The 142,812-nt window shown below is 42.3% G+C and overlaps 13 protein-coding genes and 1 pseudogene across 21 annotated transcripts; 8 read left to right on the forward strand and 6 right to left on the reverse strand.

Annotated features, from left to right (window-relative positions):
• The first annotated feature begins 13,557 nt into the window (after positions 1-13,557).
• On the forward strand, positions 13,558-19,302 carry LOC115196478 (protein boule-like). 6 transcript variants are annotated; one of them, XM_029757343.1, is made up of 12 exons: positions 13,558-13,576; positions 14,189-14,232; positions 15,110-15,262; positions 15,390-15,481; positions 15,612-15,666; positions 16,063-16,138; positions 16,581-16,741; positions 17,045-17,128; positions 17,448-17,495; positions 17,599-17,727; positions 17,965-18,075; positions 18,215-19,302. In XM_029757343.1, exons 2-12 carry the CDS (start codon positions 14,215-14,217, stop codon positions 18,374-18,376), a joined length of 1,089 nt encoding a protein of 362 aa, XP_029613203.1. In that variant the 5' UTR covers positions 13,558-13,576; positions 14,189-14,214; the 3' UTR covers positions 18,377-19,302. The 6 variants fall into 6 exon arrangements, with proteins under 6 accessions (XP_029613203.1, XP_029613201.1, XP_029613200.1 ...); XM_029757341.1 differs by lacking the exon at positions 13,558-13,576 and adding an exon at positions 13,779-14,100; XM_029757340.1 differs by lacking the exon at positions 13,558-13,576 and adding an exon at positions 13,779-14,063.
• A 3,947-nt stretch (positions 19,303-23,249) lies between these two features.
• Positions 23,250-28,523, reverse strand: LOC115196479 (MOB-like protein phocein). The gene is made up of 8 exons (XM_029757347.1): positions 28,409-28,523; positions 27,241-27,303; positions 26,802-26,902; positions 26,641-26,683; positions 26,223-26,309; positions 25,760-25,839; positions 25,423-25,534; positions 23,250-24,959 (listed from the first exon to the last, which is right to left on the reverse strand). The coding sequence occupies exons 1-8, from the start codon at positions 28,466-28,468 to the stop codon at positions 24,825-24,827; spliced, it is 681 nt and encodes a 226-aa protein (XP_029613207.1). The 5' UTR covers positions 28,469-28,523; the 3' UTR covers positions 23,250-24,824.
• Positions 28,524-32,068: 3,545 nt separating this feature from the next.
• LOC115196481 (gamma-crystallin M2-like) lies at positions 32,069-34,473 on the forward strand. The gene is made up of 3 exons (XM_029757349.1): positions 32,069-32,274; positions 32,738-32,980; positions 33,841-34,473. Exons 1-3 carry the CDS (start codon positions 32,266-32,268, stop codon positions 34,114-34,116), a joined length of 528 nt encoding a protein of 175 aa, XP_029613209.1. The 5' UTR covers positions 32,069-32,265; the 3' UTR covers positions 34,117-34,473.
• Positions 34,474-39,059: 4,586 nt separating this feature from the next.
• Positions 39,060-40,115, forward strand: LOC115196480 (gamma-crystallin M2-like). The gene is made up of 3 exons (XM_029757348.1): positions 39,060-39,127; positions 39,307-39,549; positions 39,784-40,115. The coding sequence occupies exons 1-3, from the start codon at positions 39,113-39,115 to the stop codon at positions 40,060-40,062; spliced, it is 537 nt and encodes a 178-aa protein (XP_029613208.1). The 5' UTR covers positions 39,060-39,112; the 3' UTR covers positions 40,063-40,115.
• Positions 40,116-41,128: 1,013 nt separating this feature from the next.
• LOC115195238 (gamma-crystallin B) lies at positions 41,129-42,262 on the reverse strand. The gene is made up of 3 exons (XM_029755013.1): positions 42,202-42,262; positions 41,734-41,976; positions 41,129-41,470 (listed from the first exon to the last, which is right to left on the reverse strand). The coding sequence occupies exons 1-3, from the start codon at positions 42,208-42,210 to the stop codon at positions 41,201-41,203; spliced, it is 522 nt and encodes a 173-aa protein (XP_029610873.1). The 5' UTR covers positions 42,211-42,262; the 3' UTR covers positions 41,129-41,200.
• A 7,928-nt stretch (positions 42,263-50,190) lies between these two features.
• On the reverse strand, positions 50,191-51,116 carry LOC115196482 (gamma-crystallin M3-like). The gene is made up of 3 exons (XM_029757350.1): positions 51,031-51,116; positions 50,672-50,911; positions 50,191-50,534 (listed from the first exon to the last, which is right to left on the reverse strand). Exons 1-3 carry the CDS (start codon positions 51,043-51,045, stop codon positions 50,253-50,255), a joined length of 537 nt encoding a protein of 178 aa, XP_029613210.1. The 5' UTR covers positions 51,046-51,116; the 3' UTR covers positions 50,191-50,252.
• A 4,408-nt stretch (positions 51,117-55,524) lies between these two features.
• Positions 55,525-57,203, reverse strand: LOC115195239 (gamma-crystallin M3-like). The gene is made up of 3 exons (XM_029755014.1): positions 56,747-57,203; positions 56,167-56,409; positions 55,525-55,829 (listed from the first exon to the last, which is right to left on the reverse strand). Exons 1-3 carry the CDS (start codon positions 56,756-56,758, stop codon positions 55,542-55,544), a joined length of 543 nt encoding a protein of 180 aa, XP_029610874.1. The 5' UTR covers positions 56,759-57,203; the 3' UTR covers positions 55,525-55,541.
• Positions 57,204-67,122: 9,919 nt separating this feature from the next.
• On the reverse strand, positions 67,123-68,889 carry LOC115195240 (gamma-crystallin M3-like). Its single transcript, XM_029755016.1, has 3 exons — positions 68,519-68,889; positions 67,849-68,115; positions 67,123-67,427 (listed from the first exon to the last, which is right to left on the reverse strand). The coding sequence occupies exons 1-3, from the start codon at positions 68,525-68,527 to the stop codon at positions 67,134-67,136; spliced, it is 570 nt and encodes a 189-aa protein (XP_029610876.1). The 5' UTR covers positions 68,528-68,889; the 3' UTR covers positions 67,123-67,133.
• A 2,155-nt stretch (positions 68,890-71,044) lies between these two features.
• Positions 71,045-72,036, forward strand: LOC115195241 (gamma-crystallin M3-like). Its single transcript, XM_029755017.1, has 3 exons — positions 71,045-71,126; positions 71,296-71,544; positions 71,709-72,036. Exons 1-3 carry the CDS (start codon positions 71,112-71,114, stop codon positions 71,985-71,987), a joined length of 543 nt encoding a protein of 180 aa, XP_029610877.1. The 5' UTR covers positions 71,045-71,111; the 3' UTR covers positions 71,988-72,036.
• A 3,982-nt stretch (positions 72,037-76,018) lies between these two features.
• On the reverse strand, positions 76,019-77,188 carry LOC115196483 (gamma-crystallin M3-like). The gene is made up of 3 exons (XM_029757352.1): positions 77,159-77,188; positions 76,549-76,788; positions 76,019-76,365 (listed from the first exon to the last, which is right to left on the reverse strand). The coding sequence occupies exons 1-3, from the start codon at positions 77,165-77,167 to the stop codon at positions 76,072-76,074; spliced, it is 543 nt and encodes a 180-aa protein (XP_029613212.1). The 5' UTR covers positions 77,168-77,188; the 3' UTR covers positions 76,019-76,071.
• Positions 77,189-79,250: 2,062 nt separating this feature from the next.
• On the forward strand, positions 79,251-82,798 carry LOC115195179 (gamma-crystallin S-1-like; annotated as a pseudogene).
• Positions 82,799-88,320: 5,522 nt separating this feature from the next.
• On the forward strand, positions 88,321-89,724 carry LOC115195180 (gamma-crystallin S-1-like). The gene is made up of 3 exons (XM_029754977.1): positions 88,321-88,329; positions 88,828-89,070; positions 89,374-89,724. The coding sequence occupies exons 1-3, from the start codon at positions 88,321-88,323 to the stop codon at positions 89,638-89,640; spliced, it is 519 nt and encodes a 172-aa protein (XP_029610837.1). The 3' UTR covers positions 89,641-89,724.
• A 5,469-nt stretch (positions 89,725-95,193) lies between these two features.
• LOC115195242 (gamma-crystallin S-1-like) lies at positions 95,194-96,318 on the forward strand. The gene is made up of 3 exons (XM_029755018.1): positions 95,194-95,325; positions 95,471-95,713; positions 96,046-96,318. Exons 1-3 carry the CDS (start codon positions 95,305-95,307, stop codon positions 96,316-96,318), a joined length of 537 nt encoding a protein of 178 aa, XP_029610878.1. The 5' UTR covers positions 95,194-95,304.
• Positions 96,319-128,977: 32,659 nt separating this feature from the next.
• LOC115196484 (ETS translocation variant 5) lies at positions 128,978-141,742 on the forward strand. 4 transcript variants are annotated; one of them, XM_029757353.1, is made up of 11 exons: positions 128,978-129,093; positions 130,506-130,644; positions 130,865-131,003; positions 131,555-131,605; positions 134,389-134,515; positions 135,472-135,747; positions 136,356-136,654; positions 137,341-137,469; positions 137,867-138,036; positions 138,312-138,419; positions 138,662-141,742. In XM_029757353.1, the coding sequence occupies exons 2-11, from the start codon at positions 130,597-130,599 to the stop codon at positions 138,902-138,904; spliced, it is 1,590 nt and encodes a 529-aa protein (XP_029613213.1). In that variant the 5' UTR covers positions 128,978-129,093; positions 130,506-130,596; the 3' UTR covers positions 138,905-141,742. The 4 variants fall into 4 exon arrangements, with proteins under 4 accessions (XP_029613213.1, XP_029613215.1, XP_029613214.1 ...); XM_029757355.1 differs by having other exon boundaries at positions 138,312-138,413; XM_029757354.1 differs by having other exon boundaries at positions 130,868-131,003.
• The last annotated feature ends 1,070 nt before the right edge of the window (positions 141,743-142,812 follow it).

Here is a 142,812-nt window from a genome sequence, read left to right on the forward strand (position 1 = left end):
GGTTATACCCTGATCTACCTAGTACTGTAGGTTATACCCTGATCTACCTAGTTCAGTAGGTTATACCCTGATCTACCTAGTTCAGTAGGTTATACCCTGATCTACCTAGTACTGTAGGATATACCCTGATCTACCTAGTTCTGTAGGTTATACCCTGATCTACCTAGTACTGTATGATATACCCTGATCTACCTAGTTCTGTAGGTTATACCCTGATCTACCTAGTTCTGTAGGATATACCCTGATCTACCTAGTACTGTAGGTTATACCCTGATCTACCTAGTTCAGTAGGTTATACCCTGATCTACCTAGTTCAGTAGGTTATACCCTGATCTACCTAGTACTGTAGGATATACCCTGATCTACCTAGTTCTGTAGGTTTTACCCTGATCTACCTAGCTATACCCTTTCCCTTGGGTGTGACAGTGACAGTGGCAGGACAGTTGGCAGGAGGCTTGTCATGTCATGTTGCATCAGAGCAGATTTGGGGTAGAAACAGCCTGCCAGAGTGAGGGGATAGGCAGATATATAGGATACAGAATAGAGGGAGTTCTACTGTAGAAGTTCAAATTCCCCATATAACTGAATAATAACTGTGTAAAAACACTCGCTCAGCCATGCATGTATGGATACAGGTAGTTTTCCATAGTAGATAAAAGAATGGGCCCCTTTATATTCGGTTTCTGTTTAATGCAAGAGATGTTCTCAGAGAAGCCTTCTATCTAAAACCATCTTTGTGGGATGTAAATGGGAGGGGTGCCAGATTGCTGTAATTATCAAGCAAAGCCATATTCATTTAGCACAGTAAGACCTCGTTGGCAAATTTAAAGCGCCAATTAACTTCCAGTGGCCGTGGACAACAAGTGACTTCAGCCCCAGTTGAGAGGTCCATATTGCAGAGTGGGGAGGGCAGACAATGGGGGGATGGGGGGTTGAAATAATGAAGAAGGAACAAGGAAGAAGGGGATTCATCATGGGGCTCATTTTATGAGGCTTTCAGTGAACAGTGGGGAGCTGCTAAGTGCTGTATGACCAAGAGTGTTGATGTATGGAGGGACAAGACAAGTCTGTGTGGAGAGAGAGAGAGAGAGAGAGAGAGAGAGAGAGAGAGAGAGAAGGAGAGAGAGAGAGAAGAAGAGAGAGAGAGAGAGAGAGAGAGAGAAGAGAGAGAGAGAGAGTAGGAGAGAGAGAGAGAGAGAGAGAGAGAGAGAGAGAGAGAGAGAAGGAGAGAGAGAGAGAAGAAGAGAGAGAGAGAGAGAGAAGAGAGAGAGAGAAGGAGAGAGAGAGAGAGAGAGAGAGAGAGAGAGAGTAGGAGAGAGAGAGTGAGGTCTTTCAAAATCTAAATTGTACAGAGAAAGGCTGTAAATGGAATGACGTTTGAACCCAACCAGCTCATCCTTAGGTAATGTCTGCTTTGTCCTCAGCTCTAGCACATAGGCCTAGTTCATAAAACACTAATTTGCCAGTTTAAGGTCACTGTAAAGTATTGACTAGGCATAAGTGACAGACAATTCGATCCAGGAAAGAAGCAGAGACATAAAAACTGAAATTCGACCAACCAGCATATGCGTAACAGTAAAAGCCCACACAGGATGGGAAAGTTTGGACGTGAACACTTTTCAGTATGCCGCCCCCCTCGGAGTCGTCCATGCATTACAGGTAATGGAGCAGGCGATTTTCTGCCTCGTGCTCTCTTAGTACAACTGATGCTGTATCCCTTTGTTGTGGTAAGAGAGGTTAGGAAAAATAAGATGCAATTTACAGACTGTCAAGACTAGAGTGATCTGTCTTCAATCAGAGAGAAATTATAGCTGCACGAGGCCTATAATCAGAGACAAAGTGGCTCTTTGAGGATCAGCACAGCGTCGAGTGGCGTTGTGTGGGGCAGAGCGTCCAAATTACATGTACTAGCTTTATTAACAAAGTGCTCCGACTGCACCACCTGAATCAGCCCTGACTTTAACGAGGCTCTTGCTACCTGCGCCGCTAATTGGCTGCCCACCCACTCTCCCCTCCACTGTCTCTCTCCAGCTACCAGTACCTGGCCCAATTTGACTTAGGGAGAGAAACTTTTAGTTTTTTACTTTAGTTTATTGATTCGACCATTTAAAAAAAACAAGCACACATATAACTTGAAAATACACATATAACTAGAAAATTCCCAGCATTACTCCTGAACCTGTATAAACACACATTAACAACACCTGATCTGGTGCCGTGATTATGTGCATCCCTAACACAGGGAAAGTAATCAGTTAGATATCTGGGCGCAGAACCATAAATACTCCTGTAAATCAAACATAGCCCAATGGGACTTAGGGAGAGGCACTACAACGTCTAGGGTGGTGACTTACTGTAATAAGTTCAGCAGGTCGTAGTGCTGTTGTTGTCACAGCTTGTTAATAACCTAAAATACTGAAGAAGGTGCTGGGGAACTTGAAGAGTGGAACCTTTTTCTCACTCTAAAGCACACACCTGACTGAGTTTAAAGAGGCTACATGTCACACCTGACTGAGTTAAAAGAGGCTACATGTCACACCTGACTGAGTTAAAAGAGGCTACATGTCACACCTGACTGAGTTAAAAGAGGCTACATGTCAATCCTGACTGAGTTAAAAGAGGCTACATGTCACACCTGACTGAGTTAAAAGAGGCTACATGTCACACCTGACTGAGTTAAAAGAGGCTACATGTCACACCTGACTGAGTTTAAAGAGGCTACATGTCACACCTGACTGAGTTAAAAGAAGCTACATGTCACACCTGACTGAGTTAAAAGAGGCTACATGTCACACCTGACTGAGTTTAAAGAGGCTACATGTCACACCTGACTGAGTTAAAAGAGGCTACATGTCACACCTGACTGAGTTTAAAGAGGATACATGTCACACCTGACTGAGTTTAAAGAGGATACATGTCACACCTGACTGAGTTTAAAGAGGATACATGTCACACCTGACTGAGTTAAAAGAGGCTACATGTCACACCTGACTGAGTTAAAAGAGGCTACATGTCACACCTGACTGAGTTAAAAGAGGCTACATGTCACACCTGACTGAGTTTAAAGAGGCTACATGTCACACCTGACTGAGTTTAAAGAGGATACATGTCACACCTGACTGAGTTAAAAGAGGCTACATGTCACACCTGACTGAGTTTAAAGAGGCTACATGTCACACCTGACTGAGTTTAAAGAGGATACATGTCACACCTGACTGAGTTAAAAGAGGCTACATGTCACACCTGACTGAGTTTAAATAGGCTACATGTCACACCTGACTGAGTTTAAAGAGGATACATGTCACACCTGACTGAGTTAAAAGAGGCTACATGTCACACCTGACTGAGTTAAAAGAGGCTACACGTCACACCTGACTGAGTTTAAAGAGGCTACATGTCACACCTGACTGAGTTTAAAGAGGATACATGTCACACCTGACTGAGTTAAAAGAGGCTACAAGTCACACCTGACTGAGTTAAAAGAGGCTACATGTCACACCTGACTGAGTTTAAAGAGGCTACATGTCACACCTGACTGAGTTTAAAGAGGATACATGTCACACCTGACTGAGTTAAAAGAGGCTACATGTCACACCTGACTGAGTTTAAAGAGGCTACATGTCACACCTGACTGAGTTAAAAGAGGCTACATGTCACACCTGACTGAGTTAAAAGAGGCTACATGTCACACCTGACTGAGTTAAAAGAGGCTACATGTCACACCTGACTGAGTTAAAAGAGGCTACATGTCACACCTGACTGAGTTAAAAGTGGCTACATGTCACACCTGACTGAGTTTAAAGAGGCTACATGTCACACCTGACTGAGTTTAAAGAGGATACATGTCACACCTGACTGAGTTAAAAGAGGCTACATGTCACACCTGACTGAGTTAAAAGAGGCTACATGTCACACCTGACTGAGTCTAAAGAGGCTACATGTCACACCTGACTGAGTTAAAAGAGGCTACATGTCACACCTGACTGAGTTAAAAGAGGCTACATGTCACACCTGACTGAGTTAAAAGAGGCTACATGTCACACCTGACTGAGTTAAAAGAGGCTACATGTCACACCTGACTGAGTTAAAAGAGGCTACATGTCACACCTGACTGAGTTTAAAGAGGCTACATGTCACACCTGACTGAGTTTAAAGAGGCTACATGTCACACCTGACTGAGTTAAAAGAGGCTACATGTCACACCTGACTGAGTTTAAAGAGGATACATGTCACACCTAACTGAGTTAAAAGAGGCTACATGTCACACCTGACTGAGTTTAAAGAGGCTACATGTCACACCTGACTGAGTTTAAAGAGGATACATGTCACACCTGACTGAGTTAAAAGAGGCTACATGTCAGTCCTGACTGAGTTAAAAGAGGCTACATGTCACACCTGACTGAGTTTAAAGAGGATACATGTCACACCTGACTGAGTTAAGAGGCTACATGTCACACCTGACTGAGTTAAAAGAGGCTACATGTCACACCTGACTGAGTTTAAAGAGGATACATGTCCCACCTGACTGAGTTAAAAGAGGCTACATGTCACACCTGACTGAGTTTAAATAGGCTACATGTCACACCTGACTGAGTTTAAAGAGGATACATGTCACACCTGACTGAGTTAAAAGAGGCTACATGTCACACCTGACTGAGTTAAAAGAGGCTACACGTCACACCTGACTGAGTTTAAAGAGGCTACACGTCACACCTGACTGAGTTTAAAGAGGATACATGTCACACCTGACTGAGTTAAAAGAGGCTACATGTCACACCTGACTGAGTTTAAAGAGGCTACATGTCACACCTGACTGAGTTAAAAGAGGCTACATGTCACACCTGACTGAGTTTAAAGAGGCTACATGTCACACCTGACTGAGTTAAAAGAGGCTACATGTCACACCTGACTGAGTTAAAAGAGGCTACATGTCACACCTGACTGAGTTTAAAGAGGCTACATGTCACACCTGACTGAGTTTAAAGAGGCTACATGTCACACCTGACTGAGTTTAAAGAGGATACATGTCACACCTGACTGAGTTTAAAGAGGATACATGTCACACCTGACTGAGTTTAAAGAGGATACATGTCACACCTGACTGAGTTAAAAGAGGCTACATGTCACACCTGACTGAGTTAAAAGAGGCTACATGTCACACCTGACTGAGTTAAAAGAGGCTACATGTCACACCTGACTGAGTTAAAAGAGGCTACATGTCACACCTGACTGAGTTTAAAGAGCCTACATGTCACACCTGACTGAGTTTAAAGAGGATACATGTCACACCTGACTGAGTTAAAAGAGGCTACATGTCACACCTGACTGAGTTTAAAGAGGCTACATGTCACACCTGACTGAGTTAAAAGAGGCTACATGTCACACCTGACTGAGTTAAAAGAGGCTACATGTCACACCTGACTGAGTTAAAAGAGGCTACATGTCACACCTGACTGAGTTAAAAGAGGCTACATGTCACACCTGACTGAGTTAAAAGTGGCTACATGTCACACCTGACTGAGTTAAAAGAGGCTACATGTCACACCTGACTGAGTTTAAAGAGGCTACATGTCACACCTGACTGAGTTTAAAGAGGATACATGTCACACCTGACTGAGTTAAAAGAGGCTGCATGTCACACCTGACTGAGTTAAAAGAGGCTACATGTCACACCTGACTGAGTTTAAAGAGGCTACATGTCACACCTGACTGAGTTTAAAGAGGATACATGTCACACCTGACTGAGTTAAAAGAGGCTACATGTCACACCTGACTGAGTTTAAAGAGGCTACATGTCACACCTGACTGAGTTTAAAGAGGATACATGTCACACCTGACTGAGTTAAAAGAGGCTACATGTCACACCTGACTGAGCTTAAAGAGGATACATGTCACACCTGACTGAGTTAAAAGAGGCTACATGTCACACCTGACTGAGTTAAAAGAGGCTACATGTCAGTCCTGACTGAGTTAAAAGAGGCTACATGTCACACCTGACTGAGTTTAAAGAGGCTACATGTCACACCTGACTGAGTTTAAAGAGGATACATGTCACACCTGACTGAGTTAAAAGAGGCTACATGTCACACCTGACTGAGTTAAGAGGCTACATGTCACACCTGACTGAGTTAAAAGAGGCTACATGTCACACCTGACTGAGTTTAAAGAGGATACATGTCACACCTGACTGAGTTAAAAGAGGATACATGTCACACCTGACTGAGTTAAAAGAGGCTACATGTCACACCTGACTGAGTTAAAAGAGGCTACATGTCACACCTGACTGAGTTAAAAGAGGCTACATGTCAGTCCTGACTGAGTTAAAAGAGGCTACATGTCAATCCTGACTGAGTTAAAAGAGGCTACATGTCAAACCTGACTGAGTTAAAAGAGGCTACATGTCACACCTGACTGAGTTTAAAGAGGGTACATGTCACACCTGACTGAGTTAAAAGAGGCTACATGTCACACCTGACTGAGTTTAAAGAGGCTACATGTCACACCTGACTGAGTTTAAAGAGGCTACATGTCACACCTGACTGAGTTAAAAGAGGCTACATGTCACACCTGACTGAGTTTAAAGAGGCTACATGTCACACCTGACTGAGTTTAAAGAGGATACATGTCACACCTGACTGAGTTTAAAGAGGCTACATGTCACACCTGACTGAGTTTAAAGAGGATACATGTCACACCTGACTGAGTTTAAAGAGGATACATGTCACACCTGACTGAGTTAAAAGAGGCTACATGTCACACCTGACTGAGTTTAAAGAGGCTACATGTCACACCTGACTGAGTTTAAAGAGGCTACATGTCACACCTGACTGAGTTAAAAGAGGCTACATGTCACACCTGACTGAGTTTAAAGAGGCTACATGTCACACCTGACTGAGTTTAAAGAGGATACATGTCACACCTGACTGAGTTAAAAGAGGCTACATGTCACACCTGACTGAGTTAAAAGAGGCTACATGTCACACCTGACTGAGTCTAAAGAGGCTACATGTCACACCTGACTGAGTTAAAAGAGGCTACATGTCACACCTGACTGAGTTTAAAGAGGCTACATGTCACACCTGACTGAGTTTAAAGAGGATACATGTCACACCTGACTGAGTTAAAAGAGGCTACATGTCAGTCCTGACTGAGTTAAAAGAGGCTACATGTCACACCTGACTGAGTTTAAAGAGGATACATGTCACACCTGACTGAGTTAAGAGACTACATGTCACACCTGACTGAGTTAAAAGAGGCTACATGTCACACCTGACTGAGTTTAAAAAGGATACATGTCACACCTGACTGAGTTAAAAGAGGCTACATGTCACACCTGACTGAGTTTAAATAGGCTACATGTCACACCTGACTGAGTTTAAAGAGGATACATGTCACACCTGACTGAGTTAAAAGAGGCTACATGTCACACCTGACTGAGTTAAAAGAGGCTACACGTCACACCTGACTGAGTTTAAAGAGGCTACATGTCACACCTGACTGAGTTTAAAGAGGCTACACGTCACACCTGACTGAGTTAAAAGAGGCTACATGTCACACCTGACTGAGTTTAAAGAGGCTACATGTCACACCTGACTGAGTTAAAAGAGGCTACATGTCACACCTGACTGAGTTAAAAGAGGCTACATGTCACACCTGACTGAGTTTAAAGAGGCTACATGTCACACCTGACTGAGTTAAAAGAGGCTACATGTCACACCTGACTGAGTTAAAAGAGGCTACATGTCACACCTGACTGAGTTTAAAGAGGATACATGTCACACCTGACTGAGTTAAAAGAGGCTACATGTCACACCTGACTGAGTTTAAAGAGGCTACATGTCACACCTGACTGAGTTTAAAGAGGATACATGTCACACCTGACTGAGTTAAAGAGGCTACATGTCACACCTGACTGAGTTAAAAGAGGCTACATGTCACACCTGACTGAGTTAAAAGAGGCTACATGTCACACCTGACTGAGTTAAAAGAGGCTACATGTCACACCTGACTGAGTTAAAAGAGGCTACATGTCACACCTGACTGAGTTAAAAGAGGCTACATGTCACACCTGACTGAGTTTAAAGAGGCTACATGTCACACCTGACTGAGTTTAAAGAGGATACATGTCACACCTGACTGAGTTAAAAGAGGCTACATGTCACACCTGACTGAGTTTAAATAGGCTACATGTCACACCTGACTGAGTTTAAAAGAGGCTACATGTCACACCTGACTGAGTTTAAAGAGGCTACATGTCACACCTGACTGAGTTTAAAGAGGCTACATGTCACACCTGACTGAGTTTAAAGAGGATACATGTCACACCTGACTGAGTTAAAAGAGGCTACATGTCACACCTGACTGAGTTAAAAGAGGCTACATGTCACACCTGACTGAGTTTAAAGAGGCTACATGTCACACCTGACTGAGTTAAAAGAGGCTACATGTCACACCTGACTGAGTTTAAAGAGGCTACATGTCACACCTGACTGAGTTTAAAGAGGCTACATGTCACACCTGACTGAGTTAAAAGAGGCTACATGTCACACCTGACTGAGTTAAAAGAGGCTACATGTCACACCTGACTGAGTTTAAAGAGGATACATGTCACACCTGACTGAGTTAAAAGAGGCTACATGTCACACCTGACTGAGTTTAAAGAGGCTACATGTCACACCTGACTGAGTTAAAAGAGGCTACATGTCACACCTGACTGAGTTAAAAGAGGCTACATGTCACACCTGACTGAGTTTAAAGAGGCTACATGTCACACCTGACTGAGTTAAAAGAGGCTACATGTCACACCTGACTGAGTTAAAAGAGGCTACATGTCACACCTGACTGAGTTTAAAGAGGATACATGTCACACCTGACTGAGTTAAAAGAGGCTACATGTCACACCTGACTGAGTTTAAAGAGGCTACATGTCACACCTGACTGAGTTAAAAGAGGCTACATGTCACACCTGACTGAGTTAAAAGAGGCTACATGTCACACCTGACTGAGTTTAAAGAGGCTACATGTCACACCTGACTGAGTTTAAAGAGGATACATGTCACACCTGACTGAGTTAAAAGAGGCTACATGTCACACCTGACGGAGTTAAAAGAGGCTACATGTCACACCTGACGGAGTTAAAAGAGGCTACATGTCACACCTGACTGAGTTAAAAGAGGCTACATGTCACACCTGACTGAGTTAAAAGAGGCTACATGTCACACCTGACTGAGTTAAAAGAGGCTACATGTCACACCTGACTGAGTTTAAAGAGGCTACATGTCACACCTGACTGAGTTTAAAGAGGCTACATGTCACACCTGACTGAGTTAAAAGAGGCTACATGTCACACCTGACTGAGTTTAAAGAGGATACATGTCACACCTGACTGAGTTAAAAGAGGCTACATGTCACACCTGACTGAGTTTAAAGAGGCTACATGTCACACCTGACTGAGTTTAAAGAGGATACATGTCACACCTGACTGAGTTAAAAGAGGCTACATGTCACACCTGACTGAGTTTAAAGAGGCTACATGTCAGTCCTGACTGAGTTAAAAGAGGCTACATGTCACACCTGACTGAGTTTAAAGAGGATACATGTCACACCTGACTGAGTTAAGAGGCTACATGTCACACCTGACTGAGTTAAAATAGGCTACATGTCACACCTGACTGAGTTTAAAGAGGATACATGTCACACCTGACTGAGTTAAAAGAGGCTACATGTCACACCTGACTGAGTTAAAAGAGGCTACATGTCACACCTGACTGAGTTAAAAGAGGCTACATGTCACACCTGACTGAGTTAAAAGAGGCTACATGGCTACATGTCACACCTGACTGAGTTAAAAGAGGCTACATGTCAATCCTGACTGAGTTAAAAGAGGCTACATGTCACACCTGACTGAGTTAAAAGAGGCTACATGTCACACCTGACTGAGTTAAAAGAGGCTACATGTCAATCCTGACTGAGTTAAAAGAAGCTACATGTCAAACCTGACTGAGTTAAAAGAGGCTACATGTCACACCTGACTGAGTTTAAAGAGGCTACATGTCACACCTGACTGAGTTAAAAGAGGCTACATGTCAATCCTGAGTGAGTTAAAAGAGGCTACATGTCACACCTGACTGAGTTTAAAGAGGCTACATGTCACACCTGACTGAGTTAAAAGAGGCTACATGTCAATCCTGACTGAGTTAAAAGAGGCTACATGTCAATCCTGACTGAGTTAAAAGAGGCTACATGTCAAACCTGACTGAGTTTAAAGAGGCTACGGGGCTACATGTCAAACCTGACTGAGTTAAAAGAAGCTACATGGCTACATGTCACACCTGACTGAGTTAAAAGAGGGCTACATGGCTACATGTCACACCTGACTGAGTTAAAAGAAGCTACATGGCTGACTGTAACCTGACTGAGTTAAAAGAGGCTACGGGGCTACATGTCACACCTGACTGAGTTAAAAGAGGCTACATGGCTACATGTCACACCTGACTGAGTTAAAAGAAGCTACATGGCTGACTGTAACCTGACTGAGTTAAAAGAGGCTACGGGGCTACATGTCAAACCTGACTGAGTTAAAAGAGGCTACATGGCTACATGTCACACCTGACTGAGTTAAAAGAAGCTACATGGCTGACTGTAACCTGACTGAGTTAAAAGAAGTTACATGTCTACATGTCAAACCTGACTGAGTTAAAAGAGGCTACATGGCTACATGTCACACCTGACTGAGTTAAAAGAGGCTACATGGCTACATGTCAAACCTGACTGAGTTAAAAGAGGCTACGGGGCTACATGTCACACCTGACTGAGTTAAAAGAAGCTACATGGCTACATGTCAAACCTGACTGAGTTAAAAGAGGCTACATGTCACACCTGACTGAGTTAAAAGAGGCTACATGGCTACATGTCAAACCTGACTGAGTTAAAAGAGGCTACATGGCTACATGTCACACCTGACTGAGTTAAAAGAGGCTACATGGCTACATGTCAAACCTGACTGAGTTAAAAGAGGCTACGGGGCTACATGTCACACCTGACTGAGTTAAAAGAGGCTACATGGCTACATGTCAAACCTGACTGAGTTAAAAGGGGGCTACATGGCTACATGTCACACCTGACTGAGTTAAAAGAGGCTACATGGCTGACTGTAACCTGACCATACCCCTGTACATCGACTCGGTACTGGTACCCCGTGTATATAGCCAAGTTATTTGTACTCATTGTGTATTTATTCCTTGTGTTATTATTTTTCTATTATTTTTCTCTATGCATTGTCCGGAACAGCCCATAAGTTAAATATTTTATTATTAGTCTACACCTGTTGTTTACAAAGCATGTGACAAATACAATTTTATTTGATGGAGACTCCTTTCCGCATGCAGCCCTGTCAGGCTGAGGAGGCCATGTTTTTGCCCAAGTACTACACGCCTGATTCCACTAATCAACTCATCATCAAACCTTTAAATCAAGTGTGTAATGCTAGGGAAATACTGCCCCAGATGTACATCTGCATTATAAACTGAGTCTGTCAGGTACTTTGTCCCCCTGCCTAGGAGTCAGACAGACACATCCTATAGGCCTAACCCTCCCAGCGATAGGCCTGAACCTATCCTGGTGGTGGATAAAGCTGTTATGAGCCATATTGCCTGATAGAACACAGCTATCAAATGAAAGGTTCTCTAAGCATCTCATTACATACTAGACCTACAACATGCTTTACCGTTCTCTGGATTAGAAATGTCAAACAAACCCAGTTCATGACATGTTGTAGTAGACAGGCAGGCTATGTTTTGTTCTAACCAGCACAAATTCAGAGGGAAACATTGCCCTCTTGTGACTGATCTTGAATATTGCATAAATATTTATTCAGGCCGACATTATTCTGGAGACCTTTAGCCAGTATATTGCATACTGGCCATAATACTGACCAAACCAGGAAGGATATACACTGAGTATACCAAACATTACGAACACCTTCCTAAAATTGAGTTTGCACTCAGAACAGCCTCAATTTGTCAGGGCATGGACAAGGTGGCGATGAAAGGTGTCATAAGCGTTCCCCAGGGATGCTGGCCCATGTTGACTCCAATGCTTCCACAGTTGTGTCACATTGGCTGGTGGACCATTCTTGATACACACCGGAAACTGTTGAGCGTGAAAAACCCAGCAGCGTTGCAGTTCTTGCCACAAACCGGTGCGCCTGGCACCTACTACTATAGTCTGTTCAAAGGCTCTTAAATATTTTGTCTTGTCCATTCACCCTCTGAATGGCACACATACACAATCCATGTCTTAATTGTCTCAAGGCTTAAAAATCCTTCTCTAACCTGTCTCCTCCCCTTCATCTAAACTGATTGATGTGGATTAAACAAGTGACATCAATAAGGGATCATAGCTTTCACCAGGATTCACCTGGTCAGCCGATGTCATGGAAACAGCAGTTGTTCCTAATGTTTTGTATACTCAGTGTATAGCCAAGACAGAGTGTATATACTAGAACTCTTTCTTTGGTCAGGGCTAGAGAAGGATAAAGAAAAAGGAGGGACTATAAGCAAAGCAACAGAGTGAGAGATATGGGGCAGGAGAGGGTGGATGGCGGTGCTCATTGCCCACAGTTCATGGTTAAACGATACCGTCCTGGTATGTGCAGCACAGGCATTGCAAGCCTGGCGACAGAGTTCTCACAGTGTCTCTTTCTTTCATCGCACTAAACCCTGTCTCTCCCAGGACCGTGGAGAAATGCACGGTTCACCCTCCAGCCTCCCTGGACCTCAGTGCTCCCAGGTAGGTAAGCCAAGCACCAGCAGCGTGAACAGGTGTGACATTCTGCTAGGCTAGGGAACATGACAAAACAAGGCATGGCAATGGTCGTGTTCCTCTGCTCTGAGTTCCTCTGCTCTGACGTAGCTGACACATGCCAGATTTTACAACGCCCGGATAGGTATTTTATGTATCAACTAACCACATCTTATGTTTTAGCATTTTGGTGCAAAACTGCACAGTTGATGACAGGGCAGGCAACCATTGGTTTATGCATGCAGCGTTTGAGCAGGGGAACGCAACCAATAATAGCACCTGTAGCTTGTACCTTACTGCACAACACCTGCAACATATTAATAGCAATATTGGATGCTTGCACACAAAATCAATTCAATGCTTTCAATAGGCCTATGTAATGTAGCGACCTAGCAAAATAATGCTGAACGTCACAGATACATTCTATTTCATTTACCCATAGGTCTACTTGTGAAAAGATCAGCTAAGGACTTCACACTACAGTGCATGGCTAATCAAAGAGGGTTCATATATAAAAGGCCTCTCAGGAAGAGCCAGACTGGGAGGGACGCTGCATTGAAGACAGCAACAGGTGCTGTATCAATGTGAACGGTCTCTGCCTGACAGAACCTAGTAGCCTGGTTGCCAGTCTGTTTAGCTAACATTCCACTCCTTGTTCTCCAAGTCATGTGAATATGAAGTACAAGGAGTTGAACATGAGCTTTAAAAAAATGGCAACCAGGCAAGACAGAACCCGATACCAACCATACACTCGGGCGATAGGGTAAATGTTTTGGTATGTTTGCTAGTTTTCTTTGTAGAATATTTGTGCCAAAATATTAATAATACGATAATTGCCATGTTCATTCATGCACACTTATAATGTAGCAATTAACTGTAATTGTTCAATAAAAACGGTTTTCCTAAAAACGGTTTTTCTCCCGCCAACAACGTTGTCATTGGGGACTGGGAAAGTGCCATCTTGACAAGTTGGGGGCGGCAGAGCCCCGAAGAGCGGGAAATAAAACCGAATTAAACTAGCTAGCTAACCTGCGACTGCTCTAAAGTTTCCTACCTTTGGCACATGGAAACAAACTAACAATTATCTATATATACATGTTTCTCTGGTTAAATCCAAATGAAACAAAATAAATGTAACCAATACTTGCCCTATGAATATGAATGGTTTAGGATCGACTAGCTCGATCTGGTAAACGCCAGATATTTTTCCTTCGTTCCTGCTGCAGCTCGAGCGGGACTGGTGTTGATGACTCTGATACAAGGTCGGCTGTCCCTGGCTGTGTGCACTTCGCTTGCAAGGTGTTTTAACTTTAGTTGCCATTGTCTTGCTGTTTTACATTGGATATAACCCTCAATCAATTATTTGTTTCCACTTTACTTGTTCAAGCCATCTAATTAAGCACGGTGTCTACGATGGAGAACGAAATAGCTGTAAGTTACCTTCACGAGCGTACTAACTTTACTTGTCATCTTGCTAGCTACCAGTAGCTAGCTAAGATGAATATGTAAAATATATATATATATAACGTTAAATCGGCTAGCTAGCAAAGTAGCTAAACAGATAAGTGTTACGTTTGATTGTGTCGGTATATTTAATTGTGATTCATGTAACAATGTGGGTTGCCAATACTACAATTATATAAATTAATGTTATATAGCCAGTAAGTTAAAAATGTCACTCTTGAATGCTAACGATAATTGTCTAGCTATCACTAACGTTAGCTTCCAGTGCATAAAGTTAGCAAGGTATTTAGTTTAGCTAACTTATCTAGCTAGCTATGTTAACTAGCGTTCTTTCTGTTCAGTTATATGTCGCTTGATATAGATAATGTATTCCAAACCAGAGTAAGTTATGTTGTAACTCGTTTATTGGTAAATGGTGATTGGTCTTGCATGTTTCTCCTGATCGAAAATGTGTTGGCTGACTCTTGGTAGCTAGTAGCTAGCTAACTAGCTAAATTCTCTCCTAAACCTTAGCCTAGCATTGTGCAGTTTCTCATGCATTTCTGTGAGCCGTATTATAGGCTTTAAAAAGCAAAAGGTCACTCAGGGTTGGCTCGTTATTCCCAGCTCTAGACAAAACAAAAGTGCATCTACAAAGACAACCTCTTTTCAAGGTGCAGTTGTCCCCAATAATACAGTTGTAGAGACAGTTTGTTTTGAAAGATCAAAGGCTTACAACATACCTTTTGTCTTAAAGATATCAAACAATATTGCTTTGTAAAATAGCTAACTTTTGCTACATTATCAGAATTTCTCAGCATTGGTGAGGATGGCCAATCCAGTGATGCTCTTGTTCTGTTTCAAGCTAATCTCAATCTGCACGCAGACCAGCACTCCCTCTCCTCCTCCTACTCCAGCGTCTCAAGACCTCAGCAACAACACCTCTCCCTCTCACCATGCCCCCCGTTTTGGCACCATCATCCCTAACCGCATCTTTGTGGGAGGCATTGATTTCAAGGTGAATTTTGTCTCTTTCTTTACTTTCATAGGGCCTCCTGGTTTTGTGTTTTGCGACCTAACTTTACCTTTTTGCTGCTGCTGCATGTTACTGGAGCATAAAAGGGGTGTGTTCTTTTTGTGTGTAGACCAATGAGAGCGACCTGAGACGCTTCTTCTCCCAGCATGGAGAAGTGAAGGAGGTGAAGATAGTGATTGACCGTGCTGGGGTGTCAAAAGGGTGAGTTCAGTTAAACTGGAGATGTTCTGCCCCACATAGACTGGATGACACTTGCAATGATGTTTATTAAATAAGGTATGGCAATGGAAATGTAATCCAGGGACACTGTGTGTTTGTGTCCATCCCACAGATATGGCTTTGTTACCTTTGAGACGCAGGAGGATACAGAGAGAATCCTTCATGATGTGAGTAACTAAAAGTACACTCTTTCACAAAAGGGTTCATCGACTGTCCCCATAGGAGAACCCTTTTTGGTTCCAGGTATAATCATTTTGGGTTACATGTAGAGCCCTCTGGAAAGGGTTCCACATGGAATCCAAAACGGTTCCCCTATGAGGATAGCCGAAGAACCCTTTTAGGTGCTAGATGGCACCTTTTTTTTAGAGCCAGTATACTGTAGAGATATGGGATAGAAATGATACAATACAAACCTTATATCTCCTTCTGGCAGACAGCAGCTCAAATTCACATTAGATTTAGCTCAGTCCATCACCAGTAAAGTCATGGTCATGGGTAATAAAGTGATCTGTCTCAATCTGTACCGGATACCCCCTGTCCCTCTGCCACCACCACATCCCCAGGCTGACAGACTGTGCTTCCGGGACAAGAGGCTCAACATCGGCCAGGCCGTCCGCAAGCAACAAGTGGGAGGTCACCGTAAGTAACAGAGCACCGTAGAGCAGGGCTAGGTCACCCTGGTCCTGAAGTGCTTTAACCGACCTGGAAGACCAGGTGTGTTGAATTTAGGCAGTCACTGAACATTAGCTAATTTGGTCAGGTGTGGTGCCTAGATTGAACAGAATCCTGCAGCACCTCAGGAACAGGGTTGTCTTACCATGCTGTAGATGAGTGACAGCTGAAGCAGTAGGATTACATAGTGGTGGAAATAACTTTTTCAACACGTTTGTAATGCATTATTGAACATTTGAACTATCATACCATATATTGTCTTATCTTGATCGTGGTGGGTGGGGACTAATGTGCTCTTGCACTTGTTGGCTTTAAAATGCTGAATTATCACCTGGGATTGAGTGTCGATAACATTTGCCTTTGTACATAACCTGGTGGTTGACTTGTGCCTCCTTCCTCCTCCACTCAGCAAACAGCTTCTCTCTGTCCAGCCATACTCCTGCCATGATGCCCACCCCCTGTGGAACCATGTACCTCACCACCTCTACGGGGTACCCCTACACCTACCACAACGGAGTGGCTTACTTCCACACCCCAGAGATGAGCCCCTCCACCCCCTACCACTGGCCTGTGAGTCCTATCCTTTACTCAGCCATGTGCTCATGCCACATTTTCCCTGGTGGTGAATGAAATGTGCATTCTACATGAAGATTTGATTACACAGCAACATGTGAGAATCATAGAGAGACTATTGATCATGTTTCATACAGGAAACAGACATGACATACTACAGTGTTTTAGTCATTTTATACAATTCACTGCATTTGATAAAATCTTAAGTTATTGTACATTTGCTTTTTTGGCGTAAAGATACATGTTCTTTCTTACATGGCTGGTGTCCCGCATATTACATGTGCGTCTGTGTCCTTGTAGTCCCGCTCAGTGCCTGGCTCTCCAGTCATGCTGACCCACCAGCCTCCACCTATCTACCAGCAGCCGGCCTACCATCACTACCAGGTCAGAGCAGACTGTCCTGGACCGTCTCACCACCACCATTACAGCTCAGCTGACCAGCCTGATCCCAGATCTGTTTGTGTTCTATAGGAATGATGTTCATGACCATAGGAGTTGGCAAGACAGCACAAACAGATCTGGGACCAGGCTAACCGTAGTCACCAGTACAGCATCATAAGACATCCATTGTAAATACTGGTATCTCAGCCACTGACAGCCAAGTCAGCTGTTCAGATGTAATGTAATGCTATTGAGGTGTTATTCCGGGAGAAAGCTGGTGTACTCCTGGGTACTGATGTTTCCTATACTCTGTGTCCTTCAGGCCCCTACACAGTGTCACCCTAGTCACCTGCAATGGAACGTTCCTCAGGTAAGGAGATGGGCTTCTGTGTTCTTCACCTCTATGTTTGTGAGTGGGTTTTTATCAGAGCAAGGTGTTTTCTAAATGTCAACTAATTGTGTGTGTGTGTCAGTCTCCAGTGCCCTCCAGCCCAGTGTTGTACATGCAGCCCTCTGAGCTCCTGTACCAGCCCATGGAGCAGCCCAGCGACGGGGGCTGTGTCCAGCCTGCCATGCCCCTCATAGAGGCCCCCATCCCAGAGGTTGATAACATCCTGACCTGGGTCCTGTTCATTACGCTCAAAACTGAGAAAAAAATAAGAAAGGCACATTTGTATTGACTGTTTCAAAATGTTTTGCCACAGTACGACCTACTGAACACAACCATTTTGTAGTTCCCTCGGTCAGGGTACTATTTCCCATATGCTACTTCATAGCGTTAGCATTAGGTGACAGTTGATGTATAAAACCGTACTCAGTGCTTACTTGTTTTACCACAGCAGCAGTTCATCGACCACATGGTGCAACCAGCCTACAATCACACGTTATCATACTACCCACAAAGTCCAGGGGGGATGACACCTGTCATGATACAGCAAGAACCAGGAAAGGTACCAGTTATAATACCAGTATAAACTTATTATGACATATGATAATGCATGCTAGAGAATCATCTTTATTGGTCTGTTGTGAGGAATGACTGTTGGAGAAGGATTGTCATGTGTCGTGTCTGTTACGTTCCCCATCTAGGAACAGAAGTTCCACGCCATGAGGCGAGGTTACCCCTCCTCGCCGGTCACCCTGAAGCCCAGGTACGGCCGCAACCCGCACTACGCCCACCTGCGCAAGGAGTACCGCCCAGAAATCACCACTGACCCCTCCCCTCTGCCCGCCACCGAACCACTCAAGTAGAGGTCATCCACGTTTCCTTTCAGCCAATGAAACGCCCATCTCCTCAGGCAGAAAGACCTACTTCTCAATCTCTCCACCCGCTTCTCAATCGCTCCACCCGCTTCTCATGACCCTGTCTCCTTCACCCGCATTATATTATTCAGTCCCAGACAACTATGTGCTCGCTGAATGTTCATTTTTTTATCTGTGTAGTATAATTTAATGTATTATTCTATCATTTTAGCTACTAAAAAGTACTGTAAGCACTATGATGTAAGTGCTCATTCTATCACTTCTGGACTGTGAAAAAGTGCATAGTTTTCTCTGGTGTTTTTTCCACAACTCGGAGGGATAACTAGCTCTTGGTACTATATTGTACTGTTTAACTGTTTCATAACTTAACCTAATGCATGATTGAGCTTAAAGTTAAGCTAAACGATCTTTTGTAACAAGAATGTTCCTCCATTGGCATCTGTGTCAAACTTTTGCCATGTAACCGTTCAGAGTATAGAAGCAATAGGGAACTATTTCCTGGTACTGCTTTATGTAGGCCTATTGGCCAATCACAAGTTTTGTTTTTCAAATTAGCTCTTAACGCAAAGCAAAAAAAAGTCTAACGAAGATTATTGCCAATATTGGTGAAAAGCTCTTTATCTGCTATTGAGCATGTTTTATCTCAATGGTATTAGAATAGTCAAGATTACTGTCTTTTTAATGTGACTGCAATACATGTTGGAAAATGTATTTAAAAATAATTAGGCTGCTGTCACAGAAGAGGGCAAAAATATCCCTAGAGGGTTAATCGTTACATAATTCTCTAACTGGATGAAAAAATACATAAACAGGAGATTATTTTATGCATTTTTATGTATCTCATGTTTTCGAGAGCTGTTTCATGTAGATTTTTCTGTGATTGTGAGTCTCTAAAAACGATGTTCCCTCCAGATGAGGGGTAACATCAAAATAACTCTATCCACAGGACTGGGACCACAAAGTACAATGAATATCAGTCAAACAGATTCACGTGGTCTCACGTCGGCTTTGTGTGACGGCTGGGACATTTGAAGATTGGAAGGTCAACAAAGTAAGCTCTTTTTTTTGCCATTCTTTCCTGCCTGTAAATTATTCACCTCATCTTCATCAACTTCAATCACCCTTGGTTCAGTCATGAGTCACCCATGGTCCACTCAGGTTTACACGGTTAGGTTTCCTTTTTCCTGCATCCTGTCTTGGTCTGCTCCCTCATTGCTTATGCATGTAGTCTGTAAAAAAAAAAAAGTTTTTATAAATTGTATTCTATAACTGATAAGCTATGGGTGTCAGAGTTGAGGTTTAACTAAAGAATTTATGACATCACATATTTCATGTAGGCCTATTTTTTTGAATAATTATTTGAATAGCATGTACTATGAGGTGTCTGATTTTGTTTTGTGTGAACTGCTATTCACTTTCATTATCTTCCCTGTAAAAAATATATATAATCAGGGTAGAAACATCTCGAATTTTCCACAACGGTTCACAATTGAAAAGTTATGCCGTTTTGCTCTGAAACGTACTTGTTTTCTTGTTGAGAATTTTGATCATAGTGAAAGTCAATGCCAGAAGAAAACAAATGACAGAAGAATTTCATAAATAAGTGCTCCCACGTCCTGTTAATTTAACATTAAAATAAACGTTTAGGTACATTTGGTTTGGTCAGTTACTAATAAAACAGAATCAAAGTTTGATTTGAAATTAGATCATTTTAGGAAAAGTATTTTGTTGTATTCCAAGCATGCCTGTAATTTCTCAAAATGTTACATTTAAATAAACATGTTTTACTCTTTACATATTTTCATAGCACCACATTGTCAAGTCAATGTGTCTTGCCTTTTAAAACAAATGTTTAACTATTTATTACAATGTTAGATGTTTGAAGTTCAGTTTGAGGATATTCCACCTCCCCATTTCTTCCCTTCCTCTACTTCCTGTAATCCCATTACTCAATTTGAGGAGCAGATCAACTATGCTTTGCTCCAAAGTACAGCCTTTAAAAAATGGCAAATATTGTTTGAGTTAAGATATGTTCCCTTCGTCTACCCTTTTTATAAATGAGGCTAAGTTGTCTTGACCTTACAGTTAAGATTTTGTTTTAACATCGGTGCATGTTTTGTATATAGTTCTGAACACTAGCTAACATTTGGATGTTTATGTTCTTCTGCACATTACGTTGTGCCTTGTTCTTTCCGAATATTGGTTGGAAATGTTTAAGACTTGTGTTCAGAAGTGGGTCGTGTTGTTCATAAGAATAAAGTTTGAACCCTTGAAGGATGGATACGTCCGTGTGTCATTGTTCGTAAGAATAAAGTTTGAACCCTTGAGAAGGATGGATACGTCCGTGTGTCATTGTTCGTAAGAATAAAGTTTGAACCCTTGAGAAGGATGGATACGTCTGTGTGTCATTGTTCGTAAGAATAAAGTTTGAACCCTTGAGAAGGATGGATACGTCCGTGTGTCATTGTTCATAAGAATAAAGTTTGAACCCTTGAGAAGGATGGATACGTCCGTGTGTCATTGTTCATAAGAATAAAGTTTGAACCCTTGAAGGATGGATACGTCCGTGTGTCATTGTTCATAAGAATAAAGTTTGAACCCTTGAGAAGGATGGATACGTCCGTGTGTCATTGTTCATAAGAATAAAGTTTGAACCCTTGAGAAGGATGGATACGTCCGTGTGTCATTGTTCATAAGAATAAAGTTTGAACCCTTGAGAAGGATGGATACGTCCGTGTGTCATTGTTCATAAGAATAAAGTTTGAACCCTTGAGAAGGATGGATACGTCCGTGTGTCATTGTTCATAAGAATAAAGTTTGAACCCTTGAGAAGGATGGATACGTCCGTGTGTCATTGTTCATAAGAATAAAGTTTGAACCCTTGAGAAGGATGGATACGTCCGTGTGTCATTGTTCATAAGAATAAAGTTTGAACCCTTGAGAAGGATGGATACGTCCGTGTGTCATTGTTCATAAGAATAAAGTTTGAACCCTTGAGAAGGATGGATACGTCCGTGTGTCATTGTTCATAAGAATAAAGTTTGAACCCTTGAGAAGGATGGATACGTCCGTGTGTCATTGAGCCCAGGGAAACAACCCTTTATTAAAAAAACCTTACTGATGAAATGGAAGCCTGTTTGAAAACGTTGCACTACGGTGAAAATGTGAAGACTACAGGTCACAAATGTACAATAGGAATACACATGGCACTTGATTGTAAATATATCTGATATTTTAATAAGAAACAGTGAATGGATATCCACCAGGGACAAAATGGCAACACAGTCAAACACATCGTTGTGTTGCCTGAGTAATAGTTAATCACAAGAATATAGAAAGTGAATGAGACATACATGTGCTTTGAAAACCTAAGGCATTTCTGAGTAGCTGTCATTAATTAATATTCACTAATAAAACATCAAATTCCTTTCTTTTAAATAAATATAGTGAGAGATTGTTGCCCTAAATGGCATGAACATAAAACACCCCCGTCCCCTTCTATAGAAACAAGTCATTAGGAAAGCAGTCTTTGTAGTGTGAAAGATGTAGGAACTCTGGCCCAGTAAACAGGCTATCCTGCGGCAATGTTGCAGTTTTTGGCTCTGGGTTGAAGCTTCCCCTAGGTGCAGATCAGCTTCCCCTCCCCTAATCCTAACCTCAGTTGATCTAGGATCAGCTTCCCTTCCCCTAATCCTAACCTCAGTTGATCTAGGATCAGCTTCCCTTCCCCTAATCCTAACCTCAGTTGATCTAGGATCAGCTTCCCTTCCCCTAATCCTAACCTCAGTTGATCTAGGATCAGCTTCCCTTCCCCTAATCCTAACCTCAGCTGATCTAGGATCAGCTTCCCTTGAGAAGGATGGATACCCTTGAGAAGGATGGATACGTCCGTGTGATCTAGGATCAGCTTCCCTTCCCCTAATCCTAACCTCAGCTGATCTAGGATCAGCTTCCCTTCCCCTAATCCTAACCTCAGTTGATCTAGGATCAGTTTCCCCTAATCCTAACCTCAGCTGATCTAGGATCAGCTTCCCCTCCCCTAATCCTAACCTCAGCTGATCTAGGATCAGCTTCCCCTAATCCTGACCTCAGTTGATCTAGGATCAGTTTCCCTTCCCCTAATCCTAACCTCAGCTGATCTAGGATCAGCTCCCTTTCCCCTAATCCTAACCTCAGTTGATCTAGGATCAGCTTCCCTTCCCCTAATCCTAACCTCAGCTGATCTAGGATCAGCTTCCCTTCCCCTAATCCTAACCTCAGCTGATCTAGGATCAGCTTCCCTTCCCCTAATCCTAACCTCAGCTGATCTAGGATAAGCTTCCCTTCCCCTAATCCTAACCTCAGTTGATCTAGGATCAGCTTCCCTTCCCCTAATCCTAACCTCAGCTGATCTAGGATAAGCTTCCCTTCCCCTAATCCTAACCTCAGTTGATCTAGGATCAGCTTCCCTTCCCCTAATCCTAACCTCAGCTGATCTAGGATAAGCTTCCCTTCCCCTAATCCTAACCTCAGTTGATCTAGGATCAGCTTCCCTTCCCCTAATCCTAACCTCAGCTGATCTAGGATCAGCTTCCCTTCCCCTAATCCTAACCTCAGCTGATCTAGGATCAGCTTCCCTTCCCCTAATCCTAACCTCAGCTGATCTAGGATAAGCTTCCCTTCCCCTAATCCTAACCTCAGTTGATCTAGGATCAGCTTCCCTTCCCCTAATCCTAACCTCAGTCATTAGTGGACTAAAACCCTACAACCCATTTTTTGTTATAGTCTTCAATTAATCATGTCCTTCCACTTCCTTAATCTAGGATGGAAGACTGACGTGGTGCTATATACAGTATAGTCAGAAATAATGGACTATTAAATACCTGTTATATCAACCTGTATAATGTAGGCTGTTATATCAACCTGTAATGTAGGCTGTTTATTAAATACCTGTTATATCAACCTGTATAATGTAGGCTGTTTATTAAATACCTGTTATATTAACTTGTAGATCTACATTAGACCAGAGTTCCTGACACCTAGAACACAACAAAGGCTTCGTTTACACAGACAGCCCAATTATGATCTTTTGACCAAGCAGAGCAATTCTTTTTCCCATAAGAATTTGGTTGCCTGTGTAAACGCTGCCTAAGGACCAAACAGAAAGCACATGATAAAGTAACTAGCCAAGGGTGTCTCACAGTTTATCAGGTACACCACCCTGTTCACCAAAATGATTCGCTCCTACAGACAGTGAGTCACGTGGCTGTGGCTTGGTCTATAAAGCAGGCAGACAGGCATTGAGCCATTCAGTAACTGTTTGATTGAATGCTAGAATGTGTAAAACTAGCGACCTAAGTGACTTTGAGCGTGGTATGATCGTCTGTGCTAGGCGCGCCGGATCCAATATCTCCAAAAGGGCCGGCCTCCTGGGATTTTCACGCACGACAGTGTCATGAGTTTACCGCGAATGGTGCGACAAACAAAAATGATCCAGTCAGCGGCAGCCCTGTGGGTGAAAACAACTCGTTGATGAGAGGTCGAAGGAGAATGGCAAGAATCATGCAAGCTAACAGGCTGGCCACTAACTAGCAAATAACGGCACAGTACAACAGTGATGTGCAGAACGGCATTTCAGAACGCACAACTAGTCGATCCTTGTCACGGATGGGCTATTGTAGCAGACGACCACACGGGGTTCCACTCCTATCAGCTAAAACAAAGAAGAAGCACTAGTGGGAACGCAATTACCAACACTGGACAATTGAGGAGTGGAAACACCTTGCCGGGTCTGACGAATCCCAGTTCACGCTGATGACAGAGTCGGGTTCTGGAGTAAACAGCAGGAGTGCGTTGACCCATCCTACCTGGTGTCAACGGTACAGGCTGGTGCCGGTAGGGTACTGGTGTGGGGAACATTTTCCTGGCACATGTTAGGTCCCTTGATACCAATTTAGCAACGATCGAACGCCACAGCGTATCTGAACACTGTTGCTGACCAAACCCAATAGAGAGCATCTTTGGGATGAGGTAGACCGTGCTGTTCACAGCATCAATGTACCGCCGTCCAATCTGCAGCTACTGCGTGATGCCATCCCGTCTGCATGGACCGACATCCACGTGGAACGTTTCCGACACCTTGTAGAATCCATGCCCTGAAGAATTCAGGCTGTTTTGGTGGCAAAGCGGGGTCTGACCCGGTACTAGATGGGTGTACCTAATTAACTGGCCTCAGTGTATATTGGTTAGTCATTTAACCACAACATTGTCTTGTTCTCTGAAACATACAAGCTAAATTAGGATGTTCATACAATATTGAAAATATTCTACTTAAAAACAGGTGATTTTAGTGTGCTTTTGAGAGTATTGTGTGGTTGTGGGTGTGTGTGTGTGTGTAACAGCCATGTGTTTGAAATAGTTTGGCAGGGTGTAGCAGATCCTCTTCAGATCCCAGTCCTCAGGCGTCGTTCTCGCCCTCTGCTTCGTTAGGGTTAGTCTCATCCTCCATGATGGGAACGATCAGGTTGTCCTTGGACATCAGGTTGTACTTCATCACAAAGCGCGTGAACCGATGGCACAGGAACGTCTCGTTCTGGAGAGGGCAAGAGCATTCGCTTGAGTTTTCCTAAATAAAATCCTAACAACAACAACAACAACAACAACAACAACAACAACATTTCTAAATCCAATGCTAGTTGAAAGCTGTAATCACTGGTAACCAATAAACCAGAGTCAAATTATATTAAGTACAATGTAACAAGTATCATCACAATCACAGCTGAATCTATGTGAAACCTGTTGGGGTAAGAGTTAGAACGGGATTCAATCTGATCACGCATTGTAGCACGCTTAACATGTAAAGGTCATTTCCCATTGAGCCGACATATGCAGCGTTAACCGTGAATGTGATCTCCGCAGCCGCTGGAACATTCGACAACGCGGGATCAGATTGAATCCCAGGCTTAGGGCTAGGTTTTGGGTTAGTGCTTTAAGTACAGTATGGACATGTGTAATTACAATTCACAGGAATAAAGACAGTCATAGAAAACGCTTACCTCATACTTGTCAAAGATCTGACGATGGTGGAAGTAAGCGTGGGAGAATATCCTGTAGATCCGTCGACAAACTGAACCCAGTTTCCCTACTGAGGATTCTTTAATGCTCACTCTACCATAGAACAGAGACCAAATCAGTTTACAATCTATAGACAGCAACTTTATTACAACGCTTACAGCAAGTGTAGGTAGCCGCATAAATCAGTACGATGCGAATGATCAATAGGATGAAATGGTGTTAAATAAAAAAACGATTGTGATTTCTGTGTGAAGGGTGCTGGGGGTTAATGAGAAAGTTAGTCACAGGAGACATAGGAACACGGTAAACAGTTGTTACCTGCTAGGGAAGTACTTGTTACTGTTGAGGAGGCAGGCGGCTCCGTCCAGAGTGTGTCTGGTGTAGTCGATGGCTGGACACTGCAGGAGACAGCAAACACAACAGGCTTGAGTACCAGCCATGATACAATAATGACTATAATGGTGTTATTAGTCCTGGCATGTTGAATGTTCGGTGCCAGAGGACAACTATCTTGTAGTCCTGTGTGGCTCAGTTGGTAGAGCACGGTGCTTGCAATACCAAGTGCCATGTGGTTCGATTCCCACTGGGATACACAGTCCAACGAAATGCTTACTTCAAAACAAAAACTGTATGCATGCATGACTAAGTCACTAAGACTAAGTGTCTTTGGATAAAAGTGTAACTGGTTTATATTAGTGTTCTATTCTTATACCAGGGAAAGGGGGTAGGAACTGGATGAGGGATCCGTCTCTACAAATGCTGTGGGCAGAGAGGACCTTACCTCTTTGGGAGTCTTGTGTGCAGCGCAGAGGAAGATCCACTGCTCTGTTGCCGTCATCTGGGTGCATGTGTCTGGGTGGCATTCTCCCTGTGAACAGACAGAGTACATGTTAGCAACAGACTTACTGGACGTTACCACTCCAACAAACACAGTGTGAGAAGAATGGATGTTCAACATGATCTTCCTGAAGAGCTATGTCACAGGCCTGGGAAACTCCAGTCCTCAGGGCCTGATTGGTGTCACACTTTTTCTCCATCCCTAACAAACACAGCTGATTAATCAAATGTCATTCTAAACTGAAGATCATGATTAGGTGGTTATTGGAGTCAGGTGTGTTAGCTGGAGCAAAACTGTGGCACCAATCAGGCCCCCGAGGACTGGAAATGCCCAGGCCTGCTGGTCAATCGTAAGAGCATACCTGTAGTTTCACAGCAAGTCCGTTCAGCTCCAAACAGAACTGCCTAAAAATGGAGGACAGGAGACAAGATCAAATATTAAAAGAAGGATTTGTTTTCAGCACCAGTACACATTTTGGATGTCCACATGACTTTCGTGTAAGTGGTAAACGGCAGCCACTACCTGAGGTGTTCGTACTTCCAGACCCCTTCATCCTGACCCTCTGGGGGCTCCAGGATCTTGTCCATGTTGGAGCAGTCTGTACGGATGTTCTGTTGGATGTACTGAGAAGAACCACAAACACACTTTAGAAGCAGAACAGAACTGTATTAAATATATCACCTGACTAAGCCATTCTACCTCAGCAACTCAAATGGCAGAATAGCAGTCTGATTGTTGTCTACACTTGAAAGATTTCAGTTTCTCAGATATTTTGGCTATATGCAACTGCTCAATCCATACTGGAGAATGTTACAGAGAACTGCTGACACAGATCAACCCTAGCTACGTAGCTAGTAGAATGCCTGATTAGACTTCTTCAATTAACCACACTGTCATCATGTTCAAATGACTCAAACAGTAAGATATTTCAAACATTATAACAGAGACATCTGACTCCCACCTGCTGCACAGCCAGTGTGCTGTCCATCTCCTCGAATGACTCATCGGGCCAGTTGTAGAAGTCCTGTGGGCATACACAAGAAACTGAGCAGGGCAAACTAACTGCACTGATTCAGCTGACAAAAAGACCTCGCCAGCTAGCTTATCTCTGTCTGGTAAATGACTAGGTAGCTACTAGCCCAATACTGGACTAAAGGAGCCTAACATCACTCCTTATAGTCCAAGGACCTTACATGTTCTGTTTAAAGGGCGAATTGGCTCTGGAAGCCAAATACTCCATCTAAACACGAATCCATTCTCAATTGTGGTACGGTTCTAGAAACATAAATCCCTCTACATTCATGTCACATCAGAATAATTTCACAAATGCAAAATACAGCTTACTGTACACCAGTGAAGGCTGGTGGGAGGAGCTATAGGAAGGGCTCATTCCAATGAGGTCCTCATATAGGTCCTCCCACCAGCCGCCACTGGTTTAACCGGTTAACACAGCTGCAGTGGACAGTATTTTTCAGTGACATGTTTGTGGCCTGTCTTCAGTTTACACACAGTTGTTCAGAGACGCAGAGATAGCTAATTAGCACAGGTATCTAGACCTTAACAAGCGTTGTAAAATGGAAATATGTCCATGTAACCTTTTAAAGATGTGTATCAATTTCACATGTTTTTTGTTGTTTGTTTTTTACATTATTTCTCGCAGATATGAAAGATAAGGTCGGTATGTTTCCAAAATCATACTGCAAACTATCCGTGTTAATGTTCAGACTGAATGTCGCAGGTTAACAAAACTCCCACCTACAGAAGAATCCTTCATCCAGTGACTGATGTGTAATCTAATGGCACTGAGAGTCGTGATGAAGGGCGAGGTAGTTACCTACTACATAGTTACCTGTAGATTCGATGTTCAGATAACTTCAGACAATTGACAATATAAAACAGGCATTGTTTGATAGCTGTTACCAACCCATATCTTATAGCTCCTGACTTTGACTGGCTAGCCAGCTGGCTGTATGTAGCCTCGCTAACTAGCAACATTAGCTAGTTAAGTAAGCTAACGTTAGCAGCTGACAAACGGGCCATAAAGGAAAGGATACAAATGTGCCCAAGTAAAATGCAAGACAGGAGCATTGAGCACACTAACATTAAACCATGTTGCTAAAATCCGGTACCTTTTCTTTAGTCCCTGGTCGATTCCTCCTCATAACAGCTGCACCCTCCGCCATGACCATCTCGACTGGAATCCGGATGTTGCCAACGCTGGAGGAAGTGTCAGCTCGCCCTGCAAGTAGCCTATCTTCGTTCAGTAAAAAAGGAGAGTGCGGATTTGATTGAACCCCGGGGGTGTATTCATTAGTCGGATTCTGTTGGAAAAACGCGTTAGAAAAAGAAACCGTTGAAATCAAATAAGATAACATCTAATTGTATTTGTCACATGGGCCGAATACAACTGGTGTAGACTTTACCATGGAATGCTTGCTTACGAGCCCTTCCCCACGACACAGAGTTTAAAAATAAAGTAGTACAAGAGGAATAAAATAAAATACACAAGAATGGAACTACAGTATATACACAGGGAGTAGCAGATCAATATGCAGAGGCATGAGGTAGATATGTACACGAAGGCAGGGTAAAGTGACTAGACATCAGGATAGATAATAATAAGGTATTTGAGGTAGATATGTACACGAAGGCAGGGTAAAGTGACTAGACATCAGGATAGATAATAATAAGGTATTTGAGGTAGATATGTACATGAAGGCAGGGTAAAGTGACTAGACATCAGGATAGATAATAATAAGGTATTTGAGGTAGATATGTACACGAAGGCAGGGTAAAGTGACTAGACATCAGGATAGATAATAATAAGGTATTTGAGGTAGATATGTACACGAAGGCAGGGTAAAGTGACTAGACATCAGGATAGATAATAATAAGGTATTTGAGGTAGATATGTACACGAAGGCAGGGTAAAGTGACTAGACATCAGGATAGATAATAATAAGGTATTTGAGGTAGATATGTACACGAAGGCAGGGTAAAGTGACTAGACATCAGGATCGATAATAAGAATAAAATAAAGAACAGAGCACCAGCAGCAAATGATGATTGTAAAAGTGTGTGTTTGTGTTGTGTCGGTCTCTGTGTGCGTGTGTGTGTTAGCTTATGTGTGTAGTGTATGTGAATGTGTGTGGGAGTGTCAATGTAGTGTGTGCGTGTATATATAGTTTACCGTTTACTCTAGGAACCAAACGGAAACAAACTGAACAAACGGAAAGAAACGGGGAGGGACCTACTTAAATTTCTCCAATAAAAACTCTCGTTTTCGTTGCAAAACCTTTTGCAACAGACCAAACGTTTTGCAACGGAATCCGACTAATTAATACATCCAAATAATGAATAAACCCAGTTCTCCCACCCGTGTGGATCTGAGAGCTGAAATTAAATCAAGTATACATTGATACATCCTCTCTTATACACACACACACCATTGCTGCTATATATGAAAATAGAAAATAAGAATAATATTTGTTTAGTTGTGGAAAGCTATTAAATTGTTCTCAACATAAATATTTTGAGGAAAAATAGGGGGTAATTTTGACTTCAATGTATTTATATGTAAGAAAACAAATGTAGTTTTCTCTGTTTATTGTCTCCTTTCATTTGATTGATTAATACTGTTGAGTCTTTTTAAATTCACAGGCCACACTGTTGACCCCCAGTCCTGTGACAGTATCTGATGCAGTAGAGGCTATATTATTATCATTATGTGTTGTTCCATAACAGATACTCCTATCCCCCATAATATATTGTTCCCCTGTCAGACACTCTTCCTCCAGTAATACCATAAGCCTCATAAGCCTTTTTAAGGCTGCAGTAGCCTACTGTAGGATCAGGCATTTCCACAGGATACCCTCTTTATAAATATTAACTGATTCTCCATTAGCTTACTCTCAATGACAATGTTCCCTGTTCTATAGTCCATTCTATCCTCACAATGCATTAGATGTTATGATCAAGCTGTTTATCCTCTGTTATAACAACTGTTATACCCTAAAACAATAACGTCATGGTTGGACGGAATCTGAGAGTGTCTGCTCCTTCCTATGTTCCATATTCTACTCCATATAGAGAAGCTTATCTCTAACAGGCCTCCATGTCATTTCTAGAATGAATGTGTACCTGCAGATAGTCCTTTACTGTAGTGTTGTGATGGCCCTATACTATAGTATTGTGATGGTCCTATACCGTAGTGTTGTGATGGTTCTATACTATAGTATTGTGATGGTTCTATACCGTAGTGTTGTGATGGTTCTATACCATAGTGTTGTGATGGTTCTATACCATAGTGATGGTCCAATACCATAGTGTTGTGATGGTTCTAGACTATAGTATTGTGATGGTCCTATACCATAGTGATGCGATGGTCCTATACCATAGTGTTGTGATGGTCCTATACCATAGTGTTGTGGTGGTCCTATACCATAGTGATGTGATGGTCCTATACCATAGTGTTGTGATGGTCCTATACCATAGTGATGTGATGGTCCTATACCATAGTGATGTGATGGTCCTATACCATAGTGATGTGATGGTCCTATACCATAGTGATGTGATGGTCCTATACCATAGTGATGTGATGGTTCTATACCATAGTGATGTGATGGTCCTATACCCTAGTGATGTGATGGTCCTATACCATAGTGATGTGATGGTTCTATACCCTAGTGATGTGATGGTCCTATACCATAGTGATGTGATGGTCCTATACCATAGTGATGTGATGGCCCTATACAATAGTGATGTGATGGTTCTATACCATAGTGTTGTGATGGTCCTATACCATAGTGTTGTGATGGTCCTATACTATAGTATTGTGATGGTCCTATACCATAGTGTTGTGATGGTCCTATACCATAGTGTTGTGATGGTCCTATACTATAGTATTGTGATGGTCCTATACCATAGTGTTGTGATGGTCCTATAACATAGTATTGTGATGGTCCTATACCATAGTGTTGTGATGGTCCTATACCATAGTGTTGTGATGGTCCTATACTATAGTATTGTGATGGTCCTATACCATAGTGTTGTGATGGTCCTATACCATAGTGTTGTGATGGTCCTATACTATAGTATTGTGATGGTCCTATACCATAGTGTTGTGATGGTCCTATAACATAGTATTGTGGTGGTCCTATACCATAGTGTTGTGATGGTCCTATACTATAGTGATGTGATGGTTCTATACCATAGTGTTGTGATGGTCCTATACCATAGTATTGTGATGGTCCTATACCATAGTGTTGTGATGGTCCTATACCATAGTATTGTGATGGTCCTATACCATAGTGTTGTGATGGTCCTATACCATAGTGTTGTGATGGTCCTATACCATAGTGTTGTGATGGTCCTATACTATAGTATTGTGATGGTCCTATACCATAGTGTTGTGATGGTCCTATACCATAGTGATGTGATGGTCCTATACCATAGTGTTGTGATGGTCCTATACCATAGTATTGTGATGGTCCTATACCATAGTGTTGTGATGGTCCTATACCATAGTATTGTGATGGTCCTATACCATAGTGTTGTGATGGTCCTATACTATAGCATTGTGATGGTCCTATACCATAGTGTTGTGATGACTTTAAGAGAATGAATGTGGGCCTGCAGATACTGTAGCATTGTGATGATGCATTCCAAACAGTAAACGTGTCCCTTTATTGTGGATTACTGGATAATAAAATGTATTTTGGTAGACGTACAGTATCAAAAGGGCCGTGGTCCACAGCACGTGGGTCAATAATGTGCAGGGCTAGGACATCTGCATTGATGAATCAGGGGTTTTATCTGTATGGACAGGATCAAGGCCTTGGCAGCATCTCAATGCCACTAAATCCCTGCTCATTAAAATAACAAAACCTCTGATCCGGCAACCTTTGATTGAGTTTTATAAAAGAGGCTCGTGGCCCTCTGTCCTGGATATTACATTGAGGAAGAGTGCTCTAACAACAGCCCAGACATGAGTAAGGTAAGGCAGACCAGTTTTTCTCTAGCTAGTTGGCACTACTGTATACAGCTCTCTGGGTCTGTGTTTGTTTTCATGGACTTTAAAGCTGATTTGGAAAGAAACTGGTTGATTGTTCAACACAGTAATGTCATAGTGCTGCCAAGAAAGATAATCCAGAGGTAAGTTTGATAGTGTTTGGTAATGAAAATGATCATTGATCGCTGTTTTACTGGTAGACAAGCTGTAGAATGCCAGCAGTGTATTAGCCTTTAACAGGAGACCTATAAACAGGAGACAAACTTACTTGTACGTAATTGTTGGTCCAGAGAAGGCAGTATATTTTGCCATTATAGAAATCATAGAAAATGTGTTTTTATATTAGGAAGTGTAATTTTATTTGAAATGCAGTAAAATGAAAGAGAAAAAAGTGTATTCCCTAACTGATGTTAACATTTCCCTCCGACCTTCGGCCCTGGCTGTGTAGATCACTTTCTACGAGGATAAAAACTTCCAGGGTCGCTCCTATGAGTGCGACACGGACTGCCCCGATGTGCACCCCCATTTCAGCCGCTGCAACTCCATCAAGGTAGATAGCGGCTGCTGGGTGCTGTACGAGAGGCCCAACTACGGAGGCTACCAGTATGTACTGACCAGGGGAGAGTACCCAGAGTACCAGCGCTGGATGGGATACAGCGACACCATTCGCTCCTGCCGTACCTTTTCTTATGTGAGTAGTCGGGATGTGAGAGAAGATGGGTTTTAATGTCTGGTTTGTTCATGGCTCAATCTGTATTGTAGTAATGAATTGTGGGGATTTATCAGTGTATACTTGTTCACTCAATTGGTGGTTTTAGGGCAGGTTGCCTTAACACAGATGAAGCCTAGTCGTGGACTAAAAAGCACTTTCAGTGGAGATTCTCCATTGATTTTTGTCCACGACTAGGCTTCATCTGTGTCCGGGAACCCGGCCCATAGTTTTATAAGCACAACACATGAGTCTGTGAATGGTTGGGAGATAACCAGACCACATAAAGGTCTGAAGGTACTTGGCAAATAAAGCAACATGACTCTACGACTCGCCTAGAGGAGGAGAGTCGATGGTTGGATGGATGGAAGCCCATAAAATGTTAATCCCATAGACCCTTTGTATTAGGTTTCATAGGACATAGTTATCTACCATGTATGTAATGTTAATGACATAATGCTGTTTCATGTTGTCTAGCCTCAGACTGGAGCCTCCCACCAACCAAAACAATACCTAATCAGCAGAATATCTCATCCAGATCATTCTGGGTTCATCTTGGGTTCCTTCAAGAGACATTTCTGAGACATTCTGGACATGTCCTAAACTACCTTTGTGACTGTCATGACCCTGGCCTATGTTAGCACACTGCAACCTCCCCAATTGCGATATCCACTTCTGACATCAAATGTGGTGTTTGGCTACTTTAGCATTTTTACTTACCCGTGTTAACCTAAGGCCCACTGAAACATGTCAGATGTACTGGTTACCTGTGATTCCCCATGCCCCCCAAGTGACCTGTGTTTTGCCAGTGTTACCTCTCCTGTACCTCTCTGTCCGAGCAGGCCAGCGGCAGTCCCTACCGTATGAGAATCTACGAGAGGCCAGACTTCCAGGGACAGATGATGGAGTTCGGCGAGGACTGTGACTCCGTCCAGGACCGCTTCCGTAGCCGTGACATCTACTCCGCCAACGTCATGGACGGCTACTGGACCCTCTACGAGCATCCCAACTACAGGGGGCGCCAGTACTTTATGAGGCCTGGCGAGTACAGGAAGTTCAGCGAATGGGGAGCCACCTGTGCCACAACCGGCTCCTTCCGCAGGATCACCGACTTTTAGGCCCAACATCTTCTCCACTCTGACCAGCCAATAAAACCATTGTTTAAATAAGCTTGCTGTTGATATTTCCATTTCACTGTTTCTGATTAAGTGATTGATATTATTTGGTGACCTTTATGATATTTGGGGTCTGTGTTTGTGCCTTTAGCTTAAATGGAGGACAAACCTCAATATATTGAGCAAGAGGCACATGTTGTACATGTAGGTCTAAATAGAATGGAATATACTGCAAATAAGAGGATGTAAATATATATTTGAAATACACCTTAAAAATGTACCTGAATGGGCTGTTTTAATGGTATATCTCTGTGTTGCACATTTAACATTAAAGTGTTGAATCATATGACATTAAGCAGACCATGTGCAGGATCAAGTTTCTAGCTTACTCACTCTACATGCTTCTTCGACACAGAATCACTGGGCCAAAAAAACGTCACACAGTTGAAACTTACCTCCTCGTTGGCAAAGTTCCCAACCAGAAAAAGGTCCCAAAACAAAGCCCATAAAATAAGAAAACAGAGATCCTACAGATATTTTCATACCTGCTAGTGTAAGCTTCCACCTTATGCAATATAACAGAAATCCTATTGGTTACTAGGCCCTGTCAGTCAAAGTATATGGAAACAAATATTAATGTCAGTAATGTAATAATAATATTCCAGGGACTTCAAGGTGTATAGACGGCCTACATTGTCATTATGGATTTTTGTCAATAAAATTACACTTTTATAAGTCATGTTTAAGGACCACCTTAAAGTGCTATCAAAATTTGCTTAAAGTGCTGTCAGAAGTTAAAATATTGTAATTATGGTATGAATCATATTGTTACTAATAAGATTGATCTATAATAAATCTAATATTTTCTATGTCTGGTTAGATCAGTTATGTATACTGAACAAAAATATAAATGAAACATGCAACAATTTTACTGGGTTACAGTTCATGTAAGGAAATTAGTAAGTTTAAATAAATTCATTAGGCCCTAGTCTATGGATTTCACATGACTGGGCAGGGGTGCAGCCATGGGTGTGCATTGGTGGGCATAGGCCCACCAACTTGGCAGCCAGGCCCACCCACTTGGGAGCCAGGACCAGCCAATCAGAATAAGTTTTTCCACACAAAAGTCCTTTATTACAGACAGAAATACTCCTCAGCATCTGTGGCATTGTGTTGTGTGACAAAACTGCACATTTTAAAGTGGCATTTTGTTGTCCCCAGCATAAGGTGAGCCTGTGTAATGATCATGCTGTTTAATCAGCTTCTTGATGTCACACCTCAGGTGGATGGATTATCTTGGCAAATGAGAAATGCTCACTAACAGAGATGTAAACAAATTGGTGCACAACATTTGAGAGAAATAAGCTTTTGTGCATATGAAACATTTCTGGGATTTTTTATTTCAGCCCATGAAACATGGGACCAACACTTTACATGTTGTGTTCATATTTTTAATCAGTGTATATGCATTTCTGAGTAGAAAAATATTGTACAAGCAAAACCTGTAACAATATCTGTTTGCAGAATACAAAATAGATCAAATCAAATATCAATCATCTGAATTAAACCAGACATTGTAGAAAAGGCCTACTACTAAAGTAAAATAAAGTGTCACCAAAGTCTAATACTTGATTATGTCAATAATGTAGTGTTATCACGATACCAGAATTTTGACTTTCAATACCGATACCACTTTTAGTATCGCGATACTTGATACCAAAATGATGCCACAACAACAAAAAAGAGTTTCAACATGTCTACATGCCGTGTTGCATTATTCTAGTGTGTTAACGTCTGTGAAGCAGGATTATTCAGGGGATGCTGCAGAACCCTCAGCACCCCTACTTCCTGAGGTTATGCATGGTCAACTGTTCTGACCTGAACCCCTACTTCCTGAGCATGGTCAACTGTTCTGACCTGAACTCCTACTTCCTGAGGTTATGCATGGTCAACTGTTCTGACCTGAACCCCTACTTCCTGAGGTTATGCATGGTCAACTGTTCTGACCTGAACTCCGACTTCCTGAGGTTATGCATGGTCAACTGTTCTGACCTGTACTCCTACTTCCTGAGGTTATGCATGGTCGACTGTTCTGACCTGAACTCCGACTTCCTGAGGTTATGCATGGTCAACTGTTCTGACCTGTACTCCTACTTCCTGAGGTTATGCATGGTCGACTGTTCTGACCTGAACTCCTACTTCCTGAGGTTATGCATGGTCAACTGTTCTGACCTGAACCCCTACTTCCTGAGGTTATGCATGGTCAACTGTTCTGACCTGAACCCCTACTTCCTGAGGTTATGCATGGTCAACTGTTCTGACCTGAACTCCTACTTCCTGAGGTTATGCATGGTCAACTGTTCTGACCTGTACTCCTACTTCCTGAGGTTATGCATGGTCGACTGTTCTGACCTGTACTCCGACTTCCTGAGGTTATGCATGGTCAACTGTTCTGACCTGTACTCCTACTTCCTGAGGTTATGCATGGTCAACTGTTCTGACCTGTACTCCTACTTCCTGAGGTTATGCATGGTCAACTGTTCTGACCTGAACCCCTACTTCCTGAGGTTATGCATGGTCAACTGTTCTGACCTGAACTCCTACTTCCTGAGGGTATGCATGGTCAACTGTTCTGACCTGAACTCCTACTTCCTGAGGTTATGCATGGTCAACTGTGCTGACCTGTACCCCTACTTCCAGCGCTGCCAATCCATCAGGGTGGAGAGTGGCTGCTTCATGATCTACCATCGTCCCAGCTACATGGGCCACCAGTACTTCCTGAGGAGGGGAGAGTACTCCGACTACCGGCGTATGATGGGCATGAACGACTGTGTCAGGTCCTGCCGCATGATCCCCATGGTATGGTGTTTAATACCAGGATATGAATAGGCCTGTACACCGGTAATCTTATGCTATGGATTGGTAAATCTATAAAATGGTACTGGAGTGCCAGAATGTTCTTTTACTGAGCCATTATAGTTGACTATTTGTGTAAATGACCTACCTGACAATTGTAAATTCTAATCTACATGTAGTTAAATAATGTGTTGAACATCACTCAACAAGCTGCATTTATTCTGGCTATGTTGCTGACATGTACACATTGGGTTGAGTGACGTGACTTGGTCGTTCCTTACAGGACCGTGGCAGCTTCAGAATGTACGAACACAATGACACGGCCGGCTAGATGATGGAGATGGACGACGACCGCATGAACCACTTCCGCATGTCCGACTTCAACTCCTTTCAAACGTGATGGACGGCCACTGAATGATGTACGACCAACCCAACTACAGGGGCAGGCAGTCCTAGCTGAGGCTCAGCCAGTACCGTAGATACAGTGACTGGGGAGGCAGGATCGGTTCCATCAGGCGTCTCATGGACCTCTAATAAAAGATACCTTTTAATTAAGAAAAGGACTTTCAATAACAAACCAATCCTGATCAATCTTGGGTTGGCAGGTAGCCTAGTGGTTAGAGCATTGGACTAGTAACCAGCAGGTAGCCTAGTGGTTAGAGTGTTAGACTAGTAACCAGCAGGTATCCTAGTGGTTAGAGCGTTGGCCCAGTAACTGAAAGGTTGCTAGATCAAATCCCTGAGCTGACAAGGTAAAAATCAGTTGTTTTGCCCCTGAACAAGGCAGTTAACCCACTGTTTCTAGGCCGTCATTGTAAATAAGAATTGGTTCCTAACTGACTTGCCTAGTTAAATAAAAAAGTGTCTCCTGTATACCTTTTTTCACACAATTAATAAATTGGTTAAATAAAACAATCAATTATTTATTATTCATTTATAGGGGACAATGCACATTAATCAACATCAATATTACAATAATGCAACATCCATGTAAATGTGCCAGGGTTAGCCAAAAGCTAATTTGCACCCGTAGTCCCAGAGCAGCCAAGGACAATTACACAGTCACAATACACATACTTACTAAAACAATACAAAATACCAATACATTACATCCAATAATATATCATTCTAACAACAACAACAACACTATCATCAACTGTCGTCTTATATATGAGGAACCACAGATAACTCATGTTTAGAGGTTTGGGTAGATTTGAACCATCAGTTATCCTGATGTTCCCGATGGTTTTTCCTGGATGCTTGGCTACTGCTATCGTTAACTTTCTCAATTACACAACACTGACATGATGCTGTCTCTGAGCCAAAGCCTTTAGTTTGGGGAGCTAACGCAAGTCTTCAGGTCTCCGACAAGGTTACTCATCACGTAACCGTTCACTGAACGTCGATATAACATTGACGTTTATTTTCAAATCCGGATCAGGATGAAAATGAAGTTTTTCCTCTCAAAGTGAATTACCACAGTTTTTTACTTGCTTTATTTTCTTGCTAATGACACCAATGCAATATTGCTGGCCATTATGTATGTAAACATGATATATGATTACATACATACATATTCATATAGACAGATATTTTGTTCGCCCACAAAACACAGATCTTTAAGTATAGAGCAGAACAATGAAAGTATGGGGCCAAAAACAGTTCATTACATAATTTACGGTAACGTCAGCGTTTTCAGAGTGCATGCCTACATCTAGAAATAAGAAACATATTCTCTGGCTCATTCTCACAGATACAATCCCAGAAAGACATTTTATAAGCTGATACATTTGCATAATTGTGCGTAAAAGGACACAATTGAAATTGACGGTGTTTGTGAATTACAATGATATGCTAAATGTCTCGTTGAGTTGTTTTGCTGATGCTAAGCCCAGCAATGCACCGGATCTCCAGTATACAGTAGTGTTTTCTGACAATAGTGATGAACATGTGAAAACTGGCCAACAACAATAACTTGTCACACAATAAGGCATGGCTACACATAAACAGATTTGTGTGCTAACTCCAGATCATGATTTGAATGACAATACTTTATGCTGCGCAATCACACAGCTGCTTTTTATAAAAGGACAGAGGCACAGAAAGAGTGACCATTGACTGTCTATCTGCCCCTCACGCAACCATGACAATGGGAAAGGTAAGTCAGGCACCCACCTGCATTCATATTACTAGTTTTATAGTATAACTGAAAAAAAACATAAAACATTTAGTTTTTGTCCACCATATAATGACCACAACATTGAAAAAAATACATCAGTTCAGTAGATGTAAGATACATGTTTTAATGCTTTAAAATGTCTACACTCCCCTTTGCAGATCATCTTCTATGAGGACAGGAATTTCCAGGGTCGGCACCATGAGTGCATGAGCGACTGTGCCGACCTGCACTCCTACTTCAACCGCTGCAACTCCATCAAGGTGGAGAGTGGCATGTTCATGGTCTACGAGAGGCCCAACTACACTGGCCACCAGTACTTCCTGAAGAGGGGAGAGTACAATGACAACCAGCGCATGATTGGCATCAACGACTGTATCAGGTCCTGCCGCATGATCCCCATGGTAAACCCAGTGTAGATGCCTCAAACACAGGGCTACGCTCATCACTAGGCCCATCTCACATTACAATGTGTTTTTATAGAAGAGCACCAATTAAAACTTCTTGAACTTAGTAAAGGTGTTCCTCAAGGCTCCGTTTTGGCCCCACCTATTTTGCTATATTGTCTTGTTAATAATTGACCTCTAATTTGTAGTAATGTAAAAACCCAATATGACCTCTATTTCCTCCTCCTGTAGCACCGCGGCTCCTACAGGATGAGGCTGTACGATCGCCCCGACATGAGTGGCCAGATGCAGGAGCTGAACGACGACTGTCCCAATGTCCAGGACCGCTTCCGCATGTCCGACATCAACTCCTGCAACGTGATGGACGGCCATTGGCTCATGTACGACCAGCCCAACTACAAGGGCAGACAGTACTACCTGAAGCCTGGCGAGTACCGCAGACCCAGCGACTGGGGTGGCCTGAGCCCCAGGATCGGATCCCTCAGACGAATCTCTGACTCCAACAACTAAAAGTTCTATGTCCTATGTCTGTTCTCAATAAAGCTTCATGTTCAACCAAACAATATGTGTCTCCAAACAGTGAACACTTGTGTAGGTGCTTCTAGAACCATCCACAGAACACAGAGGGATTTGTATTCAATAATTAGTATTACAGTATCATGCACTTTAACGGCATTGTATAACAATAAATGTATGCATATGCATGGTGGAGTACGCTGGTGGGAGAAGCTATAGGAGGACGGGCTCATCATAATGGCTGGAATGGAATCAATGGAACGGCATTAAACACATTGTTTTCATGTGTTGGATGTGTTTGATACCATTCCAATGATTCCATTCAAGCCATTACAACATGGAAGACAGTTCAAAAATACAACGTTAACATCATCAGATTCACCTTTTCATGTTGCAATGTTGCAACATAATCAATTTCCTTTCTGTAACTCAAGTTCTTCAATCAACAGTGCTGACAATGAATTGCCCAGACGTTTCCCTATTGCATCATGAATGAATATTAGCAAATTCTGCTGAGTACTGATGTAGGATCTTAATTTGAGACAGTTTGCTACAGCAGGAAAATAATCCTGCAGCAACAGGAAATGTGAATTATTATGTGTATTATAATTAATGGACATTTTTGTAGGGGTTGATACATTTTTTGTAAGGGAAAATCACATCTGAAATGTCAAAGTGGAAATGACAAACTTCAGAAGCCTTTTTTAATGCATTGCAGGAAAGTTCGCCAGAAACAGGGTGATTAAATTAGGATCCTACATCTGTAACACATTACACAAATGTGAGTGCAAAGCAAAATATGTAGGGTCTTCATTTCATATTATTCTCAAATTGTCATGAACAGCCTGTTCATGACAATAACCAATAAATATAAATATTTGACGTGAGGTATTTAGGGTACACACATGGTCTGTTCTAGGTTGATTCACTCCGGTAATATGGGTAATATGGGAGTTAATTCATGGTAAAACATTTTAAAAGTTCAACCAACCTAACAGATAAGTTTGCATATTCCTTCTTTCTCTGTGGTTTAAAATACAAAAGGCAGGAAAAAAGGATCTAATGTGTGGATGGATTTATTTCAAAATGATTTCCCATTGGTCATTGATTCAACAGTCATACATTCAGCTTCTTACATAGCAATACGTCTGACGGAGCCCACCCTGGCGCTCATGCTTCCCCAGTCGTTGTATCTCCTGTACTCTCCCGGGGTCAGCAGGTACTGGCGCCCCCTGTAGTTGGGGTGCTCATACAAAAGCCAGGAGCCCTCCATCACATTGCAAGAGTAGATGTCATTGTAATGGAAGCGCTCGTGGAGGTTGGGGCAGTCGTCCGTCAACTCCGTCATCTGTCCTCCGAACTCGGAGCGCTCGAAGATTCTCATACGGTGAGATCCCTGGTGCTGTTGATACAGAGAGCAATGTTATTGGGATGATACTCATGTGTAGCCTATCTCAGAAAAATATGTGGTAGACTATGTCAAACCTCAGAGTCAGTGGAGGCTGGTGGAGGGAGAAATGGGAAGGATAATGAGCCAGCAGTTGATTTTGTGTAGTTTTGGGATCAAACTACAAAGGTCCAAAAGTCCCTGTAATACTTTAGAATCCCTCCAATACTTCAGAGTTAACGGGATCTCTTTAACCTCTTCCTAAATCCGTCTCTTACCTGGGGGATCATGCGGCAGGACCTGACGCAGTCATTGAAGCCCATCCAACGCTGGTAGTCGGAGAACTCGCCTTCCTTCAGGAAGTACTGATAGCCCATGTAGCTGGGCCTCTCGTACACCATCCAGTTGCCGCTCTCCACCTTGATGGAGTTGCAGCGGCTGAAGTGGGCATGGAGGTCAGAGCATTCTCCACCGCACTCATAAGAGTGACCCTGGAAGTTTCTATCTTCGTAGAAAATTATCTAAAAACAGATCAATTGAGGTGTTTTATTGTGTAAGACCAGATCTCTTCCCTAGCAGTAAGCCCCAAGATTTTGAATTATTTTGAAATATTGTACAGAATAAATTCCTGATCAGAGGCACACATTACCTTTAATGAATCTCATCCCCTTTTATTGATTTCGGTAGAATAATCTATAGAGGAATGCAGAGGCACAACATATGCATAGCATAAAAACCAGCCTTACCTTTCCCATTGTGAAGGTTAACTTTGGTCTCACTGGCACTCAGCACGGGTTGGGAGGTGCGTCCTCTCTTTATAATCCATGGACAAACGGCAGTATTGTCATGTAAATAGTTTGACTTTTAACACGTCAGCGTTTTTTTCCCGCAAGAATGCTGTGAACACTGCAATGTATTTTTATCTTAGGTGGTCAACAAAGTAAGCGTTTTTCCTTTTCAACAAAGGCTTATTTTATTTAGGATGATTGTAATTATAAAATGTCTTGTAGATGAGTGATCATCTCTTGACGATTACAACTATGTTGTTTTAGACTAGATTGTGATTTGATTGTGATACATTAACACCTATATTTCTAGATGAAGAAATTAAACTGGTGTAGAAATGGCAGACCAATCTGAGTAATACAAGTGTCCAGTTTTGTGTACCAACCCAGGTTAAAACATTATAGTAGTGAAAATGATGTTTTCCTGTATGTACCCCATCACATTTCATAAAAAACAAAGTGCACAGTACATTTGGAGGAGGAGTTCTTTATTGAACTATTAAAAATTGAAACATCTCTATGTCACCAATCTTCCTCTTGGCTCTCTGAAGGGAAAACTTCATGCATGGATTTAACATAAAAACACTGTAAAACATATCATTGAATAACTCATCCAATGTCAAGTCATCACATTTTTTTATATATTCAATGTGCCTTGTGTTACTTACTCAGTTCTTCTACATTGTGACGTTTTGATAAAACCAAAAAAACATAATACTCTAATTTAATGCTATAATTCAAGGCTGTTCAATTCTGGTCCTGGAGGGCCAAAACACTTCTGGTTTTCATCCTCTACTTCTAATCAGGGACTGATTTAGACCTGGGACACCAGGTGAGTGCAAATTAACTACCAAGTAGAAACAAAAACCAGAAGTGGTTTGGCCACACTAATTTAATATGTACAATAACTCTGTTTCTGTAATCATATTTTGCAATGAATCACATGGCAATGGCCATACTACCCACAATTCTGTTTTAAATGGTGTCCCTGCTACGTAAAATGTTAATCTCAGCAAAATGGAGGTATCAAAATAGTTGAAGCATTTGTACATACGTGAGGAATGCCACTGCAAGGCCGGTTAGGGTAAGCAGTAGCTGGTGTTGGCCAAACAACAGCCCTTCCAGATCTGGGTCAGAGAGGTAAAGTAAACAACAGCCCTTGCAGATCTGGGTCAGAGAGTTAAAGTAAACAACAGCCCTTGCAGATCTGGGTCAGAGAGGTAAAGTAAACAACAGCCCTTGCAGATCTGGGTCAGAGGTCAAGTAAACATTGACCAAAACATCAGCTCTATCACTGTTTTCCCTGCAGAGATGACAACTTTGTCAGGTAAGATCAAGCTGTATGCAGAGCCAATACTTCTCTAACTATTACAATTGAACTGTTGTCTGTATCCATTATCTATCTAATCTACATGTTGTACTTAGAGTCATTACAAACCCGCTCCCATGGGGATGTTTGTGTTCATTTAGTGTTGCAGTGGACCTTTTATACGTTGCGTATTTACAGTTGAGCCACCCTTCATTTCTATGGGGTCAGCATAATAAACTCTCTGTCTCTTTCTGCTTTTGTTGGCTTCAAATCCTCCTACTGTGAGATGTTCTGTAGGCTTAATCCCTCAAAGGTTTTAATACTAGTATGTGTCTAAACAAAGAAAATAAAGTGAGGCTACTAATCGATGGGGACATACTAGTACATGTCTAAACAAAGAAAATAAAGTGACAAACAAGTTTATGTGTTTATAAGTCACAAGCAACGTTCTTTATAACAAAAGGGTGGATTTGAAGCTATATTAGGTTCTTTAACCACTTTGTATCCTCATATTCATTATCTTCAGCACCATACCAATCAGTGGAGGCTCCTCAGAGGAGGAAGGGGAGGACTATCTTCCTCAATGAATTTCATAAAAATACATATTTTTAAACATTTAAAAAGTTATCCTTTTTATATAAAACTATAATAAATATAATCATGTCACCAAATAATTTATTAAAACACACTCTGTAGAGGCACAGCGGTCTAAGGCACTGCAGTGCTTGAGGAGTCACTACAGATCTGGGTTCGATCCCGAACTGTGTCGCAGCCGGCCATGACTGGGAGAGTCATGAGGCGACGCACATTTGGCCCAACGTCGTCCGGGTTAAGCGAGGGTTTGGCCAGCTGGGAATTTTGTCCCATCGCGCATGCACGCTGACACGGTTTCCAGTTGTACGGTGTTTCCTCCGAAATATTGGTGTGGCTGGCTTCCGGGTTAAGCGAGCAGTGTGTCAAGAAGCAGTGGAGCTTGGCAGGGTCATGTTCCAGAGGACGCATGGCTCTCAACCTTCACTTCTCCCAAGTCCGTACGGGAGTTGCAGCGATGGGACAAGACTGTAACTATCAACTGGATATCACAAAATTGGGGAGAAAAAGGGTTAAAAATTAAATAATACAAATAAAGTAAATAAACTCAACACACTCTGTAGGGTAGCACCACGGTGTAGCCGGAGGACAGCTAGCTTCTGTCCTCCTCTGAGTACATTGACATCAATACAAAACCTAGGAGTCTCATGGTCCTCACCCCCTTCCATAGACTTACACAGTAATTATGACAACTTCCCGGGGGACGTCCTCCAACCTATCAGAGCTCTTTCAGCATGAAATAACATGTTGTCCACCCAATCAAAATCAAATCAAATCAAATGTATTTATATAGCCCTTCTTACATCAGCTGATATCACAAAGTGCTGTACAGAAACCCAGCCTAAAACCCCAAACAGCAAGCAATGCAGGTGTAGAAGCACGGTGGCTAGGAAAAACTCCCTAGAAAGGCCAAAACCTAGGAAGAAACCTAGAGAGGAACCAGGCTATGAGGGGTGGCCAGTCCTCTTCTGGCTGTGCCGGGTGGAGATTATAACAGCACATGGCCTAGATCAAAGGATCAGAGAATAATCTAGTACTGAAAGCATAAGCTACAGCTAGCTAGCACTGTAGTGCATAAAATGTGGTCTGTAGTTGACTCAAAGAGAGAGAAAGACAACAGTTGAACAGTTTTGAACAAATTAATTTCTTCCAAAATGAAGGAGAAGCAAGAGAGAGATAGAGAAAGATGATCATTTTCTTCACTTTTAGTTCCACTTAGCTAGCAAATGCAGCTAGCTAGTTTAGTCTACTCAAACACCCTACTCAAACAGAGGTAGGCTATGTTACTGTAGCTAGCTGGCTATGACTATCCAACACAACTACTCCAAGTCAAGGCAAGCTTCTGCTTTTAAGTGCTAAACTGCTTACACTGTAACGTTACTGCATGATTGTAGCGGCTTTACCAGCGTGTTAGTTCTATAGCTATGTTGACTATGATGTTACTTTAGCTAATATTGTGACAATGATGTAGGCTGTGTGTAGTGGTTACCATATGGTTTGGCTTGGAAAGTTTTTTTTCTCGCCTGGTCACATACAACTGATGTGTTGTGCATTGTAGTCCGGAAGCGAAGGGAAAAGGTGAGAGGAGGAGAGCGCATAGATGCGAGAAGGAATAGAACGTGGCTGCTATGAAAGCGAACTGTGTTTACGCGTGATCAGGGGTGTATTAATTCCACCAATTCTGTTGAAAAACGGGGATAAACATACCTGAATTTGTCCAATAGAAACTCTTGTTTGCAACTGTGGGACGAATGACTACACCCTATATCAGCTAGATGCAGGCAAGAGTGATGGCTTCAAAGTATGTTCGGTGTGAACACACAAAAGAGATTGACTGCCAAAACTCTGTTCATAGGTGCTAAGTACTCTTGGCAAGCAAACGTCTGACAATCTTACTGGTGTGTGGAATCAACTGGGAACTCATTTAGTTTTAATTATGACTCCTGATGACATCATAGAGAGTAATTTTCTTAGGACCTTTTTTTCTCCATATTTTTTACTACAGGACATGTAGAAATATCCTATTTCGCAACAAAGCATCCTTCACTCATGCTGCCAAACATACCCTCGTAAAACTGACCATCCTACCAATCCTCGACTTCGGCGATGTCATTTACAAAATAGCCTCCAATACCCTACTCAACAAGCTGGATGCAGTCTATCACAGTGCCATCCGTTTTGTCACCAAAGCCCCATATACTACCCACCACTGCGACCTGTACGCTCTCGTTGGCTGGCCTTCGCTTCATAATCGTCGCCAAACACATTGGCTCCAGGTCATCTACAAGACCCTGCTAGGTAAAGTCCCCCCTTATCTCTGCTCACTGGTCACCATAGCAGCACCCACCTGTAGCACGCGCTCCAGCAGGTATATCTCTCTGGTCACCCCTAAAGCCAACTCCTCCTTTGGTCGTCTCTCCTTCCAGTTCTCTGCTGCCAATGACTGGAACGAACTACAAAAATCTCTGAAACTGGAAACACTTATCTCCCTCACTAGCTTTAAGCACCAGCTGTCAGAGCAGCTCACAGATCACTGCACCTGTACATAGCCCATCTATAATTTAGCCCAAACTACTACCTCTTCCCCTACTGTATTTATTTATTTTATTTATTTTGCTCCTTTGCACCATATTATTTATATTTTAACTTTGAACTTTCTTCAAACTACAAATCTACCATTCCATTGTTTTTCTTGCTATACTTTATTTACTTTGCCACCATGGCATTTTGTTTGGGCTTTACCTCCCTTATCTCACATTATTTGCTCACATTGTATATAGTCTTATTTTTTTCTACTGCATCATTGATTGTATGTTGTTTTACTCCATGTGTAACTCTGTGTTGTTGTATGTTGTCGAACTGCTTTGCTTTATCTTGGCCAGGTCGCAATTGTAAATGAGAACTTGTTCTCAACTTGCCTACCTGGTTAAATAAAGGTGAAATAAAAATAAAATAAATAAAAATATTGGTATCAGTGGCGGTCAGTGCAGTTTAAGATGAAGGAGACCGATATTTTTTTTCATGAGCATGGCCTTATTTCTATTACAGCATATTGGATGACTGTCCTTCATATTCCATTCTGCCAGTTCAATGTAACAGTGATAGAGTTAGGCTACTACATGATACTTGAATTTTCCCTGTACCCATCATGCGGTTGCTACAACCTAGCCTATGAATTAAAGTTTACAGTCTTGTTAAAATACTCCTAACTAGAAGGTAGCAGTAGTGTTGCATTCTTCAGTTTAGTTTGACAATACTAGTCCCTATGTATTTTGTTTTGTAGGGATCCAATGTTAGCTAACTAGCTAGCTGCGCTAATGTTGCTATTGTTGTAGAATGCCCTTGGTGATCCTTGCCAGATGGCCAAAGCTAAATAACTAGCTAGCAAGATGACAAAGAAACAATGTAATTCACTCTCCATAATCCCATGCTGCCAGTGCCATTTATTTTTGTTAGCTAAACCTTTAGCATGTAATTCGCTAGCCAGCACAATATTATTTTTCCTTTTTGTTGTTACTCCTCTCGGCTCCCCCACTTTGTGCTCTCTGATTGGCTCAAAGTCAAGTTGTCGGCCACTGAGGAGCGTTGTGATTCTACAAGTAGAAATGGCATGTTCGTTTGTATGCAGCAGGTAAGTTTTTTGTTCTAGAAAGAGAAGGGACAGCCTCCTACTATGAGTACCTAGCAGCAGTCTATCAACAGTCAAATTCTAAATGTGTTTCATTTTTCATTCTTCTCTCAGCGTCATCGCAAAACTCATATATTTTTTCAAAATACATCTCTTGATGAACAAGTTTAATGATTTCTAAATAACAAAACTACAAAATTAACTAACAGACAGAACCTAATGTTTATTTTGGTTGGAATATTATGGGATATTGGAGCTAACATCCCCTGGCCATTTGAAAACATGCACGGCTGGAATTTAGGCCTTGCGCCATTTCAATAAGAAACTGGCCTGGCTCTATGGAGGCTTTTTGGGACCTGCAGGCCACCGTACACTTCCATGCCAAACTATTAATGAGGAAGGGACCAACTAGTGGCGTCAACTAGTAGAGTTTTGGTTAACTCAGAAAAAGGCCCACAGACCTAGTACAAATGATTTCTAATTGTAAATAAATAAATAAAAAATAGATATGTTTTGTTGTCAAATACACCAGATAGGTCCAGGAAAACGGGGTCTTTTATAGGGTCAGCCATAGTAGTACGGCAGCCCTGGAGCAAATTAGGGTTAAAAGCCTTACTTGTTGGCTCAGGTACTCAAACCAGCAACCATTTGGTTACTAGCCCAACGCTCTAACCACTACGCTACCAATGACCTCTGTGTAGAAGAGTTTTTAATGTTATGAGAGGAAGTTGATTTTAGAGTAACTTGAAGTATTTCTTTTTGTTATAGATTGCAAGCATATTTTCTTGGGAATAGATTGTATGTAACATTATTTTGTATTCAAATATTAAAATTACCTGTAACATTGAATCAATTAATTTGAGATGGATGTGTCATGACAGGCCTGTTCGGATCAGGTTACCATGGACCACACTCCTACAAGAGACATCTCTCACACCCACCAGAGGGGGAGAGATCGAGAGGTATGGAGGTGGGGGTTTTATGACATCTCACGCCCATTGTAAATCTTAAGGCAGCAGACAAAATCCCTTTGTCCTCTCAGTATGGAGCAATAGAAAGTATGACGGGCCTATGGAGAACCTACCTCAGAACAGTAACATGCAATAAACAGACTTTGGAACAATATGTTTCATCAGCCACAATGGTGGCAATGACGATAGATGGAATATGAAAATGAATGTCGTTTTTTTATGTTATTAAAAGTTAAATGACGACGTTATAACGAAAACATTGTAACTTGAAGAGTTTTCACAATATGTACCTGATGTTTGCATACTGTACATTGTGTGGAAAATGTCCAGATCAAGTAAAATGTTTTTGTAAAGAGGAAATGTGAAGTTAGTTGTCTAAATTGTATCTGAGTAAAATCCCGACCTTTCCTCGTAACTAGTTATGCCCTAAAGGCGGAAAGGCCCATTTCTGACCCGAGGGTATAAAACATGTGAGTTAAGAATTAACATATCAGACTAGGTGACCACAAACTGCAGCCAAGGTCCAATTAGTTGTAACCCCCCTTTGAAGAAGACAAAGGAACGTCTTAATCTATGCTACGGATGAGTAGCTGTGTCTAAGAGGGTGAATTCAAGCAGGACCACCCGGTTACCACTCTCCAAGGAATCGTGTGTCTACACTGCTTTCATTCCTACACTGGAGCCCTGAGCTACACAGCTGACCGTACTCAGAAGACCCCCTTTCAGGACAAGGGTGAGGAAACAGACCATTAACAGAAAGGACACTGACATTGTGTGGACAATTAGAGAGTTACACCCGGTAACAACAGAAGTGTCGCCCTCAGAGGAGAATTCGGAACTCGGTCCACAAGGAGATACCCCATCGGAGACCTTCGACACATAATTACATCATTATATTCTGACCAATAAGAGCAGCAGTTTGGGTTAAGCTTAGGGTTAAACTAAGCATAGTTTACAAATGTACCCAAGTGTGCGTTTCTCTCGTACCCTCTCTCTTTCTCTCTCTTTTGAAATCCCCATTTTGTGTAACGTGTGATATTCTGTTGGCCCACCAGGGACCTGTTTCATTGTACTAGGTTCTAATCAATAGCCTAGACTGTGTGTATGTGTATCTTATATTAGAATTTTAGCTTGTTAGTAAATAAATAATCAACTCAATTGGTGTGGTACGGACCTTTTTAGTGGGACTCGGGTTTGTGCAGATTCCCGGATTATGCAACGTTCAGGACGTTCAGACTGTAGAGGAAATTAATTAATTAGCGACTGTTGTAATATCGATATTCTGATATTCTTTGAGTTAATTTGGGAAATAGAAACTCAATAAAACCAAACTTTCCCATGGTGCCCCAGGTTAATGACTTAATAATTACCTGATTCATTTAATCACGTAATTATAAACAATTAATCATTCAATGAACAACAGTCGTCACATTAATCAATCCAACGTCACGTCATGACAGATGCTTTTATACAAGCCTTTATTATAAACCTAATATTCACATCAAACAGTGAATTAACAAGAATCCATGATACGCCTCATAGACTGCCATCTCATGTTGCCCATGCTTCCTCCCATGTTACTGAAGTTCCTGTACTCTCCAGGCCTCAGGTACATCTGTCTGCCTCTGTAGTTGGGCTGCTCATACATGAGCCAGTGGCCGTCCATCACATTGCAGGACTGGCAGTCGGACATGCGGTAACGGTCCATCATGTTCTCACAGTCGTCCATCATCTCGTGCATCTGGCCTCCGAAGTTTTCCCTCTCGTAGATCCTCATCCTGAACTGGCCACTGTGCTGTAATGGAAAACCACAACAACCAAAGCCATTAGAATTTTTTTTAATTATAAAATGTTATTCCAATTATAACTATTTTATCCAATCGAAACTACTATCAGTGATTACAGAAACATATTAACTAGTTGTTTATTTACCATGGGGATGTTTCGGCAGGACCTGATGCAGTCAGACATGCCCATACGCTGGTAGTCACCATACTCTCCTCTCCTCGCAAAGTACTGGTTTCCCTGGAAGTTGGAGCGGTCGTACACCATGAAGCAGCCGCTCTCCACCCTGCAGGAGTTGCACCTGCTCAGGTAGGAGGTCAACTCAGGGCAGTCTGAGCTGGTCTCATAGGAACGGCCCTGGAAGTTCCTGTCCTCGTAGAAGATGATCTGGAGGTCAAAAGAAACAACAATATTGACTCCAAACAGTAATAGGACAAGTTCAAAATTCAAGTTCAACTGCAATTTTGAAAGTTTCTTCAGTGGTGAGAGGCTGTAGGTTGGTGTACCTTTCCCTTGGTCATGGTGACTCTTGTTTGGGTAGCCTACAGATATACGGTGATACTTGGCCTGAAGATGTATAGCTTATTCTCCGTCCTTGGGTACTTTTATACCTGGCTTAACGTCAAAAGAACCCCCAGCTCCATTGTGAAAAGTTCTGAGTTGGCATAATGGCATAGGGGCCCCTTTACACAATGGTTTCCAGCTAAATCCTTTATTACTCCCCATTGTGTGCATTTGTGAGGTGGGGTCCATTTTTGGATTGTTGCTGTTTGGATGACAGAGAGAAAAAAAGAAAATTCTCTGGTCCAATTATGATCATTTACCTCAAAGGGCACCCATCTACTGTATAATATTATTATAATAACATAACATTATGCACATCATAATGAGTGAGTGATATGAGAGAGCAAACTTCTTGTTATGAGAGGCTGGTAATGTATAGTACTGTACATTGCCTCTCAATTTAACAAACTGACATGTCCTGTCAGAGAAATCACTGAAAACAATATTTGATCTTTAGATGTTCAGTGATAAGTGATTGATTGACTGGGATTATATTTTTCATTTCAAAGTGAAAACAAGCTAAATTAACATATTTCCTGTAAATTATTACACGAGTAATGTACAGGTAGACAACGTTATGGCTGGCTTTTGTTTTCAGTGAATCTCTAGTTCCCTGAGAATCTCTAGTTCCCTGAGTGAAATGGAAAACCAATTTGCAGTCTTGAACTTTGATTGGAAATCAGTTCAGTTGATACTTTAATTCTGAACAGAAATGTATTTATAAATACAAATTGGTCAAAAATGACCAATAGTCAAACAAAACTGAATTTGTTGCAAGAAATGAAGCTATTATATATCAGTACTTGGTGTAGTGGTCTATATAGACTTCATGCCTATTTCTGCATCAGCCCACTTCGTCATTGTTGCCAAACAGCCTGGAGTTAGTCCATTATCCATTGTCTGTTGTCTTACCAATGAACAGTGTGGGTGGCCTCCTCCTGACTTAACCTCAAAACCCCTCGCAGCCATAGTCCATTCCCGTTTCACATACTCTGATTTGGACTCACACTCCAACCGTTCTGTGCTCCAATTTGCATGCTCAGAGCACGGTAGTATGCATATTGAGAAATACCCATTGTTGTCACTGTCACATACTGTAGTTAATCCATTTGAATCTGACCTTGCTATTGAATCTAACCTTGCTATTGAATCTGACCTTGCTATTGAACCTGACCTTGCTATTGATCCACCGTGCATTTAAAGGAACTCCAACTTGTAAGGCTTTGTAAAGCCTTTGTTAGCAATGAGATGCTATATAAATATAGTAAAAGGGTTATGCCACATTTGTCAAAATACCAGATGGAATGTCCATTAACCTTACCCTTTATTTAGTACCACATTTTTTTAAATTGTATTTAACTAGGCAAGTCAGTTAAGAATCAATTCTTATTTACAATGAGTGCCTACCCCGTCCAAACCCTAACAACGCTGGGCCAATTGTGCTCCGCCCTATTGGACTCTCAATCAAGGCCGGTTGTGAAACAGCCTGGAATCGAACCAGGGTCTGTAGTGATGCCTTTAGCACTGAGATGCAGTGCCTTAGACTGCTGCGCCACTCGGGAGCTTATGAATAATTTGTGAAGCACTTGTGTAGTTCTTATAAAGGCTATGAAAGCCCTATAGAGCCTTTACAAATTGTAGTTTGTTTAAAGTGTGTGTTTCTTTTGTCCAAATTTGATGTCAAGCAACAGTAAGTTAGTGTTTTAGGCAAGGTGAGCTTGTTATTCTCCTCAGGATCCACTTTCCTTCTTCCTGGACATGCCTCACTTCCTGATTATGCCAGATATGTACTATTCCTTTAGTCACAGTATTCCAGTCACCTCCATTGATTTAAATAATTTAGATTTGATTGAGTGATCTGACTGACATTTGAAAATGTGTTTATTAAATTAAAAAAATAGGTTATTGTTTTGGTAGATGTCATGTGTGTAAAAACATATTTGTTAATATTTCATATGATGCATACATATAATGCCTTATAAGTGCATATGTAATGTCTTATAATACAAAGAGTTGTATAATACTTACTAATTGTTCATAAGTACTTATCCATCCTGATAATACATATAATGCGTTATAAGCCCAGAGAGCATAAAATGCATTATATCATTGCAAGAATGTGAAAATCTAGCAAAGAACACTCACATTTCGTGCTAGCTACATATTAGTGTTATATTTAGGTCAAAGATGAATTTGACTCGGCTAGCTTGATAATTATATGTTTAGCATCAGTCATGTCTTCAGCCTCTACTAGCTTATTAGCAATCTTCACAGTCAGCTGTGTTCCTAGCAAACAGTTAGCTAACTAGCTAGGTAAGTGTCGGCAGGTGCCTAGCTTTTCCAAATATTTGTTGCTAACTAACGTTAGCTACCTAGTCCTGCTAACTTGGGTAAATACAACACAGTGTTGGCTAGCAGCTCAGACATTTCTACCTTAGCCAGCTTGTTAGCTAACTAGCTCGTAGCTAATCACACAATGTTGTGCTGTTTGCAAATACCTCGTGCCACTAAAATGTAGCTAGCGACTCACTCAAATAGTCTAATCAAAGTGAATCAAAATCGAATCCAATTTTTGGTGTAGACTAACAGTGAAATGCTTACGGGTCAATTTCCAACAATGCAGAGTTAAAGATGACATAAGCTGTAGCTAGATAAACTGTAGCTACTCTACTCTAGCTGCACCTTCCAACATCCAGGGATCGAGCTAGCTAGCTAGTTTTCTTGGAGCAGGAGTAATGGCCGGTTTTAAATACCAAAAGGCTGATGTTATAAATCATGCTCAGTTCACATTAATGCTGTTAAGTATCAATCAATCAATCGAATGTATTTATAAAGCCCTTCTTACATCAGCTGATGTCACAAAGTGCTGTACAGAAACCCAGCCTAAAACCCCAAACAGCAAGCAATGCAGGTTTAGAAGCACGGTAGCTTGGAAAAACTCCCTAGAAAGGCCAGAACCTAGGAAGAAACCTAGAGAGGAACCAGGCTATGAGGGGTGGCCAGTCCTCTTCTGGCTGTGCCGGGTGGAGACCATAACAGAACATGGCCAAGATGTTCAAATGTTCATAGATAACCAGCAGGGTCAAATAATAATATTCACAGTGGTTGACGAGGGTGCAACAGGTCAGCACCTCAGGAGTAAATGTCATTTGGCTTTTCATAGCAGATCATTCAGAGTATCTCTACTGCTCCTGCTGTCTCTAGAGAGTTGAAAACAGCAGGTCTGTGACAGAGCATTTTAGGTAGGTCTATAATGCATGATGCTTTTTAGGCTGATAATGTATTATAGTAATGTATTGTAAGAAAGCTATAACTACTTATGATAAATTATTATATCTTATAGCGAGTATTATAAGGCACTATAAGTTTATTATAAGGCATTACTAAGGCACTTATAAGGAGTTATGTATGCCTCATGGAAATGATTACACATATTCTATTTGATGAGTTTGTGGTTTGTATTATGGTAATGTTACAGTTTTGGAGGATGGAAGTGGGAAGTGGTTTGATAAATATGGCATGCCACTGTGTAGTGTGAAGGGTTGTGACAAGTTGTCACTACTTCTTAAGAGTTGAATTTGTGAGTGTGAAATGTCCTTATTTTTATTATAGCAGCAACATGCTTGATTATGTCTGAGTAAGGACAGTATGATGTGCTGAGCTGAGCTTTCAAAGCTGAAGCTCCTCAAAGCCGAAGCTCCTCAAAGCTGAAGTTCCTCAAAGCTGAAGCTCCTCAAAGCTGAAGTTCCTCAAAGCTGAAGTTCCTCAAAGCTGAAGCTCCTCAAAGCTGAAGTTCCTCAAAGCTGAAATTCCTCAAAGCTGAAGCTCCTCAAAGCTGAAGTTCCTCAAAGTAAACAAAACAATTGATAACTTGAGCACCTGTCTGATTTCCATGCTTCATCTTTTTAGTTAATTAGAGGACCTTCCTTGCCTTTTACAAAAAAGTGGTGTAGTCTTATTTAAATCCTCATTTGGTGTAGTCGGCAGGATTCCGGTGTTAAGAGCTTATCTTGTCTAAAACACCCATACACAAGGCAGTGTCAAGTGCCTAGAATAGGCTAGAGGTTTTTTAAGACTACATTTTACTCATTTAGCATTTCATACATTTTTTTTTGTACTGGCCCCCCGTTGGAATTGAATCCACAACCCTGGCGTTGCACAAACCATGCTCTACCAACTGAGCCACAGGGAAGACTAAATATAAGGATTATAGAATTTGGGGAAAAAGGGACATTTTTGTTTACATTGTGTTTACATACATTACAGCTGATATTAGTATTTATAGTGGTTGCAGTATAATAGTTGCTTATAGTGGCTTTTTAGTGGTATTATATTGATATAACAGTAATTTACAGTGCAGTGGTTTGTGGAAATAAGGTAAGAAAATCGCTGCAAAAAATGAAGGTTTAAAATATTTATTAAAAAGTCATTGCGCTCTTTAAAGACAGCACATTTAAAAGGCAGCATCGCCGCTGATGCGCCTCATGGACTGGAACTTCATTTCATCATTTCCCATTCCCATCTCTCTTGTGTTCCTGTACTCTCCAGGCCTCAGGTAGGTCTGCATGCCTCTGAATTGGGGCTGCTCGTACATGACCCAGTGGCCGTCCATCACGTTGCAGGACTGCATCTCGGGCATATGGTAACGCTCCTGGATAGAGTCACAGTCGTCCATCACCTCGTGCATCTGGCCTCCGAAGTTCTCCTTCTCGTAGATCCTCATCCTGAACTGGCCCATGTGCTATTGGAAAGAAAATAACACATTTCACGCATCTATTAACTGAATAGGATGAACTTGGTTGATAGGATGGCATACAATGCAATATGCCACAATCTAAAATGAATGAAAAAGATAAGCACCATACGGTATAATTGTTATCTTCTTCATTCATTTGCAGTTGAGGCATATAGCTGGATCTACACAACCAATGGCATAAGATTACATTTGAGGTGTGAAAACATTAGACAGTCTTCGATTTTGGAGTGTAAGATAGTTTTATGGCATCGATGATTGTGGTCATTGTGGTGTGGTTGTGAATAGTTGTGGTCTGTTGTGCTCTGTCTGCAGAGCTGCTTACCTGGGGGATCATACGACAAGACCTGATGCAGTCGTTGAAGCCCATCATGTGCTGGTGCTCAGGGTACTCTCCCCTCCTCAGGAAGTACTGGTGGCCCATGTAGTTGGGCCGGTCGTACACCATGAACATGCCACTCTCCACCCTGCACGAGTTGCACCTGTTCAGGTGAGAGGAGAGCTCGGAGCAGTCGCTGCTGCACTCATAGGAGCAGCCCTGGAAGTTCTTGTCCTCGTAGAAGATGATCTGGAGAAAGAAAGTATGCGTTGAAGGTCTAAACATCATGACGTGAAACCAATTGATTTTGATGTGCAAAAACTCATACATTCTATCCCGTTCAGAAATGATTCTACATAATAGTTTTAATGTGTCTGACAAAATCATGCAACCATGATTATAATTATAAGTCATTATAAGTCATCTGTAGTTATCATAGTGTTCTGAATCTAAAAACACACACATCAAGGATATATTTCCCATTGGAAATGGGCTCTGATGCATCCTAGATTCATAGTTCCAATGCCAGGTGACGTACAGTTCAGCACTGTGCACAGACTTTGATCACAGCCCCACATTACAGTACCTTTCCGTTCATGGTCACAGTTATTTGATTTCTGTTGTTCTCCCTACTGGCGTGCTGCCTTTTATGCTTGATGTAGCTCCAGAAGAATCTACCGCCCAATTGTATAAAACGCTGAGTCAGCTGAGCAACACTGTACTGTACTATACATCAACTCTACGCTCACGGCAAAGAGTTATCATTTAGTGCTCTGTAAGGTAAAAGGGTTTAGATTAGGTCTGATTCCTTTTAGATGTATTGTATAGTCTCTTTTAAATAGACTGATTTTAATTTAGCTTCAACAATACATTTGTGTAAATGATGTGCTCATAATTAACCATTTGGGGAAAACACTTCATTTTTTTATTTTAATTGTAATTTAACTTTTATAGGCTCTGTTCATGCCTATTTCATTTGCATTAGGAATAGGTTTGTGCAGTGCACACAAGAAACCTCCACTCAAAAATGATATTTTGGTATTCCACTATTGATTACAGTCCCGAAATATTTTGCATGTCAGCAGTCAAGTTTACAAGATATTGGACTTTCAAGAAGTACAGTGTCACCGGCCACATCATCATGATGCAAACTGTGGACTATTGAACAAAAATACCAAAAGATAGTTGATTTTACCTTTAAGTGGTTGGTAAGGTGTAGGTAAAGGTGTACCTTACAATTTATATTGCATATTGCATAGTATCAAAATAGTATTAAAAAAAGTATCAAAAGCAATATGGGGGTTGTTTGAATTGCTCCTTGAGTGTTTCAGCAATATAATATTCCAATTCAGTGTTATTTAAAAAGTGCATGCACTTTTTATGCAAGTGTTTGTACAGTAGCTACATTCAATATCATTGAAAGATACTGTGATATTTAGTTTGTGTCACGGCTGTCGTCGGTGAAAGAGGACCAAAATGCAGCAGGTACGTGTATGCTCATTTTGACTTTTATTTTACTATCAAAAGAACACTCCAAAACAACAAAACACGAAAACAAACGAACAACAAACAGTCTGGCAAAGCCTAGGGCTGAACACAGAACAATCACCCACAAATCACAAACACAAACACACCCTTATATATGGGACTCTCAATCAAAGGCAGATAGACAACACCTGCCTTCAACTGAGAGTCCCAACCCCAATTAACCAACATAGAAACACACTCACCAGACTAGACATAGAAATACATAAACATAGACTATAAACCAAAACCCCGGAAATACTAAATCAAACACCCCCTTTGAACAAACACACCACCCTGAACCACATAAAACAAATACCCTCTGTCACGCCCTGACCAAACTACAAAACAATTAACCTTATATACTGGCCAGGACGTGACAGTTTGACAGAAAACACTGTCTCAGGGGCCGTGCCAGAGTCCCCCATAAGTGTTCCTGTCTCAGGGGCCGCGCCAGAGTCCCCCATAAGTGTTCCTGTCTCAGGGGCCGCGCCAGAGTCCCCCATAAGTGTTCCTGTCTCAGGGGCCTCGCCAGAGTCCCCCATAAGTGTTCCTGTCTCAGGTGCCGCTCCAGAATCACCCATGGCATATGGTTTACATCGTTTTCATGCTCATCAGACCATTCAGTGACCACTCGAGCCCTGTGGATGGGGCAATGTCAGCCTATGGGGGCATAGCCATGGAAACCAAAATAATGGCCTGCCCAGCATTTGTATGCATGATCCTAAGCATGATGGGAACCACACCTGTGTGGAAGCACCTGCTTTCAATACACTTTCAATACACTTTCAATACACTTTGTATCCCTCATTTACTCAAGTGTTTCCATTATCTGTGCAGTTACCTGTACATCATCCTAATGAAATAAAATTGTAATATCCAGAGCTTACAGTCATATGTGCATACATTGTCGTATGGGTGGCCCCAGCAGGAATCAAACCTTTATATTAAGTTGCTCCTATAGGGTAAAAGCGTATACTAAGTTTATCTTATAGGGTAACACATTATATTACGTTTATCTTATAGGGTAACACTTTATATTAAGTTTATTTTATAGGGTAACACTTTACACTAAGTTGTTGCTGTAGGGTAATACTTTACAGTAAGTTGTTTCTATAGGGTAATACTTTACATTAAGTTGTTCCAATAGGGTAACAATTTATACTAAGTTGTTCCTACAGGGTAACACTTTACATTAAGTTGTTCCTATAGGGTAACACTTTATATTAAGTTGTTTCTATAGGGTAACCCTTTATATTAAGTTATTCCTATAGGGTAACCCTTTACATTAAATTGTTCCTATAGGGTAACACTTTACATTAAGTTGTTCCTATAGGGTAACACTTTACATTAAGGGGTTCCTATAGGGTAACCCTTTACATTAAGTTGTTCCTATAGGGTAACCCTTTATATGAAATTGTCCCTATAGGGTAACATTTTACATTAAGTTGTTTCAATAGGGTAACACTTTACATTAAGCTGTTCCTATAGGGTAACACTTTACATTAAGTTGTTCCTATAGGGTAACCCTTTACATTAAGTTGTTCCTATAGGGTAACCCTTTACATTAAGTTGTTCCTATAGGGTAACACTTTACATTAAGTTGTTCCTATAGGGTAACACTTTACATTAAGTTGTTCCTATAGGGTAACCCTTTACATTAAGTTGTTCCTATAGGGTAACACTTTACATTAAGTTGTTCCTATAGGGTAACCCTTTACATTAAGTTGTTCCTATAGGGTAATACTTTATGTTAAGTTGTTCCTATAGGGTAACACTTTACATTAAGTTGTTCCTATAGGGTAACACTTTACATTAAGTTGTTCCTATAGGGTAACACTTTACATTAAGTTGTTCCTATAGGGTAATACTTTATGTTAAGTTGTTCCTATAGGGTAACACTTTACATTAAGTTGTTCCTATAGGGTAACACTTTATATTAAGTTGTTTCTATAGGGTAACCCTTTATATTAAGTTATTCCTATAGGGTAACACTTTACATTAAGTTGTTCCTATAGGGTAACACTTTACATTAAGGGGTTCCTATAGGGTAACCCTTTACATTAAGTTGTTCCTATAGGGTAACCCTTTATATGAAGTTGTCCCTATAGGGTAACATTTTACATTAAGTTGTTTCAATAGGGTAACACTTTACATTAAGCTGTTCCTATAGGGTAACACTTTACATTAAGTTGTTCCTATAGGGTAACCCTTTACATTAAGTTGTTCCTATAGGGTAACCCTTTACATTAAGTTGTTCCTATAGGGTAACACTTTACATTAAGTTGTTCCTATAGGGTAACACTTTACATTAAGTTGTTCCTATAGGGTAACCCTTTATGTTAAATTGTTCCTATAGGGTAACCCTTTACATTAAGTTGTTCCTATAGGGTAACACTTTACATTAAGTTGTTCCTATAGGGTAACACTTTACATTAAGTTGTTCCTATAGGGTAACCCTTTATGTTAAATTGTTCCTATAGGGTAACCCTTTACATTAAGTTGTTCCTATAGGGTAACACTTTACATTAAGTTGTTCCTATAGGGTAACACTTTACATTAAGTTGTTCCTATAGGGTAATACTTTATATTAAGTTGTTCCTATAGGGTAACACTTTATGTTAAGTTGTTCCTATAGGGTAACCCTTTATGTTAAATTGTTCCTATAGGGTAACCCTTTACATGAAGTTGTTCCTATAGGGTAACACTTTATGTTAAATTGTTCCTATAGGGTAACACTTTACATTAAGTTGTTCCTATAGGGTAACCCTTTATGTTAAATTGTTCCTATAGGGTAACCCTTTACATGAAGTTGTTCCTATAGGGTAACACTTTATGTTAAATTGTTCCTATAGGGTAACACTTTACATTAAGTTGTTCCTATAGGGTAACCCTTTATGTTAAATTGTTCCTATAGGGTAACACTTTACATTAAGTTGTTCCTATAGGGTAACACTTTACATTAAGTTGTTCCTATAGGGTAACCCTTTATGTTAAATTGTTCCTATAGGGTAACACTTTACATTAAGTTGTTCCTATAGGGTAACACTTTACATTAAGTTGTTCCTATAGGGTAACCCTTTACATTAAGTTGTTCCTATAGGGTAATACTTTATGTGAAATTGTTCCTATAGGGTAACACTTTATGTTAAATTGTTCCTATAGGGTAACACTTTACATTAAGTTGTTCCTATAGGGTAACCCTTTACATTAAGTTGTTCCTATAGGGTAATACTTTATGTGAAATTGTTCCTATAGGGTAATACTTTATGTGAAATTGTTCCTATAGGGTAACACTTTATGTTAAATTGTTCCTATAGGGTAACCCTTTATGTTAAATTGTTCCTATAGGGTAACCCTTTACATTAAGTTGTTCCTATAGGGTAACACTTTACATTAAGTTGTTCCTATAGGGTAACACTTTATGTTAAATTGTTCCTATAGGGTTGGTTTTGTGGTTGCCTTTTGGCGCTCAACGTGCAAGAGAGTGTGTGTGTCTGTCTGTGTGTTGTGCTGTGTGTGTGTGTGTGTGTGTGTGTGTGTGTGTGTGTGTGTGTGTGTGTGTGTGTGTGTGTGTGTGTGTGTGTGTGTGTGTGTGTGATTGTGTGCATAAGTGTGTGTGTGTACCTGCATAGGCATAAAGAAAGCAGATGACTGCAATACATGAATTATGTAAGCAGGTAGGCAACTATACACTTTGATCTGTTCTGAAATTGAATAGCCACAATGTACTGTACGCCTGACCCCTATCTAATACCTTACTTTTATAATACATCTATTGTGTTTAGTGAAATGGGTGGCCCCATTGTGAAGAATCCCTGACCAAGCAACATGAAGTGGCATAGAGCGGTATACCGCTGTCTGGTTCTTATGTACTGTAATGGCATACATTTGCATTGTGATGTCACTGCAAAAATGTATCATGCCACAAAGAATACAGTTGAAACTATTAAAAGAGAAATGTGTCAGAAAACACCCCCCAAAAAACAACAACAGAAAAAGGGATACATATCCATGCTGCACATTTGATGCTCACATACAGTCCACATTTATGAACTATTATTATGAACAAAAATTATGTCCAATTCAAACCCCAATGCAGAAGATGTTCTTCAAAGAGTTCCTCTGACAAAATATTATCAGCCACCAGAGGTCATGGAAGGTCTAATTCCTCTGACTTCTTTAAACCAGTCCACAGTCCATTGGTTATACATTACTTCTCTAACGTCTCTAAACCAGTTCATTAGTTACACATTACTTCTCTAACGTCTCTAAACCAGTTCATTGGTTATACATTACTTCTCTAACATCTCTAAATCAGTTCATTGGTTATACATTACTTCTCTAAACCAGTTCATTGGTTATACATTACTTCTCTAACGTCTCTAAACCAGTTCATTGGTTATACATTACTTCTCTATCCCAGTTCATTGGTTATACATTACTTCTCTAACATCTCTAAACCAGTTCATTAGTTATACATTACTTCTCTAAACCAAATCAAATCAAATCAAATTTATTTATATAGCCCTTCGTACATCAGCTGAAATCTCAAAGTGCTGTACAGAAACCCAGCCTAAAACCCCAAACAGCAAGCAATGCATGTGAAAGAAGCACGGTGGCTGGGAAAAACTCCCTAGGAAAAACTCCTGAGAAAGGCCAAAAACCTAGGAAGAAACCTAGAGAGGAACCAGGCTATGAGGGGTGGCCAGTCCTCTTCTGGCTGTGCCGGGTGGATATTATAACAGAACATGGTCAAGATGTTAAAATGTTCGTAAATGACCAGCATGGTCAAATAATAATAATCATAGTAATTGTCGAGGGTGCAACAAGGACGTCCGGTGAACAGGTCAGGGTTCCGTAGCCGCAGGCAGAACAGTTGAAACTGGAGCAGCAGCATGGCCAGGTGGACTGGGGACAGCAAGGAGTCATCATGCCAGGTAGTCCTGAGGCATGGTCCTAGGGCTCAGGTCCTCCGAGAGAAAGAAAGAAAGAGAGAAAGAGAGAATTAGAGAGAGCATATTTACATTCACACAGGACACCGGATAAGACAAGAGAATACTCCAGATGTAACAGACTGACCCTAGCCCCCCGACACATAAACTACTGCAGCATAAATACTGGAGGCTGAGACAGGAGGGATCAGAAGACACTGTGGCCCCATCCGATGATACCCCCGGACAGGGCCAAACAGGCAGGATATAACCCCACCCACTTTGCCAAAGCACAGCCCCCACACCACTAGAGGGATATCTACAACCACCAACTTACCGTCCGAAGACAAGGCCGAGTATAGCCCACAAAGATCTCCGCCACGGCACAACCCAAGGGGGGGCGCCAACCCAGACAGGAAGACCACGTCAGTGGCTCAACCTACTCAAGTGACGCACCCCTCCCATGGACGGCATGGAAGAACACCAGTAAGTCAGTGACTCAGCCCCTGTAAAAGGGTTAGAGGCAGAGAATCCCAGTGGGAAGAGGGGAACCGACAAGGCAGAGACAGCAAGGGCGGTTCGTTGCTCCAGCCTTTCCGTTCACCTTCACACTCCTGGGCCAGACTATACTTAATCATAGGACCTACTGAAGAGATAAGTCTTCAGTAAAGACTTAAAGGTTGAGACTGAGTCTGCGTCTCTCACATGGGTAGGCAGACCATTCCATAAAAATGGAGCTCTATAGGAGAAAGCCCTACCTCCAGCCGTTTGCTTAGAAATTCTAGGGACAATTAGGAGGCCTGCGTCTTGTGACCGTAGCGTACGTGTAGGTATGTACGGCAGGACCAAATCGGAAAGATAGGTAGGAGCAAGCCCATGTAATGCTTTGTAGGTTAGCAGTAAAACCTTGAAATCAGCCCTTGCCTTAACAGGAAGCCAGTGTAGGGAGGCTAGCACTGGAGTAATATGATCAAATTTTTTGGTTCTAGTCAGGATTCTAGCAGCCGTATTTAGCACTAACTGAAGTTTGTTTAGTGCTTTATCCGGGTAGCCGGAAAGTAGAGCATTGCAGTAGTCGAGCCTAGAAGTAACAAAAGCATGGATTAATTTTTCTGCGTCATTTTTGGACAGAAAGTTTCTGATTTTTGCAATGTTACGTAGATGGAAAAAAGCTGTCCTTGAAGCAGTCTTGATATGTTCTTCAAAAGAGAGATCAGGGTCCAGAGTAACGCCGAGGTCCTTCACAGTTTTATTTGAGACGACTGTACAACCATCCAGATTAATTGTCAGATTCAACAGAAGATCTCTTTGTTTCTTGTGACCTAGGACAAGCATCTCTGTTTTGTCCGAGTTTAAAAGTAGAACATTTGCAGCCATCCACTTCCTTATGTCTGAAACACAGGCTTCTAGCGAGGGCAATTTTGGGGCTTCACCATGTTTCATTGAAATGTACAGCTGTGTGTCGTCCGCATAGCAGTGAAATTTAACATTATGTTTTCGAATGACATCCCCAAGAGGTAAAATATATAGTGAAAACAATAGTGGTCCTAGAACGGAACCTTGAGGAACACCGAAATTTACAATTGATTTGTCAGAGGACGAACCATTCACAGAGACAAACTGATATCTTTCCGACAGATAAGATCTAAACCAGGCCAGAACTTGTCCATGTAGACCAATTTGGGTTTCCAATCTCTCCAAAAGAATGTGGTGATCGATGGTATCAAAAGCGGCACTAAGATCTAGGAGCATGAGGACAGATGCAGAGCCTCGGTCTGACGTCATTAAAAGGTCATTTACCACCTTCACAAGTGCAGTCTCAGTGCTATGATGGGGTCTAAAACCAGACTGAAGCGTTTCGTATACATTGTTTGTCTTCAGGAAGGCAGTGAGTTGCTGCGCAACAACTTTTTCTAAAATTTTTGAGAGGAATGGAAGATTCGATATAGGCCGATAGTTTTTTATAATTTCTGGGTCAAGATTCGGCTTTTTCAAGAGAGGCTTTATTACTGCCACTTTTAGTGAGCTTGGTACACATCCGGTGGATAGAGAGCCGTTTATTATGTTCAACATAGGAGGGCCAAGCACAGGAAGCAGCTCTTTCAGTAGTTTAGTTGGAATAGGGTCCAGTATGCAGCTTGAGGGTTTGGAGGCCATGATTATTTTCATCATTATGTCAAGAGATATAGTACTAAAACACTTTAGTATCTCCCTTGATCCTAGGTCCTGGCAGAGTTGTGCAGACTCAGGACAATGGAGCCCTGGAGGAATACCCAGATTTAAAGAGGAGTCCGTAATTTGCTTTCTAATGATCATGATCTTTTCCTCAAAGAAGTTCATAAATTTATTACTGCTGAAGTGAAAGCCATCCTCCATTTGCGAATGCTGCTTTTTAGTTAGCTTTGCGACAGTGTCAAAAAGAAATTTCGGATTGTTCTTATTTTCCTCAATTAAGTTGGAAAAATAGGATGATCGTGCAGCAGTGAGGGCTCTTCGATACTGCACGGTACTGTCTTTCCAAGCTAGTCGGAAGACTTCCAGTTTAGTGTGGCGCCATTTCCGTTCCAATTTTCTGGAAGCTTGCTTCAGAGCTCGTGTATTTTCTGTATACCAGGGAGCTAGTTTCTCATGACTAATGTTTTTAATTTTTAGGGGTGCAACTGCATCTAGGGTATTGCGCAAGGTTAAATTGAGTTCCTCGGTTAGGTGGTTAACTGATTCTTGTCCTCTGACGTCCTTGGGTAGGCAGAGGGAGTCTGGAAGGGCATCAAGGAATCTTTGGGTTGTCTGAGAATTTATAGCACGACTTTTAATCTTCCTTGGTTGGGGTCTGAGCAGATTATTTGTTGCAATTGTAAACGCAATAAAATGGTGGTCCGATAATCCAGGATTATGAGGAAAAACATTAAGATCCACAACATTTATTCCATGGGACAAAACTAGGTCCAGAGTATGACTGTGGCAGTGAGTAGGTCCAGAGACATGTTGGACAAAACCCAGTTCATTGGTTATACATTACTTCTCTAAACCAGTTCATTGGTTATACATTACTTCTCTAAACCAGTTCATTAGTTATACATTACTTCTCTAAACCAGTTCATTGGTTATACATTACTTCTCTAACATCTCTAAACCAGTTCATTGGTTATACATTACTTATCTAAACCAGTTCATTAGTTATACATTACTTCTCTAAACCAGTTCATTAGTTATACATTACATCTCTATCCCAGTTCATTGGTTATACATTACTTCTCTAAACCAGTTCATTAGTTATACATTACTTCTCTAACATCTCTAAACCAGTTCATTGGTTATACATTACTTCTCTAACATCTCTAAACCAGTTCATTGGTTATACATTACATCTCTAAACCAGTTCATTGGTTACACATTACTTCTCTAACGTCTCTAAACCAGTTCATTGGTTATACATTACTTCTCTAACATCTCTAAACCAGTTCATTGGTTATACATTACATCTCTAAACCAGTTCATTGGTTACACATTACTTCTCTAACGTCTCTAAACCAGTTCATTGGTTATACATTACTTCTCTATCCCAGTTCATTGGTTATACATTACTTCTCTAAACCAGTTCATTGGTTAGGAACGGGGGGATACCTAGTCAGTTGTACAACTGAAAGCATTCAACTCCACATTTAACCCAACCCCTCTGAATCAGAGGTGCAGGGGGCTGCCATATTCGACATCCACGTATTTGGCACCCAGGGAACAGTGGGTTAAGTGCCTTGCTCAGAACTACATATTTTTACCTTGTCAGGGGATTCGATCCAGAAACCTTTTGGTTACTGTCCCATTGCTCTAACCACTAGGCTACCTGCTAACCACTAGGCTACTAGGCTACCTTATACATCACTTCTCTAAACCAGTTCATTGATAATACATCACTTCTCTCATGTCTCTAAACCAGTTCATTGGTTATACATTACTTCTCTAAACCAGTTCATTGATTATACATCACTTCTCTCATGTCTCTAAACTAGTCCATTGTCCATTGGTTATACATTATACTGTGGAGAAATGTAAACTAGCGTAATGCTAACAGTTGACAATAAGGATTAGTTTGCTGCAAAATAAGTTTGAGAAACTGGAGGTTACAGTACATCAGGCTTTCTGAGTAATATAATGTGATGTACTGTATATCATTTCTGATGTACTGTAACATGGGTTCAATTTGGTTCAATTGAGGCAGTGAGAAAATGCATATATATATATATTTTTTTTTTGCTATTGGTAAATGAATGTTCTGTGCACATTTGATGTATCAAAATCAAATTATATTACTTTTTTTCTTTCAGACCATTTGAAATCCCTCTCCAGACATTAATCTGTCAGAATAAACCAGTGTAATTTAAATACCATGGGTAGATTAGATTTGATAGAAAAAAGAGAAGAGAACAGGTACTTCAAAATAAGAGTTTTATTTCATTCAATGACAATTGTGACTTTTAGCAGCCTTTTTCGATGTCAGGTCAGCAGGAATCTCAGGCATCAATGCCGCTGACCCTCACAGGCATCCATGATCCTTCTGATGGAGTGAACTCTCATCATGGTGCTCATGCCCATGTCTCTGATACTCCTGTACTCTCCAGGCCTCACATACATCATCCTGCCTCTGAAGTGGGGCTGCTCGTACATGAGCCAGTGGCCGTCCATCACGTTGCAGGACTGCATCTCGGACATGCGGAAGCGCTCCTGGATGGACTCGCAGTCTTCCATCAGCTCGTGCATCTGGCCTCTGAAGCTCTCCCTCTCGTACAGCCTCATTCTGAACTGTCCCCGGTGCTGTTGGGGAGAGAGAACATTGACAGTTACTACCGTGTGTGTACTCTATGCTTCCAGTATTACATTTATCATTGCTTGTCAGCTGACTTCTACAGTAATAGAGGCCCACGTTCATTAGGGACAAACTGTTTAGATAATACCGAAACTTGTTCAATTAGAAGACATATTTTTGTTTTCTGTTACAAAACGTTTGGCTACGGTGTGCCCTGCTGAACACGACCCAGGTGAAAAGCACGTCAAGTATTAGATGTACAGAGTCCTAGTAACTCAAACTTCATCACCATTCACGAACATCTAGCTACTCAAAAATATAAAAATGCACTCTTTATATGAAGAGAAATAGCATGAACCATATCATAAATATAATCATGTCATCATCAAACACAAGGAGATGGTGGAACTCCAACTGTGGACGTCTTACCATTGGGATCATGCGGCAGGAACGGATGGACTCCAGCATGGTCATATCCCCCATGCCCATCATGGAGCCCATACGCTGGAAGTCGGAGTACTCTCCCCTCTTCAGGAACATCTGGTTGCCCATGAAGTTGGAGCGGTCGTAGATGACGAAGCAGCCCATTTCCACCCTGACCGACTGGCAGCGGTTTAGGTACATGTTGAGGTCGGGGCAGTCGCTGCTGGTCTCATAGCTGCGACCCTGGAAGTTCCTGTCCTCGTAGAAGATGATCTGAGAGGGTGATTTGATTAAGAAATGATTTAACCTATGACCTCTTCACCAATGTTGAGACGATTATAAAGGCTATGATTTTGAATGTTTTACATAATTAATATAGTTAATCATTATTAATTGATTGTGATTAATTTGTCATTACTATTAATAATTAAAAACATAATTATAAATTCTTAACTGTATATAATGCATATCAACGGCATGATGTCATATAATAACTCTATATTATTTTAATAAAACAAATAGTTTAGCATTATTTAGCTGAAAAACTTTGCTTTATTCTCACAGATTGATATTATTTGGATTAGGATTTTGTGGTTATAGCTGCTATGCAAGACACTATATTCATATCTCAATGGCCAGCTCTTATAGTGAATAAAAATCCGCTGCTCTGTATTACCCTGGTCATGGTTACGGTGGTTTAACTTGATGGTGAAGCTTGATTAGATGACACGCAGAAGACACGGTGTGTTGTGTCGATCCAGTGGCACTTTTATGTTGACATTGGGTCCACAGGGCACCTTGCACACCTTTGTGCTAAATAGCATGAGTCATCACAAGGCCCACGTGGGGCTTGTATACATTTTACACAGCACATCTCAATTAGTTATTATTGGATGCTGAATGCAGCATGGGGGCCATGACATGTATTGTTCTCACCAGAAATAGAACATGGCATATTCTTCAGTTTGGGTGATTATGCTAGATGGTACTTTACCAGGTCAAAATGCAGTTACAGTATATTTACTAGTGAACTTGGTCACACTTAGTGAACTTTGTCCCACTAAGTGAACTTGGTCACAGTGAATTTGGACTCACTAAGTGAACTTGGTCACACTAAGTGAACTTGGTCACCCTAAGTGAACTTGGTCCCACTTAGGGAACTTGGTAACAGTAACTGAACTTGGTCCCACTCAGTGAACTTGGTCCGACTTAGTGAACTTGGTCACACTGAGTCAACTTTCTGGTTCTTCTCAAAATAACAAAAAATAAGAATCAGAGAACAAAGTAATTATCAGGTAAATAATGAATTAATACAACACTACTGATTTCCTACATTTTAGAAATACATACACTACTGTTTTAGAGCACCTATTGATTCAAGGGTTTTTCTTTATTTTTACTATTTTCTACATTGTAGAATAATAATGAAGAGATCAAAATTATGAAATAACACACATGGAATCATGTAGTAACCAAAGAAAATCTAAATATATTTTATATTCTTCAAATAGCCACACTTTTGGCATTCTCTCAACCAGCTTCATGAGGTAGTCACCTGGAATGCATTTCAATTAACAGTGTGCCTTCTTAAAAGTTAATTTGTGGAATTTCTTTCCTTCTTATTGCATTTGAGCCAATCCGTTTTGTTGTGACAAGGTAGGGGGGTATACAGAAGATAGCCCTATTTGGTAAAAGACCAAGTCCATATTATAGCAAGAACAGCTCAAATAAGCAAAGAGAAACGACAGTCCATCCTTACTTTAAGACATGAAGGTCAGTCAATAAGGAAAATGTCAAGAACTTTGAAAGTTTCTTCAAGTGCAGTCGCAAAAACCATCAAGCGCTATGATGAAACTGGCTCTCATGAGGACCGCCACAGGAATGGAAGACCAAGAGTTACCTCTGATGCAGAGGATAAGTTCATTAGTTTTACCATCCTCAGAAATTGCAGCCCAAATAAATGGTTTGTACAGTTCAAGTAACAGACACATCTCAACATCAACTGTTCAGAGGAGACTGTGAATCAGGCCTTCATGGTTGAATTGCTGCAAAGAAACCACTACTAAAGGAAATTAAGAAGAAGAAGAGAGTTGCTTGTGCCAAGAAACACGAGCAATGGACGTTAGACCGGTGGAAATTTGTCCTTTGGTCTGATGAGTCCAAATTGGAGATCTTTGGTTCCAACCGCCGTGTCTTTGTGAGACGCGATGGGGGTGAACGGATGATCTCTGCATGTGTATTTCCCACCGTAAAGCATGGAGGAGGAGGTGTTATGGTGTGGGGGTGCTTTGCTGGTGACACTGTCTGTGATTTATTTAGAATTCAAGGCACTCTTAACCAGCATGTCTACCACAGCATTCTGCACCAATCCGTCATCCCATCTGGTTTGGGACTATCATTTATTTTTCAACAGGACAATGACCCACCACACCTCCAGGCTGTATAAGGGCTATTTTACTCAGAAGGAGAGTGATGGAGTGCTGCATCAGATGACCTGGCCTCCGCAATCCCCAGCCCTCAACCAAATTGAGATGGTCTGGGATGAGTCTGACCGCAGAGTGAAGGGAAAGCAGCCAACAAGTGCTCAGGGTATGTTGGAACTCTTTCAAGATTGTTGTAAAAGCATTCCAGATGAAGCTGATTGAGAGAATGCTAAGAGTGTGCAAAGCTGTCATCAATACATAAGGTTGCTATTTGAAGAATCTCAAATATAAAATATATTTTGATTTGTTTAACACTTTTTTGGTTACTACATTATTCCATGTGTTATTTCATAGTTTTGACATCTTCACTATTATTCTACAATGTAGAAAATAGTAAAAATAAAGAAAAACCCTTGAATGAGTACGTGTTCTAAAACTTTTGACCAGTAGTGTACATAGTGCCATAAAAAAAAATATCCAACCAAATAATACCTCACAATAAAATAATGCTACAATATACATTGAATTCCATCTCAGTTCCATCTCAATGTATCTGGAATATTTGATAAAATACTGATATACTAATTCAGCTAGTATTAGGGTAGCTAGGGTTAGCTGGAAATAAACATGATCCTCTATTTTACCCCCCCGTGACATAGTTAGAAAAGTGGCATTCACTACGTGGCACTATAGGACTGGCTTGCACAACAATATAGAATGATGACTCATGGAGTTCTAGAACAATAAATATGGAGATGTGAATGCAGTCCAAGGTATAAAAGGGACATGAGGTTGATGGTCCAGCATTCCATCTGAAATTGGATAAGAGATTGGATCACCATCACCATGACCATGGGCAAGGTAAGTGCCACTGCAAGTCTTCCTCCATGCCTATCTCTCTGGGTCTATTCAAGCAGCCCTGCATCCAAAGAAGACTGTCGGATCGGAAACACAAGGCATTGCTAATCAAATGAGCATTAGTGCACTAATTTCAACATATCGAACACTAACTGTGTGATTGTCTGTGTAGATCATCTTCTACGAGGACAAGAACTTCCAGGGTCGTTCCTATGAGACCAGCAATGACTGCGCTGAGGTGACCTCCTACCTGAGCAGGTGCAACTCCTGCAGGGTGGAGAGTGGCTGCTTCATGGTCTATGAGCGCCCCAACTTCATGGGTCACCAGATGATGGTTAGGAGAGGAGAGTACCCCGACAACCAGCGTCTGATGGGTATGACCATGAGCGACTGCATCAGGTCCTGTCGTAACATCCCCAGTGTAAGTAATGGAGTGTGTAGCTGCTTCTTAGCTGATGCAGATAGTTTCAACAGCAAGGGTCGTGAACTCGTGTCATCAACAAGATTTGACATTTAAATGTATGAGCACAGTAGATGGATCTCCAGTAGTTCCATATCTGTCTGACCTGTTAATTTTATCAACAGTATAGGGGCCAGTTCAGAATGAGGATGTACGAGAGGGAGAACTTCGGAGGCCAGATGCACGAGCTGATGGACGACTGTGACTCCATCCAGGATCGTTACCGCATGTCCGACTGCCAGTCCTGCAACGTGATGGAGGGCCACTGGCTCATGTACGAGCAGCCCCACTTCAGAGGCAGGCAGATGTACATGAGGCCTGGAGAGTACAGGAACCTCAGAGAGATGGGAAACAGCTCCATGAATAGATTCATGTCGGTTAGACGTATCACTGATTCCTGTTAAAATCACAACTTTTTACTTTAACTTAATAAAGTGTTAAATTTGTAATTATTCCTGATGTGTCCTAGTTCTTTAAAACAGAGCACAACAACCATCTCATCAATCAAAAGGAACCAATTAGTAAGACAAGTGCATAAGGTCTGGTGTCTGCCATGAGCTAATAGGCTTGGTAAGGTCTGGTATCTGCCATGAGCTAATAGGCTTGGTAAGGTCTGGTGTCTGCCATGAGCTGATAGGCTTGGTAAGGTCTGGTGTCTGCCATGAGCTGATAGGCTTGGTAAGGTCTGGTGTCTGCCATGAGCTAATAGGCTTGGTAAGGTCTGGTGTCTGCCATGAGCTAATAGGCTTGGTAAGGTCTGGTATCTGCCATGAGCTAATAGGCTTGGAACGTGGACATGTCACAAAGAGGAAAATGGAAGCATTAGTGAAGACACCAGTTTTGGGGGTAACATTACATTTGATAGCAAAGAACGGTGAGATAGCTAACTAGCTGTAAATAAGTGAACTGTTTTGGCCTAAATAAGTGAACTAGTTAGCCAGCTAGCCAAAGTTATTTACAGATTGTTAACAGACACTCCTAAACTCTTTTACTAGCTACTGTAATGCTGTTGTGTCAAGAACACGCCTCCAAAAATGATAAGGTGTCTGCAGTCGTGTTTACATTTGACAGATTGTGATGTAATCCACTTTCTAAGTGAATGGTGCTGGTTATAGTTTTAGAAGGCTACAGCACTAACCTGTAAACATGTACTGTACATGGTAAACCACTAACCTGTAAACATGTACTGTACATGGTAAACCACTAACCTGTAAACATGTACTGTACATGGTAAACCACTAACCTGTAAACATGTACTGTACATGGTAAACCACTAACCTGTAAACATGTACTGTACATGGTAAACCACTAACCTGTAAACATGTACTGTACATGGTAAACCACTAACCTGTAAACATGTACTGTATATGGTAAACCACTAACCTGTAAACATGTACTGTACATGGTAAACCACTAACCTGTAAACATGTACTGTACATGGTAAACCACTAACCTGTAAACATGTACTGTACATGGTAAACCACTAACCTGTAAACATGTACTGTACATGGTAAACCACTAACCTGTAAACATGTACTGTATATGGTAAACCACTAACCTGTAAACATGTACTGTACATGGTAAACCACTAACCTGTAAACATGTACTGTACATGGTAAACCACTAACCTGTAAACATGTACTGTACATGGTAAACCACTAACCTGTAAACATGTACTGTACATGGTAAACCACTAACCTGTAAACATGTATTGTACATGGTAAACCACTAACCTGTAAACATGTACTGTACATGGTAAACCACTAACCTGTAAACATGTACTGTACATGGTAAACCACTAACCTGTAAACATGTACTGTACATGGTAAACCACTCCTTTACAAAGATCACTCTTTCATTTTAATCAGACATGCATCATTTGACAAAGGGACATGGTGTCACCGGCATTCAAAATGTTGAGATAATCTGTAATTAGATTCAATGACAAAGAATTGAAGTTGAATCCATAAATAAGTTCAGTAAATATAATGCAATACGTTTGGAAAGGGGACAGATCACAAATATCAACATTATTGAAGCCACCTTACCAGTTTTGGAGATCTATGAGTTTTGGATGCAGCGTTATGTTAGGTAGCAAAGAGCGCTGCAGGAGCTACCTAACTAAAAGAGCTTCATTGTTTCACCCCAGGTACCAAAGTTAGTTAGCTGGCTAGCAAAAGTTACGTACACTTAGTTAGCAACCTCTCCTTCACTCTCTTGCTGCAGTAGCTATCCTAGGAAAAATGGTAGGCTGGCCTGATTTATTAAATTCAACAAAGTTTCAACTTAGATTTCTTTGTTTGTGTAACTCATAATAATCAAGTAAATTCAAAATAAGTTAAAGGCTTAGACAACATGACGGCCAAATTATATTTTGTTAGTTATTTTTTACAGTAGGTTGCATACTCTACCCCTCAAATGGTACTTTCAGTAGTCTGACCAGCCAATTCCACGTTGGAAGGGCTGACTTTGCCGGTTATTAGAATTACTGACCGTTTACCACTGTAAGAACGAAGGGTATTAAGTTCAATAACCCAAGATTTACGAAATTCACGATGAGCCAAATTACCCACAATCACCAAAACATAGAGCAACACTGCAAGTGAATGTTGTGGCCTTGTACATAATGAAGTTGTCTGTACAATGTCCCTTTTTTATTTACAAATGTTCCTTTTTAGATCAATTTACTCACTTGCATTACCTAAGTTCAACTCAAGATGATATCACAGACACATACCGTATATGAGTTTGTCATTCATATGGACTATCCATTATTCTGGTGCCTGGTGGGCTTCAGAATAATGTCTAGATGTAAACATGGTTATAATCATCAGAGCTGTGTTTGAATCTGTGTCGGGGTGGTAAGGTGGCAGTGTGCACCTAAGTTGGCTCTGATATAAACATATACAGTATATGCAATATTAGTTGTTTCAGAAATGAACATGGTGAATATTTTAGGACTATTCGATATAACATAAGTCTCCTAAACCAAAAGCATTTTTTCATTAAATGACACTAAAGGAAATATAGTGCCTTCAGAAAGTATTCACACCCTTCACGTTTCTACATTTTGTCCTGTTACAGATTTCATTTAAAATGGATTAAATATAGATTTTTTGGTCACTGGCCTACACACAATACCCCATAATGTCAAAGTTGAATTATGTTCTTCTAAATTGTTACAGATTTATTAAACATGAAATGTTGAAATGTCTTGAGTCAATAAGTATTCAACCCCTTTGTTATGACAAGCCTCAGTAAGTTCAGGAGTAAAATGTGGCTTAACAAGTCACACAATAAGTTGCATGGACTCACTCTGTGTGCAATAATAGGGTTTAACATGATTTTTCAATGACTACCTCATCTCTGTACCTTGTAGGAGAGGAAGGAAACCGCTCAAGGATTTCACCATGAGGCCAATGGTGACTTTAAAACAGTTACAGAGTTTCATGGCTGTGATAGGAGAAAACTGAGGATGGATCAACAACACGATACTTACTCCACAATACTAACTAATTAACAGAGTGAAAAGAAGGAAGCCTTTACAGAATAAAAAATATACCAAAACATGCATCCTGTTTGCAACAAAGCACTAAAGTAATACACAATTAACTTTATATCCTGAATACAAAGTGTTATGTTTGGGGCAAATCCAATACAACACATTACTGAGTACCACTCTCCATATTTTCAAGCATAGTGGTCGCTGCATCATGTTATGGGTATGCTTGTCATCGTTGAAGGACTGGGGAGTTTTTCAGGATAAAAAAGAAACAGAATGGAGCTAAGCACAGTCAAAATCCTAGAGGAAAACCTGGTTCAGTCTACTTTCCACGAGACACTGGGAGATTAATTCCCATTTCAGCAGGACAATAATCTCAAACACAAGGCCAAATCTACACTGGAGTTGCTTACCAAGAAGACAATGAATGTTCCTGAGTGGTCGAGTTACAGTTTTGACTTAAATCTACTTGCAAATCTATATCAAGACCTGAAAATGGTTGTCTAGCAATAATCAACAACCAATTTGACAGAGCTTGAAGAATTTTGAAAAGAATAATGGGCAAATGTTGCACAATCCACTTGTGGAAAGCTCTTAGACTTACCCAGAAGGACACATAGCTGTAATCGCTGCCAAATGTGTTTATACAAAGTATTGAATAGTTATATAAATGGGATATTTCTGTATTTAAATTGCAATAAATGTGCAAAAATATCTAAAAACATGTATTCACTTTGTCGTTACAGGGTATTGTTTGTAGATGGGGGAGATTTTTAAACGTTTTATTATTCAGCCTGTGACACAACAAAGTGTGGAATAAGTTAAGGGGTATGAATACTTTCTAAAGGCACCAGAGACAAAATATTATCATTCACTTGTACTAGAATGATCATTAAAGTTTAGGTAGGTAATACATAGACAATGAAACATGCATTTCAATTATACAATATTTATTTTGAATGTCAGAACAATAAGAATCTCAGACTTCAATGATGCTGGCTCTCGCAGGAATCCAGGATACGTCTCATGGAGCTGTATCTGTTCACGGAGCTGTTTCCCATCTCTCTGAGGTTCCTGTACTCTCCAGGCCTCACATACATCTGCCTGCCTCTGTAGTTGGGCTGCTCGTACATGAGCCAGTGGCCGTCCATCACGTTGCAGGACTGGCAGTCGGACATGCGGTAACGCTCCTGGATAGAGTCACAGTCGTCCATCAGCTCGTGCATCTGACCCCCGAAGTTCTCTCTCTCATAGACCTGCATCCTGAACTGTCCTTTGTGCTGTAAAGTTTATAAGGACACATATTTAAAGTAAGAACATGATCAAAGTAATTAAATAGGAATCTGATCAGTTTACAATCAAATACTTAAATTTTTTGATACATTGTATTAAGCTATATATATTATACATATGACACTATAAATGCATCATATATAAGTTGTTTTCTAATAGAGCCATCTTACCATGGGGATCATACGACAAGAGTGAACGGAGTCAGACATGCCCATACGCTGGTAGTCACCATACTCTCCTCTCCTCACAAAGTACTGGTTTCCCTGGAAGTTGGAGCGGTCGTACACCATGAAGCAGCCGCTCTCCACCCTGCAGGAGTTGCACCTGCTCAGGTAGGGGGTCAACTCAGGGCAGTCTGAGCTGGTCTCATAGGAACGACCCTGGAAGTTCCTGTCCTCGTAGAAGATGATCTGGAGCAACCAAGGAAAGACATCAATCATAACACAGAGAGGAGATGGATACGCCTCAAATCAAAAGTAATTTTTAATCAACTAAATAATTAAATATTGAAATGTAAACAATTTGTTCTGTAAGAAGAACAACTGGTAATTAATTTAGTAAATCAACAATGAAATGGTAAAATGTAGGAATGAGGCCCACACAATCTCAGCCATGAAGAACAGCTGTTCAAATGTAACTGAACGTTACTGAACATAAAAACAGTCAAGTAAAAAGAGCTTTTAATGTCAAAGCTGTAACTTAACAATTCAAAAATAAATAAATAAAAGAAAGTAAATTGCCAATGTATCAGGCAGAAAATCCAGCTATACAGCACTGTACCTTGGCCATGGTGTTTGTTTGCTGCGGCTCTGGGATGTTGTCCAATAGGCCATGTTCACTCAAGCTTTTATACCTTATACCATTTCAAATGGCTTTTTGTTATTCAAATTCCCCATCCTGATGAATAAGCAGGATGCTTCTTGCTGTTGTTTTTGTGCAGCTGTGCCCTTGGCTGGCACAAGCAGAGAGACAGTGGGCACGAATACTGTATTAGAATTATCACGTGATCATAGGTATTTAAAACAAGTAGCTGTTTTTATCATAGTTTACCAAGAGTATTTACAAACACTTTTTCCATGTATTGGATTGTGTTTTACAAAATACCAACACATTTGACCATCATTTTAATTGGTTTGGAGTATGAAATGTATGGTGCATTCATTTTTTACTTCATTTTTTTAGGCAGTGAAGATGTATCTTAATGATTGTGTATTGTATTTAACATACACATTTTATGGGGGGGTGAGAATGTGTCTGTCACCATGACAACTGTTTTGAGAGGTGGATGTCAACAGTCCTGGGAGCAGATGGGGTCACGAGGTCATGCTCAGTTAATCCTGCAGTGACTCAGCCTATAGGGGGACAGAGGCTAGGGGAACTCAGAGTAAGGAGACCAACCCAGCAGTTTACTTATTATTAAACGCCCACACTAGTAGAAATCCACTTTTTACAGCTAAAATATGATGGCCACAGCTTACCTATGATGTTGCACAACAATGTAAGTCACTCAGTCATCATTTTAGTCAAAGTATGATATATTTGGCCTTGAAGTGCCAAATCCGAATGTGTGACTTCAGACGTTTCCGTGAGTCTTCCGTATCTTTTCCTATGAGATGATGTGCAAATTATTTTCAGCCTACGTTCCGTTTCAGGGCCGGGTTTTCTTTAAATGTTACCACCCACCAGCATGGCAATGTTTTTTTTAAATTCTGCTGCAAAGTTCTTCCTATCCGCGAGTCGACTGAGAGCCAAACAACTTTTCTCAATAGTCTACATGTGGGTTTCTACTAGATAAAAACAGACACAAAGTCAGACTTGGCTATATCATACAATACAATACAAAAATGTGCTTTTTTGGTCTTAATTTAAGGTTAGGGTTAGGCTAAGGTTAGCAGTGTTGTTAAGGTTAGGGTTAAAGTGAGAGTTAGGTTTAAAATCCTGTTTTATGACTTTGTGGCTGTGTTAACTAGTGACGACCCTACACTTGACCGACTTGCCATGGAGAAAATTAAAATAGGGGGGCAAAATAATGTTTTTACACTTTCCCTTTTTTTACCAGCTAATTATCTTAATCCATTGGATCATTTGTCAGATTTCACTTATTTTTAAGCTAGTCTACATAGAAAAAAATACATGATGATTTTATAAATGGTCAAATTGTGTGATATGATTGTATTTTAGAACACCAATATACTGATTGAGGTGGATTACATTTTTATTTTATTTTACCTTTATTTAACTAGGCAAGTCAGTTAAGAACAAAATCTTTTTTACAATGACGGCCTACAATGACGGATTTAACAAGTGACATCAATAAGGGATCATAGCTTTTACCTGGATTCACCTGGTCAGTCTATGTCATGGAAAGAGCAGGTGTTCTTAATGTTATGTATAGTCAGTGTATAGCTAGCTAGCTGAAATGATAACAGAGAGAACAAAGAATATAGCTATTTGATTATGTTCTTGTACACGTCTAAATATAAATGATGTCTGGAAGCCGACAGTTTCACTGGAATTATCAAAACTGCAAGAGTCAGACAAATGTCAGCCCTCAACATGTCAACAACGGGTATAGGCACAGTTTAGCTGAGACTCATCTCTTGACAGGTAGGCTGGTAGTTTGTTTCTGAAATCATTATTTTCACCTGACTTGTCTTAGTTTAAATGGTACTCATATAACTTTCATTAGCTAGCTAAGGTTAGCATGCTAGCTAGTTACACTGACCGCTGTCAATCAGTGGCCTATTTGTTGTTATTTCTCTGCTACACGTGGGAATCACCACAACTTTCCCATCTCTAATTCCATAATATGTTTTAGCAGTCTAAGTCAGCCTTTGAGGTGGAATCTAAACAAGAATTTCTGCTCTACGACATGAATTACTCTAAATACTTCCTTGGAGGTGGGCCTTAACAAGCATGCCAGTAATGCAACCAATTCTGAAATGATGAATGCTTGACTTCTTTACTGATGGCTGATAGAGGGCCATTAAGGGTTTTACTTTACATTCAAAGAGGTTGGCTCTGATGACTAAATATGGAAAAGCTGCATGCAGTACTTGAGGTAATGATAGGCCTACATAATTAAATATAAATGCAACCTGGTATCATAGACTAGACCTAACATAGAAAATGTATGATAACCATTTGTTTGGTATGGTTACATAAAACAGATTGAAATCTAAGGCAACCCAAAGGATGAAAGTTCAAATCTCATCATGGACAACTTTAGCATTTTAGGTACTTACTACTTTTTTAGCTACTTTGCAACTACTTAGCATGTTAGCTAACCCATCCCCTAACCCTAACCATAACCTTAACCCTTCCCCTAACCTTAACCCTTTTAGCTAACCCTTCCCCTAACCCTAACCTTAACCCTTTAACCTAACTTCTAAACTTAACCCTAACCTTAAACCTAACCCCTAGCCTAGATTTTTTATGTATTTGTAAATTTTTTATTTAACCTGTATTTAACTAGACAAGTCAGTTAAAAACAATTTCTTATTTACAATGACGGCCCACCCCACCTAGCTAATGTTAGCCACCTAGCTAGAATCTGTAACATATCATACGTTTTGTAAATTCCTAACATATTGTACATTTTGCAAATTCGTAACATATAATAGGAATTGTAATTCCTAAAATATCATATGAAATTGGTGATGGACATCCACAAATGAATACATGAAGTGTCTCAAATTTACGTACAGAATGATACAAAATGCTCTGAGACCAGGTTGAGAAATGATCCAAGATTATAGATAAATACGCTAAGCTTAGCTAAAAGGTTGTTTTTCCAGTATTTTCATTATCAAGGTTAGAGTTAATTTAGCTCTCATTGACATTTCATTGAGTATCCATAGTTACTTTCAGTATACATCCACTTCAATTTCTACCAAGGAATGATTTGATCTCAAATCAGTATCAAGTAACTGTCATAAATTCTGATCACAGAAAGTGGTAGCGAGGCAAATATCTTGCCAATATCAACACCCGCTTATCAACACCCTGCTTATCAATTAAAAATAGGCTACATGTTTGTAATTTCTAAAATCACAACTGAAGTAATTATTGAAAAATGTCAGATACTGTATTTCAAGCCCAAGTAGCAATTTAAACGTTTGTATCATTTGAAAATGTAGTACAATACAGCAGAAACAGTTACGGATATAAAAAAAAAAGAAAGCACAAATCTCACATAAACATGCAGATCATCTTTGATATCAGACGAAGAAGAAACTTGATCAAGTCCATTTTCCTCAACAAGAGTAGTGGAATAGGAAACCCACTCAGTATATCCAAGATGTAAACCCCAACAGAAAAATAAATAATCATAAAATAGTCCCAGCAGAATGCTGTGACTTAGGCCTTTATAACATTCATTTCACTGTTCCAGCAATTGTTTGTTACAGAGTCATTAGACTGGAACAAAGAGAAATTAAACATGACCAAATCATTTTTGCTGATATGCAAATCGACCTCATTTGGATATCAAAGGCTTTCCACACTCTGCACATTTTGTTTATACATAAATACTTTGACGGTGCGGCAGCTAAGAAAGTAGTATACAGTGCTGCAAAATGGTGAAGGTAAGGTGACGCATGAAAAAAAATGGTCTGTATTTATCAGTGATGATAGTCATTTCAATGCATATACTTATTCAATATAAATGCTGAGCATTTGGGTTTATATGTTTATTTGTTTATTCATTCATGTGCAGCCAAGACTCTTCATATTCCTGCAAACACAAAAAGTTAACTTGATAATAGTTTGAAGATATGGCTTTGCCATTTTTATATGACTTTGAGAATATGTGAATAAAGCGGACATGTAATATGTGATCCTGTAGTAATATGATATTTGTTTTTATCCATAACTCACCGCAGAGTATTCTCTGCTTCCCATCCTTCCTTAGATCACATTCTACGAGGAAAAGAATTTCCAGGGCCGCTGCTATGAGTGCAGCACCGACTGTGCCGACCTGCACTGCTACTTCAGCCGCTGCAACTCGGCGCGGGTGGAGAGCGGGGCCTGGGTGCTTTATGAGAAACCCAACTACAAGGGCTACCAATACATCCTGAGCCCAGGGGAGTACGCAGACAACCAGCAATGGATGGGATTCAACGATAGCGTCAAGTCCTGCCGCGCCATCAAAAATGTAAGATGATTCCTTGCATATCCATATTTCATATCATAATTCTCTACTTCCTACATCCCTAACTCTCTCCTCCCTCCCTCCATACTCTCTCTCTCTCTCTCTCTTCTGTATGCCTTCAAAAAAAAATCTTAGTCCCATAGTTCCCAGCAGTTAGCGTGTCTCTTTCATCGCAGAAACTTGTAACGCAAACCAATATGCATTTAAAATTTGCTCTGAAAAGTGTGTAAAAAAAGAAGAAGTATATAATGATGTTTGATAGTCTCGACTAGGAGGTATGCTAATTCTCCCTCTTGTCTAATATTGTATAAAGTCTATGTTACAGAACGGGACTGAGATAGTGTTTCATACAGGGTTAAGTGGACCTCAGGCCCAGAATGCATCAGGGAATAACACACTGCTCTATAATCCAGCAGACAATACAAGCAGACAAAAGCAGACATTTTTGGCAGCATTTTACCCCCACGCCCATCACTTTAAGAGGAAATATGCCAAGAAACCTTTAAAGGGGCATTTTCCGTTAATACTTCATGCCCTTCGAACACGAAAAGAGACAAACAAATCCACGTTAGACATGCTACAACGTCATTTAAATTTGAATGAGTTGTTCTAAATTAAAAATAATTTATTGACCAACATAAGTGAAGACAATATCTTACATGTAGTTTATTATATTTAACATGAATGTATGGCAGCTATAGCTATTATGATATCCAACTGAATTTCAGAAGCCTCTGAAACACCCAATAGATTATATTACAGTAGATTTGGTACAAAACAAAACCCTAACTAACCCTTCACAATGGTTGTCTTTGTTAGTCGCTCTGGATAAGAGCATCTGCTAAATGACTTAAATGTAAATGTAAATGTCTCCCTCTGTTCCTGCCAGGTGCATGGCAACGTGTGGAAGCTGAGGCTGTACGAGAGGCCAGACTTTGGCGGTCAGATGGTGGAGTGGGCCGAGGACTGCCCCTCGGTCTACGAGGCCTTTAAGTTCCGCGAGGTGTACTCGTGCATGGTGACCCACGGTGCCTGGGCCTTCTACGAGCTGCCGAACTACAGGGGACGCCAGTACTTCCTGGAGCGCGGCGAGTACCCCCGCCACACAGATTGGAGCGCCGCATCTGCCGCCGTGGGCTCCTTCCGCAGGATCACCGAGTTCTAGGGCTCTGTGACCTTTGACCTTTGAGTGTAGGATCGAGTTGTTCTCTGGTCTAATTGAGTCTGTGTGACATGATCCAATAAAAAATGAACTATTTGCAAGTGTCTGAAACTCGTTTTGTGATCTGTTGAGATGAGATACAAACATGTGCAAAAGATAACATCAAGGTTTCATGAGTTTGGTGGTAGGACACCACGATCCTACCACAATGCTAAACTTTTCTGACAAATTAATTTCATAAGCGACCTTCTGAGTATTCTAAATGTCAATGAACAAACTGCCAAGCAAACCGAGAACATTCCCAGAACATTAGCTAACAGTCCACAGTCCCAAGTTCAAGTTAGGGTTTGAGCTAACATTCAAAGAATGTAACATTATTATCATTGGCAAACTTAAAGATAATGGCATTTCAATCTTCTGACATCATTATATTTTATTAGGGTATTGTCCAAACATACACTACATGACCAAAAGTATCTGCTCATCGAACATCTCATTTCATGGGCATTAATATGGAGTTGGTTCCCCTCCTTTGCTGCTATAACAGCCTCCACTCTTCTGGGAAGGCTTTCGACTAGATGTTGGAACATTGCTGCGGGGACTTGCTTCCATTCAACCACAAGAACATTAGTGAGGTCGGACACTGATGTTGGCCGATTAGGCCTGGCTCGCAGTCGGCATTCCAATTCATCCCAAAGGTGTTTAATGGGGTTAAGGTCAGGGCTCTGTGCAGGACAGTCAAGTTCTTCCACACCGAACTCGACAAACCATTTCTGTATGGACCTCAGTTTGTGCACGGGGCATTGTCATGCTGAAACAGGAAAGGGCCTTCCCCAAACTGTTAACACAAAGTTGGAAGCACAGAATCATCTAGAATGTCATTGTATGCTGTAGCGCTAAGATTTCCCTTCACTGAAACTAAGGGGTCTAGCCTGAACCATGAAAAAGAGCCCCAGACCATTATTCATCCTCCACCAAACTTTACAGTTGGCACTATGCATTCGGGCAGGTAGCGTTCTCCTGGCATCTGCCAAACTCAGATTGGTCCATCGGACTTCCAGATGGTGAAATGTGATTCATCACTCCAGAGAACGCGTTTTCCACTGCTCCAGTGTCCAATTGCGGCGAGCTTTTCATCACTCCAGCCGACGCTTGGCATTGCGCATGGTGATTTTAGGCTTGCTTCCAGAAGCAGTTTTGAACTCGGTAGCGAATGTTGCAACCAAGAACAGACGATTTTGACGCGCTCCGCGCTTCAGCACTCGGCGCTCCTGTTCTGTGAGCTACCACTTTGCGGCTGAGCCATTGTTGCTCCCAGACGTTTCCACTTCACAATAACAGCACTTACAGTTGACCACAGCAGCTCTAGCAGGGCAGAGATTTGATAAACTGACTTGATGGAAAGCTGGCATCCTATGACAGTGCCACGTTGAAAGTCACTGAGCTCTTCAGTAAGGCACTTCTACTGCCAATGTTTGTCTATGGAGATTGCATGGCTGTGTGCTCGATTTTATACGCCTGTCAGCAACGGGTGGGCTGAAATAGCCGATTCCACTAATTTGAAGGGGTGTCCACATACTTTTGTATATATAGTGTATTTATAACTTTTTTAAAGAAGGATTTAAACCTGCGATCTTCAAGCCCTGTAACCTACTTAGTTTGCTGCGCCACCAGGATCCTAATGTTTCTATTGGATTTCCCTTTGTACCTCAATCCTTCAATTATGATCCATAATATGTCTTAGTAGATATGCACACCTATGTACAACTCACCGCAATCTGCCAACCAATAATTTAACATAATTTCTGAAATCAAGTTTCTAGGGAAAGTAAAAGTCAAAACATCCCAACCTTTCAGTATATAAAGACGTAGAATAGGAAATAATAGAGGATACTTACTTTCTAGATGTAGTTATCCTCTCTTTACAAAGATAAAGACCCCAGCCATGAAGTCTGAGTAAAGCTGTAAACAGGTTAGTCATTCCACACTCATTACACTCAATAATATATCTATGGTTACATGCCCCCTCCCTGCATACACACAACTTGAAACAACTTGTAACAAATGTAATAAGTGCCATTTAATGTCATGTATTCAAATCATTTGACAATTTGTGTTAACAGGCAGTAGGACCTGCCATCATTCACTTTGAACTAGACTGTGTGTTAACAGGCAGTAGGACCTGTCATCATTCACTTTGAACTGGACTGTGTGTTAACAGGCAGTTGGCCTGCAATCATTCACTTTGAACTGGACTGTGTGTTTACAGGCAGTAGGACCTGTCATCATTCACTACGAACTGGACTGTGTGTTAACAGGCAGTTGGCCTGCCATCATTCACTATGAACTGGACTGTGTGTTTACAGGCAGTAGGACCTGCCATCATTCACTACGAACTGGACTGTGTGTTAACAGGCAGTTGGCCTGCCATCATTCACTATGAACTAGACTGTGTGTTTACAGGCAGTAGGATCTATCATCATTCACTTTGAACTGGACTGTGTGTTTACAGGCAGTAGGACCTGCCATCATTCACTATGAACTGGACTGTGTGTTTACAGGCAGTAGGACCTGCCATCATTCACTATGAACTGGACTGTGTGTTAACAGGCAGTTGGCCTGCCATCATTCACTTTGAACTGGACTGTGTGTTTACAGGCAGTAGGGCCTGCCATCATTCACTATGAACTGGACTGTGTGTTTACAGGCAGTAGGACCTGCCATCATTCACTATGAACTGGACTGTGTGTTAACAGGCAGTAGGACCTGCCATCATTCACTTTGAACTGGACTATGTGTTAACAGGCAGTAGGGCCTGCCATCATTCACTATGAACTGGACTGTGTGTTAACAGGCAGTTGGCCTGCCATCATTCACTATGAACTGGACTGTGTGTTTACAGGCAGTAGGACCTGCCATCATTCACTACGAACTGGACTGTGTGTTAACAGGCAGTTGGCCTGCCATCATTCACTATGAACTAGACTGTGTGTTTACAGGCAGTAGGATCTATCATCATTCACTTTGAACTGGACTGTGTGTTTACAGGCAGTAGGGCCTGCCATCATTCACTATGAACTGGACTGTGTGTTTACAGGCAGTAGGGCCTGCCATCATTCACTACGAACTGGACTGTGTGTTAACAGGCAGTTGGCCTGCCATCATTCACTATGAACTGGACTGTGTGTTTACAGGCAGTAGGCCCTGCCATCATTCACTTTGAACTAGACTGTGTGTTTACAGGCAGTAGGACCTGCCATCATTCACTATGAACTGGACTGTGTGTTTACAGACAGTAGGACCTGCCATCATTCACTATGAACTGGACTGTGTGTTAACAGGCAGTAGGGCCTGCCATCATTCACTATGAACTGGACTGTGTGTTAACAGGCAGTTGGCCTGCCATCATTCACTATGAACTGGACTGTGTGTTTACAGGCAGTAGGCCCTGCCATCATTCACTATGAACTGGACTGTGTGTTTACAGGCAGTAGGACCTGCCATCATTCACTATGAACTGGACTGAATGGGAGCTGATAATTAGGAGTTTTATGTGCTGACTGAATGGAAGCTGATAATTAGGAGTTTTATGTGCTGACTGAATGGAAGCTGATAATTAGGAGTTTTATGTGCTGACTGAATGGAAGCTGATAATTAGGAGTTTTATGTGCTGACTGAATGGAAGCTGATAATTAGGAGTTTTATGTGCTGACTGAATGGAAGCTGATAATTAGGAGTTTCATGTGCTGACTGAATGGAAGCTGATAATTAGGAGTTTTATGTGCTGACTGAATGGAAGCTGATAATTAGGAGTTTTATGTGCTGACTGAATGGAAGCTGATAATTAGGAGTTTTATGTGCTGACTGAATGGAAGCTGATAATTAGGAGTTTTATGTGTTGACTGAATGGAAGCTGATAATTAGGAGTTTTATGTGCTGACTGAATGGAAGCTGATAATTAGGAGTTTTATGTGCTGACTGAATGGAAGCTGATAATTAGGAGTTTTATGTGCTGACTGAATGGAAGCTGATAATTAGGAGTTTTATGTGCTGACTGAATGGAAGCTGATAATTAGGAGTTTTATGTGCTGACTGAATGGAAGCTGATAATTAGGAGTTTTATGTGCTGACTGAATGGAAGCTGATAATTAGGAGTTTTATGTGCTGACTGAATGGAAGCTGATAATTACGAATTTTATGTGCTGACTGAATGGAAGCTGATAATTAGGAGTTTTATGTGCTGACTGAATGGAAGCTGATAATTAGGAGTTTTATGTGCTGACTGAATGGAAGCTGATAATTAGGAGTTTTATGTGCTGACTGAATGGAAGCTGATAATTAGGAGTTTTATGTGCTGACTGAATGGAAGCTGATAATTAGGAGTTTTTTACTCCGCTGGTCTCAGCTGGTCTCGGTGAGTCAAGTAAGAGTGCAAATGTATTCCCAACACCAAGACAAGACTGAGACACTCAATATGTGGTCTTAAGACCTCTCGAGTACTACAACACTGATATCTGGTATGCTACATTGTCTCACATTAGTTTGGGGCTAGACTTTTTTTTTAAGCAGGTAGTGACAGTGGCTGGGTAAACAAACCCAAAGCATGGACTGCAGTCTCTCCTTCTCCTTGTTCATAACCTGATATCAAGGTACCACAAAACATTTGTCATTTTGAAATGTGTTGGTGAACTATCCCTTTAAGAGGGTTATAGACATCATCATAAGCACCATCAGCAGTGGCAAAAAGATGCACATGAATTGACCTGTTGTGGAGACCAGACCTGTTGTCCTGTTGTGGAGACCAGACCTGTTGTCCTGTTGTGGAGACCAGACCTGTTGTCCTGTTGTGCAGAACAGACCTGTTGTCCTGTTGTGGAGACCAGACCTGTTGTCCTGTTGTGGAGACCAGACCTGTTGTCCTGTTGTGGAGACCAGACCTGTTGTCCTGTTGTGGAGACCAGACCTGTTGTCCTGTTGTGCAGAACAGACCTGTTGTCCTGTTGTGGAGACCAGACCTGTTGTCCTGTTGTGGAGACCAGACCTGTTGTCCTGTTGTGGAGACCAGACCTGTTGTCCTGTTGTGGAGACCAGACCTGTTGTCCTGTTGTGCAGAACAGACCTGTTGTCCTGTTGTGGAGAACAGACCTCTTGTCCTGTTGTGGAGACCAGACCTGTTGTCCTGTTGTGAGACCAGACCTGTTGTCCTGTTGTGGAGACCAGACCTGTTGTCCTGTTGTGGAGGACCAGACCTGTTGTCCTGTTGTGGAGAAAAATACCTCTTGCAGGTTCTTTGACAAATGAAAAAGGATGGGCCCTGACCCAAAACATTTGATATCAAACCAATGTCCTCTAGTGCCCTTGTTTTGGTCAGCATGGTGTACGGTATAAAGTGCATGGTTTGGATGGTTTGCACTTTCCATTTGTCTTTGTTTGTAGATCGGGGCATCAGTGCTTCTGAACAATGTGATGAGTCTGGATTTGAATTGCTGATTGAATTATATCCAATTCAAACAGTGCTAAGTAACCATGTGCTTGCATTTATTGTCCTGGCTGCATATAAAGAGAATATTGGTGGAGCTTGGTGGTTTAATGTTTAATGTATCACGCCTGGCCTACTGGTAATTAACCATGGAAAAGGTAAGCAGAGTTATTGATAAAGTTATCACAAAGTTATTGATAAAGCTATCACATGAAGTTATTGATAAGGCTATCACATGAAGTTATTGATAAAGCAATCACATTAAGTTATTGATTAAGCTATCACATGAAGTTATTGATAAGGCTATCACATGAAGTTATTGATAAAGCAATCACATGAAGTTATTGATTAAGCTATCACATTAAGTTATTGATAAAGCTATCACATTAAGTTATTGATAAAGTTACCACATTCAGTTATTGATAAAGCTATCACAAAGTTATCAAAGTTACCATAAAGTATAACTCTATAGTAAGTTATATACAAACTGCATATGTCATTGAAGTTACAGAGTAACTCATAATATGTATTCTAAAAGGGGTGGGTCTAATCCTGAATGCCGATTGGTTAAAACCGCATTCCAGCTGGTGTCTATTCCACAAGTTACCACAGGCTTCTCAGAAATGATCACTTAATTATATGATGTTTGGTGTCAGATCACCTTCTACGAGGACCGGAACTACCAGGGACAGTACTATGAGTGCGACAGTGACTCCAGCGACCTGCACACCTTCCTCAGCCGCTGTAACTCAGTCAGGGTGGAGGGGGGATTCTGGGTGGTGTACGAGAGGCCCAACTACATGGGCTTCCAGTATGTGCTGACCCCTGGAGAGTACCCTGACTACCAGCGCTGGATGGGCTTTAATGACACCGTCAGGTCCTGTCGCATCGTTAGGAATGTGAGTAGAGTGGATGGATGGACAATATGAGACTCTTTCAAAGAGTTCATATGGAATAGAGAAGTATAACCAACCTGTAATCATTATACCCAGGTTAGCACCACACTTACAGAGCTTGTTCCTAACAAGACCTTACCACCCTACTGTAAATGTATTTTACATGTCTGATTGTGCAGCAGTTATTGTTCAGCCATAAAGGGGCAGGTCAATATATCATTTTTTTATTTAGATGGTCATATCTTCCCTAAAAAAATGTATGCTTTAACATTTAGTTCTTGTTGTGATTCTGTTTCCTGACTCCAGGTGGGCAACTCGTGGAGAATGAAGCTGTGGGAGAAGCCTAACTTTGAGGGCCAGAGCATGGAGGTGGCAGACAACATGCCCTCCTTCCAGGAGCGCTGGCACAGCCGCGAGGTGAACTCCTGCAAGGTGTTCGAAGGCGCCTGGGTTTTCTTTGAGCATCCCAACTACAGGGGGCGCCAGTACCTGCTGGAGAGGGGAGAGTACAGACGCCACACCGAGTGGGGGGGCGTGCAAGCCAACGTAGGCTCCATCCGCTGTGTCAAGTAGTACGGCACGTCACCACCAAGGGTTGAGGATGTGCATGATTGTGTGTAAGAAGTACAAATAAAGTTGTGTTGAAAATCAAAAAAACTTCTTTGCAATATGAGTACAATATTCAGGCTTGAGTGATCGATATGGGCTGAATCTCATTCCTTTATTTTGGTCCTGACCATAGATTTTCGTGACAGTTGTAGTCCCATTTCAAAACCTGGGCGCATGAGGTAACACTTTACTTAATGGCGATAGGTACAATGCTTTGTGATGCAGTTTGAATGCATAGTAAGATGTGTCTTAAGCTCATTATGACATCCGTGTGTCTTCATATAACGATCCTGTCGAAATAACAGCTATTATCAGCTCCAAAACCCATGCAGAGAAACAACATGTACACGCTACTTAAAAAGCATTAGAACTATTGGTTGTCACCCAGAAGGGTTAAAGACATTTTTCTAATTTTTAACCAAAACAATGGTCAGAGGTTACCAAGCATTACAGGTGAGCTAGGACCCTGTTCCAGGATCATGGGTCTGTAGATGCACAACCACTACAGAAAGAATATGGAAATACAGTGCCTTCGGAAAGGATTCAGACCCCTTGACTTTTTACACATTCTGTTATGTTACAGCCTTATTCGAAAATTGATTATATTTATTTTATTTATTTTCAATCTACACACAATACCCCATAATGACAAAGCGAAAACAGGTTTTTATAAATGTTTGCAAATTTATTACAAACAAAAAACAGAAATACCTTATTTACAGAGACTTGAAATTAAGCTCAGGTGCATCCTGTTTCCATTGATCATCCTTGAGATGTTTCTACAACTTGATTGGAGTCCCTCTGTGGTAAATTAAATTGATTGGACATGAGTTGGGAAAGGCACACACCTGTCTATATAAGGTCCCACAGTTAGTGCATGTCAGAGCAAAAACCAAGCCATGAATGAATTGTCTGTAGAGCTCGGAGGCAGGATTGTGTCGAGGCACAGATCTGGGGAAGGATACCAAAAAATGTCTGCAGCATTGAAGGTCCCCAAGAACACAGTGGGCTCCATCATTCTGAAATGAAAGAAGTTTGGAACCACCAAGACACTGCCAAAGGTGTTTCAACAACAAACTGAGCAAAGGGTCTGAATACTTCTGAATAAAAATGTGCAAACATTTCTAAAAACCTGTTTTTGCTTTGTCATTATGGGGTATTGTGTGTAGATAGATTAGGAAAGCATTTTTTAAAAATCCATTTTAGAATAAGTGTCACGGATTCCCCCGGTACTGCTGCTCATTCTGTTCACCAGTTCCAGAGGTCTACATCATAGACCTTCTAGGCATCACTGAACTGGATCATCCCCACCAACCCTGGACTGTCTTATCTCATTACACAGACTGGTTCCCATTCCCCCTGACTAGTATGTGTATATATGTGCCCTCCGTTCACCATTGTCTTGAGGTTATTGTTCCCATGTCCATTGGTCTTGTGAGTACCTGTGCTTTGTTATTTCGGCTTCGTGCTGCGTGTATTGTGCACTTGTTATTACGGGTCTCACCCCGTGTAGTGGATTGCGGGTCTCACCCCGTGTAGTGGATTGCGGGTCTCGTCCCGTGTAGTGTATTGCGGGTCTCACCCCGTGTAGTGTATTGCGGGTCTCACCCCGTGTAGTGGATTGCGGGTCTCGTCCCGTGTAGTGTATTGCGGGTCTCGTCCCGTATACTTATTAGAGGTTTTACCTCGCTCTTTTGTTTGGGTTACATCCCTGTGTTTTGTAAACTTGTTTGTTTTGGGCTTCGTCCCTGTGACTTTCATGGCATGTTGTATTTTTGGTGGAGTATTAAAAACCCTTATTACGTATTCCTGCGCCTGTCTCCAATCATTTATACAAGGTGACAATAAGGCTGTAACGTAACAAAACGTGGAAAAAGTCAAGGGGTCTGAATACTTTCCCAAAAAAGTAGACATATTTTCTTTTTATAAAGAAAGAAGACATTGCTGATTGAAATAGCTGATATTGCCCAAATGTCCAATTCATTCTGATATCTACAACTGCCCTCTCAACACCACAAAATATACTGTACATTATACCTACGTAGTCTCCTGTTTTCATGTCAGGCATGGAACCATGGAGTGAATTTTATATACACTGCTCAAAAAAATAAAGGGAACACTTAAACAACACAATGTAACTCCAAGTCAATCACACTTCTGTGAAATCAAACTGTCCACTTAGGAAGCAACACTGATTGGCAATAAATTGCACATGCTGTTGTGCAAATGGAATAGACAACAGGTGGAAATTATAGGCAATTAGCAAGACACCCCCAATAAAGGAGTGGTTCTGCAGGTGGGGACCACAGACCACTTCTCCTATACTTCCTGGCTGATGTTTTGGTCACTTTTGAATGCTGGCGGTGCTTTCACTCTAGTGGTAGCATGAGACGGAGTCTACAACCCACACAAGTGGCTCAGGTAGTGCAGCTCATCCAGGATGGCACATCAATGCGAGCTGTGGCAAGAAGGTTTGCTGTGTCTGTCAGCGTAGTGTCCAGAGCATGGAGGCGCTACCAGGAGACAGGCCAGTACATCAGGAGACATGGAGGAGGCTGTAGGAGGGCAACAACCCAGCAGCAGGACCGCTACCTCCGCCTTTGTGCAAGGAGGAGCAGGAGAAGCACTGCCAGAGCCCTGCAAAATGACCTCCAGCAGGCCACAAATGTGCATGTGTCTGCTCAAACGGTCAGAAACAGACTCCATGAGGATGGTATGAGGGCCCGACGTCCACAGGTGGGGGTTGTGCTTACAGCCCAACACCGTGCAGGACGTTTGGCATTTGCCAGAGAACACCAAGATTGGCACATTCGCCCTGTGCTCTTCACAGATGAAAGCAGGTTCACACTGAGCATGTGACAGACGTGACAGAGTCTGGAGACGCCGTGGAGAACGTTCTGCTGCCTGCAACATCCTCCAGCATGACCGGTTTGGCGGTGCGTCAGTCATGGTGTGGAGTGGCATTTCTTTGGGGGGCTGCACAGCCCTCCATGTGCTCGCCAGAGGTAGCCTGACTGCCATTAGGTACCGAGATGAGATCCTCAGACCCCTTGTAAGACCATATGCTGGTGCGGTTGGCCCTGGGTTCCTCCTAATGCAAGACAATGCTAGACCTCATGTGGCTGGAGTGTGTCAGCAGTTCCTGCAAGAGGAAGGCATTGATGCTATGGACTGGCCCGCCCGTTCCCCAGACCTGAATCCAGTTGAGCACATCTGGGACATCATGTCTCGCTCCATCCACCAACGCCACGCTGCACCACAGACTGTCCAGGAGTTGGCGGATGCTTTAGTCCAGGTCTGGGAGGAGATCCCTCAGGAGACCATCCGCCACCTCATCAGGAGCATGCCCAGGTGTTGTAGGGAGGTCATACAGGCACGTGGAGGCCACACACACTACTGAGCCTCATTTTGACTTGTTTTAAGGACATTACATCGAAGTTGGATTAGCCTGTAGTGTGGTTTTCCACTTTAATTTTGAGTGTGACTCCAAATCCAGACCTTCATGGGTTGATAAATTGGATTTCCATTGATTATTTTTGTGTGATTTTGTTGTCAACACATTCAACTATGTAAAGAAAAAAGTTTTTAATAAGATTATTTATTTCATTCAGATCTTGGATGTGTTGTTTAAGTGTTCCCTTTATTTTTTTGAGCAGTATATATATATATACACATTTGAAGTCAGATGTTTACATACACTTAGGTTGGAGTCATTAAAACTCGTTTTTCAACCACTCCACAAATTTAAGCTTTAACTTCCTGACTGATGTCTTGAGATGTTGCTTCAATATATCCACATCATTTTCCTCCCTCATGATGCCATCTATTTTGTGAAGTGCACCAGTCCCTCCTGCAGCAAAGCACCCGCGCAACATGATGCTGCCACCCCCGTGCTTCACGGTTGGGATGGTGTTCTTCGGCTTGCAAGCATCCCCCTTTGTCCTCCAAACATAACGATGGTCATTATGGCCAAACAGTTCTATTTTTGTTTCATCAAACCAGAGGACATTTCTCCAAAAAGTACAATCTTTGTCCTCATGTGCAGTTGCAAACCGTAGTCTGGCTTTTTTATGGCGGTTTTGGAGCAGTGGCTTCTTCCTTGCTGAGCGGCCTTTCAGGTTATGTCGATATAGGACTTGTTTTACTGTGGATATAGATACTTTTGAACCCGTTTCCTCCAGCATCATCACAATGTCCTTTGCTGTTGTTCTGGGATTGATTTGCACTTTTCGCACCAAAGTACGTTCATCTCTAGGAGACAGAACGCGTCTCCTTCCTGAGTGGTATGACGGCTGCGTGGTCCCATGGTGTTTATTGTAGCGTACTATTGTTTGTACAGATGAACGTGGTACCTTCAGGCGTTTGGAAATTGCTCCCAATGATGAACCAGACTTGTGGAGGTCTACAATGTATTTGCTGAGGTCTTGGCTGATTTCTTTTGATTTTCCCATGATTTCAATCAAAGAGGCAATGAGTTTGAATGTAGGCCTTGAAATACATCCACAGGTACACCCTTCCAATTGACCCTAAATTATGTCAATTAGCCTATCAAATGCTTCTAAAGCCATGACATCATTTTCTGGAATTTTCCAAGCTGTTTAAAGACACAGTCAACTTAGTGTATGTAAACTTCTGACCCACTGGAATTGTGATACGGTGAATTATAAGTGAAATAATCTGTCTGTAAGCAATTGGTGCAAATATTACTTGTGCCATGCACAAAGTAGATATCCTAACCGACTTGTCAAAACTATAGTTTGTTAACAAGAAATTTGTGGAGTGGTTGAAAAACAAGTTATAATGACTCCAACCTAAGTGTATGTAAACTTCCGACTTCAACTGTATAGTCCCAGTCAAAAGATTGGACACACGTACTCATTTCAGGGTTTTTCTTAATTTGTACTATTTTCTACATTGTAGAATAATTGTGAAGACATCAAAATGATGAAATAACACATATGGAAACATATAGAAAGCAAAAAAGTGTTAAAGAAATAAAAATATATTTTATATTTGAGATTCTTCAAAGTAGCCACCCTTTGTCTTGATGACAGCTTTGCACACTCTTGGCATACTCTCAACCAGCTTCATGAGGTAGTCACCTGGAATGCGTTTCAATTAACAGGTTTGCCTTGTCAAAAGTTAATTTGAGGAATTTCTTTCCTTCTTATTTCAAGTCTTACAATGCATTATAACTACATCATAAGGCATTATAGCAGCTGGCTTTAGGTAAAGTGTTACAGACAGCAAACTGGAACTATCAGAGACTACAGTGTATTCAGACTAATAGCTATGTTCTAGTAACTGCTGCTCACCGCTGGCAACAATTTTATTGGATAAATTAAAAAGATTCTGGAATCAGGCTCTGTAGGATCAAAAGGTCAGCATCTATACAACAGATCATTAAACTTGGCATGAAGCCGCGGTGTTTTAAAACAAACACAGCATCAGCTGTTGTGCCCTAGTTAATAGTGGTGCACATTTGAATGACAATGATTCCACTGGCCATGCATTTCCATGTCATACATATATAAAACTCCCCCAGGGCAGTGTCCTTACATTACCGTGTATGTCTAGAGGGATATTTTTGATTGTGTGTAGAATAGTATTAAAAAGAATAATCCAAACATGGACCGCATGCAGGGGAAGGTACTGTAGGTGGCTGTATGTGTGTGTGTGTGTGTGTGTGTGTGTGTGTGTGTGTGTGTGTGTGTGTGTGTGTGTGTGTGTGTGTGTGTGTGTTCCTATTTTTTTTAAAGTAACCGTTTTTAAAAGACAACAATCCTTTGTGCAGATCTTCTTCTATGAGGACCGGAACTTTCAGGGCCTCCACTATGAGTGCAGCAGCGACTGCCCCGAACTGAGCTCTCATTTCAGCCGCTGCAACTCCATCAGGGTGGAGAGTGGTGCCTGGGTGGTCTACGAGAAACCCAACTACATGGGCTCTCAGTACATCCTGACCAGGGGAGAGTACCCCGACTACCAGCGCTGGATGGGCTACAACGACACTATCAGGTCCTGCCGGATTATCAGACATGTAAGTCAAGCCACTGAGGTGATTTGTGCGTGGTAGTGGTACATGCTGATTACTCATTCATGGATCTACACCGACATGCATGCACACACACGAACATACACACACACACACACACACACACACACACACACACACACGCACACACACACACACACAAATGTAATGATTATAGTGCATCCATTTCCATTCTAACATTGGTCTTTTGATCTGTTGAAACCTGATGTTGGTGTCCCGTATGAGGACACTGATATCCCAGGTATAATGACACAGCTGATTGATCCCTAGGGATATTGTTCAGATGAAGTTTGGAACTGTGCTCCACTTTGTTGTAGACCACTGGCATGCACAGGATCCGCGTGTACGAGCGCCCCGACTTTGCCGGTCAGATGATTGAGTTCAGTGAGGACAGCCCCAACTTGTCTGAGCGTTTCCGACACCGCGAGGTGCACTCTGCCAACGTGCTGGACGGCGCCTGGGTCTTCTACGAGCACCCCAACTACAGGGGGCACCAGCACCTGCTGGAAAGGGGCGAGTACAGACGCCACACCGAGTGGGGGGGCATGCAGGCCAACGTGGGCTCCCTCCGCCGCGTCCAGGACTTTTAGACCATCCATGTCATACAGATGTAGGATTTTAATTTGAGTCAGGTTGCTACAGCAGGAAAATAATACTGCAGCAACAGGAAATATTAATTATTATGTGGATTATAATTAATGGACATTTTGTAAGGGAAAGTCAAGTGGAAATTACAAACTTCAAAAGCCTTTTTAAAACTCAAATACACTACAAGTTTTTAATTTCCTGCAACATGGTGATCAAATAAAGACATTGTTATGCTCAACAGCCAATCAGAAGGCATCTGACTTTTTACTTCCTTTCTTTTCCACTCTACTTCCTTTTCTCTTGATATGTCTTGATTGCATGTGGGGCTCTGTAGTGCCATCAATGGTACCGGTCCATATAGATAGATTTGACAGCACACTGTAAAATGTGTAGTTTCTGGAAACTATGACATTATCTTTAATTGTGCTACATTTTCACCATTGTGTGACATCATCAGAGCGCTTGAGGTAAGTTCCCACAGTAGAAGAGAGTGCCAGCAAGCTTTTTGGGTACACATTGCCTGTCCCATCGTATCTACTCAATAGAATCTCAACACATACAAATCCAGCATGAATTGTAATTTCAAACACCACATGAATGTGGTAAGCTGCATTGTATAGACTAGAAGGAGTGCATCAAGACCGTCAATTGGCATACCAAATGAGCTGCAACCTTTTGGTTACTAGTCCAACGCTCTAACCACTAGGCTACCTGCCGCCCCAGGTTAGGGTTAGGGGAAGGGTTAGCTAAAAGTATTAAGGTTAGGGTTCCAATGTAGTTGCAATGCGAGTTATACGCCGATCCAACCACTCTACTTTTGTTTTTGCCTTAACTAACCATCTGTCTTAAGTAACCATACCAAACTTAACATATCATTATAATTTGAGTGTCCTGGATTTACATTCACTATCTTACGTCTAGTCTATGAGACCAGGCTGGTATTTGGTGAGATGTTTTTGAGAGCAACCAGACTGTGTAGTACAGTAAGTGTGTAGTCATGGTGACATCCCTCGGTCATATGAGGTCAACTGAATCTTGTGTACAGTGTTTGTGTCCTGACGTGCCCTCGTGTGACCACACGCGACCAATTGAAATTCGACCCTGCCGCTGTTCGCCCACCAGCCGCCTCTTACGAGGAACATTCAGGAAGAGATACAACAATAATACCGTATCACTCTTTTGTATTTTGTCATGAAGCCACCCGATGATTCCTAACATCAATACAGAGATTTTTTGGATTGGGAGGCAGAGGGGAGCTGGGGAGTCTGTTTGGGGTGGGGTAAAAGGTTGGTGCAGGTGGTGGTCAATGGGCATGTGGGCTAAAAAGTCTGAACAATGGGTCAGTAAACCCCAGTGATGATTCAGGGGGATTTGCCAATAAGGATCCACAGCAATGTGAGTGGGGGGTATTGTGCTGAGGTGGCAGCCTGATGAGCCTGTGCCAGCAGCCTGGTCTCATAGGCTAGACGTAACATAGTAAATGTAAATCTGGAACACTAAAATTAATATGATATGTTACGTTTGGTATGGTTACATAATACAGATGGTTACTTAATTTACTGCAGTGGGCGAAATCTGGGTCACACAGAGGGTTTCTTGGTAGTCTTAAACAAATCTACTTTGAAACAAAAGTATCCACTTCACACACATGGTTATGGGCTTAAAAAAAGAAGATACCTGTACCATGTCACATATAGAGTTGAAATGTATTACATTTAGAGTTTGAGTTACAATATTACACTTTATATACACCACAGAAGACTGAAATAATAATAATAATGTTTGACATAGAAACATAGAAACACAGGATCTTTGTCTGTTTATTAATTATGAAAAATATTCATAACATTCCACCCCTGAGGCAACTAGCTCATTTGACTGCAGGAAAGGGCTACGGCAAAAATGAAAGTAGCGTGCGTGGTCGGGGTGTACAGATAGGCGTATAACATGAACATCTAGCAACCCAAAGGTTGCAAGTTCAAATCTCCTCATGGATAGCTAACCCTTCCCCTAATCCTAACCTTATCCCTTTTAGCTAACCCTTTCCCTAAACCTAACTTTAACCCTTTAACCTCTCTAGGGCAGGTGGCACCAAATCGTCCCACCTACGTAACAGCCAGTTGAATCCTGTGGCGCGATATTCAAATACCTTAGAAATGCTATTACTTCAATTTCTCAAACATATGACTATTTTACAGCATTTTAAAGACAAGACTCTCGTTAATCTAACCACACTGTCCGATTTCAAAAAGGCTTTACAACGAAAGCAAAACATTAGATTATGTCAGCAGAGTACCCAGCCAGAAATAATCAGACACCCATTTTTCAAGATAGCATATAATGTCACAAAAACCCAGAAGACAGCTAAATGCAGCACTAACCTTTGATGATCTTCATCAGATGACACACCTAGGACATTATGTTATACAATACATGCATGTTTTGTTCAATCAAGTTCATATTTATATCAAAAACCAGCTTTTTACATTAGCATGTGACGTTCAGAACTAGCATACCTCCCACAAACTTCCGGCGAATTTACTAACAATTTACTAAATTACTCACGATAAACGTTCACAAAAAGCATAACAATTATTTTAAGAATTATAGATACAGAACTCCTCTATGCACTCGATATGTCCGATTTTAAAATAGCTTTTCGGTGAAAGCACATTTTGCAATATTCTAAGTAGATAGCCCGGCATCACAGGGCTAGATATTTAGACACCCAGCAAGTTTAGTCTTCACCAAACTCCGATTTACTATTAGAAAAGTTTGATTACCTTTCCTGTTCTTCGTCAGAATGCACTCCCAGGACTTCTACTTCAATAACAAATGTTGGTTTGGTCCCAAATAATCCATAGTTATGTTCCAACAGCGGCGTTTTGTTCGTGCGTTCAAGACACTATCCGAATGGTAAATAAGGGTCACGCGCACGGCGCATTTCGTGACAAAAGATTTCTAAATATTTCATTACCGTACTTCGAAGCATGTCAACCGCTGTTTAAAATAAATTTTTATGCCATTTTTCTCGTAAAAAAGCGATAATATTCCGACCGTGAATCTGCAATTAGGTAAACAGACTAAAGAAAATACAGCTCGGGGTCGTCTCGGGCACGCGCCTAAGCCCTTTGTCCTCTGATCGGCCACTTGGCAAAGGCGATAATGTGTTTCAGCCAGAGGCTGCCTCGATATCGTTCAGCTTTTTACCGGGCTCTGAGAGCCAATGGGAGCCGTAGGAAGTGTCACGTTACAGCTAATATCCTGAGTCTTCAATAAACAGAGGCAAGAACAACAACACCTTGTCAGACAGGCCACTTCCTGCATGAAATCTTCTCAGGTTTTTGTCTGCCATATGAGTTCTGTTATACTCACAGACACCATTCAAACAGTTTTAGAAACTTTAGGGTGTTTTCTATCCAAAGCCAATAATTATATGCATATTCTAGTTACTGGGCAGGAGTAGTAACCAGATTAAATCGGGTACGTTTTTTATCCGGCCGTGTAAATACTGCCCCCTAGCCCTAACAGGCTAACCTAACTCCCAAACTTAAACCTAACATTAACCCTTAACCCTAACCCATAGCCTAGCTAATGTTAGCCACCTTGCTAGAATTCGTAACATATTATACATTTAGCAAATTTGTAACATATTCTACGTTATGCACATTTGTAACATCTAAACGAATTGTAATTCATAACACATCATACGAAATGGATGATGGACATCCACAAATTAATACATACCATACGAAACGTAACATATCACACTAAATGGAGCGTCTCAGATTTACATACAGGATATTACGAAATGCTCTGAGACCAGGTTGGTGCCAGGGATGGCTGAAATAACACAGTGTTTTATACACAGAGGTGGCTGACAATGCAAAAAACAGGCATGGGTATGGTGGGCCTGGGCCTGCACAGCCCAATGTATTGTACCACATGCCAGCTCTGACACTACTACCACTACCCATCCTGCATAGGGCCTGCTACCCAGCATGCAATACACAGTACAGTATCCAGCATCATAATATGACAGGAATGGTCAAATGGATTTCTGCAAGTAGCTACTTTATAGAAGTGTTCTTAGACATCTATAAATAGTATTGAAAAGCATTGATTCTCACCCCATCTTCTAGTCCACTCCAACAAATCAATGGCGAGTCATTGTTATTTAGGGGACCTATAACTCATGGATAGATGATTGTCTGTGATGTGTAAGTGTTGATCATGTCTGGGATTTTTTTTTTAAATAATGTATTTCCCTACGTGCACCATACATGCATTTGTAGCTATTACATAGTTTTCTGTAGTCTTTGTGTATTCACAGTGACAATAACAACAATACAGTTTCATGAAAGGATTCCCTACATCTTACTTTAGTCTAATTGACCTGTATTATTGACCTATAGGTGTTCATTTCATTGTTTTCCTGTAAGTGCATCCTCTCACTCAATCCCTTTAAATCTCTTTGTATATTTGTACAGTATGGGTACCCCCCCAGCAGAGGGAATCATTCATAGAGTCATAGGGTCGGATTCATGCAAACCTGCCATAGCAAAGTCTTTGCAATGTCTTTGCACATAACTAATACCTTGTGCAGTGCTAAAAGCATCTGTCTGTGAGGGAATATCCTTGCTATTTTTACTGTATCCAAAACCATTCAATTGCATCTAACTTGATGGAAAAGGTATATGCAACAGAAATGGACAAATACCAATATTTATGAAACCAAAAAATATTAGGTACTTGTATTATTATTATTATTATTATTGTTGAAATCAAATGTGTTGAATTGACCATTAGATCTGATAAGGGCTGCAGTTACCAACATCGGCCAGCAGAGGGAAGTGTCACTTTCATTTCTGTCTAGCAGTCAGACATGGACCACGGTGTGGGTGTTACATTTGGCAGCTGCAGAGAGAGGATGAAAGATGAGTGCCCCATGAATCCTCTCTGCGAGTCACAACATGTTGCCCTATTCCCTATATAGTGCACTACTTTTGACCAGAGCTCTATGGGCCCTGGTCAAAAGAAGTGCACTACATAGTAAAAAGGGTGGCATTTGGGAAGCACACCTCTCTGTTCTCACTGCCTTTGCTGCCTCCTCTCAGATTAAAGGCCCTTTGAGTCTTGCTCTGAAGTACCTGTGCTTGGCCCTGTGAACCCACTGCAGCACAGCTTCAAAAGCATATTCATCACTCCTTTCTAGCTACACTGAGTGTACAACATTAGGAACACCTTCCTAATATTGAGTTGCACCCCCTTTTGCCCTCAGAAGAAGCCTCAATTCATCAGGGCATGGAGTCTACAATGTGTCAAAAGTGTTCCACAGGGATGCTAGCCCATGTTAAATCCAATGCTTCCCACAGTTGTGCCAAGTTGGCTGGATGTCCTTAGGGTGATGGACCATTCTTGATACACACGGGAAACAGTTGAGTGTGAAAAACCCAGCAGCGTTGCAATTCTTGACACATTCGAACCGGAGCGCCTTGCACCTACTACCATACCCCGCTCAAAGGCACTTAAATCTTCTGTCATACACAAGACATGTCTCAATTGTCTCAAGGCTTAAAAATCTTTCTTAACCTGTCTCCTCCACTTCATCTACACTGATTGAGATTTAACAGGTGACATCAAAAGGATCATAGCTTTCACCCGGATTCACCTGATCAGTCTATGTCATGGAAAGAGCAGGTTTTCCTAATGTTTTGTACACTCAGTGCATGCGGGCTCCATGCCGAATTCTCTAAACCAATATGTAAAGTCTCAATACCATTTCAGGCACAATATCTGGTACAAAATGTAGAGGGAATGGTAAGATGTTAGGGTAAAATCATTAGGACACATGGAGGGCTACAATGCTGTAATGACCTATGACAGATTACAGTGAAAAGATAAATTATTATTTTGTCCCGGGAAGACTTGAGAAGAGTGCGGAGTAGTAGAAGAAGTGTATTGAGTAGTAGAAGAAGTGTGTTGAGTAGTAGAAGAAGTGTGTTGAGTAGTAGAAGAAGTGTGTTGAGTAGTAGAAGTGTGTTGAGTAGTAGAAGAAGTGTATTGAGTAGTAGAAGAAGTGTGTTGAGTAGTAGAAGAAGTGTGTTGAGTAGTAGAAGTGTGTTGAGTAGTAGAATAAGTGTGTTGAGTAGTAGTAGAGGTGTGTTGAGTAGTAGAATAAGTGGGCTGAGTAATAGAAGAAGTGTGTTGAGTAGTAAAAGAAGAAGTGTGTTGAGTAGTAGAAGTGTGCAGAGTAGTAGAAGGAGTGTGTTGAGTAGTAGAAGAAGTGTGTTGAGTAGTAGAAGAAGTGGGCTGAGTAGTAGAAGTGTGTTGAGTAGTATAAGAAGTGTGTTGAGTAGTAGAAGAAGTGTGTTGAGTAGTAGAAGAAGTGGGCTGAGTAGTAGAAGAAGTGTGTTGAGTAGTAGAAGAAGTGGGCTGAGTAGTAGAAGAAGTGTGTTGAGTAGTAGAAGAAGTGTGCTGAGTAGTAGAAGAAGTGTGTTGAGTAGTAGTAGAAGTGTGCTGAGTAGTAGAAGAAGTGTGTTGAGTAGTAGAAGAAGTGGGCTGAGTAGTAGAAGTGTGTTGAGTAGTATAAGAAGTGTGTTGAGTAGTAGAAGAAGTGTGCTGAGTAGTAGAAGAAGTGGGCTGAGTAGTAGAAGTGTGTTGAGTAGTAGTAGAAGTGTGTTGAGTAGTAGAAGAAGTGTGTTGAGTAGTAGAAGACGTGTGTTGAGTAGTAGTAGAAGTGTGCTGAGTAGTAGAAGAAGTGTGTTGAGTAGTAGAAGAAGTGTGTTGAGTAGTAGAAGTGTGCTGAGTAGTAAAATAAGTGTGCTGAGTAGTAGAAGAAGTGTGTTGAGTAGAAGAAGTGTGTTGAGTAGTAGAAGAAGTGTGTTGAGTAGTAGAAGAAGTGTGCTGAGTAGTAGAAGAAGTGTGCTGAGTAGTAGAGGTGTGCTGAGTAGTAGAAGTGTGTTGAGTAGTAGAAGAAGTGTGTTGAGTAGTAGAAGAAGTGTGTTGAGTAGTAGAAGTGTGCAAAGTAGTAGAGGTGTGTTGAGTAGTAGAAGAAGTGTGCTGAGTAGTAGAAGAAGTGTGTTGAGTAGTAGAAGTGTGCTGAGTAGTAGAAGAAGTGTGCTGAGTAGTAGAAGAAGTGTGTTGAGTAGTAGTAGAAGTGTGTTGAGTAGTAGTAGAAGTGTGTTGAGTAGTAGAAGAAGTGTGTTGAGTAGTAGAAGTGTGCTGAGTAGTAGAAGAAGTGTGTTGAGTAGTAGAAGAAGTGTGTTGAGTAGTAGTAGAAGTGTGTTGAGTAGTAGAAGAAGTGTGCTGAGTAGTAGAAGAAGTGTGTTGAGTAGTAGAAGAAGTGTGTTGAGTAGTAGTAGAAGTGTGCTGAGTAGTAGAAGAAGTGTGTTGAGTAGTAGAAGTGTGCTGAGTAGTAGAAGAAGTGTGCTGAGTAGTAGAAGAAGTGTGTTGAGTAGTAGTAGAAGTGTGTTGAGTAGTAGTAGAAGTGTGTTGAGTAGTAGTAGAAGTGTGTTGAGTAGTAGAAGAAGTGTGTTGAGTAGTAGAAGAAGTGTGTTGAGTAGTAGAAGAAGTGTGTTGAGTAGTAGAAGAAGTGTGTTGAGTAGTAGAAGAAGTGTGCTGAGTAGTAGAAGACGTGTGTTGAGTAGTAGAAGAAGTGTGTTGAGTAGTAGAAGTGTGTTGAGTAGTAGAGTCATGGATATTAGCTATCATTGGGTTTTCTAACATCATACTCGTCTCACCTTGAAGAGACAATCAGCAGTTGAAACAATAACAAAGCATTCTGCCCTCCCCCGTTTCAGTAAAAAGCTAAAGGGACGGGGCTGGAGAAATGTTACCCCTCTCAAATTCATAGACAGAGCTATGGATGCAGAGACTGACCATCCATGATATCAAAATTATAGTTTTAACCATGTTGAGGCTATATAGTGTTTGTTTACATTACTTTGTTTACAAACATAAGAGTAAAAAAAGCTTATATTATGGGCTCTGATGGGGTACGACTGTTGAACTGAGCTCATGAGGCATTTCTAAGTTATATTCTTCAAGAATCAATGGGTAAATATCATTAATTTATGATTCCAAGAATGGATGTAGCAACTGCAAATCAAATCAAAGTTTATTTGTCACGTGCGCCGAATACAACAGGTGTAGACCTTACAGTGAAATGCTTACTTACAGGCTCTAACCAATAGTGCAAAAAAGGTATTAAGTGAACAATAGGTAAGTAAAGAAATAAAAGAACAGTAAAAAGACAGGCTATATACAGTAGCGAGGCTATAAAAGTAGCGAGGGGGGGCTCACAATGCAAATAGTCCGGGTAGCCGTTTGATTACCTGTTCAGGAGCTTGGAGCACAACTGGTTGGGCGACCGTAAAACTGCTGCCATTTCTTCCGGCGCCATTTTATACCCCAGATTGCCACTTTAATGTTTATTATAACCGAAGACGTGTAAGATGTTCAGAAGTCTGACTCTGGTCTGCTCTCATTTCAAGCTTTAATAAAATAGGTGATACGAGACAGAGCAGTGTACTGGGTTTCTCTTTTCTTTCAACTTGTCTCTTCTCTGGTGAAAATAGCGTGGTATTTTGGGTCTTAGTGCTCATATTCACCGGCAGGCATTGTAGGAAGGCCCAAAATACATCTGGTGTTTTATATAAGTAGGACAGTATGATTGGAGCCCTGAGGGAGGCAGAAACAGAGAAGCTTTAGCAGCATGGATCCTCATACATGAAGCGTAGTGACGACTGTATTATATAAAACCTTCCTCCCACTCCATCTGAGACTGGACTGACATACTGCTGCTGCTAATGTTGTGTAATCCTATGAGAAACATAGCGCAGGCAAACTATATGTTCTATATTATGTCAGAGTTATAGTGTTGCTAGCCTGGTTACCTCATGCTTTGTCATCTTGCACTTTTGGCGTCATTTTACACAACAGGGTTTGGGTCAATTATGTTCCCAGGTCATGAAGTGGATTGAAATCAAATGCATGAATTGAAAAATCCCCATAGAAACAATGGTAAATGTTCAATTCGCCCGACTGAAGCCATGTTGCGCAATATCACTTCATGTCCTCATGTTATGTTTGTGGTGTGGGAATGTTACTTTGTTGTGATAATGTTAGCTAATTAGACTAGTGGCAGACAGGGGGGGGCAGAGGGAGAGAGAGGGGGTAGAGACAAGGGGGGGGCAGAGGGAGTGAGTGAGTGAGTGAGTGAGTGAGTGAGTGAGTGAGTGAGTGAGTGAGTGAGTGAGTGATGGGAGTAAGGGAGGGCTGCATGGGGAGGCATCTGAGGAACAATGATCACTCTGTACTGTAGCCACTACACAACTCAGCAGTGTTACAGAGAGAGTCAATGTCATGAGATAAGTTCTGTTGTTTCTCTACTGGATGTTTTTCATCCACTTCTGTCCCTGTGGCACTCTGCCAGCCAGTCCTCTGTTCATCTATCTTTACATCATGTTGTTCCTTGATAGAGAGGAACACTCTGTCAGCCAGTCCTCTGTTCATCTATCTTTACACCATGTTTTTCATTGATAGAGAGGAACACTCTGCCAGCCAGTCCTCTGTTCATCTATCTTTACACCATGTTTTTCATTGATAGAGAGGAACACTCTGCCAGCCAAACACAGTCCTCTGTTCATCTATCTTTACACCATGTTTTTCATTGATAGAGAGGAACACTCTGCCAGCCAGTCCTCTGTTCATCTATCTTTACACCATGTTTTTCATTGATAGAGAGGAACACTCTGCCAGCCAAACACAGTCCTCTGTTCATCTATCTTTACACCATGTTTTTCATTGATAGAGAGGAACACTGCCAGCCAGTCCTCTGTTCATCTATCTTTACACCATGTTGTTCCTTGATAGAGAGTTAAAGATTCATCAGTGAAAATGAAAAACATTGATATTTCTAGTCCTCCTTGACAACATCACTCCAATGAGCTGTACTCACATAGTATTATAGTATTTGTTTTCTTTAAAGTGTTTGATTGAGCCTGCCCTGGGTGCCAGAGGAGTGGGTTTTGCACTTTATGGATTATTCTATTGGTTCCATTGTGCCTGGAAAGCTCAATCAAGGGCAGCTAAACTATTAGAAAGAAACAGTGCTGTTCTGTTTGGATCTTAATTTGATTTTATTAAACTTGCTCACTTAATTTGAGCAAGTTTGCTACAGCAGGAAAATAATCCTGCAGCAACAGAACATTTTCATTATTATGTGGATTATAAGTAATGGACATTTTTGTAGGGGTGTAACGGTCGTCGTATATAGTGGACCAAGGCGCAGCGGGTTGAGTGCTCATTTGAACTTTTATTAGAACACTTAAGAAAATGAACAGTAATGCAGGCCACACACACACACACACACACACACACACACACACACACACACACACACACACACACACACACACACACACACACACACACACACACACACACACACACACACACACACACACACACACACACACACACACACACACACACACACACACACACACACACACACACACCTTCCCACAAATGACAGGTGAAAACAGGGCTACCTAAGTATGACTCCCAATCAGCAACAACGATGTACAGCTGTTCCTGATTGAGAGCCATACCAGGCCAACACAAAGAAATACACAACATAGAGCATAGAAATACAAAACATAGAACATAACCAAAACCCCAGAATACTCTAAACAAACACCCCTCTACATAAACACATATCCCAACAAATCCCGAACCACATAAAACAAACACCCCCCTGCCACGTCCTGACCCAACTACAATAACAAATAACCCCTTTACTGGTCAGGACGTGACAAGGGGTTGATACATTTTATGTGAGGGAAAATCAAGTCTGAAATGTCAAAATTCTGAAGCTTTTTTAAACCTCAAATATACTACAAGTTTAAAATGTCCTGCATTGCAGGAAAGTTATCCTGCAACAGAGTGATCAAATTAAGATTCAACATCTTTTCCGGCCTTGGACTGACCTCCCCCAGTGGTTATTGCCATTCAGCTGATTCCATATCATACTTTGATTATATCTTAAAAGAATCATATTCTTCTCGAATGTCAGCCTTTTATATACCAATCTAATCCCCATACAGATTATAAAATATTGTCATTTATAAAGTCAAGAAGGAAAAGGAAAGGCCCAATAAACTCATTACAATGTGTGTGTGTGTGTTGTGGTTTGTGTTTTGTGTGAGTGTGTGTTTGTGTGTTCAAGCGCTTGCGTGTGTGCATGTGTGTGTGTGTGTGTGTGTGTAGCCCAGGTGAGATGTAAACAAGAGCATTGGGTAATCAATGACAGAGAGATCTAACAATGCTGAGCTCAGCGGACAGTACGGAAATATTCAGTTAGTTTTATCTCTGTTATCTCACAGACCTAAGCTAATCAAGCACGTACTGCATGCTCAGCCTATAAACTGCAGTCTATAACTCAGTGATACAGTACCTGAATGAATGGTCCTTGTGCAGAGCAGAACATGCCAGTCAGCAACATACTGGACCAGGAAACATACCAACAAGGACTTGTCTTTTGGACTGGATTTCTTCAGCTATAATCAACAGTGTGATCTATCCCTCAATCAAGGCCAAGGGGATGCATTGAGGCTTTGTCTGATTCTGTATCTATGCTGGCACTTTTGGTTACCGATATAGCTCGTAAATTACTTCCAGGTGTCTTAAAGAGATGAACACATTATTCTGAATAAGGACAAAGCAGCTGGGGCACCTCACACCGTTCTCCACGGCCAATAAGATTTCTGAACGTATTTCCTTGACCAATTAGAAGTCCTGTGTGGGTAGTGAGAGGCCAGAGGGAGTGGTGGTCTGGAGATGAGACTCAAGGTCACAGGGAGGTCACAGGGAGGTCACTGGGAGGTGTCTGTGATAGAGCTACTGAGACAGCTCAGACAGGTTTGTCTCAATAGCAACTAACTGGGGAGCTACAATGGGGCATGGAGAAAACAGTAGGTTTTTAGCTGTTACAGTGGGGCTTGGAGAAAACAGTAGGTTTTTAGCTGTTACAGTGGGGCTTGGAGAAAACAGTAGGTTTTTAGCTGTTACAATGGGGAGTGGAGAAAACAATAGGTTTTTAGCTGTTACAGTGGGGCTTGGCGAAAACAGTAGGTTTTTAGCTGTTACAGTGGGGCTTGGAGAAAACAGTAGGTTTTTAGCTGTTACAGTGGGGAGTGGAGAAAACAGAAGGTTTTTAGCTGTTACAATGGGGAAAGGAGAAAACAGTAGGTTTTTAGCTGTTACAATGGGGAGTGGAGAAAACAGTAGGTTTTTAGCTGTTACAATGGGGCGTGGAGAAAACAGTAGGTTTTTAGCTGTTACAATGGGGAGTGGAGAAAACAGGTTTTTAGTTGTTACAATGGGGCGTGGAGAAAACAATAGGTTTTTAGCTGTTACAATGGGGCGTGGAGAAAACAGTAGGTTTTTAGCTGTTACAATGGGGTGTGGAGAAAACAGTAGGTTTTTAGCTGTTACAATGGGGTGTGGAGAAAACAGTAGGTTTTTAGCTGTTACAGTGGATGAGTAACTTTTGCCTGCATGATCCAGTTGCGAGACACTTTAGGAAGTGTTCTCGGGTGTGAGTCGTAATTTTAAGTTGAGCAGCGACAGACTCTCGCCGAGCAGCACTGCTTGAGCCCAGGTTTCATTGGAATTAATAGGAAAGTCTGACGCACGCCAAAGGTTACTATAGTGACTCACACCTGGATAGTCTTATCGACAGAAAATAAGAAAATACCATAGAAAAATGGCTTTATACAGTTTGTGGTCATTTACATGAAGTACTATATGACTGAAATATGACTCAGTTTATTAGTTATTCGATACACAAACTCCACCTGAACGCTGCTTTCAGTGTGACACAACAGTTCTAAAAGAGGTCTGCAATCAACCGCCTTTCACAGATGGGTCCTAATGCATTACGAGTTTGGTTGTGATGTTCCCCCATTGTTACAGTGCACTCTCTATGTTCCCCCATTGTTACAGTGCACTCTCCATGTTCCCCCATTGATTGTTACAGTGAACTCTCCATGTTCCCCCATTGTTACAGTGCACTCTCCATGTTCCCCCATTGTTACAGTGCACTCTCCATGTTCCCCCATTGTTACAGTGCACTCTCCATGTTCCCCCATTGTTACAGTGCACTCTCCATGTTCCCCCATTGTTACAGTGCACTCTCCATGTTCCCCCATTGTTACAGTGCACTCTCCATGTTCCCCCATTGTTACAGTGCACTCTGTATGCTCCCCCATTGTTACAGTGCACTCTCCATGTTCCCCCATTGTTACAGTGCACTCTCTATGCTCCCCCATTGTTACAGTGCACTCTCTATGTTCCCCCATTGTTACAGTGCACTCTCCATGTTCCCCCATTGTTACAGTGCACTCTCCATGTTCCCCCATTGTTACAGTGCACTCTCTATGCTCCCCCATTGTTACAGTGCACTCTCCATGTTCCCCCATTGTTACAGTGCACTCTCTATGCTCCCCCATTGTTACAGTGCACTCTCCATGTTCCCCCATTGTTACAGTGCACTCTCTATGTTCCCCCATTGTTACAGTGCACTCTCTATGCTCCCCCATTGTTACAGTGCACTCTCCATGTTCCCCCATTGTTACAGTGCACTCTCCATGTTCCCCCATTGTTACAGTGCACTCTCCATGTTCCCCCATTGTTACAGTGCACTCTCCATGTTCCCCCATTGTTACCGTGCACTCTCCATGTTCCCCCATTGTTACAGTGCACTCTCCATGTTCCCCCATTGTTACAGTGCACTCTCCATGTTCCCCCATTGTTACAGTGCACTCTCTATGCTCCCCCATTGTTACAGTGCACTCTCTATGTTCCCCCATTGTTACAGTGCACTCTCTATGCTCCCCCATTGTTACAGTGCCCTCTCCATGTTCCCCCATTGTTACAGTGCACTCTCCATGTTCCCCCATTGTTACAGTGCACTCTCCATGTTCCCCCATTGTTACAGTGCACTCTCCATGTTCCCCCATTGTTACAGTGCACTCTCCATGTTCCCCCATTGTTACAGTGCACTCTCCATGTTCCCCCATTGTTACAGTGCACTCTCCATGTTCCCCCATTGTTACAGTGCACTCTCCATGTTCCCCCATTGTTACAGTGCACTCTCCATGTTCCCCCATTGTTACAGTGCACTCTCTATGTTCCCCCATTGTTACAGTGCACTCTCCATGTTCCCCCATTGTTACAGTGCACTCTCTATGTTCCCCCATTGTTACAGTGCACTCTCCATGTTCCCCCATTGTTACAGTGCACTCTCCATGCTCCCCCATTGTTACAGTGCACTCTCCATGTTCCCCCATTGTTACAGTGCACTCTCCATGTTCCCCCATTGTTACAGTGCACTCTCCATGTTCCCCCATTGTTACAGTGCACTCTCCATGCTCCCCCATTGTTACAGTGCACTCTCCATGTTCCCCCATTGTTACAGTGCACTCTCCATGTTCCCCCATTGTTACAGTGCACTCTCCATGTTCCCCCATTGTTACAGTGCACTCTCCATGTTCCCCCATTGTTACAGTGCACTCTCCATGCTCCCCCATTTTTACAGTGCACTCTCCATGTTCCCCCATTGTTACAGTGCACTCTCCATGTTCCCCCATTGTTACAGTGCACTCTCCATGCTCCCCCATTGTTACAGTGCACTCTCCATGTTCCCCCATTGTTACAGTGCACTCTCCATGTTCCCCCATTGTTACAGTGCACTCTCCTTGTTCCCCCATTGTTACAGTGCACTCTCCATGCTCCCCCATTGTTACAGTGCACTCTCTATGCTCCCCCATTGTTACAGTGCACTCTCTATGTTCCCCCATTGTTACAGTGCACTCTCCATGTTCCCCCATTGTTACAGTGCACTCTCCATGTTCCCCCATTGTTACAGTGCACTCTCTATGTTCCCCCATTGTTACAGTGCACTCTCCATGCTCCCCCATTGTTACAGTGCACTCTCTATGCTCCCCCATTGTTACAGTGCACTCTCCATGTTCCCCCATTGTTACAGTGCACTCTCCATGTTCCCCCATTGTTACAGTGCACTCTCTATGCTCCCCCATTGTTACAGTGCACTCTCTATGTTCCCCCATTGTTACAGTGCACTCTCTATGCTCCCCCATTGTTACAGTGCACTCTCTATGCTCCCCCATTGTTACAGTGCACTCTCCATGTTCCCCCATTGTTACAGTGCACTCTCTATGCTCCCCCATTGTTACAGTGCACTCTCTATGCTCCCCCATTGTTACAGTGCACTCTCTATGTTCCCCCATTGTTACAGTGCACTCTCCATGCTCCCCCATTGTTACAGTGCACTCTCTATGTTCCCCCATTGTTACAGTGCACTCTCTATGCTCCCCCATTGTTACAGTGCACTCTCCATGTTCCCCCATTGTTACAGTGCACTCTCTATGTTCCCCCATTGTTACAGTGCACTCTCCATGTTCCCCCATTGTTACAGTGCACTCTCTATGCTCCCCCATTGTTACAGTGCACTCTCTATGTTCCCCCATTGTTACAGTGCACTCTCCATGTTCCCCCATTGTTACAGTGCACTCTCCATGTTCCCCCATTGTTACAGTGCACTCTCTATGTTCCCCCATTGTTACAGTGCACTCTCCATGTTCCCCCATTGTTACAGTGCACTCTCCATGTTCCCCCATTGTTACAGTGCACTCTCCATGTTCCCCCATTGTTACAGTGCACTCTCTATGTTCCCCCATTGTTACAGTGCACTCTCTATGTTCCCCCATTGTTACAGTGCACTCTCCATGTTCCCCCATTGTTACAGTGCACTCTCCATGTTCCCCCATTGTTACAGTGCACTCTCTATGTTCCCCCATTGTTACAGTGCACTCTCTATGTTCCCCCATTGTTACAGTGCACTCTCTATGTTCCCCCATTGTTACAGTGCACTCTCTATGCTCCCCCATTGTTACAGTGCACTCTCCATGTTCCCCCATTGTTACAGTGCACTCTCTATGCTCCCCCATTGTTACAGTGCACTCTCCATTGGTGGTGTCTAACTTCTGTAGGAAGAAGAGGAGAATGGGTTCAGTCATCCAAAAAAAACAAAAAACGAAATACTTTTTTGACATTTTCCTGTCAACATATTCGTAACAACATTGTAGCATAGAACTGCGAGCGGATGATATTTGCAAATACCTGTTTTCGCTATTTTCCTCTATGATGGAGTTGTTGTGATGTAGTCATTTGAACTTTTAACACGTGCGAGAGAAAATCAATTGACCTCCAAATGTTACCTACCCACCAGGTGAACCTGAGTTAGAGGGCCAAAGTGGCTTTTTGAGTGGTGGTGAAAAACTTCTATAAAGTTATTCTCTCTTCAACCTGGTCTCAGAGCATTTTGTATTATTCTGTACATAAATCCGAAACACTCCTTTTAGTATGATATGTTATGTTTCGTATGGTATGTATTAATTTGTGGATGTCCATTTCGTTTGATATGTTACGAAGTATAATTCGTGTGGTATGTAAAAAATTTGCTAAACGTATAATATGTTACGAATTTGAAAAAACATACAATATGTTACGTTTTGCAAAATGTATGATATGTTACAAATCTAGGTGGCTAACATTAGCTAGCTCACTAACGTTAGCTAGGCTAGGGGTTAGGGTTAAGGTTAGGGTTAAGGGAAGGGTTAGCTGAAAGGGTTAAGAGTAGGGAAGGCTAAAAGTGTTAAGGTTAGGGGAAGAGTTAGCTAACATGCTAAGTATTTGCAAAGTAGCTAAAAAGTAGTAAGTAGTTGAAAAGTTGCAAATTAACTAAAATGCTAAAGTTGTCTGTGATGAGATTCGAATTCGCAACCTCCGGGTTGCTAGACATTTGTGTTATATGCCCACCCATCCACCTCCCTTTTGTTTTTGCATTAAGTAGCCATCTGTCTTATGTAACCGTACCAAACGTAACATATCATTCTAAATGGAGAGGCTCGGATTTACGTACGGAATAATTTGAAATGCTCGGAGACCAGGTTGCTCTGTTGCAATGTCAGTGCCTTATCTTTGTAGCTACAGGGTCATGAAGCCATCATACAGAGTACAAAGTAACCCCTTGAGCAAAACTGTAAATATCCAGTAATAATTTATTATTAAGGTCATTATGCACAGTGGTTTTTCTCTAGTTGCACATCCAGCCTCTAAAACAGGCCTGCTGTATGTGTAGTGGTGTGTATGTGTAACCAATGTGAAATGGCTAGTTAGTTAGCGGTGGTGCGCGCTAATAGCGTTTCAATCAGTGACGTCACTCGCTCTGAGACCTGAAGTGGTTGTTCCCCTTGCATTGCAAGGGCCGCGGCTTTTGTGGCGCGATGGGTAACGATGCTTCGTGGGTGTCAGTTGTTGATGTGTGCAAGGGTCCCTGGTTCGAGCCCGGGTTGGGGCGAAGAGAGGGACGGAACCTACGCTTTTACATATGTGTATTATGTATGCAGTGAAATGAATGTCCTCATCGAGAACTTGAAATATTTTCTGATCTAATCTATTTGAATCTCCATCGATTTCTTCACTGTGTTGCGGGAGGGATAGGAGACAGGTGCAGAGGAGAGGAGGGGGTTGAGCTCTGTGCAGTGGGCACCATCACGCCCCAGTTAGCGCCACTCTCACCATGCATGCGGGAAGAGCGATCGCCCATCGGCCAGCGTTAAGGCTGGGACACTGAACACGAGAGCCGGTGTGCGAATCCCAGATACCACCACAAAAACATGTCCGTAACAGTTAGCTAACAGTAGTAGTAGTAGTAGCAGTAGTAGGACACATTCTTAAAGTGAAAACACTCCACAGTAGATCCAACCCAGAGTAGATCCACTCCCGAGTAGATCCAATCCAGAGTAGATCCAATCCAGAGTAGATCCAATCCAGAGTAGATCCACTCCCGAGTAGATCCACTCCCGAGTAGATCCAATCCAGAGTAGATCCACTCCAGAGTAGATCCACTCCAGAGTAGATCCAATCCAGAGTAGATCCACTCCCGAGTAGATCCAATCCAGAGTAGATCCACTCCAGAGTAGATCCACTCCAGAGTAGATCCACTCCTAAGAAGATTCAGGCTCGAGTAGATCCAATCCACAGTAAGTCCAGGGTTAGATATGATTCTCATACTATCAGCCAGGTCACCTGTGATACAAATCAGTATTCGACGTCCATCCATGTCGGAGGACGTTGGGAGATGACGTGGAAACCGGCCACTAGGGGCAACAGTGAGCAAGTAGGTTTGGGTTTTGCTAGGGCATGTGTACGGGGATGGGTGTAAGCATCTGCTTCTATTTCCAAAGGTTGCAAGTTTGAATCCAGTGATAGAGAGTTGTTTTTGATATTTTGGTTTTAAGCCTATCCCAGACTTTAACCCTTATCTTAACCATTCAGAGTTCATGCCTAACCTTAACCATTCAGAGTTCATGCCTAACCTTAACCATTCAGAGTTCATGCCTAACCTTAACCATTCAGAGTTAATGCCGAACTTTAACCATTCAGATTTAATCCCTAACCTTAACCATTCAGAGTTAATGCCGAACCTTAACCATTCAGAGTTAATGCCGAACCTTAACCATTGAGAGTTTATGCCTAACCTTAACCATTCAGAGTTAATGCCTGAACTTAATCTTAAACACTTCGACATTTGATGATTGGAACAATGTCGAAATTTGACGTTTAAGAAACATGGATGAACGTCTAATTGTGACGTGAGATGGTGAGAGCGGGTTGCATACTATAGCCCATATTCCAGTCCATCACGTGGATCCTGTCACGTCCTGACCAGTAATAGGGGTTATTTGTTATTATAGTTTGGTCAGGACGTGGCAGGGGGTATTTGTTTTATATGGTTTGGGGGTTATGTGTATGTAGAGGGTTATTGTATTTATGTGTTCCGGGGTTTTTGGTATATGTGTTGGTGTTCTAGGTTTTTCTAGTTTGTGTATTTCTTTTCTACTTTTAAACTCGGACAAAACAGAGATGCTTGTCCTAGGTCCCAAGAAACAAAGAGATCTTCTGTTGAATCTGACAATTAATCTGGATGGTTGTACAGTCGTCTCAAATAAAACTGTGAAGGACCTCGGCGTTACTCTGGACCCTGATCTCTCTTTTGAAGAACATATCAAGACTGCTTCAAGGACAGCTTTTTTCCATCTACGTAACATTGCAAAAATCAGAAACTTTCTGTCCAAAAATGACGCAGAAAAATTTATCCATGCTTTTGTTACTTCTAGGCTCGACTACTGCAATGCTCTACTTTCCGGCTACCCGGATAAAGCACTAAACAAACTTCAGTTAGTGCTAAATACGGCTGCTAGAATCCTGACTAGAACCAAAAAATTTGATCATATTACTCCAGTGCTAGCTTCCCTACACTGGCTTCCTGTTAAGGCAAGGGCTGATTTCAAGGTTTTACTGCTAACCTACAAAGCATTACATGGGCTTGCTCCTACCTATCTTTCCGATTTGGTCCTGCCGTACATACCTACACGTACGCTACGGTCACAAGACGCAGGCCTCCTAATTGTCCCTAGAATTTCTAAGCAAACGGCTGGAGGTAGGGCTTTCTCCTATAGAGCTCCATTTTTATGGAATGGTCTGCCTACCCATGTGAGAGACGCAGACTCAGTCTCAACCTTTAAGTCTTTACTGAAGACTTATCTCTTCAGTAGGTCCTATGATTAAGTATAGTCTGGCCCAGGAGTGTGAAGGTGAACGGAAAGGCTGGAGCAACGAACCACCCTTGCTGTCTCTGCCTTGTCGGTTCCCCTCTTCCCACTGGGATTCTCTGCCTCTAACCCTTTTACAGGGGCTGAGTCACTGACTTACTGGTGTTCTTCCATGCCGTCCATGGGAGGGGTGCGTCACTTGAGTAGGTTGAGCCACTGACGTGGTCTTCCTGTCTGGGTTGGCGCCCCCCCCTTGGGTTGTGCCGTGGCGGACATCTTTGTGGGCTATACTCGGCCTTGTCTTCGGACGGTAAGTTGGTGGTTGTAGATATCCCTCTAGTGGTGTGGGGGCTGTGCTTTGGCAAAGTGGGTGGGGTTATATCCTGCCTGTTTGGCCCTGTCCGGGGGTATCATCGGATGGGGCCACAGTGTCTTCTGATCCCTCCTGTCTCAGCCTCCAGTATTTATGCTGCAGTAGTTTATGTGTCGGGGGGCTAGGGTCAGTCTGTTACATCTGGAGTATTCTCTTGTCTTATCCGGTGTCCTGTGTGAATGTAAATATGCTCTCTCTAATTCTCTCTTTCTTTCTTTCTTTCTTTCTCTCGGAGGACCTGAGCCCTAGGACTACCTGGCATGATGACTCCTTGCTGTCCCCAGTCCACCTGGCCATGCTGCTGCTCCAGTTTCAACTGTTCTGCCTGCGGCTACGGAACCCTGACCTGTTCACCGGACGTGCTTGTTGCACCCTCGACAATTACTATGATTATTATTATTTGACCATGCTGGTCATTTACGAACATTTTAACATCTTGACCATGTTCTGTTATAATATCCACCCGGCACAGCCAGAAGAGGACTGGCCACCCCTCATAGCCTGGTTCCTCTCTAGGTTTCTTCCTAGGTTTTTGGCCTTTCTCAGGAGTTTTTTCCTAGGGAGTTTTTCCCAGCCACCGTGCTTCTTTCACATGCATTGCTTGCTGTTTGGGGTTTTAGGCTGGGTTTCTGTACAGCACTTTGAGATTTCAGCTGATGTACGAAGGGCTATATAAATAAATTTGATTTGATTTGATTTGGTTGGCCTGGTGTGGCTCTCAATCAGGAACAGCTGTACATCGTTGTTCCTGATTGAGAGTCATACTTAGGGAGCTTGTTTTCACCTGTCTGATTGTGGGTAGTTGTATTTTGCACTGCTGTTATTATTAGCCTGTGAAACTGTCGGCCTGTCGTTTATTGTTTTCGTGTTCACTTTAATTAAATAAATTAAAGTATGAGTATTCACGTACCCGCTGCGCCTTGGTCCCCTTCTCTCTTCAACGATGGCTGTGACAGATCCTCACAGAAGAGTGAAGTTCTCAATAGTTTGCCCAGGCCCAACTTTCTGAGCCTTCTAGCTCTTCTAGAATCCTGTCCAGATTCTAGAATTACAAGTGGCAGCGATCTCCTCTCTTTGCAAAGAGGACAGATCTTACAGATTTGATTAACGCTGCATATCTTTGCTCCAACATTATGAATAGTTTGTCTTTTCCTGAAATGATTGTTGAAAACATGTGCCTTAGCTTTTAGAACGTTCTCACATGGAATGTACGCACGTACGTATAGAGTCCAAATAGGTCATCAAAGGAGTGCCTACAAGCACACACACAATAGGCATGGGCATGTGACAGAGTCTCTAACACACACACACACACACACACACACACACACACACTTATGAGTAATACATGCACTAACCTGTCTAACTCACTGGCAGCTCAGCAGTGAGCTATGACTGGAAATAGATACAACTGTGAACAGCGAGCAGAAAACGATAAGCCTAGAAGCCTGAAGGTCTATAAATACAGGGATGCTAATTGAGTACAGTTTGATCCCTGACTCCAACTGAGGAAGATCAGTCAGAGCGTGAGTCAGGCTGAAACACAGTGCACGGTCCTGTAACGCTTTCATTATATGGCCTGAAGACAAGCTCACAGAGCTCAGGCTTTCATTATATGACCTGAAGACATGCTCACAGAGCTCAGGCTTTCATTATATGACCTGAAGACAAGCTCACAGAGCTCAGGCTTTCATTATATGACCTGAAGACATGCTCACAGAGCTCAGGCTTTCATTATATGACCTGAAGACAAGCTCACAGAGCTCAGGCTTTCATTATATGACTGAAGACAAGCTCACAGAGTTCAGGCTTTCATTATATGACTGAAGACATGCTCACAGAGCTCAGGCTTTCATTATATGAACTGAAGACATGCTCACAGAGCTCAGGCTTTCATTATATGACCTGAAGACATGCTCACAGAGTTCAGGCTTTCATTATATGACCTGAAGACAAGCTCACAGAGCTCAGGCTTTCATTATATGACCTGAAGACATGCTCACAGAGCTCAGGCTTTCATTATATGACCTGAAGACATGCTCACAGAGCTCAGGCTTTCATTATATGAACTGAAGACATGCTCACAGAGCTCAGGCTTTCATTATATGACCTGAAGACATGCTCACAGAATGCAGGATTTCATTATATGACCTGAAGACAAGCTCATAGAATGCAGGATTTCATTATATGACCTGAATACATGCTCACAGAGTTCAGGCTTTCATTATATGACCTGAATACATGCTCACAGAGCTCAGGCTTTCATTATATGAACTGAAGACATGCTCACAGAATGCAGGATTTCATTATATGACCTGAAGACAAGCTCATAGAATGCAGGATTTCATTATATGACCTGAATACATGCTCACAGAGTTCAGGCTTTCATTATATGACCTGAATACATGCTCACAGAGTTCAGGCTTTCATTATATGACCTGAAGACATGCTCACAGAGTACAAGCTTTCATTATATGAACTGAAGACATGCTCACAGAGTTCAGGCTTTCATTATATGACCTGAAGATATGCTCACAGAGTTCAGGCTTTAATTTTCACTGTAAGGTGAGTCATACATTGTTAGTCCTCAGAGATTCCACACACTGGGAGAATTTCTCTCTGAGGAGCGAGTGAACGTCAATGGCCTGTTGTTAAAGCTTTCATTTACTTTACCTGAATCACCAGGGTTTATTTGTTTGTCTGTGCGTTCCTCCTCCTTCACCCTCCTCTCTTTCTACATCTCTCTCCCTTATCTGTCTGTTGCAACAGTCTTTCATTTGTTTGTTTGGGATCCCCCAAGGCACAGTGCTCAGCTCCGTTTCTTCCTAAAAAGGATTGTCATACTTGTTTCTGCCCCAATACAACAACGAAACTAATAGGAGAGTACTTTTAAATAAAGGGGATGCGTCGGTGAGGAAACATCTTGGTGTTGTCCTAAAAAATGCCAAGGGGAAACGGGAGACAACCAAAAGAAATCCAACACCAGCTGCAGAGAGAGAACTGAACACAGATAGATAGCTAAGGCTGCAGTGGGTTCTTTTGGCTCCATGCCTGCAGCTTTCTGTTTTATATAAGAGCCAATCAGACATGGTGCTGTGCATATGGAGAATGTACAGTGAACCTGACTCAGAAACCTGGGTTGTATTCCCTCAGCAGGGGAGGGACTAGCTGAACTTGTCCAATAAGAAACTCTTGTTCTTGTTTTCCGTTGCATAACATTTTTGCTTCGTTTTGCACTAACGAATATGACCCTGCTGCACACTACTTTTTAATATCATACATCATTACAACAATGTAAACTGCTCAACTCACAGTGTTATTCAAGCATAGTGCATGATCCTCTGTTATGTCAAAAGGTAAAAGCCTATGTCTGGGGGGGCAGTTGTGGTATTACTAAAGTAGGAAACATTTGGTTTGGTTCTGGGTATGTTTTAAACAGTAGAGAATATTTCCTCGTGGATAGAAATATATCCTTTTCAGACTGTCTTTCCTATCTTGTTGGATATTTCTTGTTAACCTTTATTTGGCTTTAGTTTTCTTTAACTTTTCATTTGATGGTTGATGATAATCCCAAAAGCCTGCCTCTAAATAGTCACTGGCCCAGGAAATAATGGTCTTCAGCTGATTGGTTCAACTGACAGATTGTCACATGGGTTCTAGCACCAACTGGATACTTATGGCAGCAGTTGCCCTCCTTTGCATAGAGAAGGGAGGGGATCTTATATATTTGATTCATGATGATCAACACTAATCAATAACTATTGTACCCAAGAAACATCTCATTTTGCCTTTTGCTGAAACTATATTGTTTTGTGTGGAACTAACATAATGTAGAGAGAAGTGGGTCATTGTCATTGCTGCTATAACCTAATCAGTAACCCAATTTCATCATTTAGGAATTGATTCATTCTAATCGTCATAATCATACGTCTTCCTTTCCCTTACTCTCTAATGGACAGTTCTGTCTGTCGCTCCACCTACGATATCAGTCAGCAAGTCAGCCAGTCAGCAAGTCAGCCAGTCAGTCAGCCAGCCAGCCAGTCAGCAAGTCAGTCAGTCATTCAGCCAGTCATTCAGCCATTTAGTCATTCAGCCAGTCAGTCAGTCAAACATCAGGGCCTTCGTCATACCAAAATATACCCACAATTGAAAACATACCCGAATATACAAAGCTACCTTAAACATGACAGAAAACCCACATGTGATCAGTAACTCCATCCACACACAGGCTGCTTGCCTTCCTTCACTGTTGTTGTTTACATTACAATGACAAGATGAAGTGATACTGTGTATGAGTTCATGCAATCACTGTGTCACAATGGATAGAGGATATAAGAGAATGGATGAATACAATGGATAGAGGATATAACAGGACGGATGAATACAATGGATAGAGGATATAACGGGACGGATGAATAGAAGGTTAGAGGCTATAAGAGGACGGATAAATACAATGGATAGAGGATATAAGAGGACGGATAAATACAATGGATAGAGGATATAAGAGGACGGATAAATACAATGGATAGAGGCTATAAGAGGATGGATGAATACAATGGATAGAGGCTATAAGAGGACGGATGAATAGAAGGATAGAGGCTATAAGAGGACGGATGAATACAATGGATAGAGGCTATAAGAGGACGGATAAATACAATGGATAGAGGATATAAGAGGACGGATAAATACAATGGATAGAGGCTATAAGAGGACGGATGAATAGAAGGATAGAGGCTATAAGAGGACGGATGAATACAATGGATAGAGGCTATAAGAGGACGGATAAATACAATGGATAGAGGATATAAGAGGACGGATAAATACAATGGATAGAGGCTATAAGAGGACGGATGAATACAATGGATAGAGGATATAAGAGGACGGATGAATACAATGGATAGAGGATGAAGTAGGACAACACAGGACATTGTCCCTGATAGGTTTATAAGGGGACGTGATGTGTCCCTGATAGGTTTATAAGGGGACGTGATGTGTCCCTGATAGGTTTATAAGGGGACGTGACGTGTCCCTGATAGGTTTATAAGGGGACGTGACGTGTCCCTGATAGGTTTATAAGGGGACGTGACGTGTCCCTGATAGGTTAATAAGGGGACGTGATGTGTCCCTGATAGGTTTATAAGGGGACGTGACGTGTCCCTGATAGGTTTATAAGGGGACGTGACGTGTCCCTGATAGGTTTATAAGGGGACGTGACGTGTCCCTGATAGGTTTATAAGGGGACGTGATGTGTCCCTAATAGGTTAATAAGGGGACGTGACGTGTCCCTGATAGGTTTATAAGGGGACGTGATGTGTCCCTGATAGGTTTATAAGGGGACGTGACGTGTCCCTGATAGGTTTATAAGGGGACGTGATGTGTCCCTGATAGGTTTATAAGGGGACGTGACGTGTCCCTGATAGGTTTATAAGGGGACGTGATGTGTCCCTGATAGGTTAATAAGTGGACAGGATGAGATTTTTGTTGTGGATCTCTTTTAAGCAGTGCAATTTCTGAACGTAATACAAACTCCTGTGAAAACCAACAATAAAGTACAATCTAATCCTGGGGTTCTTAAACTTTTTCAGCTCGAGACCCAAATGACAAATTGACCGTCCTCCCGTGACCCAAATAAGAAGAAATACTGTACTATAATAGATGTATTCTCAAAACGTGCGACCCACCTCTCACAAGCCCAGGGCCCACATTGGGTCCCCACCCATAGTTTAAGAAACCCTGATCTAATCTCCCCAGTCTACACATACAGTATGAGTGCTTGTATCTGGCAGCGTTGTACTGTAAGTCATCTGGCTCATTACATAATCAAAAGCTCTCAAACACACATCACTTTAATTCATTGGTTCATTCATCCCCCTCCTCTCCCCTGTAACTATTCCCCAGGTCGCTGCTGTAAATGACAATTTGCTTTCAGTCAATTTACCTGGTAGAATAAGGGTTAAATAAAACCGATATAGTCGTTTCCCTTCCCACAATCCTCTATTCTCTTTACTTATGTCACAACCTCTTGTATTTCCACATTAGCTAAATCATTCCACCCTGTTTTCCTGCTTTCCTCAGCACACAAAAGAAGCAGTGCAAGCCCAAGCAGCGGTCCACACACTGGTGGCTCATTTATCATGCAATGACTTCTACACTAGAACTTCAAGAAACAGTCCTGCAGTGAGAGAGTGCATTTGTATGCAAAAAGCAGCACTCACACACATAAACGTAGCAGCAGTGGAATATGTGTCCTCAGGGATATTTTCCAGAGCCTGGCTGAACGGAGGATGATGCTTCCGATGATGGTGACGTGGAACCCACTACAAAGCCAAGATCTCCATACTGCGTTTCAGATCCTCTAATAAAAATACCACCCCTGTCATTATGCAGGACAACGTTCAACCACCCAGGACTCTTCCTCTTTGACTTATGACTGGTTTAACTCATTTAAAACGCTTTCTTTCTCAGTCATCCTATCTTACCTGATGCGGTGCATTTAAAAGGGGAGGGGAGCAAGCCTGGACATGATCTGTTTGGCAGCCATCCTCCCTCACTAGAACAAATAGAGAGAGATAATTTGTCTTGTGTGTGAGAGACGGAGAGAGACAGAGAGAGAGAACAAGAGAAAGAGAGAGAAAGAGAACAAGAGAGAGAACAAAAGAAAGAGAGAGAGAACAAGAGAAAGAACAAGAGAAAGAGAACAAGAGAGAGAGAGAGAGAGAGAGAGAGAGAGATGGAGAGAAAGGGAGAGAGATGACCAGCATCAGCATCAGCAGCAACAGGAATCTCTCTTGAAGCACAGAGCAGTCTTATGTAAGAGGCCATTTGGAGATGATTTTAGGTATAGCCTCCCTGAGAAAGAAACGTGTGGCAAAGATCTAACCAGAGAAACCCTTCTCTCTGAACAACTGGCAGGCTCTGTGGTGAATATGATTAGGTTGCTGGTTAAAATGCTTAGGTATAGGGATGGAATAGCCCATCCATCCCTATACCTAAGGGGGGGGGGGGGGGGGGGGGGGCACAGTTTGGGAACTACTGCATTACAGTTGTGAGCAGTCAATTTCCTCACGTTTTAACCAGGCGTTATAGGGCATACGTAACCAATAACGTTAATATACTGTACTTCACCCTACATGAAGTGGCAGCATAATCCCACCACAGCCTAGTAGTTCAGAGAGAGAGAAAGAGAGAGGTGAGCTATGATAATGGTGGGTGAGAGAGGTGAGCTATGATAATGGTGGGTGAGAGAGGTGAGCTATGATAATGGTGGGTGAGAGAGGTGAGCTATGATAATGGTGGGTGAGAGGTGAGCTATGATAATGATGGGTGAGAGAGGTGAGCTATGATAATGGTGGGTGAGAGAGGTGAGCTATGATAATGGTGTGTGAGAGAGGTGAGCTATGATAACGGTGGGTGAGAGAGGTGAGCTATGATAATGGTGTGTGAGAGAGGTGAGCTATGATAACGGTGGGTGAGAGAGGTGAGCTATGATAATGGTGGGTGAGAGAGGTGAGCTATGATAACGGTGGGTGAGAGAGGTGAGCTATGATAACGGTGGGTGAGAGAGGTGAGCTATGATAACGGTGGGTGAGAGAGGTGAGCTATGATAACGGTGGGTGAGAGAGGTGAGCTATGATAACGGTGGGTGAGAGAGGTGAGCTATGATAACGGTGGGTGAGAGAGGTGAGCTATGATAACGGTGGGTGAGAGAGGTGAGCTATGATAATGGTGTGTGAGAGAGGTGAGCTATGATAATGGTGGGTGAGAGAGGTGAGCTATGATAACGGTGGGTGAGAGAGGTGAGCTATGATAACGGTGGGTGAGAGAGGTGAGCTATGATAACGGTGGGTGAGAGAGGTGAGCTATGATAATGGTGGGTGAGAGAGGTGAGCTATGATAATGGTGTGTGAGAGAGGTGAGCTATGATAACGGTGGGTGAGAGAGGTGAGCTATGATAACGGTGGGTGAGAGAGGTGAGCTATGATAACGGTGGGTGAGAGAGGTGAGCTATGATAATGGTGTGTGAGAGAGGTGAGCTATGATAATGGTGTGTGAGAGAGGTGAGCTATGATAATGGTGGGTGAGAGAGGTGAGCTATGATAACGGTGGGTGAGAGAGGTGAGCTATGATAACGGTGGGTGAGAGAGGTGAGCTATGATAACGGTGGGTGAGAGAGGTGAGCTATGATAACGGTGGGTGAGAGAGGTGAGCTATGATAATGGTGGGTGAGAGAGGTGAGCTATGATAACGGTGGGTGAGAGAGGTGAGCTATGATAACGGTGGGTGAGAGAGCGGTGAGCTTCATGGTCTAGATCCCTCTGCTTTGGAACAATGGGAAGGGTAATGAACTGGAATTAGTTCAAAGGGGAATTAGAGAGGAATCTGCTGCTTCTAGCTGGACAGACATACTGCTTGAAATGCGGGAGACGGGAAGGGGGAGAGATGAAGGGTCTTTGAAGCATACAGTCATGATACTGCATGGTAAATACTATCAAAGAGCCACGAGAACTGTTACCAAACTGTGGGAGTGTGCTAAATGGTACCCTATTCCCTATGTAGTGCACTACTTTTGACAGGGCTCTGATCTAAAGTAGTGCACTACGTAAGGAATAGGGTGCCATTTCAGACGCAGGCTGTAAAGATGTCTGCAGGCTTCAGAGGGAGGAGGCTAGGAGACCTGGAGGGTGATCTGGGAACACAGCCAATGAGGACAAAGGGAGCTGTATTCGATCACAGGACTGTGTGAATTTGAGGGTCTTGTGAATGTGCACTCTGGGCTGGTGTTGGTGCATGCCTGTACCAGGGGTACCAACGTAGGGTGAGAAGGGGTCAGTAGGCCAGTGGGTTGGGTACAAATACTCCAAAGATAGACCGCACAGGGTGGTGGAAAGACCCTTTGAAGACCTGGGTCATGTTCATTAGGCACTAAAAGGAAGAAGCCTGACTGAAACAGTGAGGGACTACCTGGACTTGTCCAATTAGAAACAAGAATTTTGTTTTCCGTTGCAATACATTTTGCTAGGGTGTGCACTACTGAATAATGTCCCTGTCCCTGAATAATGTCCCTAACACCAGGCCTCTGATCCAGTCCTACGAACAGAGAGACACCACTAACACCAGGCCTCTGATCCAGTCCTACGAACAGAGAGACACCACTAACACCAGGCCTCTGATCCAGTCCTACGAACAGACAGACACCACTAACACCAGGCCTCTGATCCAGTCCTACGAACAGACAGACACCACTAACACCAGGCCTCTGATCCAGTCCTACGAACAGACAGACACCACTAACACCAGGCCTCTGATCCAGTCCTACGAACAGACAGACACCACTAACACCAGGCCTCTGATCCAGTCCTACGAACAGACAGACACCACTAACACCAGGCCTCTGATCCAGTCCTATGAACAGAGAGACACCACTAACACCAGGCCTCTGATCCAGTCCTACGAACAGACAGACACCACTAACACCAGGCCTCTGATCCAGTCCTACGAACAGAGAGACACCACTAACACCAGGCCTCTGATCCAGTCCTACGAACAGAGAGACACCACTAACACCAGGCCTCTGATCCAGTCCTACGAACAGACAGACACCACTAACACAGGAAACAATCACGGACAAGACAAACAGGGAAGCCAGAGGGTTAAATAATGAACATAATCAGTTAATATGAAACAGGTGTGAAAATTAAGACAAAACCAAACCAACAGGGAAACATAGATCGGTGGTAACTAGTAAGCCGGTGACGTCGATCGCCGAACGCCGCCCGAAGTCGTGACATCCCCTCAGCAGCCTCCACTGGATAACACATTCATAGATCAAATTCATTTATAGATACCTGTCCCGTTTGCAATTCCTTCATAAAGTTGAAAGTATGAAACATCCACAACCATTCTAAAAATTCAATGTATATTTGAACTGCATAAAATACATAAAAACAAACATGCCCATATATAAACAGCAAATACAAGTATCAGGGGAATAGAACCAATGTGAAAGATAGGATGTAACTAACTGTGACACCGTAGAGTTACACTGACTGTACAAAACATTAAGGACACCTGCTCTTTCCATAACATAGACTGACCAGGTGAAGTTATGATCCCTTATTGATGTCCCTTGTTAAATCCACTTCAATCAGTGTAGATGAAGAGGAGGAGACAGGTTACAGAAGGATGTTTAAGCCTTGAGACAATTGAGACATGGATTGTTTATGTGCCATTCAGAGGGTGAATGGACAAGACAAAATATTGAAGTGCCTTTGAACGGGGTATGGTAGTACAGTGTTTTCGGAAAGTATTCAGACCCCTTGACTTTTCCCATATTTTGTTACGTTACAGCCTTATTCTAAAAATGGATTAAATCTTTTTTTCTCTCATCGATCTACACACAATACCCCCATAATGACAAAGCAAAAATAGGTTTTAGACATTTTTGCTAATTTATTTTAAATAAAAAATTGAAATATCACATTTTCAGACACTTTACTCAGTATTTTGTTGAAGCAACTTTGGCAGCAATTACAGCCTTGAGTCTTCTTGGGTATGACACTACAAGCTTGGCACACCTACTATATCTGGGGAGTTTCTACTATTCTTCTCTGCAGATCCTCTCAAGCTCTGTCAGGTTGGATGGGGAGTGTTGCTGCACAGCTATTTTCAGGTCTCTCCAGAGATGTTCTATTGGGTTGAAGTCCGGGCTCTGTCTGGGCCACTCAAGGACATTCAGAGACTTGTCCCAAAGCCACTCCTGCGTTGTCTTGGCTGTGCCACTGAAAAACACCCCCACAGCACGATGCCGCCACCACCATGCTTCACCGTAGGGATGGTGCCAGACATGAAGCTTGGCATTCAGGCCAAAAAGTTCAATCTTGGTTTCATTAGACCAGAGAATCTTGTTTCTCATAGTCTGAGTCCTTTAGGTGCCTTTTGGCAAATTCCAAAGGGACTATCATATGCTTTTTACTGAGGCGTGGCTTCCGCATGGCCACTCTACCGTAAAGGTCTGATTGGTGGAGTGCTGCAGAGATGGTTGTCCTTCTGGAAAGTTCTCCCATCTTCACATAGGAACTCTGGAGCTTTGTCAGAGTGACCATCGGGGTCTTGGTCACCTCCCTGACCAAGGCCCTTCTCCACTGATTGTTCAATTTGGCTGGGTGGCCAGCTCTAGGAAGAGTCTCGGTGGTTCCAAACTTCTTCCATTTAAGAATGATGGAGGCGATTGTGTTCTTGGGGACCTTCAATACTGCATAAATGTTTTGGTACCCTTCCCCAGATCTGTGCCTCAACACAATCCTGTCTTGGTTTTTGCTCTGACATGCACTGTCAACTGTGGGACCTTATATAGACAGGTGTGTGAATACTTATGTAAATAAGGTATTTCAGTTTTATATTTTTTATAAATTAGCAAAAAATTCTAAAAACCTGTTTTCGCTTTGTCATTATGGAGTATTAGAATTATTATGTGTAAAAATGTATTTAAAATGATTTAATCCATTTTAGAATAAGGCTGTAATGTAACAAAATGTGGAAAAAGTGAAGGGGTCTGAATACTTTCCGAAAGCACTGTAGGCACCAGGTTCATCTGTTTGTGCCAAGAACTGGGTTTTTCTCGCTCAAAAGCTTCTCCTGTGTTCAACTCAATATTAGGAAGGTGTTTCCTAATGTTTGGGATACTCAGTGTATATCTCTGTAGTACCATAGTTCGATCTCTTTAATACTATAGAGTCTGTGCAGACAATGGAGCATTCCTCTGTATCATCATAACAAGGTAGTATGAGGTCATTATGGGAGCTATAATTACCCTGCAAGTCAGATCATGTTTGGCATTTAATCGACTGTAACAATTTTAGCCTTTTTTTATCTGACTGCAGTTCAACCCTGGGCAGAATAGTGTGTGTGTGTGTGTGTGTGTGTGTTTGTGTGTGCGTGCGTGCGTGAGCTTGCGTGCGTGCGTGCGTGTAGCGTGCATGTGTGCGTGTGTCTGTCTGTGTGTGCATACATACAGTACATGCATGTGTGTTTGTGTGGTCGCTTGTGTCCAGTCTCCATACAGCCAGCTCTGTCCTGAGAATATTAGAACAACTTTCCCCAGTCCAAGCAGTTAATCAATGTCAGAAGAAAAAACTAAAAAACATGTGAAAATGGAAACTGCACATCCTGCTGTTCTCCTACACAAGGCTGCTTTTCTAAACTGGAAGTGGCAAATATGTAGCAAGATATTGTAATAGCAATGTAGAAAGATGCTGTAATAACTATGTAACAACTTTGTAGCAAAACATTGTATCTGGTTGTTGTGTGAATGTACTCGAGTTATATGTTTCAAGATGTCAGTATCTGTTTCTACTGTAACTTTTTCGTTTCCACCCCGTGTCTGGCCGTCAGACGTGAATGAAAAGCAGTCATTCATAAAAACAAGACAAGCTCGCTCACCATTGGTCACTGGGGTCCAAAGAGCTCTCTGAACGTCAATTGGCCAGTCACTTGAATGGCATTGTGTAACAACCAATTGGCGTGTATTATGGAGTCCTCTATTTTGGCTTCAGGGAAAACCAGACGATTCCATTCAGAAATCCACAGTCAAGCTTTGTGTGAGAAGAGCATAGACGACAATCCTGAAAGAACGTTTGCAACAGCGTGGAGTGAAACAGAACTTATTTTCAACATTGCAAAGGAATTAAATCTTCGCAAATGTGAGTTTAACATCAAACTATCAACCGCAACAAAAAGATGCGTATAAGGTTTTTGCGTTAGTTTATTTCTAGCGCCTGTAATAATGCATTTACTCTGACCGACTTGCATCCGTAGAATGCAAGCGCTCTGCCAAGCATTTTCTATCTGTCTGGTGAGGGGGGGCAGAAATGTGAACGCCATTTTATATGTATCTTAATTTGGCAACCATTTTCTTATTTGTAGTCAAATGTTTTTACAGTACTTTGACGTGAGAATGTTTAGGTTGCAGTATTTTGACTTGCTACTGCGCATGCAGCATCTTCATAGATGATTCTAACATTTATGAATGGAAGGTTCGACCCCCCTTAACTCGGGGATCAAATTTCACTTCATTGAGAAAAACAAGCTGGGGCCATGAGAGGGGAATAGGAAACGGTAGAGGGAGGAGGGACTGGGGTGGGGAGTTTAGCTACTTCTTCAACTGGCTCAGATTTTCTTTGCTGAGATTAACCCTCTCCTACCCTGCTGCCCTGAATAAATAACTTTATCCAATACTTGTCAAATAATGCTGAAATGTGATCTATAATGTTTTTGATTCAGATTATTGCATGTATATGTTTCATATGTTCTATTATAAAGATAGTTTATCCAATTTTGACATATCAAGGACTACTAAACTCAATACCCTGATTTGCATCCTATTTTTGAAGACTTATTCAAAACAGCTCCCTCCTAGTCCTTGTACTTATTGTAATGTCAACAGTCATCTCCAGATAGTGTGCCTTGCTGCCTTGCTTATGTAAGAACTTTGTCCCCAGCGTATTGAGTACATGCTCACTGGCATAGTGTACAGCCCACCAGCACTACGGTGCAGGGAGGATTACGCAAACAAACAACACAAAACACCCAATACAGAGGAAAGGAACAACTGTCTTATCCTGAAGGCAGGCTGGCACTATGCCCTAGTGCCTACTTTAGACCAGGACCCATAGGGCATAGTGCACTACTTTAGGGCATAGTGCACTATTTTAGACCATAGGTCATAGTACACTACTTTAGACCATAGGGCATAGTACACTACTTTAGACCATAGGGCATAGTACACTACTTTAGACCATAGGGCATAGTACACTACTTTAGACCATAGGGCATAGTACACTACTTTAGACCATAGGGCATACACTACTTTAGACCATAGGGCATAGTGCACTACTTTAGACCAGAATCCACAGGACATAGTGCACTACTTTAGACCAGAATCCACAGGACATAGTGCACTACTTTAGACCAGTACCCATAGGACATAGTGCACTATACAGGGAATAGGTTAGGTTGCCATTTGGGAAACATCCTATGTCTGTGTTGACGTTAGATGACAGGTGATTTGGGTATAAGCTACTGACCAGGGGGCACACTTCTCTGCTCTCCACAGAAAGAACAGACAGACGGACCAGTGTCTCCTGCTGCTACAGTCAGCCCCTCCTCCAACTTCAGTCCAGAGGCCGTCAAGATATTCAGGCAACATGGATGGATTTTATGACCAGCAAGTCCCTTTCATGGCCCCCTCTAGTGTGAGTATTTGGACTACTCTCTGGATGTTCTCTGATAGTTTTTCCACATAGGATTTTGATCAAAGCACTAATCTGAAACTTTTCATAGTGGATTAAGATAACGATTACTTTTTAGCATAAATGGATGCTCAGGGATCTTTGATACCAATCATGTTTAGGCTAATCTTTGTTCACACCAATGCAATCACTAATGTTGTAGGTGTTTTAAACATTGTTCTAGCAGAATTGTCATGTGGAAGAACCAGTGAACATGCCATTTAACGAGCGGAAGAGAAAGTTTGTTGACACTGAGCTCGCCCAGGACACAGAAGATCTCTTTCAAGACCTCATGCAACTTCAAGAGACATGGATTGCAGAAGGTGAGTTCTGCTCTTGTATTTCAGTAGGTTTTCAATCTTGCATCATGCTCATTGTTTTTATTAACATCAGTGGTTTACCGGAGGCTATTGAATCAGGGAATACTGGAAAATAGGTTGTTATTTAGAACTTTATACGACTTCCTCTTTTTAACAAGTGTATCATAAATATTTACTGTATTTTTGACTGTACTGCATCATAAATATTTACTGTATTTTTGACTGTACTGCATCATAAATATTTACTGTATTTTTGACTGTACTGCATCATAAATATTTACTGTATTTTTTACTCTACTGCATCATAAATATTTACTGTTTTTTTGACTGTACTGTATCAAGTGCATTATATATATTTACTGTATTTTTGACTGTACTGCATCATAAATATTTACTGTATTTTTGACTGTACTGCATCATAAATATTTACCGTATTTTTGACTGTACTGTATCAAGTGCATTATATTTGTTCTATTAAGCATATTAAAGTGACTCAGCCACGTGGCATGCTGTCCATAAGTTAGTCATTTAACTCTCTCTGTCCCCTCTTTCAGCTCAGGTGCCTGATGACGAACAGTTTGTCCCAGATTTCCAGTCGGATAACCGTAAGTACCAACCAATTAAATATTTACGTATGTGTGTTACAAAGGGGAATCGACAGCGTCTGCTCCTGCATAGCTGTGCATTTCCTAATTCATCCTTTAATTCCCAGACATGGTCTTTGACACAACATACAAGCACAACAAGGAGATGTACTGGTTTTCCAACACCAGTCTTATCCAGTTGGCATATTAACTCAGCGTGTCACTAGTCAGTGAGTGTATTTTATGGGTACGTGGTTAGGGCTTTCAGGTTGCCTATGTAGGCTGAGGACTAACATTATCCACAGATTTGTGTCGTCGAAAGCAGAAATCCAATTGATGTCATTGAGCCCTGATTAAACCAACCTCCGCTCGCCCTGCCGTTGACCTACTTCTGCCCTGTAGCCAATCAGTGCCCTCAATGCACACCTTGCTTTTTTGTTACTTTTTATTTTTATTTTGTTGTGTGTTTTTTTTAAAGCTGCATTGTTGGTTAAGGGCTTGTAAGTAAGCATTTCGCTGTAAGGTCTATAGCTGTTGTATTCGGCGCATGTGACATACAATTTGATTTGATTATTGGATTGTAGGGATTTGTGTTCAAACAAAGCGCAGAAATAATAGGGCTACCTCAGAATAAGACGTTACTCACTTGGTGGAAATCAAGAATCTTGTGGTTTTATACCAGAAATCCCTCAGCTTTCCTCTTTGATAGTCAACCCGGATGAGGAAAATCCTATTCTCTGATCTCTGCCCAGAACCACCACATTAACATCAGAGGAAATAAAGAGAGAACGGTTTGAAACAGGGAGATTTTCTGTTGCATTAGAGTTTTGCTACGGTGGGCCTTACTTAACATGACCCAGGTGCACCATAGCAGCCTGGGATGGCCTTCCATGGAGGCCCAACCGACCAACCACAGCTCTTGGCTGCTAGGATGGGCTACGTTCCAATCCAAGCCCACAGAACCCTCATGCTGTTTGCTTTGTACTCATCTCCTCTCCTCTTTCTCTGTTTAGAATAATATATGCATGAGGTTTGAATGGAAGCCTTTGATTGGGCTCCAGACGGAGCTGTAGGACTGGTGTAGTTGCAGGCCTGGCAGGCCTGGTGTAGTTGCAGGCCTGGTGTAGTTGCAAGCCTGGTGTAGTTGCAGGCCTGGCAGGCCTGGTGTAGTTGCAGGCCTGGCAGGCCTGGTGTAGTTGCAGGCCTGGTGTAGTTGCAGGCCTGGCAGGCCTGGTGTAGTTGCAGGCCTGGCAGGCCTGGTGTAGTTGCAGGCCTGGCAGGCCTGGTGTAGTTGCAGGCCTGGCAGGCCTGGTGTAGTTGCAGGCCTGGCAGGCCTGGTGTAGTTGCAGGCCTGGCAGGCCTGGTGTAGTTGCAGGCCTGGTGTAGTTGCAGGCCTGGTGTAGTTGCAGGCCTGGTGTAGTTGCAGGCCTGGCAGGCCTGGTGTAGTTGCAGGCCTGGTGTAGTTGCAGGCCTGGTGTAGTTGCAGGCCTGGGTTTAAAGATGTGAATGATCCTGTGGAGGAAGAAAGAGTGTTTTTAGAGGCCTGGTATTGCCTTGTTTCCCTGTAATGTTGTATTTCATCGTTGCGGATGCAGCTAGTGACATTTTGAATGCAGTGTGTACACACTGAGGGAATTGTGCTGTGGCACAGCCGGGTGATTGTTGTGTTTGCTGAAGAGTCTGAGTGTGTGTGTGGCGACGGGGTTGGCATGACGCTCCCTAGTTTGGCACGCTCCCAGTTGGGTCTCACAGACCCTTCATTCAGCAGTCCTCCTCTCTCGTGTGTGTGTGTGTGTGGACTCTGCAGCTGGGCAAAGGGGCAGTGTCCATAGCGATCAAATGGCATTATGCCATCATCTCCTTAATTTAGCAATGAACTTGGCTGAGAAGTGAGAACACGCTCTTATTAACTACCAGTTAGTGATTTAAAGAAATGTTGCAAGATTTGCCATTTCAAATGATTTGAAATCTGAGATTTAAATGTCTTCTGGCCGCGCTTGAGAGTTGCACTGTGGTTCTGTAACACAGACAGTCCAGTTGTTTGAGGTTTTCTAACTGAAACACAGTGTTTCAGTCATAGATGCTAGGTGTTCAAAACTTTAGCTTATAATGGAGGTCACTATGGACAGAGAGGCCTAACCCCATAACGTGAGAGTGTGTTGACTTCTGCTGGCCCGTGGCTGCGGAAGCTGAATGATGGCCGTTCTGTGGCACAACAGGAAATGGGGAGTTGATGTAGGCACAGACCCAGCCTCTGACAGACCCGGCCTCTGACAGACCCGGCCTCTGACAGACCCGGCCTCTGACAGACCCGGCCTCTGACAGACCCGGCCTCTGACAGACCCAGCCTCTGATGCCAACACAGCACCCAGTAAAGTTAGTTACTAACTGGTGGTGGAAGTCAGAGCAGATTGTTCTGGTCTGTGCAATTGAATACAAAGGAATCTTTGTTACTGGTTTGATAGTTGCCTTGGAAACAATGAAAAAACATCTAGTGAAAGTACACTGTTTGTCTTTCAGTGCTGGGTTTATAGTTTTCCCTCCCAAACGGAAGGACAGATTTACAACCTCACCAATTCACTAAACAACAAACATTTGGGAAGTTGTAATTAAAGACAAACCCCAGCATAGGAGACACATTTGATCCTTTTGATAGAAAACTATTTTGCTTCTTATTCCTTAGTGAAGCACATTAAACCAGAATACTGAATAAATATATTCAACGTAGTGACTCTTTTGTGAATCTTTGAAATGACATATATTATGAATTGCAGTTTAATGTTTTCTCCTTTCTTTCTTCAAAGTAATGTTCCATGGACCTCCAGCCAGTAAAGTGAAGCGGGAGTCCAGTGCCTCCAGAGATCTGTCCCCCTGCAGTCAGGAACAACAGAGACTCTCTCTCTACACAGACAAGTGCCTTTACAGCTACAGGTATGTTACAGTACACACTGAGACGGACCAGGTTTTGACACCCCACACAAATTGTACTCTCAGTAGCAAGAGGTATTTACAGTTACAACCAATAAAAGATCATAAAGAGGGTAAAGGCATAATAAAGTTCTCTACTAAGACATTGCTTAATTAGGTAAACCTAAATCAGGTTGATAAGGCCTGAGGGGTGTGTCATATGGCCAATATACGAGTGCCTGGATACAGCCCTTAGCCGTGGTATATTGGCCATATACCACAAACCCCCGAGGTGCCTTATTGCTATTATAAAGCACATTTTATTTGTCATATGCGCCGAATACAACAGGTGTAGACCTTACAGTGAAATGCTTACTTACAAGCCCTTAACCAACAATGAAGTTAAGAAAAAGGTGTTACGAAAGTATTTAAAATGAACTGAAGTAAATAATTAATAAATAACAAATAAGAAAAATGTATAAATAATTAAGGAGCAACAATAAAATAACAGTAGCGAGGCTCAGCAGCGAGGCTCTGTACAGGGGGTACAGAGTCAGTGTGCGGAGGGCACAGATTGGTCGAGGTAACATGTAGGTAGAGGTAAAGTGACTATGCATAGATAATAAACAGAGAGTAGCAGCAGCATAAAAATGGGGGGGGGTGGGGTCAATGCAAATAGTCCAGGTAGCCATTTGATTAGCTGTTCAGGAGTCTTATGGCTTGGAGGTAGAAGCCTTTTGGACCTAGACTTGGCTCTCCGGTACCGCTTGCCGTGCTGGTTACCAATGTAATTAGAGCAGTAAAAATAAATGTTGTGGTATACCACGGCTGTTAGCCAATCAGCATTCAGGGCTCCAACCACCCAGTTTATAATGTCAGATAACACACACACACATATGTAATGTTAAGGCCACAGAGAGAATACAGCCATACTCTACAGGCCCAAGTTAACCCCTTCCATCCCCCTCCTCCCTCCACAGTGCCAACAACAGGAAGCCACTTGGCATCAATACTTTAACCCCTCCCTCCACACCCGCCTCACCCTGCAGCCCCGCCCCCACCCCGGGGACACACCCCCTACAGAGGCAGATCACGTCCCCTGTCCAGGCGACACACCCCGGCCACAGTCGTCCGACTCACAGGCACAGCCCCTCCCACCACCGGACACTCCCGCCACACCCGAGCCAAAGCCAGCCTTTCGCCGTGCCCCGCCTACCTGTCAATCACTCCGATGCCTCCTACAGCTCAGAACACAGGTGAGTTGGCACCATGTGTTAGCTCAGGTTGGCACCATGTGTTGGCACCATGTGTTAGCTCAGGTTGGCACCATGTGTTAGCTCAGGTTGGCACCATGTGTTAGCTCAGGTTGGCACCATGTGTTAGCTCAGGTTGGCACCATGTGTTAGCTCAGGTTGGCACCATGTGTTGGCTCAGGTTGGCACCATGTGTTGGCTCAGGTTGGCACCATGTGTTGGCTCAGGTTGGCACCATGTGTTGGCACCATGTGTTGGCACCATGTGTTGGCACCATGTGTTGGCACCATGTGTTGGCTCAGGTTGGCACCATGTGTTGGCACCATGTGTTGGCTCAGGTTGGCACCATGTGTTAGCTCAGGTTGGCACCATGTGTTGGCACCATGTGTTGGCTCAGGTTGGCACCATGTGTTGACACCATGCACTGTTTAACCCCATAGCTTGTATATCTTGGTTGTAAAGTCATGATTGGAACCACTGTAGGCTGGGACTCAGCATGCATGTTCAGTGCTACAGTTGAAATCCCATTGTTATATGATTCTCTGGTTTAAGACCCTAATTGACAAATTTGTCCTTATTTTCTCTCTCTGTCTCTCGTTCCCCTTCTCCAGGTTCCAGCGGCAGCTCTCTGAGCCATGTCTGCCTTTCCCTCCGCCTGACGGTGCCACCTGTACCTCTTACCCCCCTCAGCCCCATCACCCCCACCGCGCCCCCCTGTCCCGGGACGGCCGCCCCATCTACCAGCGACACCTGTCAGAGCCCTTGGTCCTCCTCCCTGCTCAGGGCTTCAAGCAGGAGCTGGTGGACCTCCGCTACACCGAGCAGGGGGTCCCCACCATGGGCCCTCCCCGCACCCCATTCCAGGGCCTCTCTATCAAGCAGGAGCCCCGGGATTTCTGCTTTGACCAAGGTGAGCCCTGGGGAATCGCTGGGTGGCGACGGTCTTTGAGGCTCAGTTTCCCACTCATAGATTAGACCTAGTCCTGGAGTTAAAAAAAACATGTTCAATGGAGAATCTCAATAGGAAGTGCTTCTCCTTCCATGCCTAGGCTTAATCTGAGTCCGGACAGGAAGGCCCTAAGGGTTTGGAAGTAGCCCAAGCTGTCCAAGTTGGCTGCTCCTTTGAGAGTCTACTGTACGTGGCTAATAGTACAGCGATGGGGATAAAACAGCATGTTTCAGACTGATGTGGACACAAGTATTAGCCGTAGTGGTTGGGTATGTAGCAGTGTAGCATTCTAAGACTCTCCTAAGCTAAGGTGACCTCATTTCACTCTCCATGTCTAGGCCACTTTCTGTCAGTGATGTAACAGTCAAATCCTCTTAATAAAGTCCCAGCTAAGAAAACCCCAGGGGACTGTTAAGAGACCGTTGGCTGTGTGAGAATGTATGTCTGTCTTCTGCTGGGTATTATGTCATTAGGCTAATGGCTACTTTAAAAAGATAGTGTTGAAAAAGTAAGTTAGTAGTAAGAATCTATTCAAAGAAACACTTATTAGTTTTTGTATCTTTCTTTTTGTCTATCTTTCTGGTTTGAAGAGCACGTGTTAAAGAAATATATGTCTAATATTTTCTATTTTCCCTTGTGTCTTACAGAAATGCAGAACTGCCAGTCTTCTTTCAGGAAGTCCGGTAACTTCTACCAAAACAATGATGGTTTGGTCTACGACGGAGAGCCTCATCTGTACAACGACGACACATGCGTGGTTCCAGAGAGACTAGAAGGTAAGACATTCTTCCATAAATTGCTATGAAATACAAGGGCTTGTCTGGCACAATAGAACCCCTGGAATTGTCCCAAAAGTGCAAACCCCATCCATCCAGAATCGAACACTGAAAGTATTTAAAAAGAAACGGATACTATTTGAACCTCTGACTGGTTTGATACAGGGCTTTAGGTGTAAATGGCAGCAGGTAGTGAATTCTGGAATCTGACATCTTCTTGTTATGTCATGGCAGTGTGGCTGCCAGAGGAGACCCAAGGGGCCTTGGACAGAGAAAGCCTGTGTAACATGAGCAGAGCCTCTTATCCTATCCCCACGCTCAGACTGCCAATCACTGGAGTCTTTCACCTGACTGTGACCTCGCCACTCACTCCCTCTTTCCCCTTCTGTCCATCCAGGCAAGATCAAGCAGGAGGCCGGAGTGTTCCGTGACGGACCGCCCTACCAGCGCCGAGGTTCCCTGCAGCTCTGGCAGTTCCTGGTCACTCTGCTGGACGACCCGGCCAATGGTCACTTCATCTCCTGGACCGGCCGCGGCATGGAGTTCAAACTCATCGAGCCCGAAGAGGTCAGTTGGCAGTTGGTCAGCAGGCAGTGCTGTGGTCCTAGTGAGTTTAGCGACTTTAGGGCTTCTTGGAGTTTTTCATCATTATGTCTCTGAGTTTAAAGTAAGTAGAGTGTTTCAACAGGTCATGATAATAGTTGTTACGCTGTGCTTACAGGAATAATCACACTAGAAGTGACACTCCAGAAACTAACCAAAGAGCTTGGTGTATGTATCTACAGGTTGATCAGAAGAGTTCACCTTGATTTGAACCTTTTCTCTCTCCTCTCCTATGGCAGGTGGCCCGGCGCTGGGGCCTTCAGAAGAACCGGCCTGCCATGAACTACGACAAGCTGAGCCGCTCTCTACGCTATTACTATGAGAAGGGCATCATGCAGAAGGTAAAGGTAAATTTTTATTTAATTCAAGTCAATTACAATTTTCTGTTTTGGGTCAAATTCAGTGGAGGCTTTATGAATGAATGGAAAACATCACAGTACAATGGAGGGCTACATTGCACCAATAAATAGTACATTGGTTGTATATAAGGACAGGTCAGAAGGTTGGGTTATAAAGTCAAACGTTATTTTCAAACTACTATTGGTTGTGCGCTGAACGACTGTTTAACTTCCTCTTTGGGTGGGATCAGGTGGCTGGAGAGAGGTACGTGTACAAGTTTACGTGTGACCCCGAGGCGCTCTTCTCCATGGCCTTCCCTGACAACCAGAGGCCCAGCCTGAAGCAGGACCCGGACTGCCTGCCGCCGTCTGCGGGGGAGGATGACACCACCGTGCCCCTGGCCCACTACGAGGATGGCTGTGGCTCCTACCTGGCCGACGGAGGGGAGCGGGGCGTCTCGTTACTGGGCTTCCCTGATAACTACTCCTTCTGAATGTTCTGACCAATGACGGAATAAAGACAGCTGTCATCTGGTACCCTGCCACACCCCTACCCTACCCCAAACTCTCGTCCCCTAATTACACACCACTACCCTACCCCTAGTCCCCTAACTATACACTCCTACCCTACTCCTCGTCCCCTAACTATACACTCCTACCCTACTCCTCATCCCCTAACTATACACTCCTACCCTACTCCTCGTCCCCTAATTACACACCACTACCCTACCCCTAGTCCCCTAACTATACACTCCTACGCTACTCCTAGTCCCCTAACTATACACTCCTACCCTACTCCTAGTCCCCTAACTAAACACCCAGAGCCCAAACCCTAGTCCCCTAACTATACACTCCTACCCTACTCCTCGTCCCCTAACTATACACTCCTACCCTACTCCTCGTCCCCTAACTACACACCACTACCCTACCCCACATCCCCTAACTACACACCCAGAGCCCAAACCCTAGTCCCCTAACTACACACCCAGAGCCCAAACTCTAGTCCCCTAACTACACACCCAGAGCCCAAACCCTAGTCCCCTAACTACACACCCAGTGCCCAAACCCTAGTCCCCTAACTACACACCCAGAGCCCAAACCCTAGTCCCCTAACTACACACCCAGAGCCCAAACCCTAGTCCCCTAACTACACACCCAGAGCCCAAACCCTAGTCCCCTAACTACACACCCAGAGCCCAAACCCTAGTCCCCTAACTACACACCCAGTGCCCAAACCCTAGTCCCCTAACTACACACCCAGAGCCCAAACCCTAGTCCCCTAACTACACACCCAGAGCCCAAACCCTAGTCCCCTAACTACACACCCAGTGCCCAAACCCTAGTCCCCTAACTACACACCCAGAGCCCAAACCCTAGTCCCCTAACTACACACCCAGAGCCCAAACCCTAGTCCCCTAACTACACACCCAGAGCCCAAACCCTAGTCCCCTAACTACACACCCAGAGCCCAAACCCTAGTCCCCTAACTACACACCCAGTGCTCAAACCCTAGTCCCCTAACTACACACCCAGAGCCCAAACCCTAGTCCCCTAACTACACACCCAGAGCCCAAACCCTAGTCCCCTAACTACACACCCAGTGCCCAAACCCTAGTCCCCTAACTACACACCCAGAGCCCAAACCCTAGTCCCCTAACTACACACCCAGAGCCCAAGCTGCTGAGCGGATTTGGAGCTCTCTAACCCCCCTCCCCTACTCCTATGCCAAACTAAGCTCCTCTTGCCAGTCTTGAGATTACCCTCCCCAAGTCCCAAGGAAAAAACCAGTCAAACCTGAGACGGCCATCTTGCTTCTTCTTTGCCCTCTGTTATCAAACTGAATTGTGGCGAAAGGTGTGCGGTCCACATCCTCATCAACATAAACTGAACTGAGTGATCTCCCTTACGGGGGTTGAGCGAGGACACGGTTCACCTGATTATAACGGGACTCAAGTAATGGACACAAGTGTGCCAGGATTGTAGCCAATAGCCATGCAGTTTCCACAATCTGCTAGCCAATAGCCATGCAGTTTCCACAATCTGCTAGGTACGAGTATGACAAATAATGGCGAGGATATAAAACATTGCCCTTTTGATATAGCAATTGTTTTATGGCTTGATCCCAAACAGAGTAGTACACTCGACACGCGCACAGGGCTTCACCTTGGAGAGAAACTACGACTCCAATGAACCTTAGTACTACAGGTGGTGATGTAACTCTGTATGCAATGAATGGGCCAAACACACAGGCAACCGACTGTTCTTATTAATCCATAATACATCGTACGACTATAAAGAAGCTGGGACACGAATACCCCTGAGCAAGTTGCGTTGGCTGGCATGCCCACTCATTAAAAACACCAACACACTGAAATCCAATCTGAAATGGGAGAGGTGGACTCAGGACTCGCTAGCTCAGCATTCTCTTCAGACTCGGGGAATTGTTTTTTTTCTCTCACCCAAAAATGTAAAACCTTTATGATGCTGTTTTACTCCTGATGTTGGCGTGTCCTACCAGATGTATCTTTCCTTGACGTTTTGTTTAGCTCTTTCATTTGACTCATTTTGTCGTAACATGTAAAAGGGACACATACAAAACAGTATTTTTCCTGAAGCGTTGACTTCCTATTAAAACGTGTGTATTGAAAATACATGTTTATGTACTATGATGACAAAAGTACTGCGACTGTCACGCAGTCCCTTCTCCAAAAACTATAACTGCAATAGTAAGCTAAACAGGGGGGGGCTCTACTCTTCGCATTGTTTTCTCACAGAAAGCTGTACCAACCTGTTGCTGTACCATTCAAAAGTTTTCTGCTTTTTGTATAGTTTATCGGGGAGTATATGAAACAAACATCTAAAATGTAAATGTATATATGAATATATTTTTGCAAAGTCATTTGTTTTGACATTGTACACGCTGGAAAGTTTGGCCTGGTATCTGGTTTGCATCCTTTAATTCTTGTCATGATGTTATGGTGTCCATATTAGGACACATCCCTAGTCTCCGCAGGAGTTGTCTGTCAAGTCCTGCAAAGACTGAGGCTGTCCTAATATGGACACCGTATTAAGGCAGTGGGTTGAAGCCTAGAAAGACCTCCCTGTTGACTGAGTGGTGGGCTGTGTCGGCGTCACACGTGTACCAGTATATTTTGATATGATTCTGTCTACATGTGGGTTGGGGGGTGTCTTGTCCATGATGTTGAGTTTTGCTGGCACTTATACAAGTGACAACCCCCCCCCCCATTTCCCCACAAATACAATGTGTGCCTTCCACTGCTTTTGGTTGATTTTCTATACTGGATACAATAAACTATACTTTCTGCTTCAAAGTGTTATATTGAGTCTCTTCCTATTCTGACCAACCAATCTAGCTTTCGTGTTACTGTGGTTCAAGTTGAGTTGGTCTTTTTGATTGAATTCCACTTCTTATGAATGTGGAACAATATACAACATCTGACACATTCCTGATTTCAGGATATAGTATTACAATAGTCCTATGAAGAACAGGCAATAAGATGTGGCCTTTAGAATGGCACCTGTACTTCAAATCAAATGTATTTATAAAGCCCTTCTTACATCAACTGATGTCTCAAAGTGCTGTACAGAAACCCAGCCTAAAACCCCAAACAGTAAGCAATGCAGGTGTAGAAGCACGGTGGCTAGGAAAAACTCCCGAGAAAGGCCAGAACCTAGGAAGAAACCTAGAGAGGAACCAGGCTATGAGGGGTGGCCAGTCCTCTTCTGGCTGTGCCGGGTGGAGATTATAACAGAACATGTTCAAATGTTCATAGATGACCAGCAGGGTCAAATAATAAAGTGGATGTCGAGGGTGCAACAGGTTAACACCTCAGGATTAATGTCAGTTGGCTTTTCGTAGCCGATCATTCAGAGTATCTCTACCACTCCTGCTGTCTTTTGAGAGTTGAAAACAGTAGGTCTGGGACAGGTAGCACATCCGGTGAACAGGTCAGGGTTCCGTAGCCGCAGGCAGAACAGTTGAAACTGGAGCAGCAGCACGGCCAGGTGGACTGGGGACAGCAAGGAGTCATCAGGCCAGGTAGTCCTGAGGCATGGTCCTAGGGCTCAGGTCCTCCGAGAGAAAGAAAGAAAGAGAAAATGAGAGAGAATTAGAGAGCATACTTAAATTTACACAGGACACCGGATAAGACAGGAGAAATAGTCCAGATATAACAGATTGACCCTAGCACCCCAACACATAAACTACTGCAGCATAAATACTGGAGACTGAGACAGGAGGGGTCGGGAGACACTGTGGCCCATCCGACGATACCCCCGGACAGGGCCAAACAGGCAGGATATAACCCCACCCACTTTGCCAAAGCACAGCCCCCACACCACCAGAGGGATATCTTTAAACACCAACTTACCATCCTGAGAC

The sequence above is a fragment of the Salmo trutta genome, chromosome 6, assembly GCF_901001165.1.
Source record: "Salmo trutta chromosome 6, fSalTru1.1, whole genome shotgun sequence".
Lineage (NCBI taxonomy): Eukaryota > Metazoa > Chordata > Actinopteri > Salmoniformes > Salmonidae > Salmo > Salmo trutta.

What these genes read in the sequence shown, in the direction of transcription:
- LOC115196478 (XM_029757343.1), top strand. An exon ending in TGGGAGGCATTGATTTCAAG is followed by an intron (nt 15,263 to 15,389) that starts GTGAATTTTGTC and finishes TTTTGTGTGTAG; the next exon opens with ACCAATGAGAGCGACCTGAG. An exon ending in TACAGCAAGAACCAGGAAAG is followed by an intron (nt 18,076 to 18,214) that starts GTACCAGTTATA and finishes TTCCCCATCTAG; the next exon opens with GAACAGAAGTTCCACGCCAT.
- LOC115196479 (XM_029757347.1), bottom strand. Translation starts at nt 28,468, where the DNA reads ATGGTCATGGCGGAGGGTGCAGCTGTTATGAGGAGGAATCGACCAGGG. An exon ending in GACCAGGGACTAAAGAAAAG is followed by an intron (nt 27,304 to 28,408) that starts GTACCGGATTTT and finishes GTATGCCCACAG; the next exon opens with GACTTCTACAACTGGCCCGA. An exon ending in GCACACTGGCTGTGCAGCAG is followed by an intron (nt 26,903 to 27,240) that starts GTGGGAGTCAGA and finishes GGTTCTTCTCAG; the next exon opens with TACATCCAACAGAACATCCG.
- LOC115196481 (XM_029757349.1), top strand. An exon ending in CCTGCCGTACCTTTTCTTAT is followed by an intron (nt 32,981 to 33,840) that starts GTGAGTAGTCGG and finishes CTGTCCGAGCAG; the next exon opens with GCCAGCGGCAGTCCCTACCG.
- LOC115196480 (XM_029757348.1), top strand. An exon ending in CCTGCCGCATGATCCCCATG is followed by an intron (nt 39,550 to 39,783) that starts GTAAACCCAGTG and finishes CTCCTCCTGTAG; the next exon opens with CACCGCGGCTCCTACAGGAT.
- LOC115195238 (XM_029755013.1), bottom strand. An exon ending in CCTGCCGCATGATCCCCCAG is followed by an intron (nt 41,471 to 41,733) that starts GTAAGAGACGGA and finishes CTGTATCAACAG; the next exon opens with CACCAGGGATCTCACCGTAT.
- LOC115196482 (XM_029757350.1), bottom strand. An exon ending in CCTGCCGAAACATCCCCATG is followed by an intron (nt 50,535 to 50,671) that starts GTAAATAAACAA and finishes TTTCCATTACAG; the next exon opens with CACAGTGGCCAGTTCAGGAT.
- LOC115195239 (XM_029755014.1), bottom strand. An exon ending in CTTGTCGTATGATCCCCCAG is followed by an intron (nt 55,830 to 56,166) that starts GTAAGCAGCTCT and finishes TCTTTCCAATAG; the next exon opens with CACATGGGCCAGTTCAGGAT.
- LOC115195240 (XM_029755016.1), bottom strand. An exon ending in CCTGCCGCATGATCCCAATG is followed by an intron (nt 67,428 to 67,848) that starts GTAAGACGTCCA and finishes TCTCCCCAACAG; the next exon opens with CACCGGGGACAGTTCAGAAT.
- LOC115195241 (XM_029755017.1), top strand. An exon ending in CCTGTCGTAACATCCCCAGT is followed by an intron (nt 71,545 to 71,708) that starts GTAAGTAATGGA and finishes TTTTATCAACAG; the next exon opens with TATAGGGGCCAGTTCAGAAT.
- LOC115196483 (XM_029757352.1), bottom strand. An exon ending in CTTGTCGTATGATCCCCATG is followed by an intron (nt 76,366 to 76,548) that starts GTAAGATGGCTC and finishes TAAACTTTACAG; the next exon opens with CACAAAGGACAGTTCAGGAT.
- LOC115195180 (XM_029754977.1), top strand. An exon ending in CCTGTCGCATCGTTAGGAAT is followed by an intron (nt 89,071 to 89,373) that starts GTGAGTAGAGTG and finishes TCCTGACTCCAG; the next exon opens with GTGGGCAACTCGTGGAGAAT.
- LOC115195242 (XM_029755018.1), top strand. Translation starts at nt 95,305, where the DNA reads ATGGACCGCATGCAGGGGAAG. An exon ending in TGGACCGCATGCAGGGGAAG is followed by an intron (nt 95,326 to 95,470) that starts GTACTGTAGGTG and finishes TCCTTTGTGCAG; the next exon opens with ATCTTCTTCTATGAGGACCG. An exon ending in CCTGCCGGATTATCAGACAT is followed by an intron (nt 95,714 to 96,045) that starts GTAAGTCAAGCC and finishes ACTTTGTTGTAG; the next exon opens with ACCACTGGCATGCACAGGAT.
- LOC115196484 (XM_029757353.1), top strand. Translation starts at nt 130,597, where the DNA reads ATGGATGGATTTTATGACCAGCAAGTCCCTTTCATGGCCCCCTCTAGT. An exon ending in AGAGACATGGATTGCAGAAG is followed by an intron (nt 131,004 to 131,554) that starts GTGAGTTCTGCT and finishes CCCCTCTTTCAG; the next exon opens with CTCAGGTGCCTGATGACGAA. An exon ending in AAGTGCCTTTACAGCTACAG is followed by an intron (nt 134,516 to 135,471) that starts GTATGTTACAGT and finishes CTCCCTCCACAG; the next exon opens with TGCCAACAACAGGAAGCCAC.